The sequence below is a fragment of the Mytilus galloprovincialis genome, chromosome 8 (assembly GCF_965363235.1).
Source record: "Mytilus galloprovincialis chromosome 8, xbMytGall1.hap1.1, whole genome shotgun sequence".
Taxonomy (NCBI): domain Eukaryota; kingdom Metazoa; phylum Mollusca; class Bivalvia; order Mytilida; family Mytilidae; genus Mytilus; species Mytilus galloprovincialis.
In genome coordinates, this window is record NC_134845.1 from 87,084,053 (window position 1) to 87,196,432 (window position 112,380).

The 112,380-nt window shown below is 32.1% G+C and overlaps 3 protein-coding genes across 3 annotated transcripts; 2 read left to right on the plus strand and 1 right to left on the minus strand.

The window, feature by feature from the left end:
• Nucleotides 1-31,834: 31,834 nt before the first annotated feature.
• Nucleotides 31,835-52,345, minus strand: LOC143043641 (uncharacterized). The gene is made up of 10 exons (XM_076215851.1): nt 52,273-52,345; nt 50,609-50,665; nt 49,981-50,025; nt 48,504-48,583; nt 47,494-47,565; nt 43,255-43,375; nt 41,608-41,699; nt 41,123-41,191; nt 38,594-38,726; nt 31,835-31,933 (listed from the first exon to the last, which is right to left on the minus strand). Exons 2-10 carry the CDS (start codon nt 50,634-50,636, stop codon nt 31,899-31,901), a joined length of 675 nt encoding a protein of 224 aa, XP_076071966.1. The 5' UTR covers nt 50,637-50,665; nt 52,273-52,345; the 3' UTR covers nt 31,835-31,898.
• Nucleotides 52,346-60,446: 8,101 nt separating this feature from the next.
• On the plus strand, nt 60,447-74,516 carry LOC143042742 (uncharacterized). Its single transcript, XM_076215185.1, has 8 exons — nt 60,447-60,687; nt 61,535-61,579; nt 66,003-66,074; nt 66,643-66,769; nt 68,593-68,684; nt 69,685-69,753; nt 72,900-73,044; nt 74,421-74,516. Exons 2-8 carry the CDS (start codon nt 61,562-61,564, stop codon nt 74,453-74,455), a joined length of 558 nt encoding a protein of 185 aa, XP_076071300.1. The 5' UTR covers nt 60,447-60,687; nt 61,535-61,561; the 3' UTR covers nt 74,456-74,516.
• Nucleotides 74,517-93,738: 19,222 nt separating this feature from the next.
• Nucleotides 93,739-112,109, plus strand: LOC143043642 (uncharacterized). The gene is made up of 6 exons (XM_076215852.1): nt 93,739-93,983; nt 96,785-96,944; nt 105,316-105,384; nt 106,804-106,935; nt 111,366-111,476; nt 111,778-112,109. The coding sequence occupies exons 1-6, from the start codon at nt 93,978-93,980 to the stop codon at nt 111,789-111,791; spliced, it is 492 nt and encodes a 163-aa protein (XP_076071967.1). The 5' UTR covers nt 93,739-93,977; the 3' UTR covers nt 111,792-112,109.
• The last annotated feature ends 271 nt before the right edge of the window (nt 112,110-112,380 follow it).

Sequence of the window (112,380 nt, forward strand, 5' to 3'; positions counted from 1 at the left end):
ATGTTGCTAATACGATTTGGGCTTAACGATACTACTAGGTAGATTCCAATAATGTTTGACTTTACTTTACTGCAAGTACAACGATCCCTATAAGCAGTGTTCATGAATATGTTAAGTTCTTTATCGTAAACTGATCTTTCAGATTTAAAATGTTTATAATTATCCAAAACACTACAGTTTTTGTACCCTCTGTCATGCACAGCCTTTTATAGATTTGGTTGTTTATCATTTACATTATTCATTCGATTCATATGTTATAATTTCGAATGAAGGTTTACAACAAACAGACTTCAAAAAAGGCAAAGAATAAATGTTAACCAATTGTACACAGACGCAATTGTTCTGCCTAGTTTACTGCAGTCAGAGGTCAACTGAAGATCATATTGGACTCCATCTGATTTCAATTGTTTGTGTAAAAAACTGTTGGCAAAATTGGAACAGAAATATAAACATAGATTTGACAGACAGAAAAAAAGAAAAAAACACGAACACATGAATCGAAGAAAAACTGAAAATGTAATATCAAAAAACATAAATACAAACAATTATATATACATTAAATTATCTGAGTTCTGTGTTTTTGTGATTTTACTTTTATATAGAAAAATAACCAACGAGCAACATGAAACCCGCAACAATACTTGGGGTCACCGTGATATCAGTTGCCCCAAAAGTTAAGTAGTTCTCACTCCGTGTGGGACTGCTACCTCGTGGCTCATCGTATGTTCATAATTCAGTAACAAATCTATATCAATGATGTAACGTTTACGAAAAAGCCGATGAAAACCTTATTTCATTGTCAGTTTTTTTTTAAAAGCCAGATAAACAAACATATACATGTGCATTGTTTTCCTAACTATGTAAAAAGTTCCATGACAACTGAATAAATAAAGACTCATTTCCGTGTCGAAAGTGTAATGCTATGTTTCGAAAAAGCGGGGAAAACACTGGTCTACTTTCCATGGTAATTCAGTAGACTCAACATGTTCCGTCTGATAATATTGTTAGTTTTCTTATATGCTTTGACATTATGTGAAATAGTTGTTATCGTAAAACAAAAAGACATACTAAATAGTGGCCACGTGCTGTTTTCGGTATCTATGCCGATGTGGTCATTGTGTGCTCAAGAGTGAAGGTATGCACATCTATAAACTTTATAGCATGGAATAAAACTTGCCAGAATAATGATGCTGAACCCGGGGAAAAAAATGTGCACTTATTGCAAGTGCTAGAAATAGCCAAAAAACTAGGGTTGATCTCAGGTGCTCCGGAAGGGTACGCAGATCCTGCTCCACATGTGGCACCCGTCGTGTTGCTGATGTGTTCAGATAGGTATTTTCGATATAAGATCCATAACACAAATTATTGCAAAAGATCTAAAACATGTAAGATACTAAAATAAACTTATCCTATAATGCTTATTTTAAAAAAAAATAGAGATTTATATTTGCATACCATTATTCGTTTTTATAATATATGTTTATGATATATCGAAAATACCTATCGGTCGAAAGTCGAAAATTTCGTTATAGTGATGTATATGTTCTGTACAAGTTGTAATGTTGTACAAATTATAATGTATACAAATTTTTGGTACAAGTAATCAGTGTGTTATAAACCACTTAATACAAATGGATGATTCAAACACATAATCTAGTTTCTCATAAGTCTGTCATATTTCCTCATCTACATGATACAGTCTAATACCGAGACTAGTTACAAAAAACATCATAAGGACAAAAAACGACTTTTGTGGATATAATTTTTGGTATAAGGACAAACATAAAATTCAGGTATCCTCATTTTCAGTTTGATGACAAGAAGAATAACACTTAGGAGATAACTGTATTGTATTTTAAGCTCCGACGGCATCAATTGGGGATTTGATGGTCGCAAATTAAGTTTACTGGCGACGCGTTAGCGGAGACAGTAAACGGGTATTTGCGACCATCAAATCCCCAATTGATGCCGTCGGAGCTTAAAATACAATATTGTTATCTCCATTCTAATGATACTGACAGAAAATAACGTTAAAACATGTATTTAAAATCTGCCATATGCCGTCTGCGCTTGCGCGTACGTCCCATAGCATCAATTGCCAATTGATGCCATGTAAGAAAGTGACGTTATCCAATCAAAATGAACGTTACAAACGTTGTTGCATTAGAATTATTGTTATATTGAAGTATAGATTTAATTTAAATTTAATATATTAAACTATTCATTTTAGAAGATAAAATTGTATCACCTGGTGCAGAAGGGTATATGTAAGATAAAACTTATAACTCGTACAAAAGTCCTGTACAAACTATAATTTGTAAAAACTTACATCTTGTACACAACATATATATATCGGTTAAATATTATAATCGAATATAAATGTTTAATTTGAAATTGATTACAATTATGAAATTAATTGTAAAAGCTGCCGTAGAATGTTAATGACATCTCATGAAAACGATTGTATTACAGTGTAGAGTGGGCTATTGTTTGACATAAATAGGTAAAGTGTCGGAACATTAGTAGCAACTATCACGGAAATCTAGCCGGGGTATTTGAAAAGGTCAGCTTTTACTCTTTTCTGGCACGGATTATCTTAATTAAACTACATGTAATTTTTTGGCCAATTAACTTTCAGCAACTAGCTGGTCAATGCAAAGCAAATCATTGTAAGCGCAATGAGGCCTGTATGCCAAGAGGACCGGGCTACTATTGTGTTCAATTACCTATCAAGTTATCTGAAAGTTGCACACGTAAGTTTCATTACTCATAGTATATGCATTAACACAAATTAGTCTGATCTATGAAGTGTTTTCTTTCGTGACTTTAAATGTAACCTTTTTAATTTATTGTTGGAATGAAACAGCGTTTCTTTCGTTTCTTCGCAGCAGCTTATCGCCAGCTTTTAAAGTATGTTATTTCACGTAAACCAATATTTTTTCAAACAACTGTAAATACACTTTTTTATTTGTCATCGATTTTCTACAATGTTTTATTAAAGTAAAATAGTTTTCTTTCAGTTGTGTTGTTTTAATGATCTAAGAATAAATTAGTAATGGCGTTATGCAAAGCATTTGGAAAATGTTAAGCAAAAAAAATACTAATATCACAAAGTGTCATCATTAGATAGTAAGCGAGTCATACACTTAGACAAATCCTTTTTTTGTCGAAGAAAGGCTCCATCGTGAATGCAGTGATCTTCCTATAGGAATCGAATCGGGGATATTATTAGTTACATAGTGGTCTTGCCGAATATCTTAACATGTGAAATTTAGACTAGTGACCTATCAAAATGAGCAAGTCTTCGATACTGTTAGCATTAAGAAACTAGCTACTCCCATTCATCCTACAAAAACAGATGCCAACAATAACAACTTGTTAGGTTTAAATGTGTTTTATGAATTTATTTCCATATTAATCATCAATATCTTCGTCTGTTGAAACCTTTAAGAATTTTTTCTCAATACCGTTTTGTTTTTATAAAGGGAAGTAACACCACTACTAATCGTGTATGAAATAAGCCCCGCCTCCCTATTACCTAATATGGAATATAAAGGGACGTAACACCACTTCTAACCGTGTATAAAATAAGCCCGGTCTCCCTACGAACCTAATATCAAATATACACGCTCTCCACGAAGGAGCTTTTAACCAATCATATTCTAAGAAATGTAAAGGAGGTAAGATAAATACAATATATCAAACTAATGTAAAATTTGATGTTTTCTGTGATATGGATACAGCAGGATTTGGATGGACCGTAAGTGTAGTAAAGCTGTTGATGTTAACTTAACTATAGATAGCACAGGAGTGCTCCGTTGGTTATGTTATATTTATTTGCTTTAACATGTTTGTACTGTTGTTCACTTGTGAAAAAAACTAATGTTCACTAATGATTCATTACTATTCGTTGGATACTAATTTTGGAGGGATTTCTGGGTACAGGTGAACCACGAATTTAGATGTTCAACGAATTACAAATTATCTTTAGTCTTTGTAAATGTTTTTTGCACATTTTGACAAAACTACGAAATTAGGTATCCACGAAAATGCAAGGTTTCCACATTCCACAAAAATTGGTACCAACAAAAATAAATGAATCCATAGTATTAAGCCAAACGACTGGATTTAATATCAATTGTCCTAAGATACAAATTAACGAAATATTCATTAAATTAAAAGCATGGTAACTTTATTTAACACTTTCTTGCATACATGTTTGAATTTATAACATTGTTTTTGGTGTTTCATTATATTAGTTTGCAAACTTTAGGAAAAACCGAGTGAATATTTGATTGGTTTTCTTCCACTGGTGGTTCATTTCTTGAATGATATACAATGTTATGTGATGTCTGTTCTGTAGTACTACACATGATAAAGCTTTACGCATACAAATTATTTCGTTATTTGAAACAAATAAAATTGAGAATGGAAATGGGGAATGTGTCAAAGAGACAACAACCCGACCAAATAAAAAACAACAGCAGAGGGTCACCAACAGGTCTTCAATGTAGCAAGAAATTCCCGCACCCGGAGGCGTCCTTCAGCTGGCCCCTAAACAAATATATACTAGTCCAGTGATAATGAACGCCATACTACTTTCCAAATTGTACACAAGAAACTAAAATTAAAATAATACAAGACTAACAAAGGCCAGAGGCTCCTGACTTGGGACAGGCGCAAAAATGCGGCGGGGTTAAACATGTTTGTGAGATCTCAACCCTCCCCCTATACCTCTAACCAATGTAGTAAAGTAAACGCATAACAATACGCACATTAAAATTCAGTTCAAGAGAAATCCGAGTCTTATGTCAGAAGATGTAACCAAAGAAAATAAACAAAATGACAATAATACATAAATAACAACAGACTACTAGCAGTTAACTGACATGCCAGCTCCAGACTTCAATTAAACTGACTGAAAGATTATGATTTCATCATATGAACATCAGCCCCATTCATCCCCGATAGGGGTTTAGTATCATACCATCATAACATATATGAGAAGAACATAACCCGTGTCATGCCAACAACTGTTTTTAGAATAAATGTGTTTAGTTCCGATGCAAAGACCTTATCAGTGACTCAATATTAACGCCAAAATATGCAATCTTTAATGACTTGACAACAGTATCGTAATTATATCCCTTCTTAATAAGTCTATTCAAAGGTTTTGTAAGTTTATGAGGTGAATACTGACACCTTTGTGCTTTATAAAGAATATTACCATAAAAAATTGGATGTGAAATACCTGAACGTATTAGAAGTCTGCATGTTGAGCTATATTTACGAATGATGTCTTTGTACCGATGATAAAATTTAGTAAATGTTTTGACTAGTTTGTGATATCGAAAACCCTGGTGTAATAATTTTTCAGTAATACATAAATTTCTCTCGTTAAAATCTAAAACATTGTTACATACACGAGCGAATCGTACAAGTTGAGATATATAAACACCGTAAGATGGTGACAAGGGAACGTCACCATCTAAAAACGGATAATTAACGATAGGAAATGAAAGATCATCCCTTTTATCATAAATTTTAGTATAAGATCATTTCTGCACAATATTTTGAAAAGTGCATATTTTACAAAGTTTTAAGGCAAGAAGCAATGGTTGTATTAGATCTATTCAGTAAAAAGCAAAAAATAAACATTTTTTTAAATATTATTTTTAGGTTTGATAACACTATTTTTGGGGATATATTTGTGACTGTCTATGTTATTAATCGTATTATGTTTATGTGTTATTCCTGGGATCTGTAAAATATTAAACAACAAGTGAAACTTGATTAATCCTATTTCTGGATTTATATTGTTCGGTTGATCAACTACAAATGCAAATAACGTTTCTTTAATGACAAAGAAAGGCGTATTTGTTATTTAAAATTTGGTGACAATCTGATTAAAGGTAGCTTCCTTCATATTGCATATAGAATGAAATAGCAGATAAAAATCGGTCTAGACATTTAATTAAATGTGTAAAGTAGTAAGTTCGATGAGGGCCATATTTTGCCCCAGTTATTAAGTGAAATGTTACAAATAAAAGTGTTTTCAGTTTACAGAAAGACATGTGTGAAAGTTATCTAGAACTATCTCTGTCAAAGTTTTTTTTCTTCAGCGTTCATTTTAATATCCCGATTAGGTAAAAATAAGAAATTTTGGCGAAATTTGACAAAATCAGCCAGATTTCAGTCAAATTTAGGACAAGGAAACATATAGCGCAGGCGTTGACAAACTAAATATTCAAGTTGTTTATTGGCTTTAAGTGTTGTACTTACTTACAATAACACACGTTTTCTTTATCAAAGTCATTGACAAAACAACATATCTGTCTATAATTCTTCAAAAAAAAAATTATTTTTATACAATCTAGAGAAATTCAAATATTTGTATATCGTTTTTGTTGCAGTGTTTGTTACTTGTATTTGGTTTTATATTCGAATTTTTGGTGAATAATAGAGCTGATGAGTTGTCAGTCTTTCTCAAACTGGAATTCGATTGTAATTTGGCTTCACTTAAATAACCAGATTGGCACACGCTTGTAGGACAATATTTTGCCTTGCAAATTTTCTAGAGAATAGACGATACGTTGTTTCAAAGCAACGTACAACAACAAAAAAGAAACCAAAAAGAAAATGTGTTTACCGTTGCATAAAGCATAAAAACAAAATATGAAATACATTCCTAGTCTAATTTAAAATAGTTATTTGCATTTCAAAAAGAACATCACAGTATTAATTTGAAAAAAATAATATTCCGCGACACTTCATAAATATTTTTGACACACCAACGTTATGGTGAAACGTTTGAACTAAAGCTTCGATATATATACCAACAGCGGATTTGACAATACATTTCAGCCATTGCAAATATAATTCCATGAACTTGCTGGTTTGAAAAACTAATGTATTATTTCAATACTAGCATTATAAGTAGATTGTAGCATGAAATGTTATTTCAATTTTACAAAGGGAGGTGCAGTATAGGACTCGTAATTTGATTGGATGAATAAGCAGATTCTACAATACATGGGATCTCATCAATGAACAAATTATAGTATTCAGCAAATGACCAGCTGAGGTCTTCATTTGACTACTTAAGTATTGAATTAATTTTTTGAAAAATATGTGAGGCATGGTATGCTCACCCTTCCGTAGCTTTAAGATCAGTCTTGGTTTTGGGTAGGGTCGTGCAGCCCAGTCTTTTATTTTATATGTTGGTATATGTGCAATAGTGTTTGTTTTTTATCTCTTCTTTTCTTTTTTCCCATGGCGTTGTCAGTTTATTTTTGACTTATGGGTTTGAATAATATTGTCCCTTTTGTATCTTTCGCCTCCCTCCCAACTCACAATTTATAGCATTGAGTAAAAAATATCAAAGCAAATATGTTCCCTTTGTCATTTTACTTTACAACAGTTAATAAGTTCATACATCTTCTTACTTCGACTGTAAATTACAAACTGTATATCCAACTTGAAGATTTTGACGGAAATTCTGCACAGAATTAATACAGATGGACGCAGTCCTAACCTGTACAGCAAGTTAACTTTATAACAAGTCATTTGGACTGGTCAAAGTTAACCTGTGACCGGATTTGGGACTGCTCTGACCAGTCCTAGGACCAAAATCTAGTTAACTTGAAAAGCAGACTTGGTCCTAGGACTGTTTTTATGTCTGCCAAAAAGTTAACTTGGAAACAGGTCCGCTATTGATATAAGTTAACTTTGAACAAGTCCTGTCATAAGTTAACTTCGAAATCAGTCCTGCCGTAAAGTTAACATAAGTTAACTTCAAAACCAGTCTCGTCACAAAGTTAACATAAGTTAACTTTTGCTTTGAAAAACCCGATCGAAACCAGACTTGTTCCCAAGTTAACTTTTGACTGGTCTGCTCAATACTAAGTTCACTTGTAACCAGGACCGCTCTACATCGATTTTAAAAACTATTGTTTAATATCTTTGTTTCGTAGTATCAGAGACATTTATGTGTAGTATAAAGATTGAAAATAAAGTAAAATTAATACTTCCTTTATATAAACAGGATTAAAAACAAATATTTGAATATAAAGTACGCATAAAACGATGTTTGGAACACAAATTTATCTTTGATCTGCCAATCTATAAATTAAAAAAAAAAGATCTTGGTTACAATGAGAACGGGCACTGAATATATATTCCAATACCTACCATATTTGCGCTTTATTATGTTTATATCTATGAATGGACGTTTATTAGATGTTAGATATACGTCCTTGTTAGGTATACATCCTTGATCTAAGTAGCCACAATCAGCAATATTCTACTTATTTGACCGTATCGACCATAAGATGACCATGTGTGCACTTTTATTTGTAAATCTATATACCCGCATCGTAAATCAGCCATATTTTTTATGTCAGGATTCAATGTATAATACAATGGACAGCAATATTGCAATACAATACCAACAAATTTTTGTTCACATAAATTTAGGGTGTCACCATGTCCTCCTTTTATTCAAAATATTAATACGTAACAAAATTTCAGAAGTTGTGATACCTCATGCTGACTTGTACAACAAAATTATTTGACCATATTGACCAAAACTGACCATATGTGCACTTTAATTTGTAAATCTAAATACTCGCATAGTAAATAAGCCATATTTTTTATGTCATGATTCAATGTATAATACAATGGACAGTAATATTGCAATATAATAACAACAAATTTTTGCTCGCAATAATTTTGGATACCAGCATGTCTTCCTTTTATTCAAAATATTGATACGTAACAAAATTTCAGTACATGTACTTTTGATACCTCATGCTGACTTGTACAACAAAATTGTTTGACCACATTGACCAAAACTGACCATATGTGCATTTTAATTTGTAAATCTATATACCCGCATAGTAAATAATCCATTTTTTTGATGTCAGGATTCAATGTATAATACAATGGACAGCAATATTGCATTACAATACCAACAAATTTTTGTTCGCATAAATTTAGGGTGTCACCATGTCCTCCTTTTATTCAAAATATTAATACGTAACAAAATTTCAGAAGTTGTGATACCTCATGCTGACTTGTACAACAACATTATTTGACCATATTGACCAAAACTGACCATATGTGCACTTTAATTTGTAAATCTAAATACTCGCATAGTAAATAAGCCATATTTTTTATGTCAGGATTCAATGTATAATACAATGGACAGTAATATTGCAATATAATAACAACAAATTTTTGTTCGCATTAATTTTGGATACCAGCATGTCTTCCTTTTATTCAAAATATTGATACGTAACAAAATTTCAGTACGTTTGATACCTCATGCTGACTTGTACAACAAAATTATTTGACCACATTGACCAAAACTGACCATATGTGCATTTTAATTTGTAAATCTATATACCCGCAGAGTAAATCAGCCATATTTCTTATGTCAGGATTCAATGTATAATACAATGGACAGCAATATTGCAATCCAATACCAACAAATTTTTGTTCGCATAAATTAAGGGTGCCAGCATGTCCTCCTTTTATTCAAAATATTGATACGTAACAGAATTTCAGCAGTTTTGATACCTCATGCTGACTTGTATAACAAAATTATTTGACCATCTGGACTAAACTGACCATTTGGGCACTTTAATTTGTAAATCTATATACCTGCATAGTAAATCAACCATATTTTTTATGTCAGGATTCAATGTATAATACAATGGACAGCAATATTGCAATACAATACCAACAAATTTTTGTTCGCATAAATTTAGGATGCCACCATGTCCTTCTTTTATTCAACATATTGATACGTAACAAAATTTCAATAGTTTTGATACCTCATGCTGACTTGTACAACAAAATTATTTGACCACATTGACCACAACTGACCACATGTGCACTTTAATTTGTAAATCTATATACTCGCATAGTAAATAAGCCATATTTTTTATGTCAGGATTCAATGTATAATACAATGGACAGTAATATTGCAATATAATATTAAACAACAAATTTTTGTTCGCATTAATTTTGGATACCAGCATGTCTTCCTTTTATTCAAAATATTGATACCTAACAAAATTTCAGTACTTTTGATACCTCATGCTGACTTGTACAACAAAATTATTTGACCACAGTGACCAAAACTGACCATATGTGCATTTTAATTTGTAAATCTATATACCCGCATAGTAAATAATCCATTTTTTTATGTCAGGATTCAATGTATAATACAATGGTCAGCAATATTGCAATACAATAGCAACAAATTTTTGTTCGCATAAATTTAGGGTGCCACCATGTCCTTCTTTTATTCAAAATATTGATACGTAACAAAATTTCAATAGTTTTGATACCTCATGCTGACTTTTATAACAAAAATATTTGACCCCATGGACCAAAACTGACCATATGTGCAGTTTAATTTGTAAATCTATATACCCGCATAGTAAATCAGCCATATTTCTTATGTCAGGATTCAATGTATAATCACTAGTAGCACGATTTCAGTCTGAAACGGTCATTTTGGTCTGATCACATCTTGATTGACTGGATTTACCGCTAGAAAAAAGCGTCAAGATATTTAAGATAGTTAAGTCGCCGTTCAGATCGATAGCCTCATCAGGTAAATCAGTTCGTTAAGGCGTGTCAAGACGGAAAAGACTGAATCGTCTAGCGGGTTGTTTAGACCCGTTAAGACCGTGTCAGACCAAAACAGACCATGGATACAAAAGAACGTTCAAAATTTTCAGACCCTGTTTTGATCCGTTCAGTATACCGGTTTGATACCACGAGTTGCGCCCCTTCTACTCGATAATGTATTTTAGATTAATACATGTATATATGTATTTTATTATTACAATTTGAAGTATATTTTGATTAATTAAATAAAAAGATTAAATCTTGTGTTAATTCTTATTTCTTTTCTTGTTTTGTTGAGGAACTAATAAATTATTCGTCTATATATATATATATGTTGTTTATTTTTTAATAAATGTTTATTTATATAAATATATATTGATAATTAAATGCAAGGACGTACGTTAATTGTATACACACCAGAATGTATGCCATAAATTTAACCTTGAAATGTTGTGAACACCGGTAAAAATGTTTTTTGTATTTGAAGATTAGTAACGGAAAATCCTAAAAAAGTTAAGGAGATGTGGTATGATTGCCAATGAGACAATCCACAGAAATGCAGCGGAGGCAAATTAACACAGTCATGCATATTTTTGTTTTATGCATGACAGTTTCTTTAATTCGTTTTCTGTTGATATATGTCCTAGTTTACCGTTGAAGCTGTTGCTTTTTTGGTATGTTTATTTTTTTTTCGTGCGAGTTACTCTATTAAAGTTGGAAAAAAATATTCCCGACATTCGGAAATTCGAAAAAAGACTTCCCGGATCCCGAAACCTGATCATATAATGCATTCAGTCTCTGTCGGGACGGTGTTAAAGTATCACCGTATAAAAATTTTCATTCAAACAATATATCCTTATAATATTTATTTTCTTATCCATATAATATGTATATAGTACTTTGTATATACTTTGTATATATATATATGGCGTTGATTTAAAATAAAATCTGTTTTAGTTAAAACGGTCGAGTTCAATGGCACGTGCTAGTAATCAACCGGGTCAACAGGTAACAAAATCAATGATCCGTAACGTAAGAAAGTACATGCCTATTATATTTTACAATTACTCTCATCATCATTCTTGATAAAAAGGTCTAAACTTTAATAAAGAATGAATGAACACGTATTAGTGATGTCTGACCTTCAGTTTTTAATATAAATTAATGCTTATGTTTTTTTTATATTGAGCAAAGTAACGAATGTGAATCTATTATACGTTAAAGGTTCTTACAATATCATATATGTCTAAACACTATACCAAAAGACCATGCAAAATATTTGAGCGCCGCATGTAAAACCATTTAAAAAACATGTACTGTTAGGAAGTTTGTTTAGTATTCAAAAGAAACGTTTCGCTTCTCTACTTATATAGTTTAGAGAGTATTCCTTTAAATTGTGTCAGATATATAAAGTAGTGTGTATTTGTATTCTATTTATTCATCTAAATGTATCATTATAATATACATTTTGTATTTCACAACTATATATACTATAAGTTGTAGTGTGATTGATTGTTGTTTAAAGTCCAGTGGCAAATACTTCATGCATGTTCAGGACCAGCTGTAAGTTTATGACATGTATGGAATTCACCGGTGTAGTTTTCACGTGTTATAATAGATAAAAGAATAATTAATTTTTAAGATATCGAAACATAAAGGAGGCAAGGCGCATGGATTACCCGCACTTATCAGTTCTTTTCTCTTTTTTGTCTTAAAAAAAAAATTTCGATTTTTTTTTTATATGTTTATATAATTTACGATAACTGTGGTGTATACGTGCTGTCAGACGAAAGATACATATGTGCCCTCTAAATATCTTTTTTTTACTATGGATTGTTTGCTTTCGTACTGACGTTTAACACACAACTTTAATTACTGACTGTGATGTATGTAGAAATTCAAACGTACTGGAGAATGAAGGATGCAAATCCAAGCTTTGAATTAAAATGGTCATTAAATTTGCCACACAAATAAAAGAACAAGTGTAAGTGTTGGAATGACATATACAATATATCAACATGTGCATTGTCGGAGAATTTAATTTTGATTTTACTTTGGTAACTGGACAAAATTGAAGAGAGGCAGCCCAATCTTTTCTCCTTTTAGTTACGAGTACAAATAGATTTTATTTGCTTTATAGACATCGAATAGAATTCAGGGCATAACATTACGGAATATGATCTTCAAAATATACAATTTAATACCAATAACGTAACAAATACATTGTTTTTTTATATATATATATAAAAGTAATTTTTTGATCATCAGTGCAAGCAGTAGCGTTTGTTTGATTTTAAAACACGAATCGATCTATACTATTTAAAATTACAATACGCAAGCTGAAACCGTACCAAGTGATTATTATTTTTGCACACGACATCTAGGCTGTCGTCCCACCTCTAACAGTAGACGGTTCTCTTGGTGGGGATATTGTGCATTCAACCGTGGATATGATAAAATATCTGTAATAAACAAAATTGTAATGTTTTGATTGTGTAATGTCTTAATTTTTAAGGTTACGCGGGTTCGGTATTAAGCGGGACAATTGGTATGAACACATTTCGATATACGTGTAAATTATATTAAACGAAGCTTTCAGTTTATAGTAACCATAGAAACAGAGAAAAAGACTAAACATAAAAACCATGAAAATGGTGTCATTGTCAGATGAAATAAGCCATCAAAATGTCAAACATGTACAACTTACATTTATTCCATAATTATGCCAAAAGTAGTGATCCTATACATGTACAATGTAGCTTATAGCTTATGAGAAACATTGATGACCTTCGGCTATTGTCTGCTCTGAAGTTGGGTTGTTGTCTTTTTTGGCACATTCCCCATTTCCAGTGTCAATTTTATTAGGAAGTATAAACTGAGAAACAAACCTAACCATGTTAACATTGTATCAAACTGAAATAAGGGTTGAGATCTCACAAACATGTTTAATCCCGCCGCATTTTTGCGCCTGTCCCAAGTCAGGAGCCTCTGGCCTTTGTTGGTCTTGTATTATTTTAATTTTAGTTTCTTGTGTACAATTTGGAAATTAGTATGGCGTTCATTATCACTGGACTACGGGTAGTATATATTTGTTTAGGGGCCAGCTGAAGGACGCCTCCGGGTGCGGGAATTTCTCGCTACATTGAAGACCTGTTGGTGACCCTCTGCTGTTGTTTTTTATTTGGTCGGGTTGTTGTCTCTTTGACACATTCCCCATTTCCATTCTCAATTTTATTAATCAGTTAAATTATCCATGAAGGTCAAGGTCAGGTCAACCCAACCTGATAGACAAGTAGATCTTTCAAGATACTCATATACAATAAAATGTATCCAATTACATATATAAAATATACAGTATAAGAGAGCATTTCATTGATTAAGTAACAGTATATTTTACATGCAGTCATTGAACCATGAAAATGGGGTCAGGTGCAATGTACATATAATGGCAAACTGAAACATCATAACATATTAATTAGCTACTAGCATCTGAATACAAGACAAGAAACATCCAGCTCTTTTAGCTTTTAAAATGTAAAGCTCTATAAAATAGCTTACATCATCACCCCAAGACTGTAATACAAATTTCTTGTATACAACCAACTTTCATGACTTTTGTGTAAGGCGAGACAAAATAAAATGATACTTTGAAGTACATGTATTGTTTAATATGTTTGACTACTATTATAAAATGCCAGTTTCAGAATGAACAGTAATTTAGAAAATTATTAAAATACATGTAGATACATTCAGACTATTATAACTATACAGCAAGCTGTCATTCGACTCTAACCAACAACCATGCCAGGACTGTAAAGCTTGTCTAGGTTGGTAAAAACTTCCATCATCATGCATATATATGACACTAACCAATAGTGATGGACCGTGACAGACCCTCATGGAAAGTAAAGGAGGTTTAACACTCCCTGGTGGTACATGTAGCCAACAATAGCAATGGCAGCATAGAAACACTTATTACATCCAAATTCTTATTTCAAATGAATAATTATCCAAGGTGAATCAGATGATGTATGATCATGATGCTGCACTTTTAGTATTGACAATGATTGATATATATTCACTGAAACTAGAAATTTCCATTATTCCAATTTTCTATTCTTAATGATATAACTATCCAAGATAATCATGGAATTAAGATATGATGCACTACTAATATTCCTAGAAAACTTTAAATTCTCTTTATTTCAAATTGTTAATATTACTTATTTCAAATATATATATATATATATATATATATATATATATATATATATCAAAGGTATGCTCTGTCACCAAGTAATGTAGTACATTGAATTTCCTACATTTTTTCTATGAATTGTAAGTTTGCTATTTGTTCAATTCACAATTCTCTTTTTGTCCAATCAGATCATCCCATCAACTGTACAGCATGACATAATGCTGTTAGCTCTATCAACGTTATTTCCAAACCAATAAGTAACACAAAATTATGAATGAATCCACCATTTCACAATTTATAGCTACAGGTACAAATGAGGTACCATATGAGAGTAACTTAGTGACACTATATATTTCCTATATATACATTGATATACATGATATATGCCGCTTCATAATCTGGCTGGGAATCATGCTCAAACCAATGTGATATCTTATCTACAAAAAAAATATACATTAAGAATAAAGTATTTATTATATATAAACTTGTATTTATCTACAAGAAAAACTAGCAATCATAAGTTGCTTGACAACAAAGTTTAATGATGTAAAGAAATGAATTTATGACTTATACAATTTAACTGATAAATGAGAAGAAGAATAAAACCCTTTTTTGAGGTTCTATTTCTAAAACAAAATGTTCTCTCTTTCTACATCAATGTTTTCTTAGGTGTATACTTCATTGAAGGGTTACTGTCTAATAGAGGCTATAGCACTATACTTGTTGTGATCAATTTATAATACTTTTTTATTTTAAAATAGAATTTGTTGAATATTACTACCAACGTGACATGGTGACAAAGCAAATAGTATTTATAAGATTCTTCTTCTTCTTCTTTATAATCCATCAACATACTGATGATAACGTGTCGGGCACTTATTTAACTATGCCGCGCATGCGTGGGATCTAATTTTTATTTAGTCATGACAGTCATGACAGTGAATAATATACAAAAGATAAAAATAAAAATTTCAACATAATTTCTTTTTCTTGTTATAACATATATTTAAGTTCTACAAAATTAAGAGCATAACAAATCATTTATAACAAAATAATGAATCATACCCGGTAAAATCTTAAATTTCTTATCACAAAAGATGAAAAGTGTTAAAAATTGTTGTTAAGGACGCAATGCTGTCTCATCATTTGGAATCAGGCATGTCAGGGCACAATATCAATATACTCTTTTTTTTGCCCCGGGCAATTTTGAGGTTATTGCATATATACAAACCCAAGCCTTGAACATGTTGAAGGTATTCATAACACATATGTGACAAATTATAATTATTGTACATCACCCACCAGTGGCTATATAAATAGGTATATCATCGTCGTAACTAGTCCGAGATTACTCTGACGTCCAAACGTAACTAGTCCGAGATTACTCTGATGTCCAAACGGCTGTTTTGCCAGACAAGCTTGTCTCGGACTACATCGTAACATGTGAAGATTGGTTGGTTATTGGTTAATAAAAAAAAGTGACAAATATTTCATGCAAATTTAGGACGTGACAGTTATCAATACATTAACATACAATATGTAGGATTACTCGATCAGGGGTTTAGGTCTTGTAACTGTTGTATAGCATATAGGCCATCCCGCACAACCATACCATTGTGAATACCCCACATGTCAATGCATGTTAGGCAATAAACAGGGGTGGATCCAGCTATTTTTAAAAGGGGGTTTAAACCATACTTGTTTATATGTAACTTTTTAAATCATGCATTGATCTTCCAAAAAAAATGAAAAAGGGGGGGGGGGTCCAATCACAGGAACAATTTTTTAACAAGCCCAAATTCTTACTTTGCCTTTGAACAGGCTACTATCCAAGAGTGTGGAGTATTGGAACGTCGATTTATACCTGTATGCACAAATTTAACAAATGTGAACATTTTTCCTTCAAACTCTTGGGTGATGATCCATGATCAATGATTATTCTGATAGACATGTATTAAAATATTCATTTCTACTCACCAATTGCAATTTCCAGCTCAGCTTATATTTAAGAATTGAATGCTGCTTTTTGTAAATTTATTGGGGTGTAAAAGCGTTGACCGAAGTACATTTTGTATGAAGCGCTTCATACTAAAAATGTGCGCACGGTCAACGATTTTACAACCCTATAAAGTTACAAAAAGAAGCATTCAATACTTATAATTACATTTTTTTTAGCTAGAATCATGAAAACACGATTTTATCAAGTTTTCATTTAATTTACCTGTGCACTTTATTGTGGGACCTCGTGTCATCATGAATGATAAATGTTATTGTCTAATACAATTGTTTCAGGAATAGCACGAGATGTGCAGTTGGCCAATCAGAATAACGTATTATAATGAAACATACATCTAATGTAATTATTGTACTATAGTTTCCTTCTACCATGTCAACGATTTTGTGTAAAATAAGTTAGCTATTAGAAGCGCTGACACTGCCGACACACATGCGACATGAATGCAACAAAAATAAAGAGGGTACGGTAACGTTAAATCGTTTACGGGCGAAGAATTATTTTCCGTTTTTAATTAAACTTGTCAGATTTGATTAATTATCGTCGAAAAATGTCCCTAATGGATAGTCATTCAAATTAAACCAGCTTTATTATGCTGTATGCATGTAATATATATGTAACCTGGTCTTTAAATGTACTTTAAGTACAGTGTCTGACGTATTTATAAACATTTTCTTGATTATTTATCCTATTTCAAATATTAATTTGAATGAATTTATAAGCCTTTTTCTGCTATAATATTCAAACTTTATTTTTTAACGAAGGCTTCTGGTATGTAGTTTTTTTTTACAAAAGGCCCTCGAATTATAGACACATTAAAAAATAAAGATGGAAAGTCAAACGCATGAGTCTGGCAAAAATAAAGTTAACGGACAATGTCATGACAATAAACGGAAAACGATAAAAGACAGAGTTATATCTATATATTTTTTTCCCTGCCTCAAATTTACTCAAATGCAATTTATATAGGTAACATAAAAGATAAATGATAATGCATTCATTTACAATATTTAAAAATAGTTACATCTTAAATTTAATTTAACATATTAAGATCACGTTTTCAAGTGTTCACGGCCGACATCCGTTATTATTAAATAAGGGTGTAAAAATGAATGACAAATTCTTCACCACGTACGGCAGTCTGTAATTGCATATAAAACGTATTGCAATCACTTGTAAACCATTAAATATAAAGGTTCAGGTGCTTATATTCAATAATCAAATATTATTTCGGCAATCTGTTGATTTTTTTTAGTCAATTCGCGGCGATTTGTGCAGCAGTATGACTTTTAGCTACTTTTTTTATTTATATAATTATAAAACAGTGTTAAATAATTAAATAGGAAGAAGTTAGAATTCAAATTGAATATTTGTTTTATTTAAATAACATGATTAAGGGGACGTGGTAGACTTTCAGTTAAAAAAATCGTCTTCTTTCACAGTTTTATTTTATTCTTGAAAGGGGAGCAACCCCTGATAAATAATGGGAAAGTTTCACTCGTTTTGTGTCCAAATTATTAAAATCTGAACACGACTGGACACGGTCTGACAACATCTTGACGTCAGTTTGTATCCATGGTCTGTTTTGGTCTGACACGGTCTTAACGGATCTAAACAGCTCGCTAGAAGATACAGTCTTAAATATCTTGACATGCCTTAACGGGACTAATTTACCTAATGAGACTATCGATCCGAATGGAGACTTAACGAACTGACAAATCTTGACGTTTTCCTCTAGCGGTAAATCCAGTCAATTAAGATACGATCAGACCAAAATGACCGTTTCAGACTGAAATCGTGCTACTAGTGAATACAATGGACAGCAATATTGCAATCCAATACCAACAAATTTTTGTTCGCATAAATTTAGGGTGCCAGCATGTCCTCCTTTTATTCAAAAGATTGATACGTAACAAATTTTCAGTAGTTTTGATACCTCATGCTGACTTGTATAACAAAATTATTTGACCATCTGGACCAAACTGACCATTTGGGCACTTTAATTTGTAAATCTATATACTTGCATAGTAAATCAGCCATATTTTTTATGTCAGGATTCAATGTATAATACAATGAACACCAATATTGCAATCCAATACCAACAAATTTTTGTTAGCATAAATTTAGGGTGCCAGCATGTCCTCCTTTTATTCAAAATATTGATACGTAACAAAATTTCAGTAGTTTTGATACCTCATGCTGATTTGTATAACAAAATTATTTGACCATCTGGACCAAACTGACCATTTGGGCACTTTAATTTGTAAATCTATATACTCGCATAGTAAATAAGCCATATTTTTTATGTCAGGATTCAATGTATAATACAATGGACAGCAATATTGCAATACAATACCAACAAATTTTTGTTCGCATAAATTTAGGGTGCCACCATGTCCTTCTTTTATTCAAAATATTGATACCTAACAAAATTTCAGTACTTTTGATACCTCATGCTGACTTGTACAACAAAATTTTTGACCACATTGACCAAAACTGACCATATGTGCACTTTAATTTGTAAATCTATATACTCGCATAGTAAATAAGCCATATTTTTTATGTCATGATTCAATGTATAATACAATGGACAGTAATATTGCAATATAATAACAACAAATTTTTGTTCGCATTAATTTTGGATACCATCATGTCTTCCTTTTATTCAAAATATTGATATGTAACAAAATTTCAGTACTTTTGATACCTCATGCTGACTTGTACAACAAAATTATTTGACCCCATGGACCAAAACTGACCATATGTGCACTTTAATTTGAAAATCTATATACCCGCATAGTAAATAAGCCATTTTTTATGTCAGGATTCAATTTATAATGCAATGGACAGCAAAATTGCAATACAATAACAACAAATTTTTGTTCGCATAAATTTAGGGTGCCAGAATGTCCTCCTTTTATTCAAAATATTGATACGTAACAAAATTTCAATAGTTTTGATACCTCATGCTGACCTGTACAACAAAATTATTTGACCGCATTGACCAAAAACAGACCTGCATATGTGCACTTTAATTTAAAAATCTATATATATCCGCATAGTAAATCAGCCATATTTGTGATGTCTGGATTCAATGTATAAAATAAATGACCGCTGTTGGGATGGCGGCTTTATGTCTTCTGCTTGCACTCCTATGAACATGTTAGTAGGACTGCAAATGTAAGCTGAGACTACTATAACACAGTAGTCTCAGATGTAAGCAATAAGAAAAACAATTAATGCAATTTTTTTTTCTGCATTAATTGTCAGCGTTTCATCTCTGTATTCATAATATTGAGCAGTCACTAGGGTGTGTAAAACAACAAAACTATTAGGCCGCATCATCCAAGTTACATGTACCAACACTGAGTCACAGACATGTCCGAATTCATTTGTGCTTTTTTATAATAAAAAATGTTTATGAGGTTCTCTTCTGGGAATAGTATACTGTTATTATGTTATTATGTCGGTTGATTGATTTTGCTTGTAGTTAAACGTTAAATCTGACGAATTTGACGAGATTGTTGGTAGTTTTACCACATCGTACATAACCGCACACTGTACAACTGTACAATTTTCGGTAGAATATTCTGCGGAAAAAGAATAGTAAATCCAATCCAAACAAGTAGAATAACAATGAAATATCCATGCATGTATGTATAAATGCATAAAGTAAAAATTAGGAAGAGACAGGTAAAAACGGGGAACGAAGTAACGTCGACAAAGATGTTGATATCCCATGAGATAATAATGTTGCTCCGATGCGTTGGATAACCTTTCTATCCGCCTTCTAGTTAAAAAAATAATGATAGCTCTATGTAATTGACTAATGTATATATAAGAATATATAAAAATTTAAAAAAGAAAGAATTGTGTTGTTATGAATAATGTCTAGTATAGCGAGTAAAGAAATTTGCTATCAGAGGCCTTCTGGGGAAGAACAATGCGAATGTTGTTTATTCATATTTTAATAAAGCTCAAGTCTGATATGAAAAGTCGCAAAAACGAAAACATTTCATAAGCAGAAATGTCCCCAGGTCTGGTCAATAGCAGACTTGTCCACAGGTCTGGTCAGAAGCAGACCTGTCCACAGGTCTGGTCAGGAGCAGACCTGACCACAGGTCTGGTCTGGGGCAGACCTGTCCTCAGGACTGGTTAAAAGCAGACTTGTCCACAGGTCTGGTCTGGAGCAGACCCGTCGATAGGTCTGCAGCAGTCATAAAAAAGCGGACCATAGGTCTGGTCCACCGTAGACGAAGTTAACTTGCTGGTCTGCTTTAAAATTCTCAAGTTAACTTAAAAAGCAGTCAACAAGTTAACTCTAAGTTAACTTTTGTCAAGGTTAGAACCGCACCCATCTGTATTTGGAATTTAGTATTGGAGATTCTGCAACAAATTATTTATTGAATGTCACGGGACTACATGGATATTGTGGGAGTGCATGTATATATACATGTAACATTAAATTTTCATCTATTCAAGGAATGACTTTTATTATTTTTGTATGTGAAGAAATAACATAAAAAATGTGGTGCACACTGAATAACCCGCGTAGCGGATTATTTCAAAGTGTGCACCACATATTTTATGTTATTTCGAATAGCATAAAAAATATAACAGTTATTTCTTATACTTATATTCTAAATTCCATTTAAAACCGGAGTAAACCATGAAGAAACGTTGATATCTTCACGGTCACATGACTGAATTATGTCTATGAGCTGATCAACTAAACAACGTCAGCTAATCAGAAGACGCGTTACATCCAAACTTATATTACTTGCAAATATTATTTAGGGAATGACTGTATTTTTTTTTCTGTCTATGACGAAATAACATAAAAATGTGGTGCATACTAAAAACCCGCTTAGCAGGTTATTCCAAAGTGTGCTCTACATTTTGTATGTAATTTCGAATAGACAAAAAAAATATTGCAGTCATTTCTTATAATTTAATTCTAAATTCCATTTTAACTCGAGGTTAACCATGAAAAAACGTCGATGACATCAGGGTCACATGAGAAATTAATGTATATGAGCTGATAAACACAACAACGTCAGCCAATCAGAAGAAGCATTACACCCACAATTAAATTATATATAAATGAAGATATAGAACTAACGTCAAAGAGACAGTTATGTAAGGTATATCATTCAGCCAACTACGTGTATTTAAAATCTGATCAAATTAGAATCTTCTGTCCTTGATATTCATTGAGAAAAACGGCAAGAATATTATATGACTATTTAATGCTTCTTTGTGTACATTCATTTGGGTGTTTTAAAAAGCGTTGACCGAAGTACGTTTTGTATGCCGCGCAGAATAATTACATTTTTCATATTTTTTAGCGAGGATCATGAAAACACGATTTATGTCAAGTTTATCTTTAATTTACATGTGTACGTACTTATTGTCGGACCTCGTGTCATCATCAATGTTACATTTTATTGTGTAATTAGTATGAAGTTTAGAAAGACGCAAGATTGCTGTCAGCCAATTAAAATAACGTATCATTATGAAACATACATGCAATTATTATGAATTTTATGAATATGTTACGTTCGAAGCGCATTTCTTTATTTAACTTAGCGAGCTCTCATAGAAAACAATTCAAGTTTATGACGCAACAGTGCAAAAGTTTTTTTTATTCATTGATAATGTTGGTCAATGACAACAACCATACATGTAGGAAAATTGTGAAATGTTGTACGAAAGTATTATATCGCAAACAAAGATTTATTTGTTTAGGAAATCAAGTTAAACTGTGTTTATTTGTTTAGGAAATCAATTTAAACTGTGTTTATTTGTTTAGGAAATAAAGTTAAACTGTGTTTATTTGTTGAGGAATACAATTTAAACTGTGTTTATTTGTTTAGGAAATCAAGTTAAACTGTGTTTATTTGTTTAGGAAATCAATTTCAACTGTGTTTATTTGTTTAGGAATACAATTTAAACTGTGTTTATTTGTTGAGGAATACAATTTAAACTGTGTTTATTTGTTTAGGAAATCAAGTTAAACTGTGTTTATTTGTTTAGGAAATCAATTTAAACTGTGTTTATTTGTTTAGGAATACAATTTAAACTGTGTTTATTTGTTTAGGAAATCAAGTTAAACTGTGTTTATTTGTTTAGGAAATCAGTTTAAACTGTGTTTATTTGTTTAGGAATACAATTTAAACTGTTTATTTGTTTAGGAATACAATTTAAACTGTGTTTATTTGTTGAGGAATACAATTTAAACTGTGTCTATTTGTTTAGAAAATCAAGTTAAACTGAGTTTATTTGTTTAGGAAATCAAGTTAAACTGTGTTTATTTGTTTAGGAAATCAATTTAAACTGTGTTTATTTGTTTAGGAAATCAAGTTAAACTTGTTTATTTGTTTAGGAAATCAATTTAAACTGTGTTTATTTGTTTAGGAGTACAATTTAAACTGTTTATTTGTTTAGGAATACAATTTAAACTGTGTTTATTTGTTTAGGAAATCAATTTAAACTGTGTTTATTTGTTTAGGAAATCAAGTTAAACTGTGTTTATTTGTTTAGGAAATCAATTTAAACTGTTTATTTGTTTAGAAATACAATTTAAACTGTGTTGATTTGTTTAGGAAATCAAGGTAAACTGTGTTTATTTGTTTAGGAAATCAATTTAAACTGTGTTTATTTGTTTAGGAATACAATTTAAACTGTTTATTTGTTTAGGAATACAATTTAAACTGTGTTTATTTGTTGAGGAATACTATTTAAACTGTGTTTATTTGTTTAGGAATACAATTTAAACTGTGTATATTTGTTTAGGAAATCAATTTAAACTGTGTTTATTTGTTTAGGAAATCAAGTTAAACTGTGTTTATTTGTTTAGGAAATCAATTTAAAATGTGTTTATTTGTTTAGGAATACAATTTGAACTGTTTATTTGTTGAGGAAATCAATTTAAACTGTGTTTATTTGTTTAGGAATACAATTTAAACTGTGTTTATTTGTTTAGGAATACAATTTAAACTGTGTTTATTTGTTGAGGAATACAATTTAAACTGTGTATATTTGTTTAGGAATACAATTTAAACTGTGTTTATTTGTTTAGGAAATCAATTGTAACTGTGTTTATTTGTCTAGGAATACAATTTAAACTGTGTTTATTTGTTGAGGAATACAATTTAAACTGTGTTGATTTGTTTAGGAAATAGCCTTAGGCATCACCAAGGAATGATGTTTTCTACTAAAGACAATGCTAATGATCATGATGATAGAATACATACCAGCTGCGAACAGATGCGTGAAGGGGCATGGTGGTACAAGTCTTGTTATCAATCTAATTTGAATGGAGTATATTTAGGTGGAAATCAGTCTTCAGTTGGAATCAACTGGAGAGCATCTAAAGGTTTCTAATCGCTGAAATTTACTAAAATGATGATTAAACGACACCAATAACAAGTTTGAGAAGGACTCATTTGTTATATACGTTTGATTACGTATCTAAAATAGTTGGAAGATATTCACTGAATGTAAGATATATGCCTATGGAAGAGACATACACTTTCTCATTGTGTTTGTCTTTGTTCTTTCTTATTAACTTCCTATTAACGTTCTGTTAAGCGGAAAGTCAATTCGGAAAATTTTGAAATAGCTATCAGAATTAATATTTACTAACTTAGGGCGTCATTTTGCTACTGCTTTTTGTCAAAAATCAATAAAAAGCTCACGATTTCACACAGTATAAAAGTATATTAAAATCAAAAGATACAAAAGCCACACCATATAACAGTGTATATGTCGTGTACAAGTTGCAATTTTGTACAGGTTATAACATGTACAAAATTATTGTAAATGTTATAATTTGTACAATGCTAAAATACAAGTTATAACATGTACAAAATGACCCCGTACATGTTATAACATGTACAAAATATAGCTTAAAAATGGTTTTAACCTGTACAAAATTTTAAAAATAATAACAAAGCAGAATATACATGCATGATTGAAATGTATTAAATAATAAAGAACATTCAACAATAATCAAAAGCAGAAGAAGGTGCATTATTTACAGCATGCATAAAATACTACATTTTCATACATTTTAGAAATATTAAATTTTTTACTTGTTGCTAAAAGACAGACACATGTGACACCTTGAGTTGCTCAAAACCTCCATTCTTCTATAATTACACCTACCATAATTACAACTGCCTTTCTTACACTGACAATGCACAAAAACTTGCCCTCCTCTCAATAATAACTTACGCACTATCTCTCTCACTCATATCACTCATTGGGACTTCAGACACATTTAAAGTTGCATTTGCCAAAAAATGAACCTAGCTTCCCTTTATTTGTCCAACTTAAGTTCCAATTTTATAGCCGCCATATTCATTCACGTTTATCACCACGCCTTCAATGTTTCTCTCATCTACCGTCTACAGGGCCCCTATACATAGACGGAATATAACGCTATCACCTTGGGAGAGCACAGTTATTCTAGTTTTTTTATTTTTTTTTATTAGACACCAGCTTGTGCCTACTGTCCAGAAAGGGCCCTCTTTCGTTCACGCTTGATGTCAATATTTAAAATTTCAGATAAACCTTCCCTTATATTGACAGCACGAATATTACCACCCGAAAGCGCCCTCTTAAGAGGAAGTTTACAAATAGATGTAATGCTGAAACTTGCTTCATCAGCTACATGTATGTTAGCATCACTTGATTCACTCACCATTGTTTCTGTTTCTAACTCAATGGTTTGTTAATTATTGTCTGCTAAATCAAGACCATCATTTTCAGTGTTTGTTTCAGTAATAATGTCCGTCTCTGATATTGTTGTTTCAGTTTCAATTCAGTGTCGGTTTTATGTTCTGTCTTGGTCAAAGGGTCTTCACTATGAGTATAATTGGATACAGAACTTGCTTCAAATATTGCTTCTATGTCTTCTTCTGTTTGAATACCTGGCGAGAATACGGAATAATGTTTATTGACTTCAGTGTATTTTAAAAACCTTTAAGGTATTAAGTAATCATAAAAACTATTAACTGGTCATTGACTTTATCGAAAAGTATCACACTAACATGAATGGACAATAACAAAAAATGATGAAAATGTTATTGAGGTTAATGGCATGTTTTTTGATAATATAAACATATTTTCATTTTCAAATATTGTACAAATTAAAACCATTTTTAAGCAATATTTTGTACATGTTATAACATGTATGAGGTACTTTTGTACATGTTATAACTTGTATTTTTGCAGTGTACAAATTATAACATGTACACATTTTTTGTACATGTTATAACCTGTACAAAATATACAAATACTTAAGTAAATGAACTTTACCCCTAAACGGAAATTTGGAATCTAACATTATCTGAACACTCTGAATGTAACAACTTATGAATTCAGCCCTAATTAAATGAGTTGCATGAAGACTATCCAGTTTCTGTCGAGGATTTACTTATGAAACAAGCTTTACTTTCAAAAGGTAAGTGCTGACTACCGAGCTGGTGAATAAGCACCACACTAGCAGTATAGGAAGACTTGATTTTACAAATCTGTCAGTACAAGAATTTGCTAAATTAATAAACATATGTTCTTTGTATTCATCAACTAATTTGATCCTATGTATGTCTTCTTAAAGTCAATACGTGTCTCTTATCCTCAGTATACCTATCTTTAAGTGAATAAGTGTCTGTCTCTTTCAAAAAAGTAGAATAAAAAAACTGAATTTTGAGTAAATACAACTTGGAAATTGCAACACCAAAAGCTCAAACACATCAAACAAATGGATAACAAATTTCATATTTCTGACTTGGTACAAGCATTTTCTAATGCAGTAAATAATGGATTAACCTTAGTTGTAAAGCTAGCTAGAAAGCCAATGATTGCTTCAAGAATTATTACGGTGATCTTTTTGTAAAATAATGTCTCTTATTCTAACACTGTCTCCAGCTAGTCAATAGTTGTTTTCAGATTTAAAATGTTATTTGTTTAATAGGTGTTATAATTGTTTGAATAAAGTGAGATTTGAATTATATTATAGAATTAGATTTAATCAATTAAACGAATTGCTTACTTTTTGTAATACGATAACACTAGGATACAATATTTATCTTTTCTGGAAATTGTATAACAATATCATCGACTAATATAATCAGGTAATAAATTATGCATGTATTTAAACTTACAGGTTTCATGTGAATCAATATTTACTTCATGCTTTGTCATGAATCCTAATACGATATACTATTTTCAATTGTGTTTTAGCAATTATTAATATTTTGATATTGAAATAAAATGCTTGACCAAATAAAAGTACATATGCCAAGACAAGCATAAGATAATAAGTAAAACTTCATAAAAGCATAAAAATACACAAAATGCAAGTTAATATGTATATCAGTATTATCAGGGTTGAATTAATAATACTGTTGATATTTGTGTATCCCATTTTTAAACTATTCTGAAATTAATAATTGGGTCAATGATGTATCCATTTCTAGAACAAAAATTGTGTTGGTTCCTCCCAGCAGACACAACATCAATACTGTTGCGGTTGTGTAACAAATATACTACGCGGACGTTTTTTTTAATTAATTTATCAATTCGTCAAAATGCAGGTATGTACGCTCCATAGAGAGTCAAACAAGCATAGCACTGCCACTACCAAACTTAAAACTCATCTAAACATCTGAAAAGCCGGTCTTTTAAATGGTTACCTAAAAAACACAATTAACTATTTGAATTCCGTCTCATCTCCGCATCTATTGTATTCTACTATTAATATGTGAGTTCTTCTAACTACCTCACTTACTTCTATGTAAAATGTTGTTATACACTTTTGAAATAAAGCTGATGAAAAAAAATGATATTACTTATTTTTGAAAGTGTTTAAAATACTTAAGATGTTTTAGATTAAAATACGTGTTTTTGATGGTCACTTAATTTCAGGTAACGGTCGATGTTTCTACTCTTAAAACTACATTATGCCGAAGGTATCACACGTCCAGTAGTCTTCGAACTGCAGTTACTACTGTTGCCTTCATTTGACATGAGATATCAATGCCAGTGTCATACTTATAAATTAACTGTTTACAAAACTTTGAATTTGGGAACTTATAAGGCTTCTCTACATCAGGAATACATGAGACATTGCAAGAAACAACCCTCTAATCAAATCAACTTTATTAATTACAAGTACTACGCACAATTTTGGCGCTATTGGCTCATTCATGGCGGTAAGTTGTGAACTGGGAAGTATGCTGGATTGCACAGAGAGAACAACCAAAGCTGAAAAAAACAGAAAAATCTAGTCAACACAGATTGGAGTTGAAATCGCATTTCACCTACAATGATTGAATTCACAATTTCTGTTGGCATGTTAGTGATAAAGTGGCTTCGTGCATCATAAATAAGCCTAATGTAAATTTGGTTGCATGTAGTAAAGCTGTAATTTCATGAAACGTAAAACAATAGAACAATAGAACAATAGAACAATAGAACAATAGAACAATAGAACAATGGAACACAGCTTTTTTTTCTTTGCAAAAAAATGCATGAAATCTAAAGATATACATATATATTTGAAAAGAAAAAAAATCGTGTAGTAACTCGTCAAATAATTTTCTACTTGACAACTGGGATATGTTTCAATATTTTGACTTTACGATTTACTGCACAACTAGTTATTTTGTACAATGAGTTTTATCTCGCCTATTAGACATGTTACGAAAAGGTATATCCTCGACGCTGAGGTTGACAAAATATTATTTTAATGTGGGGACGGTGTCAAAACATTGATTATAGATTTCAACAGATAAACTGTAAATCGTGTGCTTCTTGGTTAATTAGTATCTAGATCATCAATAGTGAAACATTGAATATGACAATTGCTCTTTGATACCAATGCTAGTGGTTACGTGTGACGGAGTGAGTGTGCCGGAAAAAAGGTGGCCTGCAAAAAGGGGGGCTGAGAGTTATATTTGATTCTATATTGATAATGTTAACATAGTAAGCCATTTACAAATTAGTTTTATTGTTTTATGACAGTTCTTAAAAAGTCCAATCTGACGCTTCAATTATCCCACTCAGTGCTCTGGTTGGTGTTTTTCTTTCTCAGGTGTCTCATTACGCCTTCAAAAAATCTGGAAGTTTTCCAGCCCCTTATAGCGTGTTCGACATAAACCCGAAATTCTGATAACCGCAAGTTCATTCTTTTTTCCATTTGTTTCTTTCTACTCGTGGTTAAGCTCTTAGTTGATGGGGTCTTGAGGGGCGATCGAAATGGTTAAATTCTATCAGCTAGGATGACAAAATTATGGGTGAAATTTAACTCTAAACCTGGTCCAAATAAAAGTGTGACAGGGTTAAACATGTTTATGAGAGCTCAATGTTGCAGTTCAACATTATGGCATACTACAAATTAAAATAAGTAACAATTGGCTTAATTCATAAGATCAACAGTGACACCATGCTTATAAACAACAAACATTCAACCGATAGACACAACGCGCCAAATTAAAAAAATACTTGCATATACTGCACGCTAGTATAGAGACAGTTAAAACTAATATACAACATATGTTCACTCAGACTAAGGTCTAATAACTTAATTTGTATTTTGGTTGGAGGAGGGGGAATAACGGATGACAATGTTTTTCCTGCATGTTTGGGCCACGTTGCTCGTTCTGCCTTTTTCAAATTCCATCATAGCAACCCCCCGCCTCCACCCCCAACGCACACACCCCCTCTCGGAAAGAAACGACTGGTACCTCCTTAAATTATCAATAGGTACACATGGTTTTAGAAGAATCCCTAGCACAGATATCTCAAAAAGAGGAAAGACCGGCAGTAATTTTTCTAAAACTATAATACAACATGTTTTTGCTGAATCATATCAAAATAGTGTTTAGGCGTTAAAATATGCGTAAAAAATCGTTACATATATATCCCGAGTCGGCAAAAGAAAGATGGTAAAACATATTTGCAAGGTCTCTCAAGTGCTTACATGCCCCCTAGAGATGACACTTTGGTCATATATACAGTTTTGCTGAGGAATTTACACAAATTTACCTGCCCACCTTTTCCCCCAAATTTTCTCGCTTCGCATTATAATTTCTTAAACTTTGAAATATTAAAAATTTATTAATATCTAATTCTTGTATTTCTTATCTTGTATGGACCTGGAGATGATTATTTTGATAATTTCTTTTGAATTCTGCGGTTTTTTTTTTTGTTACTTTTGAGAAGAGTTGTCTCATTGACAAACATGCAATACATTGTTTAATTATACTTCACGTTAAAATCACTCTATCACATGGCTGAGCGGGTGACATCTTTTTTTGAAAGTCACCCTCTCGTCCAGACCAATACAAAATCGAGAATTTAACGGACAATGACATGAATTTACATCAAGCTATTAAAAACAATGCTTTAGATCTATGCCAGATTCTATTATTTGACTGTCAAAATGAATAAAAAAATAAAACATCATGTTTCACTTCTGTTAATTTTTCTAATACCCGTAACGTTGTTACGTGATGTCATAGAAAATACTTTAAATTAAATCATCAATAAAGGCAACAGTAGTATACCGCTGTTCAAACTCATAAATCAATGGACAAAAACAAAATCGGGGTAACAAACTAAAACTGAGGGAAACGCATAAATATAAGAGGAGAACAACGACACAACACTACAATGTAACTAACACACACAGAAACGGACCAAGCATCAGACAAAATCCGACGAGAATAACAAATATAACATCAAAACCAAATACATGAATTTGGGATAGACAAGTACCGTGACACGTCTTATCGCAATGTCAATTTACACTCAAAAATAAGAGAAAACAAACGACAATAATGACATGAACATGATGAATGATAGAACATTCAGTATTATAAATTAAATAACATATAACGGGTGATAGAGTAGATTGGTACCCCTCGAAAAAGCATTCGTCGCGGTTGACAATGTTTTATTGGGGTGTCAACCTACTACATCACCCTCTCAGCTATGTGTTATTTATATAATATCTATATTTATTGCAGGGTTTGTTATTTGTGCTGTACGAATGACATACACTGTGTCCTCGTGCCTGTAGTATATAACCTTATATTTTTAGTTAAAGTTGGGTGATTGTTCGAGAATTGTATACAATTTCTGTTATACGAATGTCTTTTTTCTTTTACGTTTAGTTTATAGTAATGTTGTCATTTGTTGGGAGTTTTCTCATTAGCAAACAAACCTCATCCTCTCATTTTTATATTATCAGACCAAAACACAGTATATGGTTATATACAACTATATCAGATACATTTATGAAACACTACATGTTATAAATGAGTCAATTGGTATGAAACAATGATAAACACACACATCTACCGAGGGTACATGATTCGTTGTGTTTTGAATGAGTATAAAACATTTTGATTAGTTAATGAAGTGTCCACCAGCTGAAAAGTCAACTTTAGTAGTTGTGTAAAGCCCAAATTGTTTGAGAGTCATGGACTTGGTTTTTTCAGCAGGTATTTTTGAGAGAGAAATAGGCCTTTTATTAATTAAAGATATAGTACGTTTCCATGGTCAGTTTGTAACGATCCCAAATACAACAGACACATTTTTCGAAGGTAGACTTACCTTCCCTTGATGCTTAAGAAAGCATTTTCGAATCCAGTTATACATGATGTATTTAGATTTTTGTCATTTTTTCTAATATAAAACGGTGTTTAATTTAGCAACATTTAATACACACAACTGCTATATTGTATTTCACGAAAACTTGCCTAACAATGCATGAGTGTATTTTTATTTTATGTAAACAAACAAATAAATCATCACAACCCATGTGTGATTCAATAGCATCTGAAGTGACGTATATGGGACGTTTATATTTCTTGCTATTAAATGTAGTTGTAGGATCTATTTTAAATATTTAGAAAAAGAAGTTATTAATAAATTTGATAGGCCTGATACATGCACACAAAAGCACGTTTGTCTTGCCAAAAAAGTATATTTATTTTCTATTTAAAATAATGACATCTGGTATTTGAATCTTCATCCACAAATAGTAGAGTCGTGGCAGGTTTGGCCTGAAAAAGAATAATATATTCGTGAACCTTTTTTTTAACCACAATTTTTAAGACATGCAAATTAAAGGAAATAAGGATATAATGATACACTCTCTAGTGATATAAAAGCCGAAAGGCCTTTAAATGTCAAAAAACTCTCTTACAAATTCTCATGACAGGGATAATTATCAATCGGTAAATATTCAAAGCAGCCAACTTTACTCTGTACAATCACTGTGTATCAGTAAACCAATTGGTGGTTGCAACCGTCCACATTACTGTTTCAGTAAACCCATTTGTAATGATGACCGTAAAAAAACTTGGTTTTGGTCAACCAACTGGTGATTTCGACCGTAAATAAAGCTTGTATAGTGATGATGTAATGCGTTTATTCTCATAATGTTGCTTTAATTGTTTTGATATTATCTCCATGAGTCCGTCCCAGTTGAATGTTAGAATTTAGAACATTCACGACCGTAATGTATCAATAATTCTATGCAAATATCAATTGGAAAATAGAGGGAAGAGAGTATTTTTCAATAAGAAATTTATCGTTGTTGTTAAAGGTTGAATTTCTGTAAATATTGACAATCCAATTTCCCATAGGAACTCCTTTTACGGCTTAAACTGTACCACTTTTACTATGAAGTTTTATATAAAATCTTATCCTAGAATTGAAAGTTTATTTGCACTACAATTTTTTTTTTCAAAGGTCGAAATATAGGGCTGTGCGGCACATTTTGTCATTTCGATGTCTTCTATGGCTAACTTTTTGAAGGGAGGTTTTCTCGGTGTTGAAGGATGCACGTTCAGATATTCTAGGGAAAAGTATTCTAAAACAAATCTAACTAAAAGGTTAGCAATATCACAAAACAATTTCAGAGTTAGACACATAGGAGGGGTGAAGGATACATATGTGATATTAGTAGAATGACATATTTTAAAAATGTATGTGATCTTCTTTAATACAAGTTTTTATCCATAAGCAAGCCTTTAGCGGAAGTTTAGCAAAACAAAATTTAAATTTATTCTTAGTGTACTATTTTTCAAATATTTGTCACGGGTTATTTCCTCTCATATATTTTATGATGGTATAGTACATGTAATACTAACACATAACAGGAGGGATTATGGTTAATATTCATATGATGAAGACCTAATCTTTCAATCAGTTTAATTGAGGTATGGAGCTAGCAGATCAGTAACTAATAGTAGTCTTTTGTTATTTATGTATTATTTTCATTTTAGAGTATTTTTTTTTTTTTTGGTTACCTTTTCTGACATCGAACTCGGATCTCTCTTCAGCTGAGTTTAACTATGTGATGTGTTGTGCGTTTGTTTTTTCTACATTGGCTAGGGGTATAGGCGGAGGAATACATGTTTAAACCCGCCGAATTTTTGCGTCTGTCCCAACATGCCCAAGGCAGGAAGGAGCCTCTATTCTTTGTTAGTCTTGTATGACTTTTAGTTTTAGTTTCTTGTGTATAATTCGGAGTTCAGTATGACGTCCATTATCACTGAACTAGTAAACTTTTTATGGTCCAGCTGAAGGACGCTTCCGGGTGCTGGTTTTTCTGGCTGCTCTATGGTTGGGTTGTTATCTCTTTGACATATTCCCCTTTTCAATTCTCAATTTTATTAATTAAAAATAATACTTTTACCGTTGTTAATATTTTTTGGTGATATCCCTTTGACGTGGAACTGTACTTATACATCCCTTCATTGTGTTGTATGCATTATATATCATGTTACCTTGTCCGTTTGACTTTTTGTGTTTCTGTGATACACATTGCGTTATTGTTTTGTTCTAATTTTTGTATTCTGTTCTTTCATATTTGCGAATGCTTTGCCTAAATTCCCTGTTGTGTTTTTTTTATAAATATTTTTTTTAGAAGAAATGCACAAAGAACCTATAGAAAAGCGACAAGAAGTGAATTTAAACTTCTAATTTATATTCTGCAGGGGATAGGCATAACGAACCATAGGGTATATTGTTTTCGTATTTTGAACGACATTTATCAAAGGTACCAGAATTATAATTAAGTACGCCAATTAGTTTAATTTACTTCTTCCTGTGTGACGTTTACATTCTGACGTCATTGTTACGATAACGCACGATTTAATGTTATAGCAATTTTGATCTGGCAATTCGGTTTGCTTGCCTAAAACCTTTCAATCGTGTATGGGTGTATTTAGCATACATAAATAAAATTCAAAAAATAAGAAAGCAATGAAGGAGGTTGTTTCATCTTATATATGTGTTTTTTGTGCATCTTTGTTAAACCTGTGTCTGTTTTTATTGGTATTAAGATACTTGTAATACAGTCTGTCATTACTGTTTATGATATTCTCGTATTTTTCATTTTGTCCTGGGCTTGGTGTATATTCCTTTTGATTAATGTGTTTTGCTCGTCTTTCATTTTAGCTATGTGCTTTGTGTATATGCCTTTGTATGTTTCTTCGTTATATATATGACGTGACTCTGTACTTATACATCTCTTGTTGTGTTATTGTATTATGGTAATTGTGTGTATTCTCGTCATTATTTTTACTTAGTTAGTGATTTTTCTATAGGCCGTTTTGTGTTTCTTTGTTACATCCTTATTTTTGTAGTGCTAAGGATTATAACACGATGTTGACTGCTTTTATTTTACCTATTTTGCTTGTTTGTTTTGTTCATGCATCGTTGTCAATATAAAGAAATTTGTTGCGACTGTTATACAAGTGAGAGGTTTGCCTCTCTATAAAACCAGGTTTAATCCACCATTTCTGATATGTTTGAGCTTTTGATTTTATCATTTGATTAGGGACATTCCGTTTTGAATATACCTCGAAGTTCAGTATTTTTGTGATTTTACTTTTTGCTATACATGTAAAGACTTAAAGGGAAATATACGCATCGGTATCGGCGACGCTACAGTGTCGTAAATGTATTATGACGTCACCGTGTTTGAGTCCGTCGTATGGTTTGCTAATTTATAAAATAGCGAGCCACTCGAAGGGACGTTCCACTAAAGCAGGAGTTATGATAATGAACATGTCATTTTTTTACAACTGTTATAATTAAATTAAAAATTCGTGTCCAAAAAAGCGGGTCTGATTGTATTAGGGTTAACTGAATACAGAATAATGGGCTATTAGTGCAAGAGAAAAGGCAAAGAAAAAAGATTAGAGGATGATGAAGTGCTTAAATACAACGAATACAAAAATATTTGTAACACAAAATAAATATCAATAAATGAATGAACCTTTATCCAGACCATTATGATATCAGAACATAGTAATACAAAACACATAATCATCATGCATAATCTATATTAAGAACGTTGGAAATTCAAAGCATATTCAATATAATTTAGTACCCTCTCGGACCCTTTTCTTGATAACGACGTCGGCGACATATACACTTTGGCAGCGTAGGATTTAGGGTTTTTCAGGGGAATATCGTGAAAAGGAACAATGACTTTCGATTTTCAGTTTTCTCAGATCACATATATGAAACGTCATAAAAAGGGGGGACGAGAGATATTACTATACTCTTCTATACTACAAATATGAATAATTAATCAAAAATCTCATGTCATATTTGTATTTATTCGGCTCAACCTGTCGGGTTAATACAATGCAGGGTCAAAACTAGTATGTTCTTGATCTGAATACTAGTATGCATTAAACTTGCCACTGGACGAAATTATCGGTGAAGTGCTATTTCAAATCGGTATTTATTTCACATGCGACGACAGAACTGATCCAAGTGTCGTCCATCTTACCCACGTGTTTTTTTTGGCATCTAACGCCTCTCATTTATTTGGAGGGGGTAGGGGGAGGGAGGGGGACATGAAAACGAGTGATTCGTAGAGTAATCATATTTATTGAAATATTAAACGTTAATAAAATAACGCTAAACGATAATCATTCAAAATTTTACATCGGTTGCTGGTTGTCGAACTCAAAGAAAATATAGTACCGTATTATATTGTACATGATATTCAATCTTTCTGCAATGCTGTGTTCAGGCTAACATAATTTGGGCACCAAAAAAAAAATCCTATTTTGTAGTATTTCTTCAAACTGCCGTTAGCGAACTATATGACCAGCAAGTTAAAATAAGGCCGCTAGATGTCAAATAATATTGGAAAGTCAAACACTATGTCTAGTGATATATTTTTGTACTACTGATATTCAACAACAACAAATCCACAAAAAAAAAAATGCTTCGCTGAGCGCATCCTGATACACCCACAGAGGTTAAACAATTGGGCCACGGCTAGACACAATATTCAAGCTTGACACTGTCTGAATTTTGGTGTAATCAAATTCTTTACATAAAAAAGGTACCTGACACAAAATAAATGTGGTCGAAGGTCTTAAAAAACTATTTTATAATGCTGTGCGATTGGAAATGTCTTCTTGGTATACATGTAGTGTGAAAAATTAGAAATTTCAAAAATATGCATAAAGAAACATGAACCCCCCTCTCCCACCCCTCTTAGAGTAATAACCCCCTAACTCAATCCCAGCCTCCCATTCGTGGTATGGAACCTTGCAGTACAATTTAAAATAGATCCATACACTTATGCACAAGTTATTTTAAATAGTAAAACTAGTAAAATGCTTGTTTGTTGGCCCTTATTCCTGAACGTTTGGAGCAATAACATGTACTCCAAAGCTTTCGTTTGTGATATAAAACAATATGTACAATTTTAGAGAGCTCATACTTCTCAATTGTATATGAGAAATTTCTGAAAATCAAAATGGAATTTACATCTACAGATTTAAACAACTAACTAAAGTTTCATGAGAACTGTCGAAAACATTATTGAATTATTGTCTGAAAACTGGACCCCTTTTTCAATGAATAAAACCCCATATCTCAGAAACGTAAAATCGAATATCTATAACATTTTAAAGGGAGCTTAAACAATTCCCCAAATTTTAATGACAATACCATAATACATGTGCGTCCCATAGAGGGCGCACAAAAAAATTTACACGTACTACACATTTGGTATTTAAAGTATTCATCAAGAGAATTGTTCAACACACACACACACCTACATATATTTATGTAGGGTTACATGTTCGACAGAGTACTACTAAGCTGTAATCAACACATTAACGGTCCGTCTGGTGAAAGAATATTCCACTTATATAGACAATTTTTTGTGCTGATGTTTATGTGATATTTGCCAATGAAAGTTTTGCAAATTTCCAGAAAAGAATGAAAAAAAACCTAAAAAAATTCTTAAACTTGTTCAGATGTAGGTTCGTGTTCAGATCACACAATGTGATTACTTGCCTGTCAATAGTGAGATTGTCGGAATCCGACGATGACTGAAAAGGACAACCAGTTTTTTTAAATACAAAAGTAGCTGTTTAACTCTTCATTATTTGGGTCTGTTATACATTATTAAAAAATTTGTTAATATGATATAGCAGAGAGTGCTACAATTGGCACACACATTCCATCAGTTATTTTCAAATTAACTATCATTACTCAGTATTGGCAAAATAAAGTACATATACCGTAATAAAAGACAAATGAGTAAAAAAAATCTACATTGAAAAAAAGAGGTGCATAAAGAGTAAATAGAAACTGCAATCTTACTCTTAATTTTATCGGAGCTCCAAATGTAAACTCTTTCCAGAATTTTGAATCTATCTAACAGTATACACAATGTACCTCGGAAGTTGCTAAGTGTAACTTAATTGAGCTTAGACTCACTATTACTGAAAGTCGAACTTAATTTTGTTCGATTATTGAGCGTTGGGTTATTACGGAAATGGTAACTAGTTTCAAATTTCTTGCAAAAATTGTGTCATTTTAAAAAGTCTCTTTTTGAAGTTCTGAGTTTGTGGATTTTTACGCATGACATTTCAGGTTTTATCTTCCCGGTGTGAATGGACAAATTAGTGAATTTATTCTGTTTGTAGTCTAAATGGCACGTTTACTTTTCAGTCATGATACCTACAGTCTTCCGAAGTAGAAGATTCTTAATCTACAAGCCGTAAATCATTTCTTTAATACGGCATGAATATCAATGAATAATCGAAAAACCTTAAAAATGTTATTATATTTTGTAGTGAAAAGTTTTCATTCATTCCAATAGATACAAGCAGGTCAAGAAATGCTCCAATGCTAGCAACGTCCTTCGATAACGTTAGTTATTGTTCCCGCCAAAAATCGATATTAAATTTATTTCCGTTTCAGCGGATTTAAAACATCGATGACCCCCTATTTCTGTTTATGCTTTTAAAATCTCCCACGAAGCTGCAACTTAAGCAGAAGTATGAAGGAAAACACATTAGAATATTTTATTTTTTTAAGAAAAATCTATTATAAATAGAATTCAAAAATGGCGAGAAATGTTCAAAGGCCTTAAAAAATAAGAAAAATGGGAAAAATAAATGTGTATAAGGTAAAAGTTACAATTGACTCTTTTTGTTTTACCAGTAAAAATTCGTTTTTCAATAATTTTGCCATCAATTAGCAACTTAGAGCGCTATTTCGGTATAACGCGATTCTTTACTTTTTGATGACGTCATATCTAGAAAACAAAATCGTGACCCCAAATTGTTCTCTCCCAAAATATAGTAATAGGTGTGATATGTCTACATGCAAAATTTTAAGGAATAATTACAAGTAGTATAAATAGTGTGATTTCCTTTAAGAACACTTACGTTTAATAACATTTTTGCAATCATCTTTGTTACAACCTGTACCGTCACAGCATGCTTTGCAGAGGACAACATCTCGTTTACCAACGGCTACGGTGTGAGTAATTTTGAACTGTTTAAGGAGCTGATCACAGACCTGAATCATAATATATGTGATAGAAAAAAGTTGCTTTGTATTGTCCAAACTGTCATATATATGGCAGTTTTTGGTTATTGCCTTTAAAACAGTATCTTGATATATTTTTAAAAAAATACCGGAGTAGGTGATATTCTGTTCTTTTTTTTTATTGTATTTATCTAATGTTTCGAAAAAAATATTGCTCTTTTAAAGGGTATATATATTATTTTAAATAGCTATATTTACCACCGTAACCTTGTTCATGTTAAAAACCCTCCAATAGACCCCCGACAAAAAGGAGAGAATTGCTATTGAAAATGTGTTTTCAATGGTTTGCAATTTCAAGAACAGGAATCTTCCCTTCGTAAATTTTACGGACGCCATGACGAGGTGGTTGATCGTTATAGAATAACCGTTTCACAAATGATATTGGATATGTTCCTTACGACGTAACTACAATCCCCTTCCCTTTCATGATGTGACCTACCGAATTAGACTATTTACTGGATTTGTTATCACATAATCAACACAACGGGTGCCACATGTGGAGCAGGATCTGCTTACCCATCCGGATTACCTGAGATCTCCCCTAGTTTTTGGTGGGGTTCGTGTTGTTTTTTCTTTAGTTTTCTATGTTGTGTTATGTGTATTATTGTTTGTCTGTTTGTCATTTTCATTTTTAGCCAAGGCGTTGTCAGTTTATTTTAGATTTATGATTTTGACTGTCCCTTTGGTACCTTTCGTCCCTCTTTTACATCCCTTTGTATATCTGAGTATTTGACAGGGCAAAAGTGAATTTTGAATGGTTTCAGTATTATAATACTATGTTTAAATCAGAATATTTGGTATGAGTGCTCATGGCACTATCCATCTAAGTAACAACGTAATAACACATTGAATCGATGTACAGCCGTAAGAACCGAACTACACACTATAAAGGGATCTAAATGATTAGTGTAAAACAATTCAAACAGGGAAAGTCTTGTCTATTAAAAAAACAAAACAAAACCATAAGAGCGATACATACAAATGAAGCACACCAACAAACAACAACCACTGAACAATAATCTCCTGACTTAGGATAGGTGCAAAACAATATAGCGGGATTGAAGGAATTACCAGACACCAACTTTCACCCTCACATGAAACAGTAATGAAACATTACAACATACAAATCACACTGTACAATATCAATTGAAATGGTTTAACTCGACCAAGACGATACCCAAAGCGCAAACACATCTTTTGACTTAATAACAACTGTCATATTCCTGACTTGGTACTGACCAGAGAATAGTTGATGAAATACAATTGTGAATGGAAATGGGGAATGTGTCAAGGACACAACAACCAGACCATAGAAAAAAAACCAGCAGAAGGTCAACAACAGGTCTTCAATGTAGCGAGAAATTCCCGCACCCGGAGGCGTCCTTCAGCTGGCCCCTAAACAAAAATATACGAGTTCAGCGATAATGAACGCCATATTAAACTCCAAATTGTACACAAGAAACTGAAATTAAAATAATACAGGACTAGCAAAGGCCAGAGGCTCCTGACTTGGGACATGCGCAAAACAGCGGCGGGGTTAAACATGTTTAAGAGATCTCAACCCTCCCCTTTACCATTACCATTCAGTTCAAGAGAAGTCAGAGTCTGATATCAGAAGATGTAACCAAAGAAAATAAACAAAATGACAATCATAAATAAATAACAACGACTAGAAACCATTTTTTATAGCTGGCCTAACCTCTCACTTAAGTTTCCCTCTGATGTAAAAGATGTGTTATGTATTTTACAACTAATCACTACCCTGAGTGATTAGTGGATTGTAACAGGGAACATCAGGAAGAGATTGGACTCCTGAATGATATTGTAACAAGCCAATATTTGAAATATTTATTTATGTTAAAAAAATAAAAAGTTTCCCTCTGGTATCTTTCGCCCCTCTTTTTATATGACAGTCGCATAAATCTCCATTATATGAACATTTACATCTACCTTAGCACAATAAACAATGTCATATGTAACAAAGAAACACATGTATCTTTTACGTTAGAAATATCCCCCTGAAATGCACGTATATTGACCATTTATAGATATAAATCAATCTTTATTTTATTGAAATGTTTATGCGCTTTTTACGAAGCTGAAACAAAAAAGACTATAATGCATTTTTATTTTTATGTATATTATTTTTTAACTTCTTTGTAACCTTTGTATTTGCATAGTTTTATGAGAATAAACTATCTATCTGTCTGACTGATAAATGATTTTTTTTCCCTTCTAATACATGTTAATGTGTATCCCTCAACTTTAGTTTTTTACCCGTATTTGTTGTTTGCTAAATCGATCTGTAACTATTGATCAGCGGTGTACTACTGTTGGCTTCATTTATCTTAAATACAGTTACTTACAGTTTTTTGCTCACATCCGAGGGTATGTTTTACAGCAAAACCAGAAAACAACTTCGAAACTGTACAGACCTTAAATCATGAAAATAAAGAAACTGATTGAACATAAGGATAGACCAAACATGTGTTACTGAGTGCAGCATTTATCGTTTCAGTTACCGAAGACGAATGAAGACTCCAATCCGAAAGTCTATTATTAAACGGCAAACTTAAAAGCTCAAACACTTGCAACGAATGGAAAACTACTGTCAAAATTCTGACTTTGTTTAGGCATGTCTATAAAAATCGATACAATAATGAATACTTATTATGTCATTATTTATCTAAATTGCATTTCAAAACCTTATAGAGTATTGTTTCATCGTGGCTTCAAAGCGTTAATACCCCACTTATTTAAAAAAAATAAAAAAAAATAGATTATACATTTCCAAATAACAGACTATGAAAAAGATATCTTATATTTTGCCATTATGGTTTGTATTACCCACCTCATTAGGTTGACATTGCTGCTCAACCGCACATTCCTTCGGATCGCTAACCCTGTCACAAACGCCACAAGAAACTCCCCCAACATGAGGTGCTGTAGCAAAAATTACATATTAGGTATAATGAATAAGTTTGTACCACTTAATTGTAAATAGTAAGGTAATACACAAATCAGATAACAGAGAAAAACGTTAGTAGGTATATATCTATATGTTGTCTTGCAGTATTGAGAGAGGGCTTCGGACGACAGGGTTTGCAGGTTCGTGAGAATCAATATTTTATTTTATAACGAACATACAGACGAAACAGTCGAATCATACATGAAGATTTCTTTTTCCTTTTCATATCCTTACTTCAATAGGTGAAGGCTTCATGTGATTATCTGTTCAAATTGTAGCGTCCATTTTTCAAAAGAAAGCCGGAAATCACAATAAGTATTTGAATTGGTTCTGCTTGATAATGATTTACATAAAATATTTTATAAAGCAAGCTCACAGGTGTCATTTTGTATTGTAAAAACAAAGGTATTTGGCTTTGTCATACGAAAATCTTTACTTTTTGAAAGTGTCTTATAGGTCCACTTCGAAGGCCAAAAGTTCTAAAACAGGGACGAAATATACCAGAGGGAAAGTCAGACTCATATATCAGAAATACACTGACAACGCCATGGCTAAAAATAAAAAGACAAACAGACAACTAATAGTACAGAAGAAACAACATAGAGAACTTAAGACTTAGCAACACGAACCCACCAAAAACTAAGGGTGATCTCAGATGCTTCGAAAGGAATTTTCCCAACTAGAATCGGAATAATTCTGTTACGACATGCTCTATAATGTTAAAGGTCGTTCTATTGTCTTTGTCATTTGATTTGATCTCGTCATATCACAGCTTCCCTTTTACAGCTGTACTGATCTTAACTTTGGTAGACATATTATTGATTAACAATAAAACACCTCGCTGAATGTAACCAATGCTCAACCTTGGTATAAAATAGTGACAAATATAATGCTTACCCAGATTAAACCTAAACTCATAGATCAGGTTATGAGCAAATTATTTCTTAAACATATACATGCTACAAGAGTATTTACCGGGTTTGTAATAACATGGGTACTACGACAGATGCCTAATGTTTGGCAGAATCTGCTTTCCCGCCCGATCTATGAGTGTGAATCTCCCTCTTGTATATTTTGCTAATCTTTTGTAGGATTTTTCATATCATGTTTAGATGATTTACAAACTATATAATAAAGAGTGAATCAATCTTACCTTTTGTAGTACAAACATTTATAAAAGTAGATGTTTTCGTTCCAACACATCGGTTTTATTTGTACACCATATTTCATTTTAAACTTAAGCTTATAATGACGTTTGATATAAAAATATGAAACTAACAACATGAACAAGAATATAGATTGAATCTACATGTAGTTTATTTAATATCAATCTAAATTGCGTTGATGTTTAAACAATAGTTTAATGTATTATTTAATGAATTTGTGAAGACGAAGACCGCCGTTCTTTTAACCGAAGCTCACTGGGTGCAAGCAAATATTTGCAGTTATTTGTATTGAACACACCGTAAATGTTGCTTGTTTGAATGAGTTTTCATTTGTTTTCATTGTCTAGTTTTAAACATAACTCACCTTGATTACACAAGTAACCATTACACGGAACGTGTGTACTATTTGGTGGACTATTACAGCACATGGAACATGCCACAGCATCTCTCTTCCCAACAGCACTGGTTATCAGAGTATAACATAACTGTGAAATAGATATTAGTCTAAATTAATTGTAATTTTCATTTGACGTGTTTGAGTGTCAGATATTTCCATTAAAAAAAATTAAAAAAAATAAAAAAATGGGAAATTGAGTATTTGGAATGTTCCTCTAAGTTCGGTATTATTGTTACTTTACTTATAGACTAAAGTTTACGCATTAAGATGAATTGTTATTGAAATTGAACAATTCCAGAAATAATTACACTTTATATAAGAATGCCAGCTTTTGATTGGCTAATAGCCAGTGTATTTTTCGCATATTCTAACATTTTTTCCTCATTTCAAACGAATCTGACTGTTTTTCACCACTGCCGGTGAATATACCTCAAATACCATGGTATTTGCCATTTTGGATATTCCTTTTTTACCCTTGCGAGCATCTCCCGCCACTTTTTTTCGGATATGACGTTACATAAAGACAGCGCGAACGCGTAAAAGTACATGTATAGTTCCCGCGGTATATTTTATGACAGTACTTGTCCTCAAATAAATATTTCCTTTTCCAAGTACAGAGAGTTTAAATAAAAATTTATTCGGTGTAATTAAACAGATATATTATGTTATGGAGGGGTATTTGCAAAAAATACAAGTCTTGGAACAAAACTTCCCTTGCCTAGCGGCTCGGGAAATTTAAGTCCCTCGCAAAATACCCCTCCATAACATGATATATCTGTTCAAGAGAACCCCTTCAATGACATGAAATGACATATTGATACAAAAGTTACCGGACACGTGCAATTCAATTTGTTTAGGTCTTTTTGATTTCTTATTATAGGAAAGACAGATATTAACCATCGTTTTTATCTGTATTCGACGGATATTTTGTTGATAGAATCAGTCAATCTAATGATTGTTTCACTTTAGATGTTGACCTAGCTTTCCATAACTAAAGTTAAAGGTCAAATTAAAACGGATACAATGTGGTCGAATTATTTACTTGGTTTAGATTTTGGCGTTTTAACTCCACTTTTCGGCACTGTATTAAGGCTATTTCGTGACGGCTAGTTTTATTGGTTTAGCAAGTCAACATATCCGTAGAAAGTCACCTACCTTCGATAGGAAAACTGAAACTCGTTGTCAATTAAGATTGTAGTTGAGTGTACCTATAAGAGCGGGGTTCGAACTCACAACATCAGTAGTGATAATAGTAAAAACTACATACACCATTGAGCTTATTCACAAGGAAGCAAACAAATCATCAGCTAATTAGTAAAATTATGCACGGAACTGTCTGTTAAAAGGGATCAGTTACTCTATGGTGATGCCCTATTATTTCCTGTTTAAAAAACATCACAATACACTAGCTGTCACTTATATCAACAAGAGCTTAAGAGTTTAATGACAGATCTTCTATATTCGAAATCAGAGTTGTCGGTGATTTAAGGAATTTTATTAACCAAAGATTAATGTTCCGATTTTCCTTTCAGATTTGACAATGAGCATACGTATGTACAAGTCGGCTGTAAAGTCAAACATGGTTCTTAATACTTCAAAATTACAGTTTTTACAAACCTTTAAATAACTAGTTTTCACGAGTAATTTATTTTGAAGTCTGCCACGAGTAAAAGTTAAAGCAACTATCAATCATCGATAATATATAAACCATGGGTCTTTCCGTTTTTAGTCACATGAAGCCAACGTGAAAATCGTGAAATTAAATCGTCCTTAAATAGGCCAGATGAATAAAAAGTTGCTTTCGAAGTAGTTGATTGAATGAGCTCTGTAGAAAGCTGGCTATACAAATTTGCATATGAAGGTATTCGTGTCATTTTTTGGTAACTAGAAAATTTAAAGAACTCAACGGATGACCAAAGGTTGAAGTGTCTTGTAACATTTAACATCAGCTGAACACAACATTACTAGAAACGAAAATAAGCAATTTTGAAGCACATTTAACTGTTACAGAAACGACTAAGACAGCATAAAAAAAATCAGAATACAGATAACATTAACGATGTGTAATTAAATTTCACAGAAATATCGGCAAAGGATCAGCTACTTATTATACCCCAAAAATGTCTTTAGCGTCCTCTAAATGTTACACTTATATATCAAAATAATAATACATGTACTGGAAATAAATTGTTGGGAATTTTCCTAAAGTTATATTTATTCTTTAATTTGTCAAGCTAATTTTAACTTTAAAACAAACAAAAAAATATATAAAAAAATACGGAACTCCGAGGAAAATTTAATTGGAAAGTCCATTTTACTTATGGTAAGCAACTGTCAGATTAATTAGTTGGTTCAAGCATTTCGTTGTGTAAAACAATGGTAGATTAAAAAAGTGTATGATAACTTGCTTGCGGACGATCATCTGTTATCTTTTAAAAATAATCTGTAAATATGAACTAGTATATATATTTGTTAAGAGGCCAGCTGAAGGACGCCTCCGGATGCGGAACTTCTCGCTGCATAGAAGACCTGTTGGTGACCTTCTGCTGTTGTCTGTTCTATAGTCGGGTTGTTGTCTCTTTTATACTTTCCCATTTCCATTCTCAATTTTATGCTATTTTTTAACTGTCGTCCCGTTAATTTATTCGCTAATAATATTTCACATGCAGAGACTTGAACTACAACATGTACGAGGCTTCTCGTTAAAATGTAAAATGGACAGTGCAGGAAAAAAGAAAAACCCGTGTTTAAACAATGTAAACAAACGTGTACTGGAAGGTAAACAGTGAAAAATGATTATTTAAAACAATTCAGTGAACAAATAATGTCCCAGCTGATTAAAAACAATTAAGTGGAGTTCTTGTTATTTTTTATTTATTATTTATAACTGTTAATGTAAATTTCCTTTGTTTTTTTTTAGTGTTTGTTTTCTACTTGGTTTAGACTGTTATTGTCTGATATAAAAACATTTATCAAACACTCAGGAACGTGAATATCAATCGTCCATAATATATCCTGTATATGTAGGACTTAAATCCATGATGGATTCGAAATCTATTGAAGATTCCTAATCTATGGCAAACGTGACGTCATGCCATTCCAAAATCTATAACAAGTTTTGTAATTTCCCAATCTCTGGCGGATTTTTGTTGTTTCATAATCAAAGGCACATTTTGTGCACTTTTAATATAATGCAGTACATATACCATTATGGCAACATTCCATAATGGTAAACCAAACATTTCGTTAATTATAAATTTGTATAACTTAATGCAGACTTCAAGATTGAAATGATGCAAGCACACTGTAAGATAAACTTTTTTTTTAATCTGTGAAAAAAAAAAATCAGTTGTTTCCTTATTAATTGCGGACTTCGGTTGACACAGAACGTGTTTGGCACAACTTTTTGGAATTTTTGGATCCTTAATGCTCTTTGAATTTGTTTGGCTTTATAAATATTTTGCTTTGAGCGTCACTGATGAGTCTTATGTAGACGAAACGCGAGTCTCTCGTTCTTAATTATAATCCTAGTACCTTTGATAACTATTTTCCCTATTTCGGATAATAGGTCACATTTACCTTAAAACATACGCAAAATGTTGCAGAGAAAAATACCTTTATCTACGCGGGATGGCGTTGAAATATATGGGTTCCGCCAACCGATGTAATATGGCGTTATTCAATTGTGACGTTATGAAAAAAATCTGCCATAGATTTGGAGAAAACAGGAATATGCCATGGCTTTGATTTGTTTTACGTTTATAACGTCACATTTGCAATATATAAGCAATCTGCCATATATTTGTAACCCGCCATAGATTTAAACCTACATATATAAATATAGAAAAAAAGAAATAACATGGTTTACTCAATACGAGTGCATTGGTTTTTGTTTTTTTTTTCTTCTGTCAAAACGACTTTAATGTTGATCTGCGTATAACATTCAAACACATGTTGATGAAAACTGAAAATTTCGTAACTTCATGACGTATTATTTATAGACTATGTTAAATATCAAAATTAAATAATGTCATTCCTTTTGATTCAAAGATGCATTTCTATTTAAGTCTAGTATTCCCTCTATTAACCTCTATTAAAAGCAAGATGGAATGAAACTAGACGAAGTAACTTTAGGTAACGTCTTAAAGTCTTGAGCATGTTAACAAAATGTTTAAAGAGATATTTTACACAGATACATCTACTTACTAGTTTCGATCTACACCCAGCTGAAAACTCCATGCTAAGATCAGGGAGTATTGTCTTCTCTAAGAAACATTTCTAAAAGAAAATATATTTTTTTTAAACTGTGACATTCACATGATTCAGTAATGGTAAATTCAGTAAATAACAAATTCAAAGCCGAACTCCAGGAATGAATGCTCCCGCAGATTTATCTTGAAACGTGCGTTTGATGCAAAGTTTTAAAGTCTGACCAATTTTTTTAATACTACATAACAGTTTTTGAAGTTCCTTTTACCTGTTTTAATTTCACGTTTTAAACTGTAGATACATTTATTGGATTTTTTTTTCAAACAGAACCCTCGCCAGTATCATCCCGCTTATTTAAACGGATATAGGTACACGTAATGACATTTTGAATACGTAAATTTTACGGAATTGGTAGTTGTTAATAGGATGTTATTATTTTGGAACTTGCATTAACAACATTCATTTCAGTTATGTATATTTCATATATAACTACTATGTTTCAACTTTTTAATCATATCAGTATTTGTTAACATACAGGGATATGTGAGATAGTATTATTCACAGTGAACAAGATGATCAATATCATATGAAATTGAATACAATACTTTTGATTTTTTTTATTGTCCTCAGGTAAACTACGTTAATAATGAGTCCTTTGAGTACAAGAATACATCGGCTAGCCTGTGTTTTTAATTAAATCAAGTAAAATTGCAATGACAACCTTTACTCATCTTTTCAATTTGCTCGAATAGTCTACCTAATATATACGATTTGTTTGTTAAACCATAGAAGCGTCATCATTGTGATTACATGAACCGCGGTCGGTTTTGCATACAAAACGTTTTAAGGTTGTAGAAAATTGTTATAATCTGTTATTTAGTAGGAAACTTGTTTTGTTACATATGAAAACTATACACTAACAAACTTATCCTGTGGTATGACCCAAACAATATATTCAACTTTTTTTTCCAAAACTTATATTAATACGGTAGCGAACATTTACATACCTCATCCGTATCACATGATACTTTTTGCTTTAAACAATCGGTGATATTAGCAGTTCTATCACAGGATAAACATATTAAACCTACAAATATCAACATGCAAATTACTTGGTAATGTGTCATTAAATTGTCGACCTATCAGTTGATGATAATGTCAGATGAAATATGATAAGAAAAACAAAGCAAATAAAACTAATGCAACTAATTGATTCAGTTCTATGCTTTGTTTCCGTATGTAACTAACCGGTTCTCTTGTTTTTAGTTTATATTCAACGCATACACATATTCAAGATACTTAGGTCATCATTAATATATATTTAGCTAACTTATTGTACCTCGAACCTATCAACTACTCGGTGTAGGGTTTTTAATTGATATTTTGTTTACTTAAATCAAATTTGAAATGCAAATCTTTTGCACCTAAGAGTTAAGAGTTCATATAAGAATTGGAACACAAAGGACTGTCAAATTGCATTATTTATTTGAATTTGATTTCAGAAATTTAAAGTGCCGTAGGTGGCATATATCCAGTAAATGATCTGACGGTAATTAACTTATAATATAAACCATGTCGAACAACAGGAAGTATTGGGCATATTTTTTTAATTTACACACTAAATGCATATTGTATTTACTTTTAGTTTTCATTATAACTTGTTAATTGATTTTGTTTGGTTTGGCATACGTCTATCATGGCCGTTTTATTTATTTGTCGATAATGTCTGACTGAGTTTCTTTATTTATTTTAATTTTATTCTAGAATGGTCCTTCATACGTCTCAAATTTGTCAAGATTTACCTTACCTTGTATGAGGTTTCAACAGTTCAATCATTTTAACTTGTTAGTAAATCGTATTTTCCCCTCAAAGACTTATTCAAACGGTTGATGCGTTTGTTATCGAGATGTCTGAGATGTCAAAACTACTGCTATGCGTTTATGACATCTACAATTACCTATATATTAAATGTTAAAAACGAGGCTATTTTAAATATGACTTATATAACATGTATCAGTAACTTTTGTAAATACTATTTTTATAGGTGTCCAACTACGAAGAATTTACTAGCTTTAACAAATTTTCACGGTCATCTGGTTATTTTTCTTATGAAATATAAAATCTAATCTTTCTGAAACACCAATTGCCTTTCTGACGCACGCATCTTTCATATCGACGCTTTTGGGTCAAAGAGTGGCCTCTTGGGACTATAAAAATATCATTTTCCTAAAAAATCTTGAAGTCGACAGATATAAATAGATAGAAACTTGTGAATTGATTAAGACTTGAAGTTATTTATAATTTGTAACCCAAAACAATTACATATGTTCCTTAAAAAAGAGTTATTACTAATTCTTTCAAAAATGTATAAAATAGCTTATTCAAGTAATATTTTTGTCATTATTTTTAAAGTAACTCTTTATCCCTAAACTCCAGAAAAAAAAATACTTGTTTAAGTAATGCCCCTGACTGTTCATAACTCACCATTTACACATGATACATAACAAATCAAGCCAATGGCAGTGAATTCTAAAAAACATAAACATTTGGTAAGCAACTGTTCGATAACCACAAAATTAAAAAAAATGTAACAAAAAAGATGGATGAAATACGTCATGTTGATTACTATCGCCTGAAATCCTAACTGTAGTTTAAATATATTTATCTATAGTGTATTAGGAAAAAAGTTGTAACAACCTATATTATTGTCTTTGCTCTTGGCAGGCACTAATGCTACATTGTAGCAGCATTCGTCTTCTTTTTTGATATATAAAAGCGTGACTTTTACGTTCAAGATATATTGCTTTCTCTTAACACGGGTCAGTCCTCTTCCAACTGACTATCTCAAGACCATACTCGCGACTAGTGTCACGGAAGAGAGCCATTTTATTCCTTTACCTTATTTTTCTGAAATATTAACCAGCAACGTATCTTGCAATACCTTATTATAATCTTTATTTCAGCTTTAAACAGAGAAATGTTAAATTAAATCTAATCAATGACAAATCTATAATGAAAATTACAATAATTGAAAGTTCCTAACCATGTTGTCTTAAAAAAAGATAAATTTCAATTAGAAAAATAAATGTTTTCAACAAAAAGCTATACATACCGATTCCAGAAAGTAGTTTCAAGTTCATATTATGTCTATCTCCAAGTAGTCACAAAGCTGTAAAGGAAATTTTGCAAACTTTCAATCTCAAATACAAACCGAAAGCATCTAGAAATTAGCGTCAGTTAAGTAAATAATAAATATAGGAAGATGTGGTATGAGTGCCAACTAGACAACTCTCTGTCAAAGTCAAAATTTATAAAAATAAACCATTATAGGTCAATGAATATTGATATAGTGATGCTGTTCTTTACATGAAGTATATAAGTTTCATAATTTCATTTAAACAGTGTTTTGAGATAAAATTCTCAAACGTTTCTTTATTAAATTTTGAAAAAAAAGTTATTATACACTGTATGTGTCAACGGCTCAAGTATTTTACTGAAATGTAGGAAGGATATAACTTAATAAATGTTTGTAACATTTTGTAGTTGTGACTGCTAAGTATATATGCAAGTAAGTACTACTATTTTTCTTTTATCAAAGTTTGATAGTTAAATGTAGTGCAAGTTTACCAATCATTTAAGCTACATTCCAGCAGCACCTGCATACGGGGTATACATCTCCCAATTGATACGATATTCCCGTGCTTGCATTTCCTATCATGATTTTCTTGATAGATTGTTGCTGCTCACAAGGAAGCTTTTAAACCATGAATTCCAAATGGTGAAGTTGAAATCATTCCTCCGTAAGTTTTACGGATGCCATCACGGGTTAGTTGACCGTTATGGAATAACCGTTTCACAAATGATATCGGATATTTTCCTTACGTCGTAACTACAATCCCCTTCCCATTCATGAATGTGACCTAACGAATAAGACTATTAACCGGATTCGTTATAACATGAACAACACGACGGGTGCGACATGTTAAACAGGATCTGCGTACCCTTCCGGAGCACCTGAGATCAACCCTAGTATTTAGTAGGGTTCGTGTTACTTATTCTTCAGTTTTCTATGTTGTGTCATGTGTACTATTGTTTGTCTTTTTTCATTAAAAGCCATGGCGTTGACAGTTTTATTTTCGATTTATGAGTTTGACTGTCCATCTGGTATCTTTTGTCCCTCCTTTACACATCACTCATTGAAGATCTATGAAAATTTAGAGTGAAAGTTAGTAAGAAGTCGTTAGTGTTACTTAATTTGTAAACAGTATGTAAATATTTGATCAGCTTTTAAATGAAGCACTCACAGTCTTGGAGGCATTGCCTTTGTTAGAAATTGGATTAAAGGTAGAGGAACAAGCTTTGCACATGTTGAATAGAACTATGCAGGCTTCATTGATAGATTTTTCTTGCTGTCAGTATATACATTTGTACACTAGTCACTTTAAGGATGAGGTATTCACTTAACTCATACATATATATGGATATATTGATGCTTTTCTTTCCATTAATTTGAGTCCATTAATATGATTTCCAGAACCAACATTTGAAGAGCCAATAAATATGACTTCACCCGCCTCGTTTTAAGTCTTATACCTGAAATTTGACATAGGAAGTCATCTCAGTATCAGAATATATGAAAACCCGAACATTTTTTTAAATTGTTAAATTATCAATTTCCCTCAACCTTAGTAGCAATATATCAACTACACCTGCATATGGGATATACATTTCTCAACTTAATTTCGATCGATGTAAATGATAAAAATGTGTACTCACATGAAAATTTAAGGTTTCTCCTTGAAGAATGAATGGCAATGCTTATCATTCAAAGTGGGGGAGTAGGTTATCTGAATTTATCTTACATGTATGTCTTGATCACCTTGTGTCATTTGCACGTCCTACCATTATTCTTGTATAAGTCTTTCAAATAGCTTATTTTCTTGTGTACAATTTGGAAATTAGCATGGCGTTCATTATCACTGAACTAGTATATATTTGTTTAGGGGCCAGCTGAAGGACGCCTCCGGGTGCGGAAATTTCTCGCTACATTGAAGACCTGTTGGTGACCTTCTGCTGTTGTGTTGTTGTTTTTTTTTTTTTTTTTTTTTTTCTATGGTCGGGTTGTTGTCTCTTTGGCACATTCCCCATTTCCATTCTCAATTTTATGTTTACATGTTCCTCAAAATATTTTCCATGCAATATGTATTAAAGAGGAATTTGTGTACTATATATTTATAAATACTCAACTGTGCATGGTAATATTCTGCTGTTACATGTATGGTTGAGCAGAAATGAAATATTAAATATCATATAATGAAAAATATATATAATGCGTTAAAAATACTTTTTATAGGTCACTGTGATCAAGTTGGTTAAAACAAATTGGTAGCAAAGTATTCGCTGATGTCTGCGTTTATTGCACGTACATATTGCGAAGATTATTTCAGATTAGAATTGTAATTAAATTCTAGAAAGTACATAATGCACTGATCGATATCTGACTTTTATCACTGTAATTTTCACATACCTTTTTCGACATATATGACGGATTTTATAGATCATTGACCACCGATTATTCATCAATAAAGCAAACAACCGTCACTGTTTATCCACTGATCATATAAGTTACCGCCAAACAGTAACGCCTGAGGATACAAGTATAGTACTTCTAAATTGTGTTTCAGCTACATAATATTTATAAACTTAAGCACATACAATTTGACATATTTCTTGTAAATTCACTTATTGATCCTCAGTTTTAGTTTGTAACTCGGATTTGCTTTTTTCTATTGATTTATGAATTTCGAACAGCGGTATATTAATGTTGCCTGTATTTGTCAAACAAACTTATCGTACAGCATAAGTATAGGATTTTACGATAAACAATACTCTAATTGGACTTTAATTTACTAGGTTCATGTTTATAATCATTAGTTTTTCTCGTTTCTCGTTTGTATTATATATTAAATTGTTGGTTTTCCCGTTTAAATGGTCTGAGCTATTCGTTTTGGGCTAAGATAGCATACTGTTCGATTTGAACGGTGGCTCCGTGTTGGAGGCCATACTTTTGAGGTTTTATGATATGGTTTTACAAACTGTTTCTGGGATGAAGAGTTGTCTCGATGTCGATTACACCTCATATTCTTATATGTATTTACAAGAAACCACATATCATAATGTACGTTTACTGTACTACCTAACAGTAGTATAGTGCGAGCAGTATGAGTCCCCAAACCTCGGACGCGAGACGCGCGCTGCGCGGATGCGCTGACGCTATATTTGGGCCTTAGCGTGGACACCGTAGTTGACTCTGAAATCTAAGGGTATGACTCACAGGCCGACACCATATTTGGGCCTTCGCGCGGACGCGAGCGCTATAGTTGGACCTGAGCGCGGACGCGAACACTATATTTGGGCCTTCACGCGGACATCGGGACACCAACTCCATATTTGGACCTGAAATCGGGACGCGAGACGTTATAGTTAGACCTGCGCGCGTACACTCACGCTATATTTGGGCCTTCACGCGGACATCAGAGTTGGACTCGACATGGGGATGCATACCTAAGAATATGACTCACACGAACGTCGTATGTGGGTGCAGAGGCTATAGTTGGGCTTAGGCGCGGGCGCTATACCTAAATATTGGACCAAGCTACCCTCCAAGGTGGACGTTACGTCACACTCTAGAAAGTGGTGTTCGGATAAATCTCTCTCACACTTCCAGATACCAGATCTGGTTCAGGACTTGAGACCTGCTACATATACATGTAGGTGGATTAAGATTCTTTTCTTTTCTTTTCCTGTTTTATTATTTATTTCTTTATTTTTCTTCTTTTTTTTTTTTTTTTTATTTATATTTTTTTTTTTTTTTTTTTTGTATCATTTTTTTTTTTTTTTTTTTTTTAACCAAATAGGGCAACGAGTTTGCTGTCATTCTTAATCAAGTCAGTGGATGAAAAGGTACTGATAATGTCCTTCATCTCCAGTCCTCGACATCTCAATTTGACGTAATAAATACAATACAGGCCACAGGTATTTGAATCATCGGGTTGAATTTGATTGCCAACCACACAGTATTCCGGTCCATTCACGATGAGTACATTTCTAAAATAGCGTTGGTACGTTTCCGGGTATCGTCCTAAGGAGTCGAAAAATTCGGGTGGACCCGATGCGGAAAAATGAAAAGCCACCAAATGACTCCCCTTTTGGTCACAGTTGTCCGTATTGACCACAAACGTTCTAGGTCTGTCGCTCACATGGCTAGGTAAGTCTTCTGCACAGCACACGGTCACGGTTAATCCACTCAAAGCATCCTCTACATCTTTCCCGGTCATCGGGAGAACAATGTCGTTTTTCTTCCCACACCCTTGCTGACTATGGGCTTCCAATCCACGAAGGTGAGCAAATACTACTCCACAATCCCGACAGGCGATGAGATCTTCTCGTCTCTCAGCATCGTCTGACGATAGGTCTGTTGTCTCGTCGGCCATGTCTTCGTCTGACGAGACCGAACTTTCGTCTTCGGAGAGATGGGTGTCCTCCTTCTTTTCATCATGTGTCTCTCCTTGGCCGATCTGCAAGACCTCTGTGCGCAATCTGGAGGCTTCCGGGGTTCTAGCTTTTAGGGCAACCAGAAGGTATCGGAAAGGTGTGCTCGCTGCCTCTTCGAATTTCCAGAGAAAGAAGTCCCCTCGAGAAGGATACATCTGTCGGCCCAGCGTCATGATGGGTTGACGATCAATGGGGTTATTAAAGAGAACGAGATAATGACAGTTTCGTCTCTGGGTGGTGTCTTTGCCAAAGTATAAATTCTGATTCAAAACGACGACCGATAAATTTCTATGGTGACTCCCTTCCGTAAACAAATCATTTATTCTGGAGTCTTTGGCCGAGGTCGACATGAGATCATCTAATAGGATCATGTTTCGAATGTTGGGATCGAAAAAAATCGTCCCTTTCGAGATCAAAAGGAATTCCACGAATGAATTCAACGCGTGGAAGCACTGTTCGTTGTATTTCCTCGTAAAGAGGTTGCCACCTTTTATACAACCAAACAATTCTTTCTGGACTGGGACTACACAGTCTTTTTATGTGTTGAAGCACATCTTTCATAAAATGAGTTTTTCCGCAGGAGGTGGGACCGGACACGATCATGGTAAAAGGATGTCTAAACACGAAAGCCTCCTGCTGCTGCTGCTGCTCTTTTGCTGCTGTTGCTGTTGCTGCTGTTGCTTTTGCTGTTGCTGCTGCTGGGTAATATCTGGTTGGTATAGTGACTCATCGGAAGAATGCTTACTTCTCATATGTCTTTGAAGATCGTGCGGCCACACATATACTTTACGGCAAATATTGCAATTAAACATATTCGTAATGTCCTAAATATGAATGTGTAGTTTCCTCTTATAGATTCTTCCTGCGAAAATGTAGCAAGAGAAATACGTGGTCATCTTTTAGACGACATATTTGCAGATGATCGTCTCTCAACACAAATTCGAGGTGATACAATTCATTCCTGGTGACCGGAAAATAGATTGGTTTCTCAAACGTCACGTCCGTGATATCTTCATTCAATAACCGTATCGACTGGAGAATAGGGAGAGCCGTTTCCCTCACGTACGACTGGTGCACGAAATCGGAACAGAAATACATACGTCTCGTTGAGGCTTCTAATTCCGGTTTGAACGACACCTCCAATAATGCACATTCCCACGATCCATCTAACGTATAGCGTTTGGGCAGCTGCACTTTGAAATTGCCACCTACATTGTTTGCAAACGTTGAAAGCGAGTCTTCGCTATTAATAAATAAACAAAACTGGTCCATAATGTTCATTTTAGTTTAACCTTTAGTCTCTCTCTCTTATAGCTTTATTCAACCCAACCCCGTAGTTAAGAAATAAACGTAAAAAGTACTTGGTTGCTGAACGTCCAGTGGCCAATAGTTCATGCAATTTAACAATAAATACATACAATAGGTATAGGTCTTGTGATAAAGCGAGGGAAATTTGGACTACCGGAAAACGATTGAAAAAATTTATAAATACAACTTTTATGGTTTCTGTACTCGTCCTGACCTATCTCTCTTCCTTAACATTTTGTTATCTTCAAAACAGTTTTATGTAGAGGAATATATAGACATAGAAATTGTTTGATTGGACCGTATGCTAAGAGCCGCCCAACTACAGTGCCAGTATCGTCTCATTTAAACCGGTTTAAACCGGTTCTGGTTTCTCTGCACAGACATAATTCCTTCACGTGCACAACAACTAAAAGGATAAGTAAAGAGAAATCTTACAGCATACTATTCATATTTGTTTGTTTTCTTTTTTATATAATTTTACAGCCCATAGTTCTTTATTCCTTATAGTTTAGCAGCCGTATATTTCTCTATTCCATACAGATTAGCATGCAACATTTATTCTTAATTATTTTTTTTAATCTTTCTTTATTCTTTATTTCTTTATTTGTTTGTCCATTATTCTCTATTTTTTTATTTATATTCTTTATTTATTTATGCCCATTATTATAAACTCCATCAATACCTCGTATATAAATATAGATAGATTAAATACATTGTCCGTGTATTTGTGAAGATAAAAAATCTATTACGGCCGTTGACGATAAGATATTAATAAATGAGAAACAATTTTTAATGACAAAGTGTGGATTTTAGTTAATCATTTGGGGTAAAATTTTAATCATGACCATATGATATTAATAAAATGGTTCAAAGAAGTATAAAAGCAATAATACTGAATGTCTCACGGAGATAAGAAATCGAAAAACTTCAAAAACGATAAATATTTCATGTCACAGGCGATATTATTATAACTGTTGCTTATGTCTGTTAATTAGGAGCAGATAAAAACCTGTGTACACCTGTAAACATGTTACTGAAAGAAAGTGTATAAAGATACTGATTTTTTAATCACCAGATGTGCTTTATCTCTTCATCTAATTATTTAAGGTGTCATCTTAATCAGCACCATATGATATTAATTAAATGATTGAAAGAAATAGAAAAGTAATACGACTGAATGTTTCACGATTGTCATGTTAATAAGATAAGTAATCCAACAACTAGAAATAAGAAGATAAATATTTTATGTATTGATATCAAACATTTGAATCCAAGTATCTTTACACGTGCATCTACTTATAGTACCGCCTACTGGATTAAGTGACAGTTTATCTGATTAATATAAATAGTATATCTTGGAGAATTCTTTCAGTTGTGCATGTATAAGAAGTAACTATTTTAAGAGGTAGATTTTTTTTTTTTTTTTTTTCAGAATTACCACAGACTTATTATCTAGGGGTTGGATTGAAAGGGTTAGTGTTTAGCTAATTAAAATTCGCGTCCGTTTTGGAGGGTATACCGTCCACTTTCTAGGGTGTGACGTAACGTCCACCTTGGAGGGTAGCTTGGTCAAATATTTAGGTATAGCGCCCGCGCCTAAGCCCGACTATAGCCTCTGCACCCACATACGACGTTCGTGTGAGTCATATCCTTAGGTATGCATCCCCATGTCGAGTCCAACTCTGATGTCCGCGTGAAGGCCCAAATATAGCGTGAGTGTACGCGCGCAGGTCTAACTATAACGTCTCGCGTCCCGATTTCAGGTCCAAATATGGAGTTGGTGTCCCGATGTCCGCGTGAAGGCCCAAATATAGTGTTCGCGTCCGCGCTCAGGTCCAATTATAGCGCTCGCGTCCGCGCGAAGGCCCAAATATGGTGTCGGCCTGTGAGTCATACCCTTAGATTTCAGAGTCAACTACGGTGTCCACGCTAAGGCCCAAATATAGCGTCAGCGCATCCGCGCAGCGCGCGTCTCGCGTCCGAGGTTTGGGGGCTCATACTGCTCGCACTATACTATTCCTAACAACTAAAAAGTAAAGTTATGAATGATCATTTAACGTTATTCCTAAATTTGTATTATACTTTATCTAGATAGGGTAATAAAACATGTTAATGTCATTGTAATGTCAATCTTATTTTTTGAAAAAAGAATAAAGTTGGGTGTAACATTTGTAACAGACTATTTTTTTAAAGAATTCGTTTTCCAAAAAGAAATATAGACTTATACAAATATTCTGAGCTTAGTTAAATAGATTTCTTAAAGTGTAAAATTAATCAAAGGTTTGTTATAAAATACTTCTAAATTTTTGCACAGTCGTTGTTCCATTACATGTAATGCATTCTAAATACCATAATGATTGTGCGTTTTAAACATTTACACTTAGTATCCGCAAGTCTAAAAAGTTAATGCGTGCCTCTGACATACTTTTCTGCTAAATCATGTAACAGTAGGATGACATACAGTTTAAAACAAGATGTATTCACTCAGTGTGAGTGTCTCAAAATATACATCCATCCACATTCATATTATTCAGTAAAAATGTTTAACAATCAAAACGATAGTTGTCACATCATGTTGAGCAGAACTTTCATATTGTGTATGTAATTGTAAAGGTAATTTACTTATTTCAATTTACAATGTTGATGAGTTCGCACCAGAATATGATAACATTTCTTATATAAACACCTACCTATAGTTTGTTTAAGTAAAATTTATTCAGATTGGTCCACTTTATCTTTATAGAAAGTATGAACACAAAAAAATTGTGGAGCTGCGATTTTTTTCCCGATAATAGCCCAAAAATAGGAACAAATCGACGAAAAATAGGAAAATCATCAAAATTGGACATTTTCAAAGGGCCGTAGCAACAAAGGAAGTGCACCACCATATGATTTTTTCTTAACCAATTATTTTGCTACAGTCTTATAAACACAAAAATCAAATTAAGAAAAAAAATTAACTCTAGAAATGTTTTGCTCCTCAGAGGTTTACATCCTTAAGTTATAAACTGCATGTAAATTAAAACATCAACCAAAAATCATGTGCAAACATGTAAGTACTGAAGATTTTTCAGATGATAGTACCTTTGGGAACTAACAATCCCCCAGTAGTGAATTAAACCGAGCGCCAGTATCTTAGAATAATACTTAATTTCCATTCGTGTGATGTGCTTTTCTTTATTTACCTTCATCATGGCCGTCAAGACTCAGAAAACCAATGACTCGTAAACGTGATCAGTTTGATAACCAATACATGTAGGGACATAACAAGAAAATCCAAAAAGATAAGTATTAAAAAGCCTAAAAGGAATTGGAATCGTATAATTAGTTTTCAAATGATCCATTAATCTATAAACGACTTCATTCGTATATCATCTCGTATTGTATTTTGATTGTCTTATAATATGTTATTGTTATGCAATTTTTACTACAATTTAATTCGGTGCCACATTCATTCTGTTGGTATATATATATATATATATATTTAGGAAGATGTGGTATGAGTGCCAATGGGAAAACTTTCCATCTAAGTAACAATTTATAAAAGTAAACCATTATAGGTCCAGATACGGCCTTCAACACGGAGCTATGGCTCACATCAACCAGCAAGTTATAAACGGCCTAAACATTACTAGTGTACAACCAATTAAAGGAAAAGCCAACGGCATCATCAATATAAAATCAAAAACAAGAAACTCCTATGAACGAGTTAAATGTGTTTAAAATTACGAAAAACTAACATTATAAAATATACGGGAAAATTTAACAGAAATACTATAATTGTATAAATAGATTAGTATATCATTTAAGATATTCAGTCTTCTGTGCTTTACATTTTATGAACGATCTCGATAAACTGTAGTAATCAGCTATATTAAAGATATGCAATACCAAAGTACAACGTACAACTAACACAAGGTGAAGGAAATATAAGTTCAGTCAAGTTTAAGCAAGATAAACCACTTACCGACTTAAAACGATAATCATTATCATGCATACATCAAGGAGAGCTCTTAACTATATTAATGTGATTACTTATTTATATTGTTAACCTGGTTCCATAATGATGTTAAAGTCTATTATCAATATTTATAGGGATTCAAAAGCTTCTAATATATACTGTGTATACACCAACGGCAATGTACAATGAAATCAATGCAACTTTTGCACATACATGAACATTACTTTAAGAGTACTTTTACAGAACAAAAAATACGTCTATAAGACATGTGAGAGAATTTGAATTTAACTAGTTTTCAATATTTTAAATAGTGTTGTGATTTATTGAAGATAAAACAAATATGAACTGAAAACTGCTAACTGGAATCGGTATGTATTGCATTTTTTTTTTTTTGTATTAATACAGTTCGTTTCAAATTGAGTGTTCTCTTGTTTTATAAAAAAAAGAACATTACATTGTCTTTTTTATTTTTTTTTTTCAAATTTGGCATTTATTAATTCTAATTTCAACTTTTGGATTTGCAACTTAACATTTCACGGTGTTCGATGGATATTTCTCAGTTCCAATTCGTCACTTCTAATTCACAAGTGGTCATTTCTCAATTCTAACTTTAGATTTGTTTCGAGGTACTTAATGTAAATATTGAGCTGAAAATGCGCCTATAAACTAAATTTGTAATTTTTTAAACTGTGAAAGTTCTACTTTGAAATAAGAAGAGTCAAGTTAAAAATGAGAAATTGTATTTACACATAATCTCTATCAGTCTACCAAAATGTTTACATATTCGCTCCTTGAGGCATTAGATTTTGCATTGTTTTTTAGTGTGTCTTATCAATTGATGGTATGTAAGATATCAAAAGACAAGACAAATGTATTCAAACAAAATGGCAACGATAAACAACGATAGACATTGCAAAATCAAATAGGAGATAAAACTGAGAAATAATTTAATTTGACTAAAAAGACTAGAGATCCTTAACAAATAGACCAATAAGAATAATTTGAAATACAGCAAATACAATTAAAGTTGTCATTATTTGAGTTTTCATCAAATAATTATCTGAATACTTACTGAGACTTTCATTAAGAGACGATTTCATGTGATAGAAAGCCGCATTGACAAATTGGAGAAGAGCTACTATCCATTTTGATTGTAATTATTATCTATGATGTGAGTATAACACATTTGTTTATTATATAATTATCTATTTTTAGAATTCACTCTTATTGTTGGGATATGTTATGTATCCTGTGTACATGGTGAGTTATGAATTTGAAGAATAACATCTAACATGTCTAACTTTTTACAAGTTTATTTCGACTTGGTCATTTGAGTATAATTTGTCTTTACACTTTTTCAGAATAGGCCACCACAATCAGGTATCTGATAAAACGGTCTCACTAATAAGTTGGAAAACTGTATGAATGATCGACCAAAATCCGTTATTAGAAACAAAGAGGCTGTAAAATGTATATCGTCTCTCCATCATAATAGATATAGGAAGATGTGGTTTGAGTGCCAATGAGACAACTCTCCATCCAAATTATAATCAATAAAAGTAAACCATTATAGGTCAATGTACGGCCTTGAACACGGAGCCTTGGCTCAGACCGAGCAATAAGCTATGAAGGGCCCCAAAATTACTAGACGTGTAAAACCATTCGAACGGGAAAATCAATGGTCTAATAAGTATGTTGTTGTTCCTGCCGACAAAACTTTACATAATATTGTCTTTGTATTTAAATCGTATTACTACGAATGCCGTGTACATGAATAAGGAATAAATGAGCTCTGAGATAATCCAACATACAAAGAGATAGCATTTGACAAGGATGAGATCTTAGCGAATTATAAGTCCTTCATAGCTTCAATGAACATTACATTGAACAACAAATCGAATGATTTAATTTGTTTGTATTGGATACCCTAGCTTCGCAAAATGCCGTACAAACAACGGTACATTGCTGGCTCATCTGCATGTTCCACTAAAAAGATGTCCATTACATTTACTAAATTTATGTCTGCAGTGAAAGAGGGTTTTTAGAAATACCGCGAAACTGTTTACTCGCGTAATGATATTAACCATATGTGGATTCTTAAAAATTCTGTATAATTGTAAATCTCGTTCTTTTTGTGAAATTGGTCCTATCCAAAGTTTTGATTTTTCAACACTGTATACCACCATTCCCCATGTAAAATTGAAAAATCGCTTCAAAGAAATTATTCACAATGCGTTTCATCATAAAAATGGTAGCATACGCTAGAAAATTTATTACTTAGAGATACCATAAGACATGTTTTGTTAAGAGTGAATATGAGGTTAAAACATGCTACTCAGAGGAACACGTGGTCAGTTTACTGGAGTTTCTTATCGACAACATATTTGTTGAAAATGGAGGAAGACTTTTTCAACAAATTGTCGGCATCCCGATGGAAACGAACTGTGCGACTCTCCTTGCCGATCACTTACCATTTTTTATGATACGAATCTCCTTCAGACACTTGTCAAAAACAAGAAGATCAAAGAAGCCAGGTTATTTAATTTGACTTTCAGATGAATTGATGATGTTCTGTATATTAACAATCCAAACTTTTCTGATTAATATATCTCCCAGAACTAGAAAAAAAAGAAACAACTGACATGGTTTCCTCCGCTTCATTTTTAGACTTAAACCTCAAATTTGACATACACAGTCATAGCAGTACCAGAATCTATGACACACAAGACGATTTTAATTTTGATATTATCTATCCCCCCTCCCCACACCACCACCACCATAGTAACTATATACCGACTTCACCTGCGTATGGGATATTTTCCAACTATTCGATATTCAAGATCTTGCATCTCCTACTCAGTCTTTGTAAAATGCACCACTGATTTAGCAGAAAGTTGAACAACCAGGGGTTTGTCAAAGAACGTTTCGTCCGTTTTAAAAACAAGTTCATAGTAAGGTTCCAAGACCTTGATGATAAATATTCCATATCAACTTATCAAATAATACACGATGGTCTTGAAATATAGATTATGCGTACTGACTCTGTTTATCAGAAGTTATTGAGAAGTGTTCTTTTATTTGTTTTAAATAGTATTCCCCTTTTTTTCTTTTTTTTTGGTGATATTTTACATGGATCTGTACTTATACGTCTCGTTTTGTTGTTTGTATTGTCTTCATATTTACTATGTCCGTGGGACTGTTTGTGTTTCTTTTACATATGCCGCGGCTCTGTACTTAAACATCTCGCTATTGTGTTATTGTTAATTTTTGTATTTCCGTCTTTTATATTTGCTAATGCCTTTCACATATGCCATATTGTGTTTCTTTTATACATAATGACGTGGCTCTTTTTCTTAGAAAATATACACAATTTACCTATATACAATCGTCAAAAAGGAAATTTACCATCTAGTTTACATTCTGCAGAGGATATGTCTAAAGAACTAAAGACTATATTATTTTCATCATTTTAACGACATTATTTTATAATTCTACCTGTGAAACGTTTACATTCTGGTGTCATACGCGCGATTCAATGTAAGAGCTCCGTGCTCAAAACCTTTCAACCGTTTATGGGTAGATTAACATACATTAATAACATTCAAAAATAAGAAACAATTGAATGAATTTGTTATATTTGATATATGCCTTTTTGTGAATATGTGTTAAGTATTTAATTGTTTTATTGGTATTACGAAACTTGTACGAGTATTTATACATTCTGTCATTCATGATATTTTTTGTATTTCTGTCTTTCAGTTTGCTAATGTGCTTTGTCTATATTCCTTTTGGTGTTTCTTCGACAACTTAGTTGTTGCTCGTCTTTCATTTTTGCTATGTGCTTTGTCTATATGCCCTTTTAAAGTTTTTTCGTTACACGTATGCCGTAGCTCAGTACTTATACATCCCGTCATTGTGTTATTGTACTAACGGAAATGTGTGTTCTTAATTTTTTCTTATTTGCTTGATTATGGACTTTCCGTTTTGAATTTTTCTCGGAGTTCAGTATTCTTGTGATTTACTTTTTAATATGTTATGACATTGAAGTCTTTGTAGCGTAAAAAATATTCCGCCAAATAATAACTGCGTCAATAAATTTGGTCTCCTGCTGCTTTGTTAAACATTCAAAATGAATATCGAAACGACCTTTAGAAACAACACACCATATAGTCGCAGTTGTGTTTTTGAACAGTTTTATTTTATTTCACTAGCTTCTTTTCAAATCAATTTTTAAATCTATGAAGCGGTAAATAATTTGATGATCAGTTATGTTCATGTGATTTTTTTAGGATTGTCATGCTTATTCTGCAATCAAGTTGCCAATGTAACCGACTGCTTAACCCAGAAGGCTTCATGTCAGGACAGTAATGAGGTATATATATTCATATTACTTAGTAAAGACAAGTTGTCAGAGATATGGAATTTATTCATATTGGGTTATTCCACATAATAATTATTCAAATGCATAAGTTGACAAATACAAACTACAAAAAATTATAACCAACAAAATATAACAGTAATAGAAGCTTGCCAATAACTTAAATGTGTCATAAAAATGGAAACATACAATTAGAGTTATGCTTATTGTGCTAATTGTAGAATTTTTTTTTTTCATATACATCTTACCTAAAACAAATGTGATGTGTTGGTTGCTAAACTGACGCCAGATTATGAATTTAACCGCAATTGCGTCATTACTATTTAACCGTTTTCAACTGCTAAACATGGTTTACCTTTATAAATTGTTATTTGGATTTAGAGTTGTCTCATTTGCACTCGCACCACATCTGCCTATATCTATTTAGTGTTTGTTAGATTTAAACGGGGATATATTTTTTTTAACAGAATGTTTTTATTCAAAACAAAAATCGTAATTAGAACAAAAAAGCATAGCAAACAAAAGATAGTGTTAGTAGGGAGAGTATCAAAACATTGTTTCCATATAAACTAATCAAACTATCATGAACTTTGTAGACTATGTGTTATTCAAATCAAAAGATTAATGCTTTGTTTACTGAAGTCGGTATTTACATGGGTTTTAATAATGAAAACAGGATTTTTTTTACATTTAGGGACCTTTTATAGCTGACTATGTGGTACGGGCTTTGTTCATTGTTGAAGGCCATACGGTTACCTATAATTGTTAATCTTTGTGTCATTTTTGGTCTCTTGTGGAGAGTTTATTCATGGGTAATCATACCACATCACCGTAGAATATGGATGATCTCGTTATGTCTAAATTGTTCCTTCAACTGTGGTTACTACTGTATTACACATGCTTATTTATTCACAAATGTGCAGTTATAAAAAAGTTAACTCATAATGCCTGTTCCTGAAAAATAATACAAATCTGCTTGCATACATGTTACGGCTGTCGTTCCATGCAAGTCCAATGAATGTATGTACAATTCATTGGGATTATTTGAATCGCCAACTATTCTTTTTTATTATGTACTAAGTACTTATAGAGAAAACGACAAACTTTTTCTATGCAATTCTTGATGAAAAAAAATATCACTTTATAACTTTGGTGCATAAGATATTGTTAAAAGCACCTTTTCTGGATAAACCAAAAGGAGCATTCAGTCCAACAAATATATGCATGAGCTACTTATTGGTCCTTTACACAATTAACCTTTATTGAATACTACAGTTTGAAAATTAACAAAACTTGTTTTTACAGGAATGTTTCCTGGATTGGCATGTACTTCCGGATCTATCTGCTGTTTTTAATGCTGGGTGTAGATCAAAACAAGTTAGTAGATAAACAGCAGTTCTTATAACTGTGGGAATATATCCATTTAAAACCAGGGAGTCTTTGGTCATTCTTTGATGTGGTTGTCGTTTGTTGGTGTGTTTCATAAGTGTTTTTTGTTTCTGGTGTTATATAAAAATTATACTGTTGGATTTCCTTTTATAATGATTTTGCACTAGTTATTTTTGGAGCACTTTATAGCTTGTCGTTCGGTGAGCACTAAGGTTTTGTGTTGGAGGCATAAATTGACCAATAATGGTTTATTTTTAACAAAGGTTGACTAGAGTGAAGAGCTGTCTCATAGACACTCATATGTTATCTTCTTATTTGAAGTTATGTTTTTCATCTTTGCTTCCGGTCTTCAACTGTCTTTGATGTAAAATTTAGAAATATATTGAAACAATGCACATATTGCATTCCCACAAATTTCTGAAATCTTTTAATGAATTCTTCCCTAAATACAAATATTTTATATGCAAATTTGGTTGCAAATGAGTGAGTTGTCCAATTTTTTATTGCTATCAATCTTAATTGGAATAAAATTCAGAGAGTGATTTCTGTATTTCAGGTGTGTAATTTGATATCCACCACTTTTGGGAAGAGAACATCAAAGAGAACCATAGGATGTTCTCAGTGCTGTAATAGCCCGCCAAATAGTGAAGGCATCCCATGTAATGGTTACTTATGCAAGCAAGGTGAGTCATTTTTCACTGAAACATCGAAGCAAAATACAGATCAATATGAAATAAAAGTAAAGAACAGTTTATCTTTCATTGATCTTCATAACTGTTAGTATATTCTCTCATCACATTATAATGATGTGAAATGTTATCGCTAGAAACTAAGGGCGCTATTCCGTTGCCAATGTTAGTATCAACGTTGTCATTAGGCAAGCTATAAACCTGATAACATATTACTAGACATATAAAGTGTACAAACTAATCAAACAGGAAAACAACGGTATAATCGATATTGAAATAAAGAGATACACGTATGAATATTATAAACAAACGAAAACAAATGAACAAGAGGATAAAATCAATTTTGTTTTAAAATGTTTAAAGAGAGTGTATTAAAGCGGTATCGGATGAAAAAAGGAAATCCAAATTTATAAACATTTTCTAGTATTTTCAAAAAAATTATAATTTAATCAATAACAACAGCTTTAATCGACCACTTTTCACTAATTCATATAAAATAAAATGCGTGTACCAAGTCAGGAAAACGACAGCTCGTTTTTATTCGTTTGATGTGTTCGAGATTTTGGTGTCATCTGGTACCTTTTCTAGGCATTAGATCTCGGAAGCTTTTTTTTATCATTCAATATAAGTTTCAAAGGGGGTTGAGCATAACTATAATTACATCATATCTGTTTAACTTGACACAGACTGTTAAACGTACTGTGAATTTATTCTTTGCATTTGATTCTTATGTTCGTGGTATTCATTGTGCAATTGAACCACGAAATTAAATGTTCAACGAATGGAAACTTCGGCTTAAACACACAATTAGATATACACAATATATATGTTTTTCTTAATCCACGAAAATTAGTATTCAATAAAACAAATGAATCCACATTAAGCGTGGTCAGGAAAATATCATCATTTTTGAAAAAATCAAATGTCTGCTTAAACATTTTAAAATCTACTAAATACTAACAAGGTTTTGGTTGTCTCATTTGGATGGGTACAGGGTGTTTGCAAATGAGGACAAGTTACAGGTATAAGACACCTATAATACACGTCTGACAGGTAGAACTTTAGGTTTGATGAAGCCAAAACGCTTTCGAAAATAAGCTGTTTAACAAAAGCTACTGAGCAGAGACATATAAGCTTACTTTACGCTAATGTTCAAAGTCAAGGGCCTCTTGCCTTTGTAAGTCTTTCACGATTTATATTAGTTCATTTGTGTGTTTCGGAGTCATGTGTGATACCAATTTTCTCTGAACTAGTACACATTTTTGCTTAAGGGCCGCAGAAGCCCGCCTCCCGGTGCAGTGTTTTGGTGCTTTGTAAAAGACTTGTGTGATACCAATTTTCTCTGAACTAGTACACATTTTTGTTTAAGGGCCGCAGAAGCCGGCCTCCCGGTGCAGTGTTTTGGTGCTGTGTAAAAGACTTCCCCGAGGGTATCACCAGCCCAGTAGTCAGCACTTTGGTGTTGACATGAATATCAATTATGTGATCATTTTTATAAATTTTCTGTTACAAAACTTTATAAATTTTTTGAAAAACTAAGGATTTTCTTATCCCAGGACTAGATTACCTTAGCCGTATTTGGCACAACTTTTTGGAATTTTGGGTTCTCAATGCTCTTCAACTTTGTACTTGTTTGGCTTTACAACTATTTTGATCTGAGCGTCACTGATGAGTCTTATGCAGACGAAACGCGCGTCTGGCGTAGTAAATTATAATTCTGGTATCTTTGATAACTATTGGCTATTGGCTGTCTGTTTCTGTGGCTTGGTTTGGTTAAAATATTTGCTAAATAACCTTAGAAATAATTTTTACTTCAGCACCTGTTGCAGCCGGAAATACTTGTGGCATTTGTGACATGGTTAGTGATCCACATGATTGCACAGTGGACCAGACTTGTCAACCAACCGAGGTGTGGAAAGTAAAAGCATTAAAGCAAGACATCAGTTTTTTTAACGATCTGTTATGTATGTAGTATTCTGGGATGAAACGGGGGCGCTGAAGTTTGACAGTCCTACTGATGTGCAATGGTCTTTTCGCTAAATCGCTAGTCTATTAAATGTCATTAGTTACAGTTTTGAACGTTCCCGTAAAATATGTCGCATGCGAAAATGGCTTTCAGTTACAGTTTATCTTTCCTTTGTTCCTCTATTTCGATATTACATAATTGTCTTAAAATTAGTCAAAGCTTAAAAATTCATAGTAATTATAGAAGAGTATATCGGTGGACTCTTATGTTAATAAAGAATTTCAATTTAAACAAACCAATGACAAAAGCATAAACATTTCTCGTGTCAGATTTAAATAAAAACTGACAAAATCACACTGAGCAAGTGAAAACAATGCCATATTCCTGGCTTAATACAGCAATGCTCCTAGCAGTAAAAAGTAATATCACAAAAAAATACTAAACTCCGAGGAAAATTAAATCATGAAGTCCCTAATCAAATGGCAAAATCATATGGCAAAACACATTAAACGAATGGACAACAACTGTCATATTCCTGACTTGGTACAGTTATTTTCAAATGTAGAAAATGGTGGACTGAACCTAGTTTTAAAGTGATAAACCTCTCAATTGTACGACAGTTTTGTTGGGTTAAACCTATAAATATAGCTAGTACGGATTCATTTAATGTCAAATCGTACATGAATGATCAAAGCCTTCAACATGCGTTTGAACTTTTCATATATTGAAAATATGAACATGATCCTTGAAGACTAGTATGTTTCAGAGATCTGCAAATTACATGTTGATATAATTTTTGAAATGTTTTTTTTTTCTAGATTAAATTCCTTTTATTTTTATGTTCAGAATTGTTGGATATTACCAAATAACATAAATGGTACACAGAAAACTTATTTGACACTTGACAGAAAGGTCATTCGATAGAATCATTTTCTGTTTGTAGACCTGTGGAGTAACAACGGTGTTTACTTGTGGAGCTATAAAATATAAGCTCGGATGTGAGCAGAAAAGTGTAAGTAACTGTATGTATGATATAAACAAGATTCTTCAAATGTGTAATTGAAATTTCCCCTTTCATTAGGTTTACCACGAAAATTGGGATTTTACATCAACATTCACACAAACCTTCCTTGTTATTATCTGAATCATATGTCGTAATATTGAAACAATTATTTTCTATTAATATTTTATAATATGTATTCTATGTTGTGATTATTTCTCTATGTTTCAGATAAGGGAGAAGGTTTGGTACCATTAAACCCTTTTACTCCCGCTGCATTTGTTTGCACCTGTCGTAAGTCAGGAGAGTGATTGCCAGTAGTTGTCGTTTGTTGATGTGGTTCATAAGTGTTTTTCGTTTCTCGTTTTTTATATAGATAAAACCTTTGGTTTTCCCGTTTGAATGCTTTAACACTTCAGTAGTTATTATTGGGTCCCCTTATAGCTTGTTCTTCGGTATGTGTTAAAGATCCGTGTTAAAGACCGAACCTTGAGCTATACTGGTTCACTTTTATATATTGCGACCTTTGAAGAGGTTTTTTTTTTCATAGGAACTCATACCACATCTTCCTAAATCTACATAACAAACATGCAGAGAGAAGTTTTCAAAAGCATCACAACTACAAAGGAGACTAGATCTGGAATTTAATTGAATTTATTGATACTAAAAAGTTTATTATAAAGATCATTTTATATACGTTTATTATATTACGCAAATCATACAATAAGTATGAACGATAAATTAGGCCGTGTTCACATTGAACTCAACTCGGTGTTGTGTTAGTGTAACTAACACATAGCTAAACATAATCACGTTCCCATTGATAAAACTCAATGTTTACATGTAGTGTAAATTATGTTTTGTCTACATGCAGTCGATAGTCGATGTAGGCCTTGTGTAGATCACCCCTAGTTTTTGGTGGGGTTCGTGTTGTTTATTCTTTAGTTTTCTATGTTGTGTCGTGTGTACTATTGTTTTTCTGTTTGTCTTTTTTATTTTTAGCCATGGCGTTGTCAGTTTGTTTTAGATTTATGAGTTTGACTGTCCCTTTGGTATCTTTCGTCCCTCTTTTAAGTGTACACAAAACTAGGCATTCAGAACTTTAATTTTCCCATGTATATTTAAAAGAGAAACAATTTTTATATAAAATTGATACTTATAACACTTATTAATAAAGTTCTTTACAGAAATATTTGTCTAAACTTGATATATTTATTTGTTATAAAAACGCTCTTGGTAGCCTTATTAACCTCTTATCAAGAGTCATCCATCATCACTGCCGAACACATAATTAATTTGAAAAGGTCTTTCCGAATCGACTGGACGTACACACTGACAGAAATATTTGCCACTGGTATTTACTTAAACAACGATTCACTCATAAATGCATTACGGAAAAAGGGTGAGGTTAATTGTTTGTTTGTGTAGTATCTGAGATCCGTTAAAATTCAATTAGAACTAATAAAAAAAAAGAAAACATTACCCCCTCCCTTTGCCAAATACTCATTGGAGAAAAAATAGCATTTGAAACAAACAGAAAAGATAGAAATGTAGTGATCCTTAACATGTCAATTCTTTTTCTTAGTCTGGTCTGTAAGGAAGCTGATGCAGCCTTCGTTTTTAATGCGTAATCGACACATCTTTGAACTACTGCAAATCATCCAAAATGACTTTCTTCAAGTAGCAACCACTTTACATTTTTGTTTAAAGTTGGGGGGGTGTTCTGAGTCAGAATTTTTTCTCGCGCGAAAGTTTATATTTAGTTTTTTTTTTCTCGATGGTACCAATTCAATATTTAACACTATAATGTATAGGGAATCTTTGGATTCAGAATAATTGTTCATTCTAATCATCTGTATGACCCGTTTTTTTTAAATCAAATTGATCCATCCCCCCTTTTTTTTTTAAAGTCAAATGGTCGTTCCCTTACTGCTAGAAATGTTGTTTGAAAATGTGAATAAGGTTCTATGTGATGAACATTTAAATGACATATAGTTTACAAGTGTGAACAAATCTTATGTACAGGTAGCTAAACAAAGTGTATAGATGTGAACAAATTTAATGTGAAACTAGTGTAGATTACATTAAACCAAATGTAAACATGTTAACTGTACACGGCATTTGGTGTGAACACGGCCTAAGTCATTTTAAAATAAATGCGTTCTACACATTATAATGTTCATGCTTTTACCACATGACGACATGAGTATTGAAAATCCCCCCAAAAAATAGAAGTACTTTAATTCAGTTACATATCAAGTGTAAACATTGTTTTGTGAGATATGTTTGCAATTATAAAGCTATTGCAAAGGTCAAAATTTTAAACTGCAAATTGACCTAAGACTTTGACCTCAGTTTGAAGGTCACCTATCAACTTGAATATATAATATGTAAGTTATGTGGCAATCATCTCATATGAATATTTAAGGGGGAAATATTCTTTGAAAGTCAATCGAAATGTAGTAGCAATGTGCCAACGTGGTCAAATTATAACCAGAGTATTAAACATGACATGAACTACTACTGACGTAGAATTGAATCAAAGAAATTATTATTTTTGTGTGTAGCCTAATTGTTGCAGTCAACATAAAACAGATCATACCATTATGACAAGAATTGTATAACGATCAAAAACAATCCCTTGTCTATATATAAATAAGAGAGAAGCGAAAAGTACTAGAGGGACAGTCAAACTCATAGTTCGAAAATAAGCAGACAAATTCATGGCTAAAAAGGAAAAGGTCAAGCAGAATAGTAATAGTTCACAAGACACAACATGGGTAATTAAAGACTAAGCAACATATTATGCTACATCTTAAGTTTGCTAAGAAGCAGCTACAGACATCGTGAATATAAGTCGACGTAAGTGTGGATAATGAGGAAAGCTAAGTATGCATTACCCCCTTAAACAACACATTATTTTTTAAATAATAAATTAAATTGAATTAAAAAAGAAGCGAAACAAAGCAAACATCACAGACTAAGATAGCTAAACGATTGCACAGAGAGTTAAATGCTTTTTTTTTAAACTTAGGGGAGTATATGATAAATACTTCAAGAACAACATTGTATTTACAAACAACCTCTCCACGATATTCAAACTTATTAGACACAAAATCAAATAAACCGTTTGTCTATCAAAATATAATATATTTCAGGTATGCGATGTATTGTTTAAAGAGTACCAAAGTACTCACAGACCAACCATTGGTAAGAGAGCTGATCATGGAGACATTGTCCTTTGTATAGCCTGCTGTAACGGACTTGGTTTTAACAAAAAGCCATGTAATGAGGTCATAAAAAGTACGTTTGGTAAATCCTTATACTTTGGAAATAACACATATCTACAAAAAGTAGATTAAAAATCAAGTTTGTTCTTGTTGTAATGCACTTATTCCTTTTGCATTGCCTGTGCAGTTATTTTTTCATACACATTAATAATATGGGTCATTCAAATATTACACATCGTGTATTCTTTTACATCGTTATACATATAAATCTGTCAATTTTCTGTTGATTTATGTTTCCAAATAGTCAACTTTCAATTTCTCAGTAAACGATTCTAAAAAAAATCAAATGCCTTCACTACAAAAGTCCAAAAGTCTGGAAAGAACAATTTTTGTCTTAATTTGCATAAACAAATAGTCGACATTCTCCAAAAGCATGACTTATGTCTAAATTTTTCTTGATAAAATCTCATTTATATAAAATTTGAAATAATTTAATCGACATGCTGAATGTATTTTTTTTTATATTTTTTTAACAAATTTTTGATCGAACTAGAGATAAAGGATACAACAGATACAGTTAAGTCGACCTCATATATCTTGACTTACATCTAGAAATTGACAATGAGGGTCAGTTGAAAACAAAACTTTACGACAAAAGAGATGTATTCAGCTTTCCAGTTGTGAACTTTCCATTTCTTAGTATTAACATTCCAGCAGCATCTGCATACGATGTATATATCTCCCAATTGATACGATATTCCCCTGCTTGCAATTTATATCCTGATTTTCTTGATAGAGGGTTGCTGTTAACAATGAAGCTATTAAACCAAGAGTTCCAAATTGATAAGTTGAAATCATGTCTTCGAAAATATTTCGGACGCCATCACGAGTTGGTTGACCGTTATGGAATAACCGTTTCACAAATGATATCAAATATGTTCCTTACGTCGTAACAAAAATCCCCTTTCATGAATGTTACCTACCGAATAGACTATTTACCGGACTTGTTATCATATAAGCAATACGATGGTTCTCAAACAGACACGCATAATTAAGATATAAGTATTTTTTGTTCGATGATTGAAAAAATCAGGAGGGAATATAACAAATATTTAGTCTTTCATTTTACATCTTAACGAGTGAAACAGGATTGTAAAGAAATACAACTGAAATCGACACTTATCTATAATATTAGATATACAAATTAATATAAGATTGAGTCGGCGGATTCAAACGTGAACTGATTGAACATACTGTATTTCCTATTATAACCAAACAATGCCTTTAAACTTTTATATAAGAAATCGCTGTCAATGTACGAATTGATAATTTTTGTAAACTTTTACTACTACTAGTCAATTATTCAAAATGAGATACACATCTGGTTCATTATAAAATCGTTAACAGACACTTGTGTTGAACAGTAAAATTGCTCTAATTATTTTTCAGGTCAAACGTGCTACGACCCTAGTATTTGTGGATGACAACGTAAATTACAGTATTCAACATTGAAGATACACAATAAATAAACTTATTGCAAGGCAACAGTTTTTCAAGTGTGTACATTTCCAAGACAATTTTAAAAATAGAAATACATATTTCAGGACAGTTGAATACATGTATCACTTATTTCATTTCTAAATATGTCAAATAAATGTAAGTATGCACACAAACAAATCTCCCAAATACGTCATTTGAGATTCTTAAGTACTGGTATAATCTATTTTAGCGGATCCCGAATGATGCACAATGTATGCGCATGTCTAATAACCTCAATTTGCGTTGCTATGCTGGAATATTAATAGCGGCAATTTTTGTTTACCATTTGAAAATTCACGGAATAATTGACACTTAGGTGTGTAAATTCCTTCGAACCTAGACAATCATATGCCTTCCAATAGTCAATAATTATGTTTTTCTTTGTTTAGACAGTCTTTAATTTTATTAATATTTATCTTGTTATATTTTCCACTGTGCATCCAAAATCCTTGACCTTCTACTTGGCATCCTCTGTGGTATTTTCTATTCCAAAGTTCAATTATTTCAACAATTACGTTATCACCTTTTATTGTTTCACTGTCTATTTCCAAAATTTCTATACACTTTTCACTGCTATAATTGTACCAATCAACGATTGTTTGGTTGGAAAAAGAAAGCTCAAGCTTGACACATATTTGGTGAATTTGTAAATTCAGAAATATGTAACAAATGATTTTTTTTCCAAACATTTTCCTTGAAACCAGGATCCGTTTCCGAAAGAAAACTTTTTACTGCATTTTTTGCATATCTTTACATACCTCTAAATAGCATCTGTAAGTAATCCTATAAAAAATATAACTTGGAATACATTTTTCAATACTTTTACAAATAATAAACAAATCTTTTTATTTGATCAACATTTCTGTTTTCAAATTGTTATACTTGTAAACACAGCTGCTTTGACGTTATGATTATGACGTCACTTATGTCATGAATATTCATAACGTAGAGGTAACAGATAAATGTAATTTCATCACGTGATAAACCTACCTGAGTAACGAAAGTGTGGACATTTCGTACCAATACTTTTTTTTGCTACATTTTGTAATTCTAATTTATGAAACTGTTTAAAACACAGTTTTGTTGACAAAGCCTCGCGTGAAGAATTCAATATTGACGTTTCTTTTTGTTTTTAGGACTATTTTCGTTTTCAACGTTTTGGCGCGACCAATCCCTATAAACTAGTATTTACTATAGTTTACGGTTTTTTGTATGCAGTCCGCACAAGTAGAAAAACTCCGTATTTTACCTATACAAATGAATAGAATGAAACTAACGTTAATCCATCTGCGTATCTTAAAACGTTGTGCATGTATTTTTGAAAGTATGACCCGTAATGCAATAGTTTATAGTACACGTATAAAGGATCGCCAGTTTTTTTGTAAAACAGTATATTTTTGTTTTTATGACTATTTTCGTTTTCAACTTTTTGGCGCGACCAATCCCTATAAACTAGTATTTACTATAGTTTACGGTTTTTTGTATGCAGTCCGCACAAGTAGAAAAACTCCGTATTTTACCTACACAAATGAATAGAATGAAACTAACGTTAATCCATCTGCGTATCTTAAAACGTTGTGCATGTATTTTTGAAAGTATGACCCGTAATGCAATAGTTTATAGTACACGTATAAAGGATCGCCAGTTTTTTTGTAAAACAGTATATTTAAAGACAAGTATTAGATTGTATATCAGTATCAATTCAAATAGAATTTCACTCGAATAAAGTAAAGGTTTGAACTTTTTTAAATACATATAACATTTGACGATCGCGAATTTACCAGTTGTATTTAGGTTTGGTATATTTTTTTAACATAAAAACGTAGCATATCTTAGACTTTCAAATATTTGTGTACTCTAGTATACCTAAAAAATAATGTACATGAGGCTAATACGGTATTGGCTTTACGATACTACTAGCTATATAGGTCGATTACAATGTTGTTGGACTTTTTTGATCGCGGGTATCACAATACCGAAAAGCAGTATTCATTTTCTTTTATCCTTAACTTTAAATGTTAAAAATCAATCAGAACTCCACTGGTTTTGTACGATCGGACATGCATGACCTTCGGTTGATTTGAATGTTGACCATTGTCACATATTAATCGATTCAGTTGTTGTATCTGTACAGCTGTACATATAACCATACACTGAGCAGGGCTGCTTTTAATGAAGAATTTATTTTTGTAACTTAATTGGGGTGTAAAAGTGTTGACAGAAGTACATTTTGTATGAAGTGCGGAAGCGCTTCATTTAAAAAATGTGCACACGATCAACGCTTTAACAACCCCATGAAGTTACAAAAAAAGCTTTCAATACTTATAATTACATTTGTTAGCTAGGATCACGAAAACACGATTTTCATCAAGTTTTTATTAATTTACCTGTGCATTTTATTGTGGGACCTCGTGTCATCATGAATGATAAATTTCATTGTGTAATGAAGTTGATTAAGGAATAACGCGATATTACAGTTAGCCGATCAGAATAACGTATTAAATAGACAATAATAGTGCATTGACTTGTCATATCAACGATATAAGGATGAGGCTTAGTAACGGGGAAATGCGAGGCTGTGCCGAACTATTTCCCCGTTTCGGGCCGAATCCTTATATCGTTGATATGTCAAGTCAATGCACTATTATTGTCTTTATACTGCAATCTAAAAAAAAAATCAATTGTGGTTTAATGCGTTAAGGTTATTTATTTGATTTAAATATTGGTGGGGAATACCCTTTAAAAAGGCCTCACATCATGCTCACGGAGAAATATACAACACAATGCAATTCACATTTACCTGTTGAAGCCAACACTCGATGGTGAACGAAATCGTTTGAGTATGGACTTAAATATCAAGCATAAGCATAAAACATAATGATTTATAGGTTGCAAACAAAAAATATTAACAAATTAAATATGTTTTTCCAATAATTACAAAAGAAACAATGTTGAGTCGTTCCACGCATCGTTGTATACATTTGAAACACGAACAGGTTGAAGAGGTCGTATGAATAATTCAATATTATTTCGGCAATTTCTATTTAAATATTCCTGAGGAAAAGTGATATCGGGTCAATGACTGTATATGACATAGAAATATACAGTCAACGCATTTTGACTGCTCAAATAGAACGAGTGCAGTATAAAATGAAAGATACAACTTATGTAATTAGTCAAGCCCCCGGATTGCTCATGTACATCTTCTCAATACAATTATAGTCCAGTTGGTCATATTATTACTGGTGACCTTGGTATTGTTACCAATGAACAACTAAGAGAGTTGCTAGCCAAGGGACCAAAGTATAGAATCCCCCAGCCCATCAACTGGAAAAAGAATTTCAAGTTACTGATGGATGCAGTTGAGGACTATGCAAGAAAATGGATAAAGCGCGAACCAGACGAACCCGACCTGGACACTCTGTCTGAATGGATCAAAGCTATTCGATCATGCATTCAGAGGCGCATACAAAAACTAAGATGTAATATGAGTACTAGAGTTTCTAACCCTTTCAAGAATCCGGAGGTTGTGGATGCTTTATCCTCTTTGCATGACAAATATGTCGTTGTTCCGGCAGATAAAGCCTCCAATAATATTGTCTCCATATGTAAAAAACATTATTTGCAATGTCTCACTACAGAGCTTGGAATTGATAAAACTACTGGTAATCCTACATATTCTTTAACATCATTTACCAAGGATGAAATTTTACAAAATCATAAATCTGTCCTTCTTTCTTTTGGTATCAACATCAAAGAAAACGAAGAAAACTTGCCCTCATTATACTGGATACCTAAATTACACAAAACTCCATATAAAGAACGATACATAGCTGGGTCTTCAAAATGTTCGACTAAACATCTTTCTAAAGTATTAACTACTATTCTTTCTACAGTTAAAGATGGGCTTCAAAAATATTGTGAGGAGATATATTCTACCAGTGGTGTTAACCAGATGTGGATTCTCAAAAATTTGAAAGATCTACTGCTTAACCTTCGATCACAATCTTTGCAATTTTGCAGCAACATAAAAACTTTTGATTTTTCTACGCTATATACTACTATTCCCCATGCTCAGTTGAAAGATCGACTTCACCATCTCATAAAACAGAGCTTTTTCTATAAAAATGGGAATCGTAGATACAAATTTCTTGTTTTGGGATACAATAATTCATATTTTGTTAAGAATCATACTGAATCTTCCAGAAAATATACTGAAGATGATATTATTAAAATGCTGGACTTTTTGATCGACAATATATTTGTTGAGTTTGGAGGATTTATATTTCAACAGACAGTCGGTATTCCAATGGGTACTAATTGTGCACCCCTGCTGGCTGATTTGTTTTTGTATTCGTATGAAGCAGAATTTATTCAGAACCTTCTAAAAGACAAAAAGAAAAAGCACCTTGCGAAATTCTTTAATTTTACTTTCCGATATATTGATGATGTTTTATCATTGAACAACCCATACTTCAGCCAATACTTACATTTCATATATCCCAGTGAACTTGAAATTAAGGATACTACTGATACTAGAAGGACTGCTTCATACCTTGATCTTTTCCTCAATATTGACGTAGATGGACGACTTCACACGAAAATCTATGATAAACGGGACGATTTAAACTTCCCAATTATCAATTTTCCATTTCTCAGCAGTAACATACCCTCTGCCCCTTCGTATGGTGTTTACATATCACAATTGATACGTTATTCACGTGCTTGTTCACACTATACGGACTTCATATACAGGAGTGTGCTCCTTACGCAGAAACTGCTCCAACAAAGTTATCAGGAGGACAGATTAAAATTGACACTCCGTAAATTTTATGGACACCATCACGAATTGGTGGATCCATTTGATGTCTCTTTAACCAAACTAGCTAAGGACATTTTTATCACATGGTAGATTGTGGTTTGTCATTATGTCGTCTAATCTTTTAATTACCAAACGTGACTTATTCCCGATTGTGACTGTTTTGCTGAATGTGAATTCGCATTACTATAAGACGTGTTTCTGTACTTGTTGATCCCAAATTCATGTATTTAGTTTACATGTTTAATGTTATATTTGTATTTCTCATCGGATTTTGTCAAATGTGTTGACGTCTTTTTATTATATTTAGGTGTTACGGATAGAAAAATTAATCACCGCCTTTATTAATTATATTAAATTTTGTACGATTATTTACGTTTGAAGTTGGATTCATAACAAACTGGACATATATATATATTACAGTTAATTGTTATTAATAAGTATTGCAATATGCATTTTGTTTAAATGAATTATCAGTATTTAGTTCTAATATAATCTTAAATCAATCCTAATTCTATCTCACTTTGATAGTTTTTCATATGTGACGTCATGCTGTTTCTAAATTTCATAAATTCAAATGTGGCATAACGTTTGTGCCTTTTCGCCATCGTATGTGACGTCACGTTTTTTTTAATTACGTTGACGCCTGGACTGATTCGGGTGTGTCTATTCTGTGTTAAACTTTAATAACATTATGTATTCGGGTTTAGTTTTCTGTAATTAGTTAATACTTAAGTTTCATTATGTATATCTCTTTCATATTCATTTGTTAAAATTTACTGTTTGCAATAGCATGAATTGTTCTATATAATAAGGATGTTCTTATCCCGGGCATAAAAACAATGCCGTATTTGGCAAAACCTTTTCAACTTTTTATCTTCAGTGCTGTACAACTTTGTACCTTTTTCACTTTCGATCTTTTATATATATGGGCGTTATGTATTCGGGTTTAGTTTTCTGTAATTAGTTAATACTTCAGTTTCTTTATGTATATCTCTTTCATATTCATTTGCTAAAATTTACTGTTTGCAATAGCATGAATTGTTCTATATAATAAGAATGTTCTTATCCCGGGCATAAAAACAATGCCGTATTTGGCGAAACCTTTTCAACTTTTGATCTTCAGTGTTGTACAACTTTGTACTTTTTTCACTTTCGATCTTTTATATCTGGGCGTCACTTGTAAGTCTTGTGTGGACAAGGCGCGTTTTTGGCGTATTGAATTTTAAACCTGATGCTTTTTGTTATCTATTAATCATGTTTTTCTTTGTCTAATATGTTCTATTAATTTGTATTGTAGTCCTGTATTATTATGTAGTCATTTCAATGTTATATTTAACTTTGCCATTAAAGTGCGAGGTTTGGCATGCCACAAAACCAGGTTCAACCCACCACTTTTATTCCCCTTTAAAAGTGTCCTGTACCAAGTCAGGAAGATGGCCATTGTTATATTATTGTTCGTTTCTGTGTGTGTTGCATTTTAACGTTGAGTCGTTTGTGTTTTCTCTTATTTTTGAGAAATTGAGATAAGACGTGGCACGGTACTTGTCTATCCATAATTCATGTATTTGGTTTTCATGTTATATTTGTTATTCTCGTGGTGTTTTGTCTGATGCTTGGTCCGTTTCTGTGTGTGTTACGTTTTGGTGTTATGTCGTTGTTCTCCTCTTATATTTAATGCGTTTCCCTCGGTTTTAGTTTGTTACCCCGATTTTGTTTTTTGTCCATGGATTTATGAGTTTTGAACAGCGGTATACTACTGTTGCCTTTATTTAAAACAAACAGAGATATTGTTCATCTCGCAAAGCAACATTGTAATCATTAAATTATAATACACAACCTCAATGTTTACTATACTAGTATTCAAACGTCATATTATGTTGTACTACAACTGATATCAATCGTAATCTTGTCGTCAACGTATTTGGTTTGAAACAACAATATATAACGCTGTACGTGTGTTTACTGGAATAAAATCAACGCCCGTGCGTTAAACAAAACTGCAAACAATGTCCAAATTACACTTTATATACGTTTGTTAAATTTAGAATGCAAATTGTGAATGTGCCAAGGAGACAACACCCCGACCAAAGAGCAGACAACGTTCCAAGGCCGCCACTGGGTCTTCAACACAGCGAGAAAAACATGCACCCAGAGACGACATTGTCTGGTCCCTAAACATACATGTGTACTAGTTCAACAGCAATGGACGTCTCAGTGAACTTCAAAAACCTATACATAATATAAATGTAGTAAAATTTGAAAATAAAACCTACCAGACTAACAGAGGCCAGAGGCTCTTGCCGTAGAAGAGGCACAAACATTTGGCGGGGTTAACACGTTTGGTAAGAGCTCACGCACCCTATAATTCTATCCAATGTAGAAAACCAAATACACGTTCATTTCAAAAGTAGTCTGGGTCTGATTTCAAAATAGGTATCAGAAGGAAACTAAGCAAAATACATCAATTAACAAACGACTACTAGAAGTTAATGACATGGCAGCTCTCGAAATCAATAAAACTGGTCGAAAAATTATGTATTCGTCATATGAAAATCAAACACGACCCCTCCCGTTAGAGATCTAGTATCCAACCATTATATATATATATGGGAAGAACATACAATGATCATGTCAATGACTGGGCTTAGAATACATGTGTTTATTTCCGTTGCAAGGATCCTATCAAAATACATTACCATCTTTAAGGATGTACTTAGGTGAGGTTAGGTAAAATATAATAAATTAAGAATTTGAAATTGATACTTTAAGCTGGTAAAGCATTTATTTAGGATAAAAATGAGCTAAAAATATTGATAGGTCATGGACCTCCTTTTCGAGATATTTGAGATTCAAAATATGGCGGGAAAAGGCTGACTTGGACTTTTACCTTATATTTGCATTGGTATTATTTGGGTCTCAAAACAACAGAAAGAAAATCAAGAATCTTCTAAAATTTTGGTAAATGACCTTTCATGAGCTATTAAGTCTAATATAAAAAAATAAAAGGGTGTTATGGGGTAAAATATTTTACATTGCATTATATGGAAAACCCCAAGGAATTCCAAAACCTCACCTAAGTACATCCTTAATGACCTTAACACTTGCATTTCAAGATGAAAATCATTCGTTCATTGATTTAATTTGCAAAGACTGTCAGCCCTAGAAAATGTAACAACGAATCATTTTTTCTGATTCAAAATAGCACATCAATATTGATTATAATACCGCTGCGGTGTGTTTATTTTCGGAAATGTGAAATAAAGTTTTCGACTCTATATTTTACTATTTTATTATCACAGACTCCATGCTTTTACTTGCTTTTCCTTTTGGTATTTGGACTGGTACCATGTCAGAGCAGAATACAGTGAATATCGTTACCAATTCCATGCATCGCACCTATAGTTGATCCATACGATCAACAAGAAAGAACAATACTATTGGTAAATGAGCCTCGATCTCAGGCGGCTTCATTCTGTAAGTGCTTAGGACTTTCGGGTGTTTTTTTTTCGACAAAGTTAATATTGTGGATTTATTACTATTTGTTGGATGTTTAATTTTCCTGGACTTTGGGAGTACAGGTGAACAATGAAATTAAATGTTCAACAAATGACAATTTTTCTATAGAAGTTATAAAACTTCAGCAAAACCACGAAATCAAATATCAACGAATATGTAAGTTTTTATAATAAAAAAAAATTGGTGCATGTGGTACGCACGAAAGTAAATATATATACAGAAATTCAGGCATGATTTTTTAGACCAGTAAGAAAATATTTGAATGCAACTGTTCAAAGTCAGGATCCTGTTGTTCGGTGGTGTCGTTTGTTTTGGTAGTTCATATGTTTTCCCGTTTCTAGTTGTATAGCTGAATATGGACTTTGTTCATTGTTTAAGGCCGTACGGTATCATATAGATGTTAATTTCTGTGCCATCTGGTCACTTGTCTCTTTCGAAATTATACAACATCTTATTTTTTTTGCTCATACAACATCTTTTTTATTATATAGGGTGTGATGCTATGCATCAGTATTTCTTTCTGTTTACAAATCGCAGTATCGAATCCTCTGTAGGTTGAATCTTTTTCCAAGTGGTAAAAAATGATTATAAGTTAATGATTTTGTACTGACATGAACATGATGAAAAAACATTAAACTTTTAATTAATCTTCCGCTGCTAGCATATTACCGTATAGCGGGTTATTTTCGCAGTTGTTAAATTTCGGTTTTCATTGAAAAAGCTATACAAAACATTTAGGCGGTTATTGTTTTGGATGATTCATAATTTTTATAAATACCTTTGCGTGTACACTTTTAAATAAGTGGCACTTATTTTTGGCGATTGTATTATAGCCGCGAAAAAAGCTATTTTTTTCACCCCGCGAAAATAACACGCTATATGGTATTACTCGTAAACGTAGATTCTAACATTGATCAAAATTAATCTTTAATGAATTAAGGTATTTTAGGTCTCTTTTAAATATATATATATCTTAAAGCTTTGGAGTATCTTTTCGATTCTTATCTCCTTTAATGTCTGATTCAAATGTTCCTGCATATCAAATAAAACGCTTCGAATGCCCAAAAAATATTTAATGTTATTTGTATCAAGGTCAATGAGGCTATAGAACTCATGTTAGAAATACAATGCTGGTGGACATTTCGTCCCCGAGGGTATCACCAGTCCAGTAGTCAGCACTTCGGTTTTGACATGAATGTCAATTATATAGTTGTTTTTTTTTTTTTAATTTCAAGTTACAAAACTTTGAATTTTTCGAAAAATTCCGGATTTTCTTATCCAAGGAATAGATTACCTTGGCCGTATTTGACACATTTTTTTGTAATTTTTGGTCCTCGATGCTCTCCAACTTTTTACTTGTTTGGCTTTATAACTATTTTGATCTGAGCGTCAATGATGAGTCTTATATCTATAGAGCAAACGCGCGTCTGGCGTATTGACTAATAGTCCTGATACCTTTGATAACTATATACTGCAACTGTGCTATTTGTCCGTCGTGTAGTGCATGTTCTTGTTGTGGATGTTTAGGTATGTGTTTCTCCTCCTTTTGTTTTCCTTGATGAGTTTTGCAGGCTAATGTGTTGTTTTGTGTTGTTTTGTGTTTGCTTTAAACAATATTGTCAGTTCTTTTTTCACTGAAAACTTTGAATATCCTTTGTTGTATTCCTCCACCCTTTTCACGGAATGTGTACGTCATCAGCTTCAAATTCATAACAATGTGGATTCGTATATTTTCGCGGGTACGAATTTTCGTAGATAAATGAAAATTTACAGTCTGCATATAATCCTATAGAAAAAGTATTTGTTAAACAATTAATTCCATCGTTCTCAAATGCCCACACAATCAACGAAAATTGGTTTCAAATAAATAAAAAAAATCCACAGCAATTTTTATTTACAAAATCAATACTGTTGAGACATTTATTTTAAGTCAATTAAGATCTGTGTAATATATGTCAATTATACCTTTCAGTAATTCAGGTAAAACAAACAAACAAACAAACAGAATGTTAAATATATGTTAAAACAAATTCAGACATGATACAACCTTCTCGAAATTTTAAGACAGCATCTATATGTATACAAAAAATCGGACAAAGTTGGTCATTTTCTAGAAGTTGATCACGGTGTAGTAAATGATATTGATAAAGAGAATGCTAAATATGATATTGAATCTTAGAAAAAAAATGTACTCGTTATTTTTTTCAACAGATCCCTTCTTAGGAGCACCAATGTCAAATATGACTAGAACGGGATCAATGGCTGTTGCAGGTAAATGTGTGGTTTTTTTTTATTTTGCAGTATGTGTATCTATAACACAATAGAGCTACTCCAGTTCAGTTTGGTATTAAATTGATGATTAAGATATATTATTTTACATCTGGCGAACCGGTTTTTTTTTGGTTTTTTTTTTTTTTTTTTGGGGGGGGGGGGGGTAATTGTAAATGACAGTCAGTAGGGTTTGAGAACACCCTTTGTTCGACCTGTTAGTCAAATGCGTTTCTTAGAATATACTTTTCACATTTGTATTGTCTTTTGTGAAAATGTTTTTTGCGCTGTATGTTAACCCCTTTCGCAAGGAATTAGTTTTGTATCAAGTAATGCGGTTTTAATCAAACCACAATCATAGGTTTGAATGTTGTCTTCAAAAGAGGGACAAAAGATACCAAAGAGACAGTCAAACCCATAAATCGAAAATAAACTGACAACGCCCTGACTAAAAATGAAAAAGACAAACAAACAAAAGTACACATGACACAACATAGAAAACTAAAGAATAAACAACACGAACTCCACCAAAAACTAGGGGTGATCTCAGGTGCTCCGGAAGGGTAAGCAGATCCTGCTCCACATGTGGCACCCGTCGTATTGCTTATGTGATAACAAATCCGGTAATAGTCTAATTCGGTAGGTCACATTCATGAAAGGGAAGGGGATTGTAATTACGACGTAAAGAACATATCCGATATCATTTGTGAAACGGTTATTCCATAACGGTCAACCAACTAGTGATGGCGTCCGTAAAATTGACGAAGGGATTACTTCAATTTCACCATTTGGAACTCTTGGTTTAATAGCTTCCTTGTGAGCAACAACCCTCTAACATGAAAATCATGATAGGAAATGTAAGCATGGGAATATTGTATCAATTGGGAGATGTATATCCCGTATGCAGGTGCTTCTGGAATGTTGCTACTTAGAAATGGAAAGTTCACAATTGGAAAGCTGAAATCATCTATTTTGTCGTAAAGTTTTGTTTTCAACCGACCCTCATTGTCAATTTCTAAATGTAAGTCAAGATATGAGGCCGACTTAATTTAGACTTTTTAGAATCATTAATATGATATATCTTTAAAATGTTAAAAAATCAAAACATCATATTTTAATTTAACAATCGGAACTTTTCTGATTGGGTTCTTTTAATATATCCCCCGGGACTTGAAATAAAAGAAAAAACAGACACGGCTTCCTCAGACTCAGTTTTAAACTTATACCTCGAATTTGACATACACAGTTATCTCAGTACAAGAATTTATGACAAACGAGACTTTTTTTTTTTTTTTGAAATTATCAAATGCCCCCACCTTAGTAGCTATACACCAAATTCACCTGCATATGGGATATACATTCCCCAACTTATTTGATATTCAAGAGCTTGCAGCTCATAATCAGACTTTGTAAAACTTCACCAGTGTCTGAACAGAAAGTTGATGAACCAGGGTTATGTCAAAGGATGTCTTTTTTCTAAAAAAAAAAAAAAGTTCATCGAAAGATACCAAGAACTTGTTGATAAATGTTCCGTATCAACTTTTGCGTATTGACGTTGTTTATAATCTTAACAACGTGTAATATTTTCTTTTATTGTTCGATTATTTATATTACTTTTACTGTTTGGTCTGTTTGCTGTGATATCCATTTTGCGTGGCTCAGTACATATACATCCCGTCAATGTGTTTGTATTATCTTTCATTTTTGCTTGTATGTGCGACGTTTTGTGTTTCTTTGGTTCATATGACGTTACCTTGCTTTAAATGATCCGGTCCGTATATTATTGTTCTATTATATGTCATTATGTTATCGTTCTATTATAAGGAAACATGTATTTCACTCGCGTAGTAGTATTAACCATATGTGGATTCATAAAATTCTAACAAAAACTCTGGATTAATTTTAAATCTCGATCTGTTTCTGAGATTGGTTCTAACATAACTTTTGATATTTTAACCTTGTATACCACCATTCTCCATGTGAAGTTATAATTTTTTGAAAACAAAATTATTTTATGCTTCTTCCTATGTGACGTTTACATTTTCTGACGTCATATACGCGAAGTAATGAATGTGGTTCTTAAATTTGATAGATGCTTTTTGTTAAATATACGTTTGTTTTGAGATTGTGACACAGTGATGACTGTTGTACCCATATTTTGACTATTTTACATATTATGTCTGTTTTGTTTATGCATCGTATTAATTTAACGGAATTTGATGCGACTGTCATACAAGTGAGAGGCTTAGCGCTATAACATCAGGTTCAATCCACCATTTTCTACATTTGTAAATGCCTGTACTAAGTCAGGAATATGACATTTGTTGTCTATTCGTTTGGTGCGTTTTGTCATTTGATTTTGTCCTTTGAATATGACATTTTGAATTTTCCTTGGAGTTTTACTTTTTTCAGAGATTATGCGTACATTTCAGAATTTGAGACGCAATTTAGACAAAAGCTGGTCATTTTTCGAACAAAACTTCAAAAGTAAAATAGTATGACTTCAAAGAAGACGTTGATAATAAAGGGAATGCTTATTTAATGATGCTAGATTTTTAAATATAATTATTCTATATGATTATCTCGACAGATCCTTACTTAGAAGGAGATTTCCACTATGTCTGAAATGGACACGATGGCAGTCGCAGGTACATGCGATAAATTATTAAGCGTATTTTTATCACATTAAAACTGATCCTTTCAATAAATGAAACAGTTAACACACTAACGATGCAAATAAATAAAATAAAAACGCAAGAAAATTAACAAAGCATTTGCACAATGCATATTTCGGACAGGATAATACATGTTCTGTACAAGGGTGACGCAAAATGCCGGATTCATCCATTTGTACATAACAGTTAACCGGGTAACAAATAAATGGGGAAAAAGTAATCCTAAGTTGACGGATTATTCTGTCTCTTCGCTGACCACCCTTTTTAACTCCATATTGACACCTACATATCATTGAAGTCGCTAATTACAGATTTTCACGATAATATGATATCAAGAAAACTTGTAGACATGTAACTTTTTCACGATGCTACTTAAGGGAACATTTTTAGTTTAAGATACTTTAATAACAACTGAAACATTTACCACTTCAATAACAACTGAAACATTTTACACTTTGATAACAACTGAAACATTTAACACTTGAAATTTATAGATCATACTATTCAAAAATTCAATGTGGTTAATAGTGTTAACAATTTTCAGACACATATCTTTCTAGAACGAAAGACAAATAATTGTAAAGAATTTAATAGGAAATGTTAGTATTATTTTCATGTTTCACAACAATAAAGATCGTGGCCCTCTATTTTATATTTAGTTTAGGAGGTATTTATGAAAAGCAATCTCTCACAATGCAACCAACAACAACTAATCTATCATAGAATTTGAACCAATTCCTAATTAGTATATTCTCAATAAAAACAATTCAGTTGCCGCAATAAATCATTCTGTATTTTTGTATTTTGACGAAAACAAAACAGGCACCAGTTTATATTATGATTTAAAAGTCCTTGACTGAGAAACGTCTACAGATATATAAGAACAATCTGTGGTCGACCATGATTTATGTTTTATCCTTGCAGCAGTAATATTAGTCGCAGTTACAACTATGATGTACATGGCATCCATGACAACAACTCCGACAACTTCCGCAATGACAACAATAACAACAACCTTCACAACCATGACATCATCGATTACTACTAGTGTCCCTATAGAAACTACAACTATACTCCAGGTATTGTTTGAAGCTTTAATGTTATCTTTGATTTAATGTAAACCTGCTGCAATTGTTTGCGCCTGTCCAAAGTCAGGAATGTTATATTCAGTAGTTGTCGTTTGTTGATGTGGTTTATAATGTTTGTCGTTTTTTTAATAGACTAGACCGTTTGTTTTCCAGCTTGAATGCCTTTACACTAGTTATCTTGGGGTCCTATTAGCTTGTTGTTTGGTGTGACTAAACGACTCCGTGGTGGAGACCGTACTTTGACCAATTATGGTCTACTTTTATAAGTTGTGACTTGAATGGAGAGTTCTGTCGTTGGCACTTATACAACATTTTCTTATATCTATCAATTTATATACAATGTTATCCTCACCGTTTCAAATATACAAAACTAAGCGGTTTTTATCATAAATTCAGTCATTTCAGGTTTAAAAAAAATTGTCAAATATTCGGGATCTTTGGGATTTTTTTTTCTACGATTCATTTCAAAATATTTTGCCCCATATGAAATTGGTCCTATCTTTTGTTAAATAAGACGGGGTAAATCATTTAAACATGATGTTGAATATTGAAATAACACATGAAAATTTATAACGGAGATGAAGGGAATACAAATAAAAGATCACGGCGTGAAATATATCCAAGTGATATTGGTCCACGAAGGTTCGCGTATTTTCTATCTTATTACAATTTTTGCATACCTCTGACCTTATATTTCCAGTAACTAAATTATGCTTTCCCCTCTTGTTATCGAGCGGGCATTGGTGAAAGAGTGGTATAAATAATTACTACTGTAATCACTAGCCAGTCAATACTAAGGTTGTGATTTCGATTCCCGCTCGTGTGCGTCCATTCGACTTCAATTTGAATGCCAAGTTTCCCTATCGAAGACCGTTGGTGTTTTTTTCAGGCAATTTGGATTCCTTCATCAAAAATAACTAGTCGCCAAGAAATAGCCAAAAGGCTTTAAAATGGCGTTAAAACACAGAGAATCTAATCAATCATGTTTTTGAAGACTACCTAACTTGTTATAATTTAATAAGATAAATGAACCTAAACATGTTAACTAATACTCTTGTAGTTTTGATTTTTTTTTTTCAACGAAATATTTTACAAAACAATAATTCATTTTTTGAACTCCCTATAATTGAGTCAACTAATATGTGAAAAAAAATCTAACAAATTTCAGGGATTTTGATAAATACTAAATCGAATCAGACAATTATCAAACTACTTAATTTATTAGTTTGTAAAAAACTTGAAATGTCAGTGATTTACCAATTCAATGTAAAATTTGCAAGTTGTATTTTGTATTATATATACATTTATGTTCACTTATTGACTTAATTAATCACACGTTTAGTTAGTAACAGACTAATATTCTCTATAGTATACAGTATTACAAGTGAATGTTGGTTCACGTATTGACTGATCTAATCATATGTTTAACTATTTGCAGAACAATGTACTCTATATTATGTCAACAAAGTGAGAGGTTTAGCGCTCTAAAATCAGGTTAAATCCACCATTTTCTACATTTGCAAATGCCTGTACCAAGTCAGGAAAATGACAGTTCTTGTCCATTCGTTTTTGATGTGTTTTGTAATTTTATTTTGCCATGTGATTATGGACTTTCCGATTTTATTTTCCTTGAGTACAGTGTTTTTGTGATTTTACTTTCTAGTAACTGCGAGTTCCCTCAAATCGTACCTTCTTGTTAATTAATCTGTTATAATGCATTTTTGTTATTTACTGTTTACATATTTTCATCCCATCTACTATGTTATATTTATATTTTGAACCCGAGGTTTAATGATGGTTTATTTGTTGATGTGCTTCATACGCGTTTGTCATTTTTCGTGTTTATATATATTAAATCGTTGGTTTTTCTCTTCAAATGAATTTCCAGCATCCGTTGTTGGACCCTAAACGGTGATTTTGTGGCCCTTTATAGCTTACTGTTCGGTGTGAGCCAAGATCCGTGTTGAGTTCCGTACTGTGACCTATAATGGTTAACGTTTGCAAAGGGAGAGTTGTCTAATTGTTACTCATACCACATCTTATTATATATATCGATATTATATGCATATACTTTTTAGTTCTTTAATGAATTATCTAAACACATATTTTATCAGTTGCAGACCCTGTAGTTCAAATCCTTGTTCAAACAGTGGAGTATGTTTATCAAATGGACTTAACTTCACATGCGAATGTCGTGGTACGTTTACTGGTGCACTCTGCACGTATACAGGTGAGATGTTAATTTTCTATTTCGTATGAACAAGGGTCATCGATCGACTAGCGGTATAAGTAGTCTAACTATGTCATTGTTTTTTAATACAAATAAGAGCGTCTTTAAAATCTTTTCAAACATTCCAAATTTGTATAAACAGCAGATATTTTGTCCTGTATAGAACCAGTCTTTATTTTAAAACAAAATGTGTACAATATGGATAAAACTGAATCTTTTTTGGTTAGTGGCAACAAGAAAAATCATAGACATACCGAATTCAAAGGAAAACACACAACGAAACGTCCCCTACATTTGTATCAAATGTCAAAGTTAGAATGCAATATTGAATATTTATTGAACTTTTTTGGAAATTTGTTGTTGTATAGTGACGTTGTTAGTCGCATTTATTGATCGTTTTTATATGTGTACGATGTGATAAAGACACAATAAATATTTATACAGCTAACTCTATTTTATATTTTGCAGTTAAATGAGAAAAGAATTATTTGTATAGATGCATAAACACGATTTAGATTATAACTGAAAACTAAAAAAGGCAGCAGATGAAACTATGTCAAATAGGACTTTTGTATTTTGTTATTGTTTACCATCGTCTCACGACAGCAGACATTTTTTTTTATAAAGAAAAGACACGAAATTAAATGGTTGCTTGCAGCGACTTAGTATATGTGTGCTCTACATATTTCAGTAAAATGAATATAAAATTAAAGAATACACTAACAAAAGTTACTTCCTCCATATTCCAAGTACATACCCTTTCAAATTATAATTCTAATCGGCCAAAAATCTTTAAATCGAATTGATTTTGAAATTCAAAAGAGAAAGGGGCAAAAGATAAGAGTGATAGTCAAACTCATAGATGTAGAATAAACTGACAACGCCATGGCCAACTCAGAAAAAGAAAAAGAGACAAATAATAATACAAAAAGAAAACTAAAGCAACACGCAACCTACCAAACCTGGGCTGATCTCAGGTCCTCCAGAAGGGTACGCATCTCCTGCTCCATATGTGGCATTTAATTTGCATAATGCAACCTACAGTTGGTAACACTTTGAACAAAACACTTTCTGTATAAAGAAAATCATTCTGATCTATCAAACAATCCCCATCATGTTCATGATGTAATGTGTCTGTCTGATCTACGAAGTAGTAGTAGTTGTTCTTAAATGTCTCAATTTGTGTTCATGTAGTGAGTTTTATATACATGTGACCAGGCTGTATGATTTCTGGTCAAAATAGCTTTACATTTATTATGTTGGGGTCGTCAAAGATCTGCGGTATGCATTTTGTTCTCAGTTCAAAAGATATGTGTTTACCTACAAATGCTACTATCAACGTACATTGGTCTCTTGTGGCTAATTAGCAATCTTCCAACATTACCTGATATATAATAACAGATTATTCATCAAAATTGGAATGCTATAATATCTATGTAAAAATATTTATATTTAGAAATAGGATTACATTTTCTGAAGCGTCCTTCTAAAGTTAAAACAAAATACAACATTACAGTACAGTGTCCAGTGGGACACACATATACATTTGATATAAAAAAAAAAGAAGGTGTGGTTAAATGCCAATGAGACAACTCTCCACAGGTTAGGTGGAAGGTTGAGATCCCGCTAACATGTTAACCGCTCGACATATGTATTTTCCTGTCCCAGGTCATGAACAGGAGCCTGTAATTCAGTGGTTGTCGTTTGTTGATGTGTCATATATTTGTTTTTCGTTTATTTTTTATGCATAAATTAGGCCGTTAGTTTTTTCGTTTGAATTATATTACATATGTCACTTAGGGACCTTTAATAGCTGAATATGCAGTATGGACTTTGATTATTTTTGGAGGCCATACGATGCCCGATAGCTGTTAAATTCTGTGTCAGTTTGCTCTCAAGAGTTGTCTCATTGACAATCACATCACATCTTCTTTATATATATATATATATATATATATATATATATATATATATATATATATATATATATATATATATATATATATATATACGTCTGAGTCATATATATATTTCAGTGCCTTTCTTGAAAATGGTTTTTGTCTGGTACCGAGGCGCTCGAGTAGTGAAGTGTTATCGACGATTTTGAATCATACTAAACAATTAGTATTTAAAGCTTTAATATATAGTTCATCCTTAGAAGAACAATATAAGTCACCAACAAGCACTTTATACACGCTATATTTGATTTAGATTAACAACCAATGTATATACAAAAACTTATGATCCAGATTTTAAAAAAAAAAATAAAAAAAAAAACATAAAAAAAACAAAACATAAACAATTTTTAATTTTAAATTTTTAAAAAAATCCGATAAAAAGTGGAGCCTGGATGAAAATGGCAAAATGTTCGGACATTTGGTTCTCTACTCTTCAACTTCGTGCTTCATTTCACTTTTGAGTCTGTTATCAAACCACGGATCTAATGTACGAAATTTCAATAAATTTATAATTTACAGTTCATTGATTCCTGTAATACACCAGTAATAATAAACAGTACAAGTACATAACGCCCTTAAAATTCACAATTGCCCATTCAAATCCTACTGCGTGTTATTAAGTGTGCGGTAAATACTAACATAATCAAATTATTAAGGAACATAGTTGTATACGTATGTATATCAAGACGATCAGATATCAATACACATGATGAAAAGTACACGAATGTACTATTAGTGTTGAAGGAAATGGTACTACATATCTCGACCAAATCATCAAATTGCTGTAGGGAAATAGTGTTTAAAACGATGATCATCTTCACGTTCATTTCTGAACGACTATCTTTAGATAAACTAAGAAAAAACTCTTCATTACCCTTCAACGACTTGCTAGACGGAATTTATTTTTCAAATGAAGGTAAATATTTTGTTTTATAATCTTACATACGAGTTCTTTAATTTGAATATAAAATTCAGAGATTCAATATGAGAATAACACAAATAAAGGCACATTATTTAAATAAAGAACGCTTGTGTAATTTGGTATCAAAATTTGCTTCAAAGAAAAAATATTATAATGACTGTGCTTTTTGGTAGTTTATTGTGTACCAGCCCTAATTTATCTCCAACAACATGTCTGAACGTCCGCAAATGACGACAAATTTCTTCATTTGTTGTGTTTTTATATAAAAATGAGTATGGTCAATATTATATTCATTTCACATGACAATGTATTGACATTACTATATAACTTCACAGTACTAATACGATAATGCAGGTTTGAGTGACATATCCCAAAGAAAAAAAAATTAACGTTCAAACCCATAGTTTTTCTATTAATCTAGTGCAAGAAAATTGTTTGTTGACAATTTTTCTACTGACACACATCTATATAGTAGAAAACTAGGATAAATATACACCAAGGGTTAATCATTGTTTGTTTTTTCCATACTAGTTTATCTAGCTATAAAACCAATGTTTTGTTACCATTTTTTACATACGAAAATGCTTGTTACAAATCAGGAATACGATAATTGTTATCCAATCCTTTGATGCGTTTGAGCTTTTGATTGTGTCATTTGGTTAGGGACTTTTAGGTGTGAACAGTTATCGGTGTTCGGTATGTTTGTTATTTAACTTTTCTTGAGCAGATTCGATGTGCTACATTATTTTTTTGGAATATTTAAAAGACTGCCGGTTCGACTATACATTGAATAACAGCTCACTTATAAACCATAACAGGAGATATAAGCTTTAGAAATATTAAATTTTTTTTTCAAAGAAAACTTTGTATTAAAATATATTTTTTAATACATTTAAAGGCAACATTACAAAACATTTTTTTTCAAAAGTAACAAACAAAAAAGTATTTTAACTTGCAAAATGAATATCGAAACCTGATTTTGTATTGACGCTTTACAAATCATGTTACTTATTAAATCACTAGACATTAAACTTTAAAAAAAAACTTTTCTAAATGCAAGTCATATTGTGCAATTTAACTGAATATTAATTTCATGACATTTTATATTTTATAAAAAAGATCTGATAACTTTGCCGAAATGTGTACTGATACTTATCCCCAAATATGTAACGTGAACCGTAAGCAATACAACAGTTGCCTTTTAAGGCCGGAACTCCATTCGGAACACGTGCGATTCACCAGATGTTTGTAGGGATTGAATTTGTCATATTTACAGCTCTTCTACAAACGCATGCACAGCATACCTTTGATCAACTTACTTCCTATGTTTGTTTGGATGTTTTTAAAAGAAAGGTAGATAGTCTGTTTACTATTTACTGGAATTTGATTGGACAATAAACATTACCTAAATTGCATGTCCATTTTTAACCTATTGTTTGTAAGTTGATCAAAGGTTTGCTTTGCATGCTTTTATAGAAGAGCTGTAAACGAAACAAATGAAATATTTAGGTTTAAAAAATCTGATTAAAGTAAAGTCATGCAAAAAACGCAAAAACACATTGCATTTTACAACCAATTACATTATGATTATTCTTTTTTTGTTTTTGTTTTTGTTTTTGTTTATCGTAATCATAATCATATTTGTGAACTGTATTTGACCTAAGTTATTAAGTATAGTAAACATAAGGCGTCTCAGAGTCTCATGTACTTTTATTTGTGTATGTTGAATCTTCCCTATAGCATACAACGCGTGCGGTAGTTTGTTATGATGGTTTACAGAATTTAGACATAATTCGACTAGTTGAAAATATTATAACCAAAGATACTTGATAGTACACATGTTACAAAAAAATCAGTCAATGTATAAAAATGTACTGTTAAATATTTATCAAGTACTGTTTAATTTTGTACTAATAGCAATGTCTACTAATTAAAAAGTGTAACTATAACCATCTGCTCTACAGTTACAGACTTTGTACTTCATTTGGCCCTATTTGACATTTTTTTTTAATCGAGCGTCATGCTTGAGTCTTTGGAGACGAAACGCGCGTCTGCGCAAATATAAAATTTCAATCATATTATCACTGACTTTCATATAATTAGACTTACGCATAGTTGATAATTAATGGCTATCAAAAAATAAATCTGTTCGGACACACGAACTATTCTTATATTTTTCTTCGTGATATCACAATCAGTATTTCAAAATCATTGATTCCTTTAAAGATATTTAACCGGAATTATTTTCATTAATTCCTTAACCGAAAGTTATGTCCTATAGTTGTCTTGAACTCATCAATATTCGTTTGGGGGTTTGCAAATAATTACGACAAACGAATCTCTCTATCAAAAAGTAATATCACGACAAATACTGAACCGAAATTACAAATGCGTTTTGGGAAATAAGTATGAACAAGTATTGCGCTGATGGTATGTTTTAATTAATATAAACAATAACATGTTCTCGTTCCGTTAAACTGTTTTAGTTGTTGTAAATACTTTTTTTAATTTTTTTTTGGCACTTATAGTCAATGAATTCTCAACTTATAAATCGAAATGACTCTGTATTTATCTAAACTTACCTTATAGTTGAAAATTACTCATTCATGGGGTCTATTATCAAAGACAATGTGTTGATTTAGATGTACTGTATGAAAATGTTATCAAGAAAGAAAAAAATTATTTTTAATATAAAACATTATTATTCATAATCGAAACATCGCAATGTGTTTTTTTTGGAAAACTTTTTTTCAATTATTAAGTAATATAAGTACTTTTTATCTTCATGATTACAGATTTCACGTTTTAGCCTATGTTTCCTTTTGGTGTTTGGACTGGTACCATGTCAGAGCAGAATACAGAGAGTATTGCTACCAGTTCCACGCTTCGTACCTATAGTTAATCCATACAATCAACAAGAAATAATATTGTTAAATGACGATAGATCTCAGTCTTGTAAGTGTTTTTATGTGTTTACGTTATATTTATGGTTGTACATAACAATACAGGTAGATAACTCTGTAAAATCTGCTTCAAATTTTAATCCAGTTATATTTTTAAGACAATATAAAGCTTCTCAATGGTCAAATTTAGTGTTTGTAAAACTGTTATATATCCAGCAAATGTTTTCCGATAAGTTGTCTTGTCAAGATTTTTGAAATTTTGATATTTTTGTCAAAGGGTCAAAAAAAATATTTTATCAGAACTTTATGAAAGTTAACAGAGGCGAATTAATTTAAGTCAAGGTGTTTGGTATCACCTTAATTTTTTATTTTTTTTTTTTTTTTTACTTTTCTTTTCAATAAACTCTAATAAATCTATAAGGATTTTCATTCGCTCAGGAGTGGATCAATACTAGAATGAATAATAACAAACTATTTACAGCTGACTATGCGGGAAGGATTTTGCGCATTGTTGAAGGCCGTACGGTGATCTATAGTTGTAAATTTCTGTGTCATTTTGGTCTCTTGTGTAGAGTTGTCTCATTGGCAATCATACCACGTCTACTTATTTTATATTCATAAATTTTCCGCTGCTACGATATTATTTGCAAACGGAAGTTCTTACCTACAACAAAATTCAGCTTAGATGATGGTCTTACCTGCATTTGGTATAAGAGATCCCTTTGTGTATGAAGCTCTAAGAACCCTAGTACTAAATCATGTTTTTTTTAACCCAATATATAACATGGCTTTTGCAACAGGATTATATAGAATATCAATAAAACATTTAATGGATGCAATTATGCTGAAACATGGCTATTTGCACAATTATGTTGAATATACTTTTTACACAATTGATATATACATTCTTTGTCCATTTAACGCCTTTTTGAGACGTAATAAATGTATAATCGCTCAGCTAAATTCAGGAGTCGTGATTTGGTGGGGTTCATTTTGCTCAGTCTTTTTTCCATGTAATCTTGAGTTCTTTTTCAATTTCTCAGTTTGACTTTCCCTTCGATATTTTCCTGTCTGAACCCTTTTTTGTCAAACAAATGTTGAATTCAAAAATAATTTCAGCCTCGAAAGTACATTATTACGGACTATATATCTGTTTCTGTTGTAAATCTACATAAATAAATAACTTCGAATAATTGTTCCACATAAATACAGATTTATTCATGAGAACCCTTAAAGTAATTAAGGACTGAATATATCAAAAAGATTACAAACTCTCATTTAACAAAAACACTGCTCTCATATATATGTTAAAAGCAATGTTTCTAACCTAATATGTTTCTCCAAACAATATAATTATTTATAAAACGTTTAAGGGTGGTCGAATCTTTGTTTTGAAAAAACAAACTGTTTAAAAGACAGTTATTATTTGATATAAAATACATAACAGAAATTTAAAGCAAAACACAATATATGGTTTGTTTCCACGTTTTTGAGTTTTAATCAAACAAAACTTTAACGGCAAATGAGTTTCTCAAGAAAAACAGTAAGATGAATCACAAAAATATAGACAGCTGCTTTTTCCATAGAAACTCCTTTTGTGGCTAAACTGTGTCACTTTAACTAGGAAGTCTCTTAAATAAGTTTAACCTTAAATTGAAATCTCATCTGAACTTCTTTTTCAAATGTCAAAATATATGTGTGTGCGGCTTTTTTTTACAAATACAAGATTTTTAAAAGTTTGATGAGTTAAATAAAGGCAACAGTAGTATACCGATGTTCAAACTCATAAACTCATGGACAAAAAACAAAATCGGGGTAACAAACTAAAACTGAGGGAAACGCATTAAATATCAGAGGAAAACAACGACACAACACTACAATGTAACACACACAGAAACGGACCAAGCAACAGACAAAATCCCACGAGAATAACAAATATAACATCAAAACCAAATACATGAATTTGGGATAGACAAGTACCGTGACACGTTAACACAGATCATGTCGCGATTTCCACGACTACAGTACAGTATTACTGTAACATTCAATGTGTTGAAGTCAGTTTTTGATAAGTTTTCTACAGATACATGTACAGCCAGTTTACTAATCAAATATTTGTATCTATGAAATAATCTTATAATTTTGTAAAATAGTGTTTATAGTCAAGTCGATTTGTGCAGATTTTTTGACAAAATTGCTCAGATTGTGGTAAAAGCCTGAAATTTGGCATAGTGTAGTATATATCATGGAAAACATTTTAAGCTATGGACCTACTCTGAAAGTCGAAATTGGCGGAAGAGGTGGCCATTTTAAAATGGTGGCCGTTCGATCTCTTTAGATTAATAAAAAAAAAGACATGAAAATGATATTAGAGAAGATATTGACATGAAACCTGGTTTTTAAGCCAAAATAGGTAGTCATTATTCGATAAAAATATTACCCATATTAAATGCAGGCCATCTTGAAAAAATTGTGATTTTTTTAAGCTAAAATAGATAGTCATTATTCGATAAAAAAAAAATGCATTGTCGAAGATATACAAATGTATTTGTTTGAGCTATATAGACAGGAAAAAAGCAAGCGTATCCCCCCTCACCGATGTATTCTTCTGTTTCGTAGCGGGTACAAATTACTTTATATTTTCCGACAATGTACATTTATTGTTATTATCATTAGTTTACCGCCAACACTTGAAACTTCAGTTGTTGAAATCTGAATCACTGTCTCTAATGTTCAAAAGTAATCGAAAGTTAAAACGCGGACCACAAGGAGGATCATAAATTGAACTATAACTCTAAAAGCAATATTCGTGCCACCGCTTGTTCAACATAAAATAACAGGATAATTTTATTTTACAAGTACAAATAAAGCAAGAAGAAATTTGTACACCTGTCATTTATAATAGTTGGCTCTACAGGGTAATTCTTTTTGTTGATATTGTTCATTCGAAACAACTTTCAAAATCTTTGATTGCAGACATAATGAATTTCATATCATACGAGTAATGTTATAGGAAACATCAACTGCTCAAATGTTCTCAATTGACGTTAAAAATATCTAACAATAAATGAATGTACATGTTTTGTCAAACCACTCTCTGTCTATCATATTCTATCACATTGTCATCTACATTTACATAGAGTAGTACAACCTAATACTGCCTTTAAACATTTGCATTTCCTTAGTAACTGTGTTCACTTTGACTTATAAGTTAAGCGCTTGCTGCAGGAAGTTATGATATAGTCATGTAGTATATTCATCAAAGATGACAAGGATTGTCATCTGAGGACTTTATCTATATTGATGTTTTGGTAGCTATCTTGAATGATGGCCATTTTGAAAACATGATTTTCAAATAGAATCATATTCAAAACAGTGTGGCTGTGGGCATTGATTGACGACCTAAATTATCCCATTGACTGGGACAGATTAGGTGAACGTTTGTCTCTAACGACCACTGCTCACTATGTACTTGTTAAAGACACTTAAACTGTGGGTCACCAAAGGTTCTCAACACCTAAATTAAGTAATTTGAAAAACTAATCAGGAATAACACGTTGTTTTGATTTTTTATATCAATAATATAAATCAAAACATAAAGGTTATTCCTGATTAATTAGTCGAATTATTTTATTATTAAAGGCGTTAAGAACCTTTGGTGACCCCACAGTTTAAATTCTGCAATAAGTAAATAGTGAGCAGTAGTAGTTACAGACAAACGTTCACATAATCTGCCCAGTCAATGGGATAATTTTAGGTCGTCAATCAATGGCCAGAGCCACACTGTTTTAAATATGATTCTATATCATTATTCGCTAATCTTATTAATTAACTGTTTGCATTCATACTTTTTTTACTAATTTATATTGGATATTTACAAAGTGGTCGGATAAGGCATGCACATGTTAACAAAATAAAGATATCTGTATCAGAATTCCTGTTACACGTTTGCCTAAGTCACTTTTTAAAACAGAAATTACGTATATATGATATAATTTATGACCGAAAGTTGTTGTTGAAAAAGATCAAAATTGTATATTACGAAAACACTGGAGCTAGATATCAGAAGAACATAATGAGCGATTAGACTGGAAGGAATGTGTGAAACGGCTAGAGAGGAAATGTGAGGGTTTGCAATGCCAAGCAGATACAAACAGAACAGACATAGACATTTGAGCTGGCAATCACTATTTTGATGCAAACATACGAAGATGTTGGGTCTTGAATTGGTTTTCCTTTCGCTCAATTTGAAACAGTTGAATGAGGGCTATGGAACTGCAGAAGCACTCAAAAATGACCAGGCACAATGGAACAAATCCCTGTCAAACAAATTTTCAGACCTCAAAATATTTCATCAGTAAAAGGGAAAACACACTTCTGATGTTGAAGATAAGTTGCCAATTGAAAGAAAACAATAAACAACAAAACACTGTAAAGTGGTACTGAATCAACAAAAACAATGACTGCAATGTATTTTTTCTGTGGTGATGTATCTGAAGATCTCCATGATACATCGACATTTTTAAATCGACAAAATTAGGGCATGACTGTGCACCTGTACTACAAGACATATTCCCGTAGCCAAAGTAAGAGCTGAAGATGTCAAATCACTAGTTTCCTGCTCAATGATGGATAAAACTTGACAACATATCAAATAGACAGAATAAAAGACAGAAAGAAAGCCAGGAATCTTTTATCCTTGGAGCTTTCAGTAAAAGGGAAAAGATACTTCTGATGTTGAAGATCAGTTGCCAATTGAAAGAAAACAATAAACAACAAAACACTGTAAAGTGGTACTGAATCAACAAAAACAATGACTGCAATGTATTTTTTCTGTGGTGATGTATCTGAAGATCTCCATGATACATCGACATTTTTAAATCGACAAAATTAGGACATGACTGTGCACCTGTACTACAAGACATATTCCCTTAGCCAAAGTAAGAGCTGAAGATGTCAAATCACTAGTTTCCTGCTTAATGATGGATAAAACTTGACAACATATCAAATAGACAGAATAAAAGACATAAAGAAAGCCAGGAATCTTTTATCCTTGGAGTTTTCAGTAAAAGGGAAAAGACACTTCTGATGTTGAAGATAAGTTGCCAATTGAAAGAAAACAATAAACAACAAAACACTGATAAGTGGTACTGAATCAACAAAAACAATGACTGCAATGTATTTTTTCTGTGGTGATGTATCTGAAGATCTCCATGATACATCGACATTTTTAAATCGACAAAATTAGAACATGACTGTGCACCTGTACTACAAGACATATTCCCTTAGCTGAAGATGTCAAATCACTAGTATCCTGCTTGATGATTGATAAAACTTGACAACATATCAAATAGACAGAATAAAAGACATAAAAAAGCCAGGAATCTTTTATCCTTAGAGTTGTGCTTTCCAAAATAATAAAATACATTGGCGGCATTTGGTCTGGAAGATGTATTGTACCAATCCCCAAGCTTGCAAATCACGCTAAATTGTACAGTAAACGCCTGGAACAACTTGGAGTTATCATGGAAGGAAGAACTGATACTACGCATCTTACAAAATTTGAATGTAGCTGCCATAGGATATCTGCAAGCATACAAGCAAGATAAATTAGTTCTCTTGATTTTCAACAAAGGTATTCGTAAAGCTCTGAAATAGACCTTATTATAAAAGGGTAAAAATGAAGGCAGGCAAAATATATATGCTTGATACTAAGAATAGCTTTACAGGAACACTCAATAACAGCTAGCTGTTGAAACGATTTAGTTCAACAGACATAAGTTTCCTAATTAAGAATGATACAGGATGGCCAAACATCAAGGCACAGTTCAGTAATATCGTTGACCTGAAACAACACTTACCATTTCTCAGCTATTATAGTTCAATTGTGCAACTCGTCGTCGAAAGGATATAACTGCAACTTATCAATCCTTAGATAGAGAGTAAGATGTCTCAAATATTGTGGAACTGATTCATGTTGAAAGCCGACATTGAATGTCCCTGTAAATCTTTTTATAGTAGCAAGCATAACTCTTCAAACTAGTCTAGTTACTTTGACTATGAAGAGGCCTTCACCATCACGACTAAAAGACATGGCCTGTTTCAGAACTTCCCCAACATATTCGTTGAGAACCGGAAAAAAACGCAACGTTTTATGTGTACTTGCATATCATCTATGGCAGCTAGTATTAATTTTTTCAGAAGTGTTGTATTAATCATTCCTTCCATGACAAATCATATTTATTAAGAACGTTTACTGTACAATTTACCGATATCATCAATTTCAAATATTAAAACAATATCTGTTCCAGACTGTGAGTCGTAGCTGTTTTCTATCATTTTGGCAAGCCCCATCCCATGGATAACACAATCTTGACTTCTCGAATTCTGTATAATTGCCTTGTCGTGCAGTTTTAACAAACATTTAGCATGATATCTGCTCCTGAAATATCAATCTCCAACACCGAATCTGGCTAAAGGAACAATGGTTAGTAGTTCAAGTGACAGTCACATACTCTGTTGTCGATAATTATTGTCGATGATTCATGATAAAAGTCAGATACCTCATCACAAAGAAAGAAAAAAAAACCTGCAATCATTGTTTGGTGGCTGGTTATTTTGCTGGTATTTCCAATCCGTGACTTATCTTAGACTTTTTTCGTTTTTCCTGACAAAATATATTTTGATCTTAAGATATGCTTTGACAGGATAGGTACCTTTTGCCTTGTTATTCTCCCATTACCTGACCTTCATTAATTTGTTGTCTGCTATATGGTCGAGTTGTTGTCGCTTTGACTCATACCCCATTTCCTTTCTCAATTTTAAAGGAACAGTTGTATGTTTACAAAAAATTACTGATTGCATATGTACCAGCTCAAATGTCTATGTCTCCTTTTTTGTATTTGCTTGGAATTGTAAATCCTCACTTTACGAAATTCTTTACAGGTTACTTATTTATTAGGTTTTTTTCAGCTCCAGTGATTTCAATACCTACGTATTTTTCCTTTTCAACATACAATAGTCATAACTCATATTGTATATACGCATTTTTTTGTGGTAAAATAGTAAATAAGCCCTTCATGCTAAACTGCAATTAATAGAATTTACTTATTTCTTTAAATACATTTATTTGTTAACATATGCATGCCTTAAATGTATTTGAGCACTTGGTGAATATATCCTAGTATATGAATAGCAACAGTCATATGCATAAAAAAAAAGGTTAGCAAAACTAGTTGTAAATGCATATAAAACTTAGTATAAATTCAGAAAACAATGTAGGATAGCGAATAATGATATATTGGAAGTTTACGTTTCCAAAACGGCCACCATTCAAGATGGCAACTACATACTTCAATAGTCCTCATTTGATATTCTTTGTCATAAGAAATACGAAAGTTTATCAAAAGTGGTAAAGTAATATATTTTTCATATTTTTTCTAATATTTTTTATTATTTTTTTTGGACATGAGCCGCCATTTTGATTTTTTGAATTGGTTCCATAGCTACAAATGTTAGTTATTACCTCAACTAACACTCTGCAAAGTTTGATGCTTTTACCACAATATGAACAATTGTTTCACAAATCGACTGGACTATTAGTCAATTTGTCACTGTTTTAATTATTTTCTAAGATTAACAGCAACCTTAAGTGGGTTTTTTTTTAAGTTAATTTGATTAACATAAGTCCATAACGTCTTGATGAAAAATATAACAAAAGTCTAGTTTTTAATTATAATAGCCCAAAAAGGGTAAATATCAATTATCATTAAGAATAAGATACTTTCAAATAGCCATATCGAGAAAAGTGCACAAATGATGTGTTCTTCTTCCATTACTTTCTGACAGTCATTTTAACACAAAAATCAAGTTGAGAAACAATGTTGGGGTCCTGAAAGATACATTTTTAGATTTAACCGACTTAAACTCATCTTTGCATGACAGTTAAATGTACTTATCAGTTTAGATATCATTAATAGTTTTATAAATATAAATATATTATAGCATCACATTAGTTTATTAAACATTGTATCTTTCAATTGGTTGAATACATAACATTTTAACAAACACTTATTTTGATCATTAAGAAGCTTCATATTTTCTTGACAATAGAATGTGATTAAAACGTTCAGCTTATTTTACAGAGTTACCTCCCTGTAGTTGTATGTACCACCATTAAAATGTGTTCAAACGGATCAAAAATCTTTTGACATTGAGTTTGACGTTTAAAAATATAAGAGATAAATTGGACATTAACACAATGTTAAGAATCTTTTGAAAAAGTTCTTAATGTAAAGAAACTTTTAAAACCAATTATCAATTAAGATAAAAAGTAGACTGATAATGATGATGGATTTAGAAACTAAATACCTGTAACAATTGGTAATTCTAGTAGTTAAAGCATTCGCTTTATTTTTCAACAGACCCTTTCTTCGGAGTACCAATGTCCAGTATGGAAATGACTGAAACGCAAACATTGGCTGCTGTTGCAGGTAAACGTGATTACTTTACATTTGTGTATTTAAAACACATAAAACGTATCCCTATAAACACATATGAAACAAACAAATACATTTCTGAAATACTGCGATAGGCAGACTTCAATTCAGACATAGTGCCTAAAGTCAATTGAGATTTATGTTAAAATAACAATATACTACAACTGTCATGGCTATGATACCTCCATTTTGTTTTAAATACAAAATATTATATCACAGTGCGACTGTGTACAAAGTCAATTTTATGTCATTTTACTTAACCTAACAAGGAGATTTCTTGAGATAGAAGTTCGTTCTGTTTTTGTGTTTCCAAATCTGCTTACTATATTTGTAACAAAAGTTTGCTGCATTGTTAATCAATTGAAGATAAAATTTCAGCTGAGTTTTACTGTGCGTATTGTTGTGTGTTTGTTTTTTTTTTTTTCTACATCGGCTAAAGGTATAGGGGAAGGGTTGAGATTTCCAAAACATGTTTAACCCCGCCGCATGTTTGCGCCTCTGGCATTTGTTAGTCTTGTATGATTTTTAATTTAGGTTTCATTTGTATATTTTGGAGTTTAGTATGACGTTCATTATCACTGAACTAGTATATATTTTTGTTGAGGGGCACGCTTCCGGGTGCGGGAGTTTCTCGCTGCATTGAAGCCCATTGGCAGCCTTCGGCTGTTGTCTGCTCTTTGGTCGGGTTGTTGTCTATTTCACACATTCCCAATTTTCATTCTAAATTCTATCCCACGTCTAAGGTCAACATATTTTAAAAGAGTCATGTCGTCCAGACTCATTCATGATATTGTCTCGTCATTATATATTTGACGTTTAGTTATCATGAAAATCAGACAAATATCTTTTAAGAATAAATTGAAAATATTTGTTTTGAATTTGATAGACAGATTTGTTTTGTTATCATCTTTAAAAAAAATAAAGCTCGAAACACCTTTTTTTATTTTATATTAAGGAGGTATTTATTGACAGGCAAATCTCTGTTTAAGTTAGCACCAATCAATCAATCGCTTAATGTTCCTAAAATAAGGACAAATTGAGTTTTTATCAATCAAATTGAAACAACAAGTAATTTAACGAGAAGACATATTGACACTTGAAAATACATTGATTAAGAAAATATTTAGAGAAACTTAGGAAAAAATATATACTCGACCGTTTAAATACCCTACATGCCCTAATATCAGAATATTCAGAATACATTGGATCATTAGTTTCGTTGGTACAAATTTTCGTTGATTGATGAGAACTTGCATTTTCGTTGATATTTATTTTCTTGGTTTTGCAAATTTTGCATCAATTCCTAAAAAAAAAATTCCCAATCGCAAAACATTCGTGGATATCTACAAAATCACTGAAAATTGGCATCCAACGAATAATAATGAATCCATAATATTGATTTTGTCCTTGTAGCAGTAACAATGGTCGCTGTTGCAACGATGATGAACATGGTATCCACGACAACGACGACAACGACAACAACCTCTCCAACCATGGCACCAGTGATTACAGCGAATGTCCCCATAGAAACTACGACAGCTCCAAGTATTACATTTGATTTTAGTTTTTACCCTATCGTATTTTGGTAATTCATTGCAATATTAATCTCTTTGAGGGGATTATGGATTTACCGTTTCGAATTGTCCTCGGAGTCAGACTTGGGGTCAATTACATTGGAATGTAATTAATTAAATTACACATTACATTGCAAAAATGATCAATTACACTAATTACACATTACACAGTTTTGGAAATGTAATTAATTAAATTACAATTACATTACTAAAGTAATTAATTAAATTACACATTACATTTCATCATGATATTTTTTAACAATATATATATCATACATGTATATATAATGCATCTGTAAAATATTCATGTAAACATAGTTTAAGCGTTGCATTTGATAATCATTAGTTATTCTAATATTATGTCATTTAGTCTGAATCTCTCTGGTCTGAACACTTTGATAGCTATTCTAAATAATCTTTCTAGCTAATGTGGCAGATGTTGCTTGATCAGAACATAGAATTACCATGATCAAAAGATCATCATATTGATAGGAGAGGGAATTGGTTCCTATTTACTTGTCAATACATCAAGGGGTATTTTTAAATCTCAGAAATGAAGCCATTTAAAGTTAACATAATATAAAGAAAGATAATATAAATAAATTAAAAATATTTGTTTTTACTTTAAAAATATTAATAAGTGTGCTTGTCACAATATTGAAAATAATTTTTAGTACAAACAATGTATATTATGTCTAAATATTAGCAATATCGTGCTAATTAGATAAAATGCATGTAATAGTGGCATTGCCCCTGGACATTTTAATCTGATTAATTGCTGTTTGTTTTTACAGCTGTTAATTTTTATTTCTAGAATCCTTTTGTGTATACTAATTTAACAAAAAGATTTTGTGTGCAGTGATTTTAAATTCTAAATTATGAACTGTCTAAGAAAGATTTTTCACAGTGACATATTTTTTTGTTTGTGTTTAAAGGTGATTAATTAATTATCAATCTATTTACTTAAAAGTCTCTTTCTTAAAAACTGAACAACCCTCATATATACTCCTCCCATTTTTTTTAAATTATAAGACTATTTAAAAAAAATCTGTAAGTCAAATAAATAACATAAACTTCAGAATAAATAACAGATTTTACATATTAGATATCAATACTTGAAAAATAAATATAATTTTACCAATATTATAAAACACAAATCCTTATCTGTTTACAACACCATAGAAGTACATGTAATTGAAATGTAATTCAAAAGTAATTGAGCATTACATGCCTTTTTCAATGTAATTAATTAAATTACCATTACATGTAATTCAAAAAATGCTCAATTACACATTACATTCAATTACATGGAAAATTGTAATGCATTACACTTAATTATTTACCATTACATTTTCGATTACCCCATCCCTGCTCGGAGTGCAGGTTTTTTTGTTGGTTTCCTTTTTTTTTTCATATATAAACTACTTAACTGGTCTTTCTTAAGGAAATTTAACTGAAAAAGTCTGGCAATATTCGAGGGATTTTTTTTTTACCGAAAGGCTGGTGCAGTCGCGTCTTCCGTTTCTCTGACATTTGTGTGTAGGTACGTTAAGTTAAAGTTTCTACACAGTTTCTGCTCTAATTAATATTGTCTTTCGTGTTAGCATAGTTCGAAACGCATTATAAAACTAGGGGAAAGTATGTCGTTATAACATTAATGCTATAAGTAACAGTTCATAATGACCAAACGAAATGTATTGATAAAAAGGAGACAATATCACGAACAATGAAATACAGTGTTGCCACAGATATACATTTATATATCTGACCATGGCTATACATGTAGAAATATTCTCGTTCATAACTTTCCTCATTTCTACGTTAACAGGCTGTTGCTTCCGGTATAAAAGGGGATCTTATTCAGATTCGTGCATACTGAAAACCCAATAGCACAAAGTCAATACCGCCAAAAAGACAAACACCAATATATAATTCATAGAAAATGAAGACTGAATGATCACAGATGCTATAGAATTGTAACCTATGTTACACATAGCACATGTCATGTTGCGTGTTTTTGTATAACGTCGTTGATAGGTCAAACTCGCCGATATATTGTGCAGAATTAAGGTTGACTCATTGTATACCGCCTTATTGGATTGTACAATCGCATTACACATTCGGTCTACTTCATTGCCTCAATTTGCAAATTTGGAGACAGATTCACAAGTTATTGGTTAGACTGTATATTTATTTAAAGAAAACTTATTGATTTATTGCATTATCCAAAATATTCGGTGACATCATATTTTCTTTTAATTTTCTGAAAATATATCATTAAACCTTTCTTCTATTACTTCATTTTAGAATGTTATCTCGTAAAATTTGTCTTATTCTCAACAATGAGTTTTTTTCATGTTAAACCTCAACGTGCTATAAGAGCCTATATAATGAACGATATACATATCTTCTATAAATCAAAATTATAAAATCAAGAATACAGTATTTCTATACTTTTGATTCATTATTATTCGTTTAAAACCAATGTTCATTGATATCATGGGTATTGGGTTACCATCATTTAAAACCTGAACAAAGTCTTTATTTATATTGGCTGCATGCACATTGTTTGAAAAACCACGAAATAAATTATCCTCCACAAATAAACAGCTTTTCTTGTATCCACGATAATATTAACACCAGAATTTTTTTTCGATTGATCACATATACTATCCCTTTATGTTATGTTGCATCAACAATAATCTATTAACATTAATTCAATCATATATAAAAATACGTAATGTTTTTTCTAGGGGGGAATGAGTTTGTTTGGGCTTTTTTTTATTGGAAAGGGGGAGGGGGTAGTGGGATGTTGATAAAATATAAACGCTGAGAAAGACAAATCGTTATCATCAAACAAGTGTTGTATTCTTCTTAAATAGAAAATATGCAAATTAATATATTATAAGATGAAGAAATACAAAATAAAGAAGAAACACAAAATAAAGAAGAAATACCAAATGAAGAAGGAACACAAAATAAAGAAGAAATACAAAATACAATCAAATAACCTTAAATACCAAAACTTAGATTTTGGAGTAATCATGGGATATCTCTTGAACGTTCAATATACAAATTCTCAAAATTGATCCTGACTCGTATTCATTGATGTTTTTAAGTACCAAACGGAAATCGACTTTGTGACGTTTAAATAAATATTCATACGACTTCGTCAATGAAAATATCACCTTGGAGTCATAAAAAAAAACAATCATTCAGTCTATAGTTCAAATTCATTGACGACCTGCCTCATTATATGTGGTAGAATATAGAGCAATTGGTTTAATCCTGACGGATATCTGAATCACACCTACCTTGAACGTAGACTGACAAATGAATTGAACTTTTCTTTTTTCAGGAGTGAAATATTTGTTTGTGATATAGGTGATAATGTCAATGTCTTCCGTATTTCGTTTTATCATATTTATACCTAAAGTTGAGAAGCTAAAAACAATAACAAACTTGCTGCAGTCACTTTATATAGGGTTATTTGATACCAGACAACATAAACAACAATTTATTTATAAGTTCAGACCCATGTGCATCAGCTCCTTGTCTGAATAACGGTACTTACCCCAAAATGAAATAACGTCACGTCATTGGTTAAATTTTCCTTGTTTATGACATTTTAAACCAATCACGACGTTTAGGGGTACATTTTTGAAAATATTACCCAGAATGCATTAGATTCTGAAACTATAAAACTAAAATAACGAGGTCCAGTTTGTCAGCCGTCATGGGGTAAAAACGACAAATCAAAGAATTTTTTTTTTTTATATAGCTAATATAGGACAATGGTGTTGATTAGAAATTACACCACTTCAGACCCTTTTGTTTTCCACATAATTAGTTTTGCCATTTATTAACAAGTTCCGGGTCAAATCCGATACCGATACCAATACTATATTCACATGTTACCTTTTACCTTATCTGTACGTTCCGCATCTGACAGGCGCACCACAAAACGGTGTATTTAGGAATTTGCTATATACACGGGTCATAATCACAGGGTTAACATTACTAAATTCAAAAATCTGGACTTAAAATAATGCGTATAGATACAGTTTTCAATTTGTTTGCCGGCATGGCGTAAAACATCAAATCAAAAAATTCAACTTTATTTATAACTAATACAGGACAATGCTGTTGATTAAAAAATATTCCATTCCAAGTCCTTTTGTTTTTCAAATAATTAATATTACCAATATTTGATAAGTTCCAAGTCGACGGCTTCAAACAGAGAGATTTTGAAAGAAGAGAAAACTGTATATCTTATAATCGGCATGACTTTATCAGATGACAATACCAATACTAAAATAAGGCTTACATATTTATATACTTTAATTCAGTCACAGACCCGCGATATCACGGGTGTGTTCTAGTATTTATTTATAATTTCAGATCCATGTGCATCAGCTCCTTGTCTGAATGGCGGTACTTGTCAATCGATTGGTAATGACTTTCAGTGTCAATGTGCCACTAATATTTCTGGTCTCACGTGCGAAATAGTGGGTAAGAAATATGAAATAACCAAATTTGATTTATTAATGGTGTGCATTTACATTCTTTTTTTTAACAACACGACTATCAATTTATCTAATTAACTTTTGGAATGCATATGTTCAACTATATGGGTGCCTGAGGGGTTATATTGTAGTTCCAATTGTGCATTTATGTGTGTTTTCGAGTTACAGTTTGTTTCCCTTCTTTTATAATTATTTTTATTATTTTGTAAAAAAAGTATTGTGCTATTTGTGTGTTTTTTGGTGTGTAATTTGTGTGTTTCATCCATTCATACATTCTTATTTTTTAGGCAATGGGAAATAATAGTTTTCGTTGACCAGGCGTAAGAGAGAAATGTATTCATCAAATTGTGATGATATAGTGTCATTGATATTTAGACAAATCATAACCGGAAGTTGTGAGAACATTAAAAAACTGACATTGATAAGATAAAATAAACAATGTCAAAATGTTCAGACTTAAATGAATTCTTATTTGGAGTAATTTGATGCAAGAATACGATCTTGTATGTCTTAAACTGTATGATGTTTTGTAATAATCACTGGTGGTAAGCGGATGGTCTTAACGTAATGTATGGACCATCCGAAATGGGAGACAACTCTAGAGATAAGTTTTTCTTTTCCGATTTTCGTGCAGTAAAAGGTTCATTTGAGCCAAACCGCTTATCTCATATACACTTATCGTCAGTGCGTTGATATTGAAACCAAATTTGATACATAAAATAATAAATCAATTATTCCAATTTTTGTAAAAAAGTCATTAAAAAATTCGAGCATGATGGTCGTAACTTTAAATGTGTGATGGTCGTAAAGTCAACTATTGTATTTTGAAAGATGATCGTAACTCGAGTATTTAATCGAACTTTTATTAAAGTATTTTAAAAGTAAGATTA

Coding starts and splice junctions, on each gene's coding strand:
- LOC143042742 (XM_076215185.1), top strand. Junction 69,754..72,899: donor TCGGATGTGAGCAGAAAAGT/GTAAGTAACTGT, acceptor AATATATTTCAG/GTATGCGATGTATTGTTTAA. Junction 73,045..74,420: donor ATGTAATGAGGTCATAAAAA/GTACGTTTGGTA, acceptor ATTATTTTTCAG/GTCAAACGTGCTACGACCCT.
- LOC143043641 (XM_076215851.1), bottom strand. CDS start 50,636: ATGAACTTGAAACTACTTTCTGGAATCG. Junction 48,584..49,980: donor TTATGTATCATGTGTAAATG/GTGAGTTATGAA, acceptor TGATATTTGTAG/GTTTAATATGTTTATCCTGT. Junction 31,934..38,593: donor TTGCAAAAATGTTATTAAAC/GTAAGTGTTCTT, acceptor ATTCTTTTTCAG/GCCAAACCTGCCACGACTCT.
- LOC143043642 (XM_076215852.1), top strand. Junction 96,945..105,315: donor TGACGATAGATCTCAGTCTT/GTAAGTGTTTTT, acceptor ATTTTTCAACAG/ACCCTTTCTTCGGAGTACCA. Junction 106,936..111,365: donor AGAAACTACGACAGCTCCAA/GTATTACATTTG, acceptor TTATAATTTCAG/ATCCATGTGCATCAGCTCCT.